The sequence below is a fragment of the Haliotis asinina genome, chromosome 12 (genome assembly GCF_037392515.1).
Source record: "Haliotis asinina isolate JCU_RB_2024 chromosome 12, JCU_Hal_asi_v2, whole genome shotgun sequence".
NCBI lineage: Eukaryota > Metazoa > Mollusca > Gastropoda > Lepetellida > Haliotidae > Haliotis > Haliotis asinina.
Window position 1 is genome coordinate 25,807,783 of NC_090291.1, and position 144,179 is coordinate 25,951,961.

General features: G+C 41.5%; 2 protein-coding genes, 1 long non-coding RNA gene and 1 pseudogene across 3 annotated transcripts; 1 reads left to right on the top strand and 3 right to left on the bottom strand.

The window, feature by feature from the left end:
- The first annotated feature begins 934 nt into the window (after window positions 1-934).
- Window positions 935-57,542, top strand: LOC137258221 (uncharacterized). Its single transcript, XR_010954618.1, has 3 exons — window positions 935-977; window positions 24,987-25,066; window positions 56,919-57,542. It is a non-coding gene; the product is annotated as an uncharacterized lncRNA (long non-coding RNA).
- Window positions 57,543-58,409: 867 nt separating this feature from the next.
- LOC137258867 (uncharacterized) lies at window positions 58,410-61,003 on the bottom strand. The gene is made up of 3 exons (XM_067796564.1): window positions 59,891-61,003; window positions 59,684-59,835; window positions 58,410-58,481 (listed from the first exon to the last, which is right to left on the bottom strand). Exons 1-3 carry the CDS (start codon window positions 60,980-60,982, stop codon window positions 58,460-58,462), a joined length of 1,266 nt encoding a protein of 421 aa, XP_067652665.1. The 5' UTR covers window positions 60,983-61,003; the 3' UTR covers window positions 58,410-58,459.
- Window positions 58,627-59,385, bottom strand: LOC137258610 (integrase/recombinase xerD homolog; annotated as a pseudogene).
- Window positions 61,004-78,975: 17,972 nt separating the features above from the next.
- Window positions 78,976-82,674, bottom strand: LOC137257439 (FMRFamide receptor-like). Its single transcript, XM_067794769.1, has 2 exons — window positions 82,583-82,674; window positions 78,976-80,269 (listed from the first exon to the last, which is right to left on the bottom strand). The coding sequence occupies exons 1-2, from the start codon at window positions 82,672-82,674 to the stop codon at window positions 78,976-78,978; spliced, it is 1,386 nt and encodes a 461-aa protein (XP_067650870.1).
- Window positions 82,675-144,179: the final 61,505 nt, after the last annotated feature.

Consider the following 144,179-nt stretch of genomic DNA (forward strand, 5'->3'; position numbering starts at 1 on the left):
ATAATCAGTGTCATAACTCTCCTAACCAAACCCTAATAATTTTGCAGAATCACGAACTGTTCTTATATAAGACACATGCATGGAAATCTCGTGCAGAAGTCCTTTCCGCGAAGCGTTGTGCGTTTGCGAGCACAACAATCTGTCCAAGAACAAAACACCCACTAACTGAACATATCCGAATACGCATTCCACGAACCGTTCTTCAGTCCAAAGGGTACCAACTGTGAGGTATGCGTTAATGGTGAGTGTGTGTGGTTGTATAAACCAGTGTTGAATGCAGGTCAGTGTAAGAAATTCAAACATTTTTGGGAAGACCCTTACCTTATAGTGAGATATGTGGGTGAGGTCAACTACAGAATGAGAAGAGATGAAAGAGACCTTTTGGTGTGTAGGAATCGCCTCAAGAAGTGTATTAGAAAAACTAGCTGAGAATTCACAAGGCCAATACAACAGAAAAACACTTTTGACTCTAGACAATGTCGGTCCTAAGGTTGTCCAGTTTGAGGACGTTACTACCAATGGTGATGATCCTCAATATACCAGCCATAAAGGACAGTCTGTATCCGGTGATGGTAAACGGGAAAGGCCAATCAGATCATCAGTGAGACCATCACGATTCACGAACTTTGTACTAAATACAGTGTTGTGCTAATGTATGAAGTCAAATTGAACTATGAATAATGTGGTACTATCAACTTGTATATAATTGTATAAAACTTCTACATATTGTTAAATACTTTTCATAATAAGGAAATGTGCTATAACATTTGTAAAAGGATTCATGTATATATTGAGTATAAAATATTAATAACTTGTGGACATGTGGACTTGTTTCATTGTTGGAGGGGGATAATGTTATGTGTGTCGTTTGTATGAGTGCTCGTGACAGTGTTGGTGTGTGAGTTGGTGCATGGAGTTGTGACAGGAAGAGGAAGTGAAATGGATCTTGGAGAGAATGATGGTGTTCTACAAAGAATGTAAGTAAGACTGTTATTGTGTTGTTATGGTGATGTGTGTGAGGTCATTTTGGAAGGAGTGTGGAACGGTTGTGACTTGAGGAATCACTTAGAGAAAATCAGTTGTATAATGGTGATTGACGGGTAAAGAGCGTTGAAGTTTTGAAGATCTCATTCACAGTCATTATTATTTAGAAGAGTGAGAATGACCGGGGGTAGAGATACAACAAGGACATGTGTCCTTCCACCTCAGTCCAGCATGGAACAATCGAAACATCCTGTGACTGGACTATTAACTGGGAATGAGATACATAGAATGTATCACAACCATATCGAAAACTGTTCTGTATTTATTATTTCAGTTGCTCTTATAAAGTGTGTGCCTTATCTGTTCAAATCCGTGAATGTGTCTACTTAACAGTAAGACATCGCTTTACAACAATAGTCAAAGCGATGTGGTCTGGTAATGCTGATAGTATTTTGTATTGTAACTTTTGGTTTGTAGTTACTACTTCCTCTTGCTGTTGTAGTTTTGTTTGAATGTTGGTCTTGCCTTATTTCCTTTTTCAGTGAGTAAGTTAGTTGGAAGGAACTGTCCAGCAGAACATTTTAAAATTAGCATTGCTTTACATGTACATTTTTCCCCCTGTATAAAAACTGCTTATTAAATGTTGCAATATTGCAACAAAAGTGGAATGTTTTGATGAGTTGGCTGATATCTGTTGACGAACACAGTTCTCCTTGAGTGCACAACTTTCTCATAATCAACAAAAACAAAATTATAACAAGTACAACTGTGTGAGGTTCACAGTTTTTTATTGTCACCATTCCAAACATGGTACAATGCCAAATTTTCGAACACACAGAAACAATACGCACAAACACGACCAACATTTGGTTCTTCTTTCATAATTATTAAAATCTAAATATTTTAGATATTTAAATACTTACCTTGCGTAGCTTGAGGTAATATGCATAAGACCTATGGTAAGGTAAGTTAAAAATTATATATGTATATCTTAGATGTACATTTGAAAACAGTCAAAGGTACTTGAAGCCCGACACGTAAAACCAGGTAAAAAACATTTTTGAAAACCACCCTAGGAACCGTGTTCCCTCGACGTATGCAACAAGACCTATTCTACTGGAGGGTTTACAGTAGTAGACCAGTAGTATAGGGAATGATAGTTCTGGACCACTTTCAAGAAATGTCTCTACAACGCCTTATTTACTAAATAAGACGTTGGTGGGCCCCTTAGCTCTTGCTATTATTACCCCTACTACAAAAAAGTTGGCGGTAATTACTGTGCCGTACGGTACGATCAATACACGTTTATATCGATGAAGCAGTTTAACGTGAACCGCCTACGATCTCTTTGGTGTTCATAATAAAGGCTTGCTGGGCTTTTTGTATTCCCTGTGCTATGTACTTTTTTTTCTCGTCCTCGCTGATAGCAGACTTACGAGACTTGGATCGAATATCTTGTTTCATTCCGTTATATTTTTTGAGTTCAGAGAGGATTGAACTAAACTCCTCTTCTGAGATCTTACTATCAGAGAGTGCTATGGAAATACGCTCACTCACTGTGTTCAGCTTTGCTTCGGCTAGAACCCTGATCTCGTCGTGTTTCAATGCCTTACGATGCAGTCTGCGTGATACCAACTTAAGCGCCAACCCTAACACCCCCGCTATCCCAGCTGTTATTTCAAAACCTAGCACTATAGGTGCAGCCACGATGGTGGTTAACAACCCAACACCTGCCGCCCCTAGTCCCATGCAGGTTGCCATAAGGGCAGTGTCAGCCCCGTCCACGATATTGAAAGCTCTATTGTACTTCTTACATAGTGCTTTCCGCGTGTCACGGTCTTGTTCTAGTTGACGTTTCACATCACATAACTGCCTCAAGCGGAACCCATCTACGGTTTCCAACGTCTTCGCTACTTCCTCTACGACTGGGTACAGACCCATCCTATAATATATATTTTGAAAGATATTTTAATTGGGTTTCAGTTAAAAATCTATCAATGAATTTAAAGTCTATAATTTCTAGATTATTAGTCAGGGTAATAGGTGAGAGGCTAATAGAATTGTCTGGTGCAATATAAACCCCAAGGAGGCTTATTAAGTGGTTTATAGGACCCGTGGTATCCTGTTGTATAACAATACGGCAATATTCGCCTTCGTGTCTGCTCAACCAGCGTATTAACACCCCGGGTAAAATTTGGTGTATTATTGGGGAGTCTCCATTGTATGAATACTCAAAGAAGACTTCTGTGATGAGTGTGAAGGGGGGTAATATTGTTTTAGGATTACTAAATGTTAATTTATTTTCTAAGAAAGACGTTAAACTATTTTTGTTATTTCTTCTTAATCCCCTCTCCGGAATGAAATCCCCGGGCCAGATGCCGTTGTTCCTAATCTTAGAGATACGCCCCGATTCATTTAATGTGATGTAAGGTGAGGCGAGTGTTATGTTGATCAGCCATTTGGGCTCTTTTAAATCTGGTAACGGCACCCGTCTGTACACGTTGTCTTTGAAGTGTAGGATGTATAATTCACCTTCCTCACCAGGCTGATCGAATCCCTCTGTATCTCCCAGGTCGTTAAGCGTAGTGTTGGGGCGATGACTGGTCATTATTATACTATTACGATATAATTTCCAACTGGTTTTTTGATAATAATTCAGGGGTGAACTTCATACCCATGAAGTGTATGTTGGCAGGTAGGAAGATATTGGTTAGTGATATCTTGTTTTCCACGATCACGTTGACCCCCTGCAGACTGGTGTTGGAGTCGGTACCCACCCGCACGTAAACGTTACAAACTTGATACTGGTGTCGTTTCACCCACCCGAGTTTGATCCCCTTCACGATCTCGATATTATTCCCCGATGGTTCCCCTAGGTAGACTTTGATGATCAGTGTTGAGTTTGCCGGTAGATCCTCTAGTATACTGACCACGCCTTCGAATTCAGACACCAACTGCAATTTCACGTTTTGTATGGTCGGTTTACTCGATAGCATATGAGCTGCCATAGTGTCGAGTGGGCTGATGACTATGCTACGTCTCTGAGTTGGGACGTAAGCCACGAGTATGGTTCCATTGTTCACGACTTTGTTTAGGTGGTTGTCTTTGTTATCCGTGAACACGTAGGAAGAGACGAGTCTAATATTGAGAAACCAGTCGTCGTTATCGGGTAACAACACCCACTTGTCATCTTCGGTGAAGACGAGCATATATGGCTTGTTTCGGGCGACGGTAGTGCTCTCAACATCGTCTAAGTCGAACAGTTTACCCCCGAACGATGGGTATATTATCCAGTTATTATCACCGGTGTTGACAAGGGAGTACTTAGTGTTTACTGTTGCTCTTGTGGTATCTATCATATCACTTAGGGCTCCACCGGAGGGGATTTCAACGCGTTTGTAAATGTTGTTTTTCAGTTGCAAGGCGTACGATGTACCATCTACTCCGGGAGCGTCGAAACCGCGCGTGTCTCCGAGGTCGGAGATCCCGATATTGACGCATTTTTTCACTCCGGGTCCTTGTGCGCTGGTCATTTTACATGAAGCGTTAAGCTGAGGTATCCTATATTTACAGGATTATGATTTATATCTAACACCGATATTGTCAGCTCAGGTATGTTGCCCTGGGTTAATTTTTTATACTGCCGTGGTGAAAACGACTCGGTTCTACCGTCGTTGTATTTCTCAGTTTTCACCGGCACTGCTCTCAGTATAGTGGAAGGGTGACCTCCTTGAATGTTGTACGTTGTGCTCACCTGACTGAGATGAATGTACAGCTCTCGGTACGGTACTAGATCGGGTAACTTCGTGCCTGTGACGGTTGTTGTTGGTTTTATCTCGTCAGGAGACATACCGAGTATCCTCGCTAATGGTCGGCCGAGCCTCAAGGGGTTTCTTCCATTGTTGATTACCACCACTGTACCGTTTGAGTCGTTCATCTTGAGTTCGGCTCCCAGGGGTTTGAAGACCTCGTCGTTTAGAGAGCACACGCTGTAGTAGCCGTCAGTTATCTGGCTGCGAGTTCCACTGACGAACAGCTTATTGTTGTTGATATTGATGTTAGTCCATTGCGGTAGGTAGGTGATATCGCAGAGTGCGACTTCGAGTTGACCTGACGTGTTATCGATCGCGTGCGTCAGCTGAACGGCCTCACCGCTCGTTATTCCTGGAAGTGTTATGTACATGTTAGAGTATATATACTCATTATATAAGAGTTTTAAAATGTTGTTTTACCCTAAACTGGACGTAGATTTCTCCCCGATGAAGATCGTGGTTGCTCCTGAGTTGTATTTCAATGCCCAGCTTTTAGATGTGTTCGATAAGTATAAGCTTTCGGTGACTAACATCAAGGCAGTCCACGCTTGGTTCAACAACCCTATGCAGTTCTGGCAGAATCAATTAAACTTTGCCGTGTGGTGCGCTACAACGGGGTGTGGTGTGACATTGACCGACACTCGACGTGGACCGCTGAGTCAGTCTGTGTTCAAGTTCCACGTGTACTACCAGGTCAGACGTATCCTTAAAGAGATCAGCGCCCCCCTCCCACAGGACAAAGCGTGGGACGCAACAAACAACCCGTATGATAGACGGGTCTACGAACGTATTTGCAATGAATTCGAAATAAACCCTAAGACGGATTGGCGTTTACCGGGGCTGAACCACGGGTTGGGTATTCCTTACAGCGATGGGCTCTCAGTAAAAGCATTTAAGAAAGATTTACTAACAAACTTTATGAAACGAAAAATGTTTAGTACTGAGAATTTTTTCCATGCATTAGATGATATTGTTCCTAAACCTACCAAATATGGACCGAAACCAGTGAAAGATGCAAGTGATGATTTAGTGAAACGAGGTATACTTAGGCAGGACTTTGCTTTATCGAGTAATGAATGGAGGGATGATCGTATGGATTTTGAAGGTGGTGTTGCTTTCAAAATCCAGAAAGTGGAGCAGTCAACCGCAGACGGGTGGAAAATGTTTATGTTGGACAAGTCGAAAGGATTCACTCGTGCCGGGGTAGTCAGGTTGAACGACTCGATTCGAACGTACGTGTGGGCGCTGTTGGGTGCGCAGTCTATGACGCGTTCCAACATCCTCGGTAAGGGAACTGCTTACGACGCTCAGAAACAGTTCGTTTCCAACGTTGAGGATGCTATCAATTCTCCAGTTGATCTCCCGCGGGCCATCGAACGCTACCAAAACGTGTTAGAATACGCCAGATCGAAAGTCAATTACGTGTTCGGCGTGGGGTTGTACATGGCTCCGAGTGATATGCAACTGAGAGTAAAAAAAGTGGTGGGTTATAACAACAAAATAGTCATAGCCACGAAGGATAAAAAATTGGGTATCAACCCCGATATTAACACCACCTATATCCCACACATCCCACCACGTGAAACGGGTATAGTGACGTCACCCCCGGAGTCTAAAGTTCATGTGGAGGTACCCCCCACACACTCTCATATTCAGGCTCAGCAGCATATTGATAGTAAAACGGCCCTGGTGGTTGGTGGGGTAGCTTTGGGACTTATTTGGTTAAAGATTTTTTAGCCGCTACGTACACCAGACCCGCCACGGCGACGATGGCTGCCCACAGGTTTTGACTGAGCCACATGGCAGTTTTAGACAGAGCGCTCAACAACCATGAGACGATGCTACCCAGGATGCCGGGAAGGGCTTCGGCGGCTTTACCAGCCAGTTTAGCTAGGCCTTCCCCGAGTTTTTTTATCCAGTCTTTAACACCACCACCGCCGGGGGGTGTGGGGGAACCCCCCACAGGGGTTCCCCCCGTCAGTGACACCACCAGGGTTGATATGATGAAACCAAATGCAGTCAGAATGCTGGCGATGGTGATCCCTTGCTCCCGGAACAATATCCGAATCCTGTTGGCTAAAGTTGTATCCTCGTTCAGTATTCTATCGATTGTTTCCCGAATGCGACTGATCTGTCATCGAAGCTGTTCACGATTCGAGGAAGCGGATTCCAATCGTGTACGTCTCTCGTCTTCTAAATCACGTAGTCGTTCATTGATACGACGCTTCATATCATCGTTTTCAGTTTCGTTGAGTTTGGTTTTTTCCCTAGCGATGTGCTCGTCGATTTCGTTCAGTTTCCCCATATTGTTCACGAGTTCTCCACGCACGCGTTTCACGGCTTCGTCTAAGCCGCGCAGTTCCCTTACCGGAAAGTCAAACCCCGGTAACGGTTTGTCCCAGTAGGTGCTCAAAAGTTTTTCTATGCTGTCCGAGGCTTCTGTAGCACGCTGTGGTGTCATTTCATCTCTAGTGGTGAGGTGGGATCTGGTAGCTTGCAGATCTTCAACAACGGCCTTAGGTATTGCACCACCGTAATTATGCATGTTTAGATTTTCACGGATAAATTTGACACCATAGCGTCTGGCTAGAGTTGACAAGGCCAGTGGTTCTTTAGTGCGCGTGTTAAAGATGTAAATCTTTTTGTTAGACTTAAGGCGTAGAACACCCTTTTTATCAATCAAAAAATTATTATAGTCTCGACCCTGTGGTTCAACGTAGTTTTTATCTCTTCTTAAACTTTCGTAATAATCATTTACCGTTGTTTCCAAAAGTTCTTGGCTCAATGGCGAACTAGTAAATGAGGTCTCCTGCACATCGGATGCCTGGGCACTATCGTCCCACATCTCATTCATAGGTATGTCTTCATCCATTATTTAGTATTAAAATATATTTTATTTATATATAACAATGTACGGCAGAAAATTAGATCCTTTCAGAAGATTGAGAGAACCATTAGGAGCCAGAGCCGTGCGTCAGTCGGTGACCATCACCAATAATCCCAGCAAGATAGACCAGAATCAAACTCTGCTGGTTAGATTTCCAAACCTTGGTGAGAATGACCTCATTGTACCAGGCACTGTTCGACTGGCGTTCAATATCACGTTGACCTCCGACAACGACAAACGTGAGCTAGTGCGGAACGTGGGGCGAGCTATCATCAAGAAAACGACCGTCAAGATCAGCGGTAACGAGGTGCTGAGCATCGACGACAGCGACGTGTTTCACTGCTACAAGGATCTCTGGAAAAGCGAGAGAGAACGAGTCAATGATGTGTACCAGGGCATCAGCAAATCAACCCGGGCGCGCATAGGGTACGTCTTCACGCAAGACCAGCAAGACAAGCTATCGGACGGTGAAAAGGCCATCGCTCTAGCATACGGGAATCGATTCTGCGTGCCGCTCGACTTCGAGTTGTTCACGGGACACGCGCCGTTTTACCAGGCCGCGCTGGATGATAGGCTCGAATACGAGCTCACGTTTAACGACTATAGCAAAGTAGTGCGTACGCCGAACGGTGATGAGGCCAGTTATGCCATAGACAACATCTCTCTGGAGTTCGACATGGTCACTAGCCCGGAGCTGGCAAGGCAGGTTCGAAGCCAGTACTCTGGGAAGATGGCTATACTGTACGATCGTGTACTGAGGCATAGATCAGTCATGCGAGATAAGAGCGACACTGTGTGGAATATCAACCTGAACGTGCCGGCGCGATCGATGAAAGGTATCCTGGTCGTCCCCGTGGAGGATTACGAGCCATTCCGGAGGGACAGCGAGAAGTTTTTTAACCCCGAGATTGAAAAGGTGGAAGTGACCATCGAGGGCGTGCCCAACCAGTTGTTCAGTCATGGTATGAGACCACACCAGCAGTGGGATGAGATAAAAAAGCTACCAGTGGGGGATTACATAACAAAGGACCTGGACCTCGGCTCCGTGCAGATCGGTGAATACCTGACCACCAAGTACGCCCTATGGTTGGACATGCGATCCACGGATGATGATAAACTGCACGGTAGCGGGCGTCGTATAGATAACGGCAGCGAAGGGATAACCATCCAGATTACTAAGAAGGCTCAAACCGCTGGTAAGTATATTATATCTGTACGTTATTATGGACGCGCAACTTAATATAGACAATGGGAGATTCGTGCAAGCCATCTACTAGTGGGGGAGACCCCCACACCCCCCTGGGGTTACCCACTGACCCACACTGCGCTATCATATGCGGGCAGACTGGCTGTGGGAAGACCGTTTTCGTGTTGGATATGTTGGAGGGTTACTACAAGGATGTGTTCGATAACATCGTTATCATGTGCCCTACTCTGAGCATGAATAAAACATACGCGCGACCTTGGGTGATGACGGACCCGGACGTACACAAAATCGACCCTGGAACACGTCTGCAGGACTGGTTGAAAGCTCTTCACGAGAAATTTAAAGGGGAACCGACGCTGTTCATACTGGACGACTGCAGCGCTAATCGCGAGATAACAAAAAAGAGAGACATGCTATCGTACCTGGCCTTCTCCGGCCGGCATGCAAATCACAGCGTCTGGGTGCTAACGCAGAAGTTCAACTCGGTGTTGAAAGACCTCAGGGAGCAGACGCGATGGGTGGCCTTATTTCACTGCAAGGACAGGGATTCGTTCGAGGAGTGTTTGAGAGAGAACGATGTGATGAGTAAATTAGAACGGGAACGGGTGAAGAAACAGCTCGCTGAAACTAAACACGCTAAGCTCGTACTAAACACCGACCAACCAGTAGCATATATAGTATGCTAAAGCTAAGCAAAGCTAAGCAAAGCTAAGCTAAAGCTAAGCAAAGCTAAGCATATAGCTATGATATTTGAAGTATTTGTCGTGTGCAACTTAACCTTCATTTCTCTGTGTTTTATCTGCATCGGGTATTATATAGTTAAAACTAAATCTTACTTGTTATATTATAAGATGGAGTGTCAGGAATTGCTCGAACAGTTGGTACCTGGGGGTACGGCAGGCCCCACTGGGGGTGTGGGGGATTCCCCCAAGCGAGAGAAACTGGTGGCGTTGGCTGTTGGTGGCAAAGCCAAACATTACTTTGGAGACTACACTCCAGATAAAATTCACAAAATGTCAGCCGAAGAAATCGATAAGCTGTACGCTAGATACGAGTCCCGGCTCGGAGCAGAAATGACAAAGACAATAGGATCGGCTATGACCCAGATATACACCGGTATTGTGTCATACTTCCTTCCCATTCCACCAGAGCGCCGACTTTACCTGTGGGAGGACCTAGATAAAGACCCTTTTATCGAACACGCCGTGAGCTCTATCAGCTGCGAGCTGTACCACAAATATGGCATGTTGTTGGCTCCAGTGACGGCGGCGATTATCACAGCAAAGCATTGTCAATTTGAGAGAAAGAATAATAATAATAGTATAGATGGATGCTGCACAGGAAACCCCAGTGGGGGTACCCCCCACACCCCCAACAGTGGAGGAGACCCCTTCACAGGAACCAGTGAGGGAAGTGACCCCAGTGGAGGTACCTCCAACAGTAACCAGACAGAAGAATCCTAAGAGAGTAGCTGCCGGTAAAAAACGGTGGTGTAACCAACATAAAGTAACCAACCCAACCCGACTGTTGTTGGCTGTAGGCGTAATTGCTGCCTTGGCTATCTCGTGGTTATACGTGGGGGTACCCTCCCATAGTGAGCCACCACCCAACAGTGAGCCCCCCACCCCCACGGTAGACCCGCATATCATGTTATAATTTAAATATTTTTATATCATATACATAATGTCTGAGGGGAAGACGTTCGTCAACGACGCATACCACGCCACAGTGGTCGCCAGTCTAGCCGTAGGGTACGCTCGGTTGACTAAAATGGTGCTTAAACAACCAACTATCAAGCTAGATTTCAACCTGCAGGATATGGGTATGCTCATAATGAACCTTGGTATGGCGATGGCTACAAAAGACATCCTAGTAAAACAAGGAATAATACCTGATAATATAATGAAATAAATATAGGGATGGCCACGATAGCTATGATGGCCGGTGGGGCGTTAGTGAATGCCCTGGCATTTTCCGGGAGTAATTTCCTCTTCTCGAAACTACGAGATGATCACGCAATACAGGAAGAAAGGAAGCGGCACGATCTCGCTATTGAGAACTTACAAAGGGCACAGGCTGAGTACGCAAAAAAACGCCTACAGAGGCTTGATTTTATTAACGAACAACTCACGCGTGAAAACCATGCCATTCAAACATTCAACGATGTCGATGAAGCAATGAAAGAATACTACATACTAACTGGTAAACAATTGGAACCGCTTAATAAACCCACACTCGCTCAGTACTACACACCATCCAAGGGGCAAATGAATCGTGAACTGGTCTTCATAGTGTTGGGTATAGCAGCTACTGCGTTGGTTGCGAAGCAATTAAACTAAAATACCTATATAAGTAAACATGAGACCCGCTCCATACCGATGCGAATACATACTTATGGGGAAGACTGAGGCCTGTGGTAGGAAATGCAGGAATCAGGGGTTCTGTTGTTTCCATATGGGAAGTCCTAACTACACGTGTTCTGTGTGTGGTATCGGGGTTAAAGGACACTACTGTCTATGTAAAGCTCACGGAGCGAACGTAGTCAGACATCAACTCATCTACGAGAATAAAAAAGGCTACATAAAAGAACGTAGGCGACTGCTCAAGATAGACTCCAATGCGTGAAAGGGTTACCTCCCCTTACTGTGAACCAATTAGACATTAGTTCTCTTAGGTGTAAACACAATGACTACTGTAAGCGAGCTGAAGAGGGTCGCAAAACAGAGAGGTGTCATCGGGTATTCTCGAATGCGGAAGTCAGCATTGTTGAGATTACTAGGTTTAGAAGCCCCTCCTACGGTAAAACAATTAAAAGCTCAAGCAAAACAGCTTGGATACACGGGTTATTCAAACCTGGGGAGAGCCGGGTTAACCGCATTGTTATCACATGCCCCCGTAGCAAAACCTCCCACTGTAAAACAACTGAAAGCCGAGGCACACGATTTGGGTTTAGGCGGGTATTCCCGTATGAGGAAACCACAGCTTTTAGAATTATTACGACAGAATAGAGCTATTGACCTACAGTTCGTGCGCACTGAGCACGCCGTAGGCAATTATTTGAGAGGTTGGTGCATGCGCGTTGATAGAAACATAGACATTACAGATATCAAGCCTCTGATAGCTGATAAGGTCAACCAGGAACTAAATAACCTAGGAAGTATCAAGTTTCAGATCACAGTGAAAATGTCGCTCGATAAGCAGGTTGGGAGTACCACTGAGTATGTTCAGCCTTACTTCCGAGGTAAACAAGAGGTCGTCACACATGCAGAGACCATTGACGCATCAATCGATACCAGTTTTCAGCAGATACGAGAATACCTAGAACGCTACACACACTTGGGGTCCGGGTGGGCTGTAGATAAAATCGATAATGTCTATCTAGACATAGCTAACTACGTGCCGTTCAGAGGCGGGTCATACCTAGCCTTGCCTCCCTACTTTAGGAACAAACATGCCATAGTAAACGTTAAGAATAGAGGAAACGATTGCCTGAGGTTAGCTATCAGGTCAGCCTTATTTCCAGCTGGCACTCATTCAGATAGGCTTTCTAGCTATCCCCAAGACGATGGGCTCAACTGGGATGGTATAGATGAACCCACCCCCATATCCCAGATCACTAAAGTAGAAAAACAGAATAATCTGGCTATAAATGTCTTTGGGCATGAAGGTAACACAACAATAGTACACAGGGTCAGCCTGGTGAAGGATTGCCAAGTTATCAATATATTCATGATCCAGCGAGGTGAAAAGTATCACTACACGTGGATAAAACATCTCAGCCGGTTGTTGCACGACCAGTCGAAACACGTTGGGGAAAAACACTTTTGTGTACGATGCCTACACGGTTTCAGTCGAGCTGATTTATTAGAATCCCACCGGGATGATTGTCAAGGTGTGGGGCAGACGGCCATACGAGTCGACATGCCTAAGGAAGGTGAAAATATCCTACAATTCAGTAACCACAAGAACCAAATGTCTGTACCTTATATCATATACGCCGACTTCGAAGCCTTAGTAGCTGCCGCCGGCGAGGCTCCCAGTTGTAGCTTCACCCACAAGACACAAGAGCATAAAGCCTGTTCGTTTGGATACATTGTCGTCCGTTGTGACGGGGAAACGAAAGCTCCGGTAGTGTATAGGGGCCCTGACGCGGCTGAAAGGTTTCTAAAGTGTTTACAGGAGGAAGAAAAAATTATTAGGAATGCATTGTATAGAATAGCTCCCATGCGTATGACCCGAGTCGACAGGCTAGCTCACGCTAGTAGCACTAACTGTCACGTGTGCGACTCACCACTTAACGGTGATTCGGTGAGAGATCACTGCCAAATAACTGGTAAGTATAGAGGCGCCGCTCACAGCGCGTGCAACCTCAAGCTTAAAATCAACCCTAAGACAATAAACATCCCCGTTGTCTTTCACAACTTGAGAGGGTACGACTCACACTTGATCATGCAGGCCATCGCGAAAATCGATGGTAATATAACGTGCATCCCCAACAACATGGAGAGATACATCTCCTTCAGTTTAAACGGACTTAGGTTCATTGACTCGTTTCAGTTCCTCCTGTCGTCACTCGACAGTCTGGTCAAGGCCAACAATACCTTCCCTATCACCGATCGATACACAGACGCCGAGACTAGACCCCTGCTTATGAGGAAGGGTGTGTACCCCTATGAGTACATTGATAGTTGGGCCAAGTTCACCGAGACCAGACTACCCCCTATTGACTGCTTTTATAGCAAGCTGAATGAGGCGTCCGTCTCACGAGATGATTACTCGCACGCGACTAACGTATGGAATAAACTGGGTTGTAAGAACCTGGGTGATTATCACGACCTGTACTTGAGGACAGATGTACTGCTGTTAGCCGACGTGTTTGAAACGTTCAGGCGGACGTGTTTAAAGCAGTATAAACTCGACCCCGCATGGTATTACACCAGCCCAGGTCTGTCGTGGGACGCCTTGCTTAAAAAGACCGGAGTTAATTTGGAATTGCTAACAGATTACGACATGCACCTATTCATTGAGAAAGGCTTGCGAGGTGGGATTTCCATGGCATCCAAACGATACGCGAAAGCAAATAATCAATACGTGAAAGGTTACGATCCTAACAAACCAACCAATCACATTCTCTACCTCGACGCAAATAACCTGTACGGCTGGGCCATGAGCCAGTATCTACCTACAGGGGGATTCGAATGGGTACCCCACGTTGATGTTATAGAGGTTGCACCAGATTCGAACAAAGGGTATATCCTCGAAGTTGACTTAGAGTATCCCAAGGAATTACACACATCGCACAACAGCTATCCCCTTGCACCCGAACGTATGAGGGTTAATACAGACTGGATGTCTGAGTACCAACATAACTTGTCAACTTGTGACAGACGTTGAAAAACTCGTGCCTAACTTAATGAATAAGACCAAGTACATCGTTCACTATCGCAACCTACAGCTGTACCTGTCGTTGGGTATGAGGCTGACCAAAATACACAGGGTGCTCATGTTCGACCAGAGCCCATGGATGGAGCCCTACATCAGAATGAACACAGACCTACGAAAAAAAGCCACCAGTGATTTTGAGAAAAATCTCTACAAGCTCATGAATAACTCGGTGTTTGGTAAGACTATGGAAAACCTGAGGAAACGCGTGACCGTGAAGCTGGTTCGGTCGAGTGAGGAAGACAAGCTCAGGAAATTGATAGCCAGTCCGGCATTCAACCGTAATAAAATATTTACAGACAACCTGGTTGCCATACACATGAAGAAAAGCCACATAAAATTCAACCGGCCTGTTTACGTGGGGATGAGCATCCTCGATTTATCCAAACACCTGATGTACGACTTTTACTACAATGAGCTCAAGAAACAGTACGGCGACAGGTGTGAAGTACTGTACACTGACACGGATTCCCTGCTGATGGAGATTCGAACCGAGGACGTGTACGAGGACATGAAAAAACACCTCGATTTATACGACACCAGCGACTACCCTAAGACCCATACCCTACACAGCACGGTAAATAAAAAGGTCCTAGGTAAGATGAAGGACGAGTGTGCTGGCACGCCCATAGCCGAGTACATAGGTTTGAGACCTAAGCTGTACTCCATACTGAAAGCCGACAATAGTGAGATCCGGAAGGCTAAGGGGGTTAAGAAGTATGTGGTGAAACAACACATCAAACACGCCAGATTCAAGGAAGCCCTGTTCAAGACCCGTACCTTTAGACATAAAATGAACACACTTAGAAGTGATGGACATAAGATATACGGACTGACTATAAACAAGACGTCCCTGTCGCCTATGGACACGAAACGTTGGATAGCTATTGATGGGATAAACACATACGCGTATGGACATGAAAAAATTTGAGGCTATTTACTACAGCCCGCGTGGGTACTGGAAAGGAGCTAACGCAGTAGATAAGCTAGCTAAACTAGCGCGAGTACCCCCGGAGGAAGCCAAAGCGTGGCTTGAAAAACAAGCCCTGTGGCAGATCTATTTACCGGCACCACGCTACGTGCCTAGAAGGAGGTTCGGTATTAACATACCTAATAGCATTCACCAGGCAGACCTACTGTTCCTACCCCACGATAAGAGGTACAAGTATGCCTTAACCGTAGTGGATGTAGCCAGTCGTTACAAGGAAGCCGAACCCTTGACCACGAAAGATTCGGCCCAGGTAGCCAGAGGATTTGAACGCATATACAAACGCAGCCCACTGACGTGGCCAACAGAGCTGCAAGTTGACCCCGGACGGGAGTTCATGGGTGCCGTGTCACAACTGCTAGCCAAACACGATACAAAGGTCAGGCGTGGTACGGCCGGAGCCCATCGCAGCCAAGCCATAGTTGAGAGATTTAATAGGACTTTGGCTGAGCGCTTGTTCGGTTATCAGTATGCTAGGGAGATGACCACCCCTGGAAAACGATCGACTGAATGGGTCACGAGGTTACCCAAGGTGGTGTCGGCAATCAACCATGAAGTCACCCGTCTCACCGGTAAGAAACCGGCAGACGCTATCAAACTAAAATCAATAGTTGCAGAGTCGGCCGCTCCATTGCGTGGGAAGGAGAAACAGATACCAGATAGGGCCCTAGTGAGGTATCTATACCAGCCGGGGGAACACGAGGGTGATAACCGTAAGCGGGCCACCGATCCTATATGGTCAGTCAAAACTTACAACATAGATAAAGTGGATATGAAAGCCGACGAACCTAACTTATACTACTTGAGGGATGGGCCGGGTAGGGGGTTTGTAAGAGAAGAATTATTGATCGTACCGTACGGCACAGTGTTACCTCCTACCAAGGCACAGTAATTACCGCCAACTTTTTTGTAGTAGGGGTAATAGTAGCAAGAGCTAAGGGGCCCACCAACGTCTTATTTAGTAAATAAGGCGTTGTAGAGACATTTCTTGAAAGTGGTCCAGAACTATCATTCCCTATACTACTAGACCCATAATATATTGTCACAAATGTACACAATCCTGACACCCTTTCCAGATATTCGTTCACCATGGCCACATGGAACGAACATAACAGAGCATATGCATATGTGTACATGTCTGGAGTGTTCGGTTAGATGGTCAAGGAGGAGGGAGGGGAGCAAGACGCACACATGGTGATGTTCATGTGTCTGAAAGGCCAAGGATAAGCATCATGAATTAAACTTCGCACTTATGTAAGGGTGGTACAAGAGAAGGTAAAGAATATTTCACATTGATTCTCACCACACTGATTATAATATGAAAACGTAGCTCATGAAGAACAATACTTTAATAGAAGGTGGTTGTTGTTGCCCAGTACACTCGTCAGCGTCGTGGCAGTCGTCCTGGCTCCACTTCTGTCTGTGGAATGTTTTCGTAACAGTCGTCCCTGCCTCAGGGGGACTTCAGGGTCCAATTCTGTCTTAGGACGATGGTGTCCACAGTCCTAAAAGTAAAGGTAAAGAATATTTGAATGTGTCACATCATTGATACTTACTGAGATAATGAATGACAAAAGTAAATGCACACCCTGAACTGTGAAAGAAATGCTGTAGCCTGAAACAGAAGCAGTCTCAGAAAATACATTACATCTGTGGTACTTACTATACAGTTTATGAGTGCAAAACATGCACACAGTTAAAGAAAAACTCAAACCTGAAAGTCTTTTTGGAGCTTTCCACTACAGGTCATCGTGAAAAAAGATTCATTTTATCAGTCCTACTAATAAAGGTAAAAACTAGTTTACATCATTCATACTTACCGACAGATTATGACTGCATGAGTGTAGTTTCACTCTGTTTTAAGCAATATTCAAGCACGGGAACAACAAATATAATCTCCACACATCGTACCCATATGGGAAATCGAATTAGGGTGGTTTCGGGAGATAGGCGCAAATGCTTTATCCACTAAGTTATCCCACAATCCCCACAGATGTTACACACAAATCAACTATGTCGGGTCGTGAAAAACAAGATTTAACCTGAATATCAAACTGAAATATACTACCGACAGAAAATAAGGGAACCAAGAAATTGAATGTAGATGACTTTGACTGTGACAGGGTCCGTTATTGTGGCGTATCTCCCAAACGCAACATCCAATGACAATGGAATTTCGCATAATGCATGCCCAGCATGTGCTACACGTGCATACAGAAGTTAACCCCTGTAAATGTACTGGAGAAGTCGCAATCACTAATGCAATAGAGATTGACACTTACTGACAGAAATGCCTCCGAGGCAGTATCTTGGTGAAGCAACAAAATGGAGAATTGTGGGGATGAAAGAGTGGGGGGGACATCATTATGTGAAGTTGCCCGGCAGATGGGTAAATCAAAAAGTGTAATTTCACGCCTTTGGGATAAGTACTGTCAAACGGGTGGGGTTGCAACAAGACCTGGGCGTGGTAGACCAAAATCAACGACACCACGACAGGATCGTCTCATTACGTTAATTGCTTTACGCGATAGGTTTAAATCGGCCCCTGCCATCAATAGAGAATTCCGCACACTCACTGGAAGACGCATTTCAACCTCAACCGTTAAAAACCGACTCTATCAAGCTCGTCTGAAAGCAAGACGTCCTTTTAAGGGTGTCACCCTTTCAGCTCACCATAAGCGCCAAAGATTGGCATGGGCTAGGCAGCATCAGGGAGAATGCTATGTGCTATGGCTATGCGCCACTGGCGTTACACCATGTTCTCTGATGAGTCAAGGTTTTGCTTACGATTCACAGATGGCAGAAAACGTTGTTGGCGTCGGAGCGGGGAGCGATATGCCAGAGCAGCAATTCTTGACCATGATCGATATGGAGGTATAGTGTCATGGTGTGGGGTGGGATTACACATGACAGACAATCAGATTCGGTCATCATTAATGGAGCCATGACTGGTCAGCGATATGTTGACCAAATATTGCGTCCTGTTGTGGCTCCATTGGCTAGAGTTACCGGCCGAAATTTTGTATTCCAAGATGATAATGCCAGACCACATCGGGCCCAAATTGTCTCCGCTTATCTCCGACAAGAAGGTATCCAGACATTGGACTGGCCCTCTAAGTCCCCAGACTTGTCCCCAATTAAACATCTCTGGGACGTTCTTGGTCGAAGGGTGTACACCAGGGACCCACGACCCGCCAACCTGGCCCAGCTTGGTGCAGCTCTCCAAGAGGAATGGCGGGCAATACCACGGGCAACCATCTGGAAATTGATTAACAGCATGCCATCAAGGTGCCGTGAATGTGTTGCCCAACATGGTGGACACACCAGATATTGAACTTGACGCCTAAAATTGATTTAGTGGATATTTAAAGCAGTTTCAAATTCGCTATTATTTCATTAGTGCCCTTATTTCTTGTCGGTAGTATATTACAATGCTTTACCAGATGGGACTTGCTCTGTCTGGGAACTACCTACTGAAGGAATTAATGGTGGGTAAGCAATAAGTTATGCATTCTCTATGACAGCATCATGCAGGGCATGCATGAGGGGGCCCTATTGACCAAACTGCCTAAACTACAAGTCAAGTGCAGTCAGCATTGGGCCTACTGGGGAATGCTGAGAAAGACTGAGGGCACAGAGTGTACCAACTCTAACTAGCCAGGTCTGTTGCTACAACAACCATCCTGACTGGACAATCAGGCCCTAGCACTGAACCTACTCCACAGTACCATCGGCGGGTAGCTACGCGAAAAGCGTAGCTGCTGTAGAGCCACCATTAGACATGAACTCATCCCATCTGTCTCTCGGAGAAGCAGTGTACTGAATTTGAGTAGAAGCGGGTGTGGAGGGACCAAAACCAAATCCAAAATGTGCCCGGGTTTCCGCGCCTGAAAGAAATGAGTCATGTATTAGCATCAGCAATCACACTTTTCACATATGGAGATTTGTTTAAAGACAGTGAGCAGGTGTGGTTTCTGTCGCTTTTAGAAAGATCCCAACGGGAGACATCAGAAGTGGACGTCACACATAGTTTCTAAGTAGCGAACTGACCCTTAACACTCACCTCTGTTGTCTTCGTGGCAGTGGACTTGCCTCCAGAAGGGTCCTTACTCAACATCTGTCCATGGAGTGTCTTCTTGGCAGTTGTTTCTAGTTCTGGGGGACTTCATGATCCAATTCTGCTCCACGGTCCATACTGTATGTATAAAGAATAATTTAATGTTTCAAATCATTGAAACACATACACATTAAATACACACGTCTGTTTATATGTGGAATTGTGGAAAAATTGGTGTGGCCCGAAACGGAAGCAGTAACGTGCACACAACATTGTCGTGAACAAGGATAATTTACGTGTTTTCTTAAAAAAAACTAAAACTCTTGTCTGCTTGCTCCTCTGTCGGCTTCATGGCACTCATTCTGCCTCCAGAAGGATTCTTTGTCTGTATCCTTGGATATTGTCCTTGGACTGTCTTCTTGGCAGTCGTCCTGCCTCTGAGGGATTTCACGGTCCATTTCTGCCCCCAGGATGATGATGTCCACGGTGCTGAAATTAAAGATAATGAGAAGTTTAATTTTGGAAATAATTGATGTTAATTTATTTACTTGCCTCCCTGGTCCACTGTCGGCTTCGTGGCACTTGTCTGCCCTCCCTCCCTCTTTGGTCCACGGCTGTCCATGGAGTTCCCTCTTAGAGGTCGTCACTGGCTCTGGGGGACTTCACAGTCCATTTTTGCCCCCAGGATGATGATGTCCACGGTCCCAATAGTATACGTAAAGAGAAGTTTAATGTTTGAAAGAACTGATGTTAATTGATATGTACTTGCCTCTATGGTCCTCTATAAGATTCGTGTCATTCATCCTTCGTCCCTCCATCCTTGGTCCACTTCTGTCCATGGAATGTCTTCTTGGCAGTCATCACTGCCTCTGGGGGACCTCACTCTCCATTTCTACCCCCCAGAATGATGATTTCCACGGTCCTCATAGTGAAGATAATGAGAAGTTTAATGTTTGAAATAATTCACGTTCATTGATTTACTTGCTTCCCTGGTCCTCTGTCGGCTTCGTAGCAGTGGTCTTTCGTCCCTCCCTAATTAGTCCACTTCTGTCCAAGGAGTGTCTTGGCAGGCGTCCCTGCCTCTGGGGGACTTCACGGTCCATTTCTGCCCCCAGGAGGATGATGTCCATGCTCCTGATAGTAAAGATAATGAGAAGTTTAATGTTTGAAATAATTGATGTTGATTGATATTTACTTGCCTCTATGGTCCTCTGTCGGCTTCATAGCAGTCATTCTTCCTCCCTCTCTGGCCCACTTCTGTCCATGGAATGTCTTCTTGGCTGTCATCGATGCCTCTGGGGGACTTCATACTTCATTTCTGCTCTCAGGATGATGATGTCCATGGTCCTGATAGTAAAGGTAATGAGAAGTTTAATGTTTGAAAGAATTGATGTTAATTGATATGTACTTGCCTTCATGGTCCTCTGTCGGCTTCGTGGCACTCGTCCTCCCTCCCTCCGTCCTTGGTCCACTTCTGTCCTTGAAAAGTCTTCTTGGCAGTCGTCACTGCCTCTGGGGGACTTCATGGTCTATTTCTGCCCTCAGGATGATGATGTCCACGGTTCTGTTTGTTTATATAAAGAATAAAGTAATGTTTCAAATGATTGATATTTACTACATAGGTAATGAAAGCCAAAAGTATGTATGTACATGTATGCTGAATTGTGGAAAAATCTGTGTTCTGAAATGCACGTTGTAAGGTGGGCATGACGCCATGGTGAACATAAAAAGATTGAAACACTTGCCTCCCTGGTCCTCTGTTGGCTTCGAGGCACTTGTCCTCCCTCTCTCCCTCCTTGGCCCACTTCTGTCCTTGAAATGTCTTCTTGGCAGTCGTCACTGCCTCTGGTGGACTTCATGGTCCATTTCTGCCCCCAGAATGATGATGTCCATGGTCCTGATAGTAAAGATAATGAGAAGTGTAATGTTTGAAAGTATTGATGTTAATTGATATGTACTTGCCTTTATGGTCCTCTATAAGATTCGTGTCAGTCATCCTTCGTCCCTCCGTCCTTGGTCCACTTCTGTACATGGAATGTCAACTTGGCAGTCGTCACTGCCTCTGGGGGACTTCATGTCCATTTCTGCCCCCAGGATGATGATGTCCATGCTCCTGATAGTAAAGATAATGAGAAGTTTAATGTTTGAAATAATTGATGTTGATTGATATTTACTTGCCTTTATGGTCCTCTGTCGGCTTCGTGGCAGTCGTTCTCCCTCCCTCCCTGGTGCACTTCTGTCCATGGAATGTCTTCTTGACAGTCATCAGTGCCTCTGGTGGACTTCATACTTCATTTCTGCCCACAGGATGATGATGTCCATGGTCCTGATAGTAAAGATAATGAGAAGTTTAATGTTTGAAAGAACTGATGTTAATTGATATGTACTTGCCTTTATGGTCCTCTGTCGGCTTCGTGGCAGTCGTTCTCCCTCCTTCCCTCCTTGGTCCACTTCTGTCCTTGGAATGTCTTCTTGACAGTCATCAGTTCCTCGGGGGGACTTCATACTTCATTTCTGCCCACAGGATGATGATGTCCATGTACTGATAGTAAAGATAATGAGAAGTTTAATGATTGAAAGAACTGATGTTAATTGATATGTACTTGCCTTTATGGTCCTCTGTCGGCTTCGTGGCACTCGTCCTCCCTCCCTCCTTGGTCCACTTCTGTCCTTGGAATGTCTTCTTGACAGTCATCAGTGCCTCGGGGGGACTTCATACTTCATTTCTGCCCACAGGATGATGATGCCCATGTACTGATAGTAAAGATAATGAGAAGTTTAATGTTTGAAAGAACTGATGTTAATTGATATGTACTTGCCTTTATGGTCCTCTGTCGGCTTCGTGGCACTTGTCCTCCCTCCCTCCTTGGTCCACTTCCGTCCATGGAATGTCTTCTTGACAGTCATCAGTGCCTCGGGGGGACTTCATACTTCATTTCTGCCCACAGGATGATGATGTCCATGTACTGATAGTAAAGATAATGAGAAGTTTAATGTTTGAAATAATTGATGTTGATTGATATTTACTTGCCTTTATGGTCCTCTGTCGGCTTCGTGGCAGTCGTTCTCCCTCCTTCCCTCCTTGGTCCACTTCTGTCCTTGAAATGTCTTCTTGGCAGTCATCAGTGCCTCTGGTGGACTTCATACTTCATTTCTGCCCTCAGGATGATGATGTCCATGGTCCTGATAGTAAAGATAATGAGAAGTTTAATGTTTGAAAGAATTGATGTTAATTGATATGTACTTGCCTTTATGGTCCTCTGTCGGCTTCTTGGCACTCGTCCTCCCTTCCTCCCTCCTTTGTCCACTTCTGTCCTTGAAATGTCTTCTTGGCAGTCGTCATTGCCTCTGGGGGACTTCATGGTCCATTTCTGCCCTCAGGATGATGATGTCTACAGTTCTGTTTGTTTGTATAAAGAATAAATTAATGTTTCAAATGAATGATATTTGCTACATAGGTAATGAATGCCAAAAGTATGTATGTACATGTATGCTGAATTGTGGAAAAATCTGTATTCTGAAAAGCACGTTGTAAGGTGGGCATGACGCCATGGTGAACATAAAGAGATTGAAACACTTGCTTCCCTGGTCCTCTGTTGGCTTCGAGGCACTTGTCCTCCCTCTCTCCCTCCTTGGCCCACTTCTGTCCTTGAAATGTCTTCTTGGTAGTCGTCACTGCCTCTTGTGGACTTCATGGTCCATTTCTGCCGCCAGGATGATGATGTCCATGCTCCTGATAGTAAAGATAATGAGAAGTTTAATGTTTGAAATAATTGATTTTGATTGATATTTAGTTGCCTTTATGGCCCTCTGTCGGCTTCGTGGCAGTCGTTCTCCCTCCCTCCCTGGTGCACTTCTGTCCATGGAATGTCAACTTGGCAGTCCATTTCATCATGGGACGCCACCACCATATCACCACCACATAAGACAAATCCATCACTATATGGGACACCACATCCAGAACCGCCTCTAAATAGGACACCGCCATCACCTTTACATGGCACACCATTATCACATCCACCAATACATGGGATAGCGCAGTCACTACATTGGATGCCACAACCACATCCACAATATGAGAGAACACCACCACTACACAGGGCACATCAACCACTACATGGTGGATGTGATGGTATCGCAAGTTGTGTTGGATGTGGTAGCGGTGGTGTGGAGTCCTATTTTGCTGTAGTGTTTGTGCCCAGTGTAATTGTGGTAATGGAAGTTGTGGTGGTGGTAGCTGTTTTAGAATCTGTCATGGTAGTACTCGGACCCCCATGGTGGTGGTTTTTGTAACTCACATTCTCTTTCATCCATCTGTCCTTCCATTCCACTTACTTACTTACTTACTTACTTACTTACTTACTTACTTACTTACTTACTTAGTACATATACTTGGCATTCATTATCGACGTAGTATATTTGATGCGAAACGTTAAATAATCCTGTACCTTTAATATGAGGACTGTGGACACAGTCATCCTCATGGTCACTTGGAGGGTCAGTGTACTGGCCGACTGCGCAACCACCTGCTGGTAAAGTATTTCAATATTTCAGTTTAATATTTAGATTAAATCTTGTTTTTCACGACCCACCATATTTGTTTTGCATTTACATCTATGGGTATCATCGAAAAACTGGATAGTTAAAGTGTTCGTTCATGACGCTTCTAACAAGCCTAATTCGATTTCTCATGTGGGTACGATGTGTGAAGCCTATGTTTGTTGTTTCTCACCATCATCACATCCACCAATACATGGGATAATGCAGTCACTACATTGGATGCCACAACCACATCCACAATATGGGAGAACACCACCACTACACAGGGCACATCAACCACTACATGGTCGAACACAAGTCCATCCACTACAAAACAGGACATCAAAACCACACACACTACTTCTGGTGTCCCCTGTAGTGGCTGCTGTGGTGATAGTGTTCCATGTAGTGGTTGATATGGTGGTGGTGTTCCATATAGTGTTCATTACTTGTGATGTCACCTGTAGTAGTTGATATGGTGGTGGTGTTCCATGTAGTGATGGTATTTGTGGTGTCTTCTGTATTGATTGATGTAGTGGTTGTGTTCCATATATTGTTGGTAGTCGTGGTGTTCCCTGTAGTGGTTGGTATGGCGGTTTCTCTTGTGGTGGGGGTGTTCCGTGTAGTGTAAATAAATATGGGGTGCCTCCTGGAGTTGTTGGTGTGGTGGTGTTGTTCCATGCAGTGTTGACTCTTATGGTGTCAGGTGTAGTGTGTGATGTGGTGATGGTGTTCCATGCAGTGTTGGTACGATGTGTGAAGCCTATGTTTGTTGTTTCTCGCCGTGATATAGCTGGAATATTGCTAAAAGCGGTGTAAAATCTACACCCACGCAGTCATTATGTCAAGTGTACTTTGCCTTTTTCAGTAGAGCCGTCGCTTATGCATGCAACTGTTTCTTTCAAGCAATTATTTGAAGAAAAGATAATGCATACTTGTTTAATATGAAGTCTACTGCAAAGCTACAACTTGACTTTCAGGTTTGAGCTTTCTTCACGAGTTGGCATATATCTTGCATTTACACACACAGTAAGTACAAATAATGTAAACTATATTCACTTTTCTATTAGGAGCGTGGATGCCATCGTCTTGGGGCGGAAATGGACCCTGAAGTCCCCAAGAGGCAGGAGGACTTCTGGAGGCAGAAGAGGTGTGTTGGTGTGTGTGTGTATTGGTGTGTGTGTGTTGATGTGTTGATGCGTGTGTGGGTGTGTTGGTGTGTGTGGGTGTGTATTTGTGTTGGTGTGTGTGTGTTGGTGTGTGTGTTGGTGTGTGTGTTGGTGTTTTGTTTGTGAGTTTGTGTGTCTGTTTGTGTTTTGATGTTTTCGTGTGTGTGTTTTGGTGTGTTGGTATGTGTGTTTTTGTATGTTAGTGTGTTCGTGTTAGTGTGTTCGTGTGTGTGTGTGTTCGTGTGTGTGTGTTCTGTATGTGTTTGTTTACTTTGGTGTGTGTGTTGGTGTGTTGGTGTTTGTGTTAGTATGTGTGTGTATGTGTTGGTGCTTGTGTATGTTGGTGTGTGTGCAAGATGTGTGTGTGTTAGTGTGTATTGGAGTGCGTGTGTGTTGGTGTGTGTGTGTTGATGTGTGTGTGTGTTGGTGTTTGAGTATGGGCGTTTGTGTCGGTGTCTGTGTCGATGTTTTGTTGTGGTGGTGTGTGTACTTGGGTGTGTTGGTGCGTGTTGATGTATGTGTGTGTGTTGGTGTGTGTGTTGGTGAGTAAATGTTGGTGTTGGTGTATGTGTTGGTGTGTGGTGTTGCGGTGTATGTGTTGGTGTGTTCGTTTGTTGGAGTGTGTGTTTGTTGTTGTGTGATGGTGTGTTGGTGTGAGTGTGTTTTGATGTGTGTTTGTTGGTGTGTTGGTGTATTTGTTTGTGTGTGGTTGTGCGTTGGTGTGCGTGTTAGTGGGTTGTTTGTGTCGGTGTGTGTATGTAAGAGTGTCTGTCTGTGTGCGTTGGTATGTTGTGTATGTGTTGGTGTGTGTGTGGTGGTGGGTGTGTTTGTGTGTGGATGTTGGTTTTGTGTGTTGGTGTGTGTGTTGCTGTGTTGGTGTTTGTGTTGGTGTTTATGTGCGTTAGTGTGTGGATGTGGTTGTTTGCGTGTTGTGGTGTGTGTGTGTTGGTTTGTGTTAGAGCGTGTGTGTTGGTGTAAGTGTGTTATTATAAGTGTGTTGGTGTGTGTTTGTGTGTGTTAGAATGTGTTGTGGTGTCTGTGCGTTGGTGTGTGTTAGAGTAATTGTGTGTTGGTGTGGACCTGTTCTATTTTTATTGGTGTGTGTTGGTGTGTCTGTAAGAGTATTGGTGTGTGTGTTAGTGTGTAGGGGTGTTGGTGTAAGTGTGTTGGTGTAAGTGTTTTGGTGTGTGTGTGTGTGTAGCAGTGTGTTGTAGTGTATTGCTGTGGCCGTGTTAGTGAGGGTTTTCGTCTGTGTGTTGGTGTGTTCTTTGAGTGCCTTTGTGTGTGTGTGGGTGAGTGTGTTGGTGTGTGTGTGTTGTGTGTGTTGTGTGTGTGTGTGTTTTGGTGTGTGTGTGTTGATGTGGGTGTTGGATTGTGTGTGTTGGTGTGTTGGCTTGGTTTTGGTGTATGGGTGTTGGTGTTAGTGTGTTGGTGTGTTGGAGTGTGTGTGCGAGTTTTTGTGTGTTTTAGTGTGTTTGTTGGAGTGTGTGTTTGTTGTTGTGTATTGGTGTGTTGATTGTGATTGTTAGTGTCTTGGTTTATGTCTTGGTGTGTTGGTGTGAGTTTGTTGGTGTGTGTGTTGGTGTATGTATGTGTTGCTGTGTGTTGATTGTGTCTGTTGGTGTGTGTTAGGTTGTCTGTAGGTGTTTTTGTGTGTGTGTTGGTGTGTTTTTTTGGTGTGTTTGTGTGTGGTTGTGTGTAGGTGTGTGCGTTGGTGGTTTGGTGTGTTATTGTGTGTATGTAAGTGTGTCTGTCTGTGTGTGTTGTGTGTGTGTTAGTGTGTGTGGGTGTTTGTGTGTTGTGGTGTGTGTCTGTTGCAGTGTGTTGTGGTTTCTTCGTGTTGGTGTGTGCTAGAGTGTTTGTGTGTTGGTGTGGGAGTGTTAGTGTGGGTGTTCGTGCGAGTGTGGTGGTGTGTTGGTGTGTTGGTGTGTTGGTGTGTTTGTGTTGGTGTATATATGTGTTGGTGTGTGTTGGTGTGTGTGTGTGTTGATGTGTTTTTGTTTGTGTGTTATTGTGTGTGTTGTTGTGTTGGTGTATCTCTGTGTGTGTGTTTTGTTGTGTTGTGTGTGCGTTTGTGTATGTTGTGGATGGTGTGCTTGTGTGAGGGTGTTAATGTTTTTGTTAATGGTGTTTCACAGTGTGCAGGTGCGTTGGTGTGTGTGTTGGTGTGTGTTGATGTGTCTGTAGGTGTGCTGGTGTGTGTGTTGGTGTGTGTGTTTTGGTGTGTTGGTGTATTTGTTTATGTAAGGGAATGTGTAGGTGTGTGCTTTGGTGGTTTGGTGTGTTATTGTGTGTATGTAAGTGTGTCTGTCTCTGTGTGTTGTGTGTGTGTTAGTGTGTGTGTTGGTGTTTGTGTGTTGGGATGTGTGTCTGTTGCAGTGTGTTGTGGTTTCTTCGTGTTTGTGTGTGCTTGAGTGTTTGTGTGTTGGTGTATATATGTGTTGGTGTGTGTTGGTGTGTGTGTGTTGATGTGTTTTTGTTTGTGTGTTACTGTGTGTGTTGTTGTGTTGGTGTATCTCTGTGTGTGTGTTTTGTTGTGTTGTGTGTGCGTTTGTGTGTGTTGTGGAGGGTGTGCTTGTGTGAGGGTGTTAATGTTTTTGTTAATGGTGTTTTACAGTGTGCAGGTGCGTTGGTGTGTGTGTTGGTGTGTGTTGATGTGTCTGTAGGTGTGCTGGTGTGTGGTTTGGTGTGTTGGTGTATTTGTTTATGTAAGGGAATGTGTAGCCGTGTGCTTTGGTGGTTTGGTGTGTTATTGTGTGTATGTAAGTGTCTGTGTGTGTTGGTGTGTTGTGTGTTTGCGTGTGTTGGTGGGTGTGTTTGTGTGAGGGTGTTTGCGTTTGTTGTGGTGTGCGTGGGTTTTGATGAATGGTAGAGTGTGTGTTGGTGTAAGTGTGTTGGTGTGTGTGTCTGTTGCAGTGTGTTGTGGTCTGTTCGTGTTGGTGCGTGTTAGAGTGTTTGTGTGTTGGTGTGTGCATATTAGTGTGGGTGTTCGTGTGTGTTGATGTGACACTCTGTGAGTGTTGGTGTGTTAGTGTGTGTTGGTTTGTGTGTTGGTGTGTGTTTGTTGTGTGTGTTGTGTGTATGTGTTGGATTGTTTGTGTTGGTGTGTTTTTTCCTGTTTTGGTGTATGGGTGTTGGTTGTTGTGTGTTGGTGTGTGTGTGAGTGTGTTGGTGTGTTTTGTGTGTGTGAGTTTGTGTTTTAGTGTGTTTCATTGAGTGTGTGTTTGTTGTGTCTTGGTGTGTTGTGATTGTTAGTGCTTTGTTGTATGTGTTGGTTTGTTAGTGTGAGTGTGTTGGTGTGTGTATGTGTTGGTGTTTATATGTGTTGGTGTGTGTTGGTGGGGATGTGTGTTGGTGTGTTTTTGTTGGTGTGTTGTTGTTTTGGTGTATGTGTGTGTGTGTGTTTTGTTGTGTTGTGTGTGCGTTTTTGTGTGTTGTGGAGGGTGTGCTTGTGTGAGGGTGTTTATTATGTTTTGTTGGTGTATTGCAGTGTGCAGGTGCGTTGGTGTGTGTTTTGGTGTGTTGGCGTATGGTTGTGTGTGTAGGTGTGTTGGTATGTGTGTTAGTGTGTGTTTTTTGGTGTGTTGGTGTATCTCTGTGTGTGTGGTTGTGTGTAGATCTGTATGTTGCTGTGTTGGTGTGTTATTGTGTGTATGTAAGTGTGTCTGTGTGTTGGTGTGTTGTGTTTGTGTTTGTTTGTGTAAGGGTGTTTGTGCTTGTGTCTGTGTTGGTGTGTTGGAGTGTGTAGGTACGTTAGTGTGTGTGTTGGTGTGTGGATGTGTGTTTGTGTTTCTGTAGGTGTGTTGGTGTTCTTGTTGGTGTCTTTGTATATTTGTGTGTGGTTGTGTGTAGGTGTGTGCGTTGGTGGTTTGGTGTGTTATTTTGTGTATGTAAGTGTGTCTGTCTGTGTGCGTTGTGTGTGTTTTAGTGTGTGTGGGTGTTTGTGTGTTGTGGTGTGTGTCTGTTGCAGTGTGTTGTGGTGTCTTCGTGTTGGTGTGTGCTAGAGTGTTTGTGTGTTGGTGTGGGAGTGTTAGTGTGGGTGTTCGTGTGTGTTGGTTTGTGTGTTGGTGTGTGTTTGTTGTGTGTGTGTGTGTTGGTGTTTTTTTGTGTTTTGGTGGATGGGTGTTGGTGTGTGTATGAATGTGTTTTTGTGTTTTAGTGTGTGTGACTTTTTGTGCATTTTAGTGTGTTTGTTGTGTCTTGGTGTGTTGTGATTTTTAGTGCTTTGTTATATGTGATGGTTTTTTAGTGTGAGTGTGTTGGTGTGTTTGTGTTGGTGTATACATGTGTTGGTGTGTGTTGGTGTGTGTGTTGGTGTGTGTGTTGATGTGTTTTTGTTTGTGTGTTATTGTGTGTGTTGTTGTGTTGGTGTGTGTGTGTGTGTTCTGTTGTGTTGTGTGTGCGTTTGTGTGTGTTGTGGAGGGTGTGCTTGTGTGAGGGTGTTAATGTTTTTGTTGGTGTGTTATTCTGTGTATGTAAGTGTGTCTCTGTGTGTTGGTGTGTTGTGTCTGTCTTTGTGTGTGTGTTTATGTAAGGGTGTTTGTGCTTGTGTTTGTGTTGGTGTGTTGGAGTGTGTAGGTACGTTAGTGTGTGTGTTGGTGTGTTGATGTGTTTGTGTGTTGGTGTGTGTGTGGTGGTGGGTCTGTTTGTGTTAGTGTGTAGGAGTTTGTGTGTAGAGGTGTATCTGTGTTGTTGTGTGGTAGAGTGTGTGTTGGTGTAAGTGTGCTGTTGTAAGTGTGTTGGAGTGTGTTGTGGTGTCTGCGTGTTGATGTGCGTGAGAGTGTTTGTGTGTTAGTGGGGGCGTGTTGTTGTGGGTATTGGTGTGTGTTGGGGTGTGTTGGGGTGTTCTGTGTGTTGGTGTGTGTATGTAATTGTGTTTATATGTGGGTGTTGGTGTGGGTATTTGTGTCTTGTGTGTGTGTGTTGGTGTGTGTTTTAGTGTTGGTGTAAGTGTATTGTGGTCTGCGTTTTGATGTGTGTTAGAGTGATTGTGTGTTGGTGTGGGAATGTTCTGTTGGATATTGGTGTGTGTGTGTTGGTGTGTTTGTAAGTGTGTTGGTGTTTGTACCTTTGTGTGTGTTGGTGTGTTCGTATGTGGGTACTGGTGTGGATGCTGGTATGGGTTGATGTCTCTCTGTGTGTGTTGGTGTGTGCTGATGTGTGTGTGTAATTGTGTTGGTGTGTTGTATGTGAGTTGGTGTGTGTATGTGTTTTTTTGTCTGTCTGTGTGTTGCCGTGTTGTGTTTTTTGTGTTGGTTTGTTTGGATGGGTTGATGTGTGTGTGTGTGTGTGTGTGTGTGTGTGTGTGTGTGTTGGTGTGTCGGTGTGGGTGTTTCTGTGTGTGATAATGTGTGTTGGTATGTTGGTATGTTGGTATGTCTGTCTCCGTTTGTGTTGGTTTGTTGTCTGTGTTGGTATGTGTGAGTATGTTGGTGTCTTGGTGTGTTTGCCTATGTGTGTTAGGGTGTGTTGGTTTCTGCACGTGTGTGTTTTGTGTGTGTGTATGTTGGTGTCTTAATGTGTTGTGTGTGAGTTGGTGTGTCTGTTTGTTTTGGTGTGTCTGTCTGTGTGTGTTGGTATGTTGGTGTGTGTGTGTTGCTGTGTTTTGGCATGAGAGGGTGTTTGTGTTTGTGTGAGTTTGTCAGTATTTCTGTCTGTGTGTGTGTTGGTTTGCAAGGGTGGGTGTTTTGGTGTTTGTGTTGGTGTTTCGGTGTGTGTGTTGGTATGTGTGTTGGTGTGTGTGTTGGTGTTTATGTGTCGGTGTGCTGGTGCGTGTGTGTTGGTTTGTTGGTGTGTGTGTTGGTGTATTGTGTGTATGTAAGTGTGTCTGTCTGTGGGTGTTGGTGTGTTGTGTATGTGTTGGTGTGGCTGTGGTTTGGGGTGTGTTTGAGTGATTGTATTGGTTTTGTGTGTTGGTGTGTGCGTGTTGTGTATGTGATGGTGTGTGTATATGCGTTGGTGTGTGTGTTGGTGTGTTGCGTGCGTGTGTGTTGGTGTGTTGATGTGTGTTAGAGTGTGTGTGTTAGAGCGTGTGTGTTGGTGTGTTGGTTTGGTTTTGGTGTGTGTGGGTGTTGGCTGTTGTGTGTTGGTGTCTTGGGGTGATTGTGTTGGTGTGTTAGAGTGTATGTTTGTCACTGTGTGTTTCAGTGTGTTTGTTGGAGTGTGTGGTTGGTGCCGTGTCTTGGTGTGTTGGTGTGTTTGCTCGTGTCTTGGTGTGTTTGTTAGTTTGAGTGTGTTGGTGTATGTGTGTTGGTGTATGAATGTGTTGGTGTGTCTCAGTGTGTGTTTGTTGGTTGTTATTGTGTGTGTTGATGCTTCCGTCTGTGTTTTGTTGTGTTGTGTGTGTGTTTGTGTTATTGTGTTTGTGTTTGTGTGTTCTGGTGTGTATGTGCGTTTGTGTGTCCTTGGTGTGTTGGTGTATTTGTTTGTGTGTGATTGTGTATTGGTATGTGTGTGTGAATGTATGTGTGATGTCTGTGTGTGTTGTGTGTGTGTGTGTGATGTGTGTGTTTGTCTGGGGGTGTTTCTTTTGTGTGTTTGTGTGTGTTCGTGTTGTGTATGTGATGGTGTGTGTGTACGTTGGTGTTTGTGTTGTGTGTTGTTGTTTGTGTTGTTGTTTGTGTGTGTTAGTGTGTGGGTGTGGGTGTTTGTGTGTTGGTGTAAGTGTGTTGTTGGTAACTGTGTTGAGGTGTGTTTGTGTGTGTTAGAGTGTGTTGTAGTTTCTGCGTGTTGGTGTGTGTTAAAGTGATTGTCTGTTGGTGTGGGTGCGTTCTTGTGGGTAATGGTGTGTGTTGTTGTGTCTGTAAGTGTCTTGGTTTCTGTGTTGTTGTGTGTGCCGGTGTGTGTTAGAGTGTGTGTGTATGTGTGTTGGTGTGTTGTTGTGCGTGTGGGTGTTGGTGTGTGTTAGAGAGTGCGTGTTGGTGTAGGTGTGTTGTTGTAAGTGTGTTGCAGTGTGTTGTGTCTACGTGTTGGTTTGTGTTGTAGTGCTTGTGTGTTGGTGTAGGCGTGTTAGTGTGGGTGTTGGTGTGTCTTTCTGTCTGTGTGTTGGTGTATGTTGGTGTGTGTTGGTTGTGTGTGTTGTGAGTGTGTGTTGGTGTGTGGGTGTTGATTTGGGTGTTGGATTGTGCGTGTTGGATTGTGTGTGTTCGTGTGTTTTTTTCTGTTTTAGTGTATTGGCTTTGACTGTTGTGTGTGTGTGAATGTGTTGGTGTGTTGGAGTGTGTGTGTGGTTTTTGTGTCTTACTGTGTTTGTTGGATTGTGTGTTTGTTGTTGTGGCTTGGTGTGTTGGTGTGATTGATGGTGTCTTGGTGTATGTGTTTGTGTGTTATTGTGTATGTTTGTTATGTTATTGTTTGTTTGTGTGAGGATGTTTGTGTTTGTTTTGGTTTGTTTGTGTGTCTGTAGGTGTGTCTGTATGTGTGTTCGTTTGTGTTTATTGGTGTTATGGTGTATTTGTTTGCGTGTGGGTTTGTGTCGGGGTGTGTGTTTCTTTGTTTTTGTGTGTATGTGTGTATGGAAGTGTGTCTGTCTGTGTGTGTTCGTGTGTTGTGTCTGTGTGTATTGCAGTGTGTTGTGGTGTCTGCGTGTTGGTGTGTTTTAGAGTGTTTGTGTGTTGGTGAGGGCGTGTTAGTGTGGGTGTTCGTGTGTCTTGGTGTGTCTCTGTGTTTGTGTTGGTTTATCTGCATGTTGATGTGTGTGTGTGCTGTGTGTCTGTTGGTGTGTCGGTGTTAATGTGGGTGTTGGATTGTTTGTGTTGGATTTTGTGTCTTTGTGTGTGATTGTGTGTTGGTGTGTGTGTTGGTGAGTTCTGTGTGTTGGTGTGTGTATGTAAGTGTGTCTGTCTGTGTGTGGTGGTGTGTTGTGTATGTGTTGGTATGTGTGTGAGGGTGTTTGTTTTGTGTGTTGGTGTGTGTGCGTTTTGTGCAGTTGATGGTGTGTGTGTGTGCGTTGGTGTGTGCGTTGGTGTGTTATAGCTTATGTTGGTCTTCGTGTGTGTTAGTGTGTGTGTGTAGGTGTTTGTGTCTTGTGGTGTGTGTGTGTGTTGGTGTGTGTTAGAGTGTTTGTGCTGTTTAAGTGTGTTGTACGTCTGCTGGTGTGTGTGTTACAGTGTGTTGTGGTGTGTGTGTGTGTTGCTGATGGCGTGTTAGTGTGTGTGTTGGTGTGTGTTGGTGTGTCTCTCTCTGTTTGTGTGTTTGTGTTGTGTGTGTTCGTGTGTGTTTGTAGGTGGGTGTGTTTTAGTGTTTGGTAGTGTGTTTTAGTGTGTTTGTTTTGGTGTGTGTGTGTCCTTTTCTGTGTGTGTGTTTTTGTGTTGGTGCTAGTGTTTGTGTGTGTTTGTGTTGGGGTGTGTTTATATGTCTTTTGGTGTGTGTTTGTTTTGGTGTGTGTGTGTGTGTTGGAGTGTTTTAGTGTCTTGGTGTGTGTGTTTGGGTGTGTTGTCTGTGTTTGTGTGCATGCCGGTGTGTGTGGGTGAGTGAGTTTGTTTTTTGGTTTGTTGGTTTGTGTGTATGTTGATGTGTGTGTGTGTTCCTGTGTGTGTATTGTGTCTGTTGGTGTGTTTTGGTGTGTTCGTATGTGGGTTTTGTTGGGGATGTCGGTGTGGGTTGATGTCTGTATATGTTGGTGTGTTATGTGTGCTTGTGTGTGTATCTGTGTGAATTGGTGTGACTGTTCTGTGCTGATGTCTCTGTGTTGTGTGTTGGTGTGTTGTATTAGAGTTGGTGTGTGTGTGTGTCTTGTGGCTGTCTATGTGTGTTTTTGTGTTGTGTTTGTGTGTGTGTTGGTTTGTGTGGGTGAGGTGAGGTGATGTGTTTATGTGTTGTTGTGTCGGTGTTTGTGTTTTTGTGTGTGTTGATGTGTATTGGTGTGTTGGTATGTCTGTCTGCCTTTGTATTGGTGTGTTGTCTGTGTTGGTGTGTGTTTGTAGGTATGTGTGTTGGTGTGTGTTTTTGTTGGTGTGTGTGTGTGGATGTGTGTCTTTGTGTGTTGTGGTGTGTGTGTGTGTGTGTGTCTGTTAGAGTGTGTGTGGTGGTGTAAGTGTGTTGCTGGAAGTTGGTTGGTGTGTGTGTTTGTTGGTGTGTTATTGTGTGCGTTGGTATGTTGGTGTGTGTGTGTGTGTGTGTGTGTGTGTGTGTCTGTTTTGTTGTGTTGTTTGTGTGGCTGTTTCAGTGTGTTGTGGTGTCTGCGTGTTGGTGTGTGTTACAGTCATTGTGTGTTCCTGTGGGTGTTGATGTGTGTGTTAGTGTGTTTGTAAGTGTGTTGGTGTGTGTACCTTTGTGTTTATTGGTGTGTGTGTGTGCGTCTTTGTTGTGGAGAGTATGTGTGTGTTGGTGTGTGTTAGAGTGTGTGTTTTGATGTAAGTGTGTTACTGGAAGTGGGTTGGTGTGTGTTTGTTTGTTGCAGTGTGTTGTGGTGTCTTCGTGTTGGTGTGTGTTAGAGTGTTTGTGTGTTGGTGAGAACGCGTTAGTATGGGCGTTCGTGTGAGTTAGTGTGTCTCACTCTGTGTTCGTGTGTGTATGTTGGTGGGTGTGTTGGTGTGTGTGTTAGTGTGTTTTAGTGTGTTTGTGTTTGCGTGGATGTGTCGGTGTGTTTGTATGTGTGTTGGTGTGTTATTGTGTGTGTTTGTATTGGTGGGTGTGCGTGCTGGTCTGTGTATTGTTGTGTTGGTGGTAGTGTTTGTGTGTGTTTTTTGTACTGGTGTGTGTTTACGTTTTTGGTGTGTGTTTGTTTTGGTGTGTGTGTGTTGGAGTGTGTTATTGTCTTGGTGTCTTGGTGAGTGTGTGTATGTGTGTCTTAGGGTTCGTTGGTGTGTCTCTCTCTGTGTGTGTTGATGTTTTGTGTGTGTGCTGGTGTGTGTGGGTGAGTGAGTGTGTTTGTGTGTGTGTTGGTGTGTTGGTTTATGTGTATGTTGATGTGTGTGTTTTTCTGTGTGTTGTGTGTCTGTTGGTGTGTGCTTGTTTGTTCGTATGTGGGTGCTGATGTGGGTTTTGGTGTGGGTTGATGTTAGTCGGTGTGTGTTGGTGTGTTGTGTGTATTGGTGTGTGTATCTGTGTGAATAAGTGTGACTGTTGGTGTGTGTTAATGTGTGTGTGGTATTGTGTTTGTGTGTTGTATGTGAGTTGGTGTGTGTGTGTGTTGAGGTGTCTGTCTCTGTGTGTTGTTGTGTTTGTGTGTGTATTTTGGTTTGTACGGTTGGGTTGATGTGTCAGTATGTATTTGTTTGTGTGTTTGTGTGTGTGTTGATGTGTGTTGGTGTGTTGGTATGTCTGTCTGCATTTGTGTTGGTGTGTTGTGTGTTGGTGTGTGTTTGTTGGTGTATTTGTTGCTGTGTGTGTTGGTGTTTTGAAGTGTGTGTTGGTGTGTGTTTGCATGAGTGTGTTTGTCTGTGTGTGTTGGTGTGATATTGTGTGTGTTTGTGTTGGTGTGTGTGTGTGCGGGTCTGTGTGTTGGTGTTTTTCTGTTAGTGTGTGTATGTGTTTTTGTGTTGGTGTGTGTTTAGATCTGTTGGTGTGTGTTTGTTTTGGTGTGTGTGTGCGTTGAAATGTGTGTTAGTGTCTTGGTGTGTGTGTGTATGTGTGTTAGGATGTGTTGGTGTGTACGTGTGTGTGTTGATGTGGGTTTTGTATGTGTTTTAGTGTCTTAATGTGTGAAGTGGTTTGTTTTTGTTTTGATGTGTCTGTGTGTGTTGGTGTGTCTGTCTGTCTGTGTTGGTATGTTGGTGTGTGTGTGCTGGTGTGTTTTGGTGTGTGAGTGTGTTTGTTTGTGTTTGTGTGAGTGTGTTGGTGTGTTAGTGTGTCTGTCTGTGTGTGTTGTGTCTGTCTGTGTGTGTTGTGTGTCTGTCTGTGTGTGTGTTTGTTTCCGAGGGTAGGTGGGTGTTTTGGTGTTTATGTTGGTGTTTTGGTGTTTGTGTTTATGTGTGTGTGTTGATGTATGTGTTTGATTTTGCGTTCGCGTATCTGTGCTAAATTGTTTTGGTATGTTTGTCTGTGTGTGTCTTGGTGTTTTCGTGTGTGCCTGTGTGTGTATGTTAGAGTGTATTAATGTGTGTGTTGGAGTACGTTGGTGTGTATGTTGGCTTGCTTCTGTGTGTGCGGGTGTATGTCAGTGTTGGTGTGTTTTTGTGTGCTGGTATGTGTGTTGGTGTTTATTTGTTTGTGTGCTAGTGCGTGTGTTTTGATTTGATGGTGTGTGTGTTGGTGTGTATGTGAAAGTGTATGTGTCTCTGTGTGTGTGTTGCTGTATGTTTGTGTCTGTGTGTTTCTATGAGTGTGTCGGTGTCTCTGTGTGTTTTGGTGTTTTTGTATGCGTGTTCGTGTGTGTTGTAGTGTGTTGGTGTGTTTGTTGGTTTGTGTTGTTTCCTTAGAGTGTGTGTTGGTGTGTGTGTTTGTGTGTCTCTGGATGTGTTGGTGTATTTGTGTGTGTGTTGGTTTGCTAATGTGTGTGTATTTTGGTGTGCTGGTGTGTGTGTGTGTGTGTGTTGGTGTGTTGGTGTTAATTGTTGTGTTGGTGTGTTGGTGTGTATTGGCGTGTTTGTGTGTGTTGGTGTGTGTCTGTGTTGGTGTGTTGAAATGTGTTTTTCTGTGCATGTTTGTCTTATGGTGTGTTTTTTGTGTGTTGTGTGTTTGTGTGTGTGTTGGTATGTGTGTGTGTGTTGGTATGTGTGTTGGTGTGTGTGTGTGTTGTGTTTGTCTTTAAGGTGTGTTTCATTTGATGTGTCTCTGTTGCAGTGAGTGTGTTGTGTTTTTGTTTGTTGGTGTGTCCATTTGTGTGTTTTGTTGTGTTGTGTGTGTGTTTGTGTGTGTGTCTGTTGCAGTGTGTTGTGGTGTCTGCGTGTTGGTGTGTGTTAGAGTGATTGTGTGTTGGTGTGGGCGTGTTCTTGTGGGTATTGTTGTGTGTTGGTGTGTCTGTAAGTGTTGGTGTGTGTATTGTTGTTTGTACCTTTGTGTGTGCTAGTGTGTGTGGGTGTGTGTCTTTGTGTGTTTTGGAGGGTGTTTGTGTGTCGGTGTGGGTTAGAGTGTGTGTGCTGGTGTAAGTGTCTTGCTGTAAGTGTGTTGGTGTGTGTGTGTTGCAGTGTGTTGTGGTGTCTGCGTGTTGGTGTGTTCGTGTTAGTGTGGGTGTTCGTGGCTGTTGGTGTGTCTGTGTGTGTGTGTGTTGTGTGTGTGTTGGTGTGTGTGTTGTGATCGTATGTGGGTTTTCGTGTGGGTGTTGGTGTGGGTTGATATGTGTCTCTATGCTTTCGTGTGTTGTGCGTGTTGATGTGGGTATCTGTGTGGATTGGTGTGATATTTGGTGTATGCTAATGTGTGTGTGTTTGGGTGTTTGTGTGTCTGTCTGTGTGTGTGTGTTTGATTTGGTGTGTGTTTGTTTGTTTTAGTGTATTAGTGTCTTGATGTCTTGGTGTGTGTGCGTATGTGTATTAGGGTGTGTTGGTGTGTCTCCTGGAGTGTGTGAGTTAGTGTGTGTGTGTGTGTGTTGGTGTGTGTGTTCTTTTGTGTGGGTGAATTGATGTGTGTGTGAGGGTTGGTGTGTTGGTGTTTTTGTGTGTGTGTTGATGTGTTTTTGTGTGTTGGTATCTGTTGTGTGCTTTGGTGTTTGCTTATAGGTGTGTGTGTTGATGTGTGTGTTAGTTTGTTGGAGTGTGTTTGTGTTGGTGTGTGTTTTGGTGTGTGTTTTGGTGTGTTTGTGTGTGTTGTTGTGTTATTGTGTGTGTTGGTGTTGTTTTGTGTGTGTGTGTGTGTCTGTTGGTGTGCTGATGTGTGTGTTGGTGTGTTTTATGTAAGTTTGTGTGTGTGTTTTTTGGTGTATTTGTCTGTGTGTGTTTTTTGTGTTGTGTTTGTTTGTGTGTTGGTTTGTGTGGGTGGGTAGATGTGCGTGTATGATGGTGTGTCTTTTTGTCAGTTTGTGTGTGTGTTTATGTGTGTTGGTGTGTGTTTGTGGTGGTGTATGTTTTCGTAGGTATGTCGTGTTTGTCTGTGTGTGTGTTGGTGTGTGTGTTGGTATGTTATTGTGTGTGTGGTTTTAGTGTTGGTGTGTGGTTTTGTGTAGGTGTATGTTTAGGTGTGTTGGTGTGTTTGTATTGGTGAGTGTGTGTGTTGGAGTGTGTTAGTGTCTGGGTGTGTGTGTATATCTGTGTTAGAGTGTGTTGGTGTGTGTGAGAGTGTGTGTTTTTTGTATGTTTTGTGTGTGTGATGATGTGTTAATGTGTTGTGTGCGAATTGGTGTGATTGTGTGCGAATCGGTCTGTCTGTCTTTGTATGTTGGTATGTTGGTGTGTGTGTGTTGGTGAGTTTTGGCGTGTGAGTGTGTTTGTGTTTGTGTGAGTTTGCCGGTGTGTCTGTCTGTGTGTGTGTTGGTGTGTGTGTTGGTGTGTGTGTTGGTTTGCGAGGGTGGGTGGCTGTTTTGGTGTGTGTGTTTTGTATGTGTCTGTTGTCTTGCTGTGTGTGTTTTATGTGTGTTGGAGTGTATAAGTGTGTGTGTTGGAGTGTATTTGTGTGTTTTATGTGTTTGTGTGTATTTGTTTTTTTGTGTCTTGGTGCTTGTGTATGTGTTGGAGTGGACTGGTATGTGTTTCTTGGTGTGTTGGTGTGTCTTGGTGTGTCTTGGTGTTGATTTGATGGTGTTGGTGTGTGTATTTGTGTGTGTTTCTGTGTTGGGGTATCGTGTGTGTTTTGTTGTGTTTGTATGGTTGTGTCAGTGTGTGTGTGTGTTGGTGTGTGTGTTGGTGTGTCTGCTGGTGTGAATGCTGGTGTGTCTGCTGGTGTGTGCTGGTGTCGGTGTTGTTCTGGGTTGGTGTCTCTCTCTGTTTGTGTTGGTGTGTTGTTTGTGTTGGTGTGTGTTTATATGTGGGTGTGTTGATGTGTGTGTTACTGTTTTCGAGTGTGTTTTTGTTGGTGTGTGTTTTCGTGAGTGTGTAGGTGTGTTTGTGTGTGTGTTTGTGTGTTATTGTGTGTGTTTGTGTTGGGGTGTGTGTGCGTGTCTGTGTGTTGGTGTGTGTTGGTGTTAATGTTTGTGTTTTTGGTGTTCGTGTGTGTTTATATGTGTTTTTGTTATTTTGTTTTGGTGTGTGTGTGTGTGTGTGTTGAACTGTGTTAGTGTCTTGGTGTGTGTGCTTTTGTGTGAGGATGTGTTGGTGTGTCTGTGTGTGTGTTGGAGTGTTGTGTGTTTGCTGGTGTGTGTGGATGAGTAAGTATGTCGGTGTGTTTGTTCTTGTGTACGTTTGTGTGCATGTTGCTGTGTGTGTTGCTGTGTGTCTGTTGGTGTGTTCCTATGTGGGTTTTGGTGTCTGTATGTGTTGGTGTGTGTGTGTATCTGTGTGAATTGATGTAACTGTTGTGTGGTGATGTCTGTGTGTTCTGTGTTGGTGTGTTGTATGTGAGTTGGCGTGTTGTATGTGAGTTGGCGTGTGTGTATGTTGGTGTATGTGTCTGTCTCTGTGTGTGTGTTGGTGTGTTTGTGTGTGTGTTGGTTTGTGTGGGTGGGTTGATGTGTGTGTTGGTGTTTCAGTAGGTTTGTTTGTGTGTGTGTTGATATGTGTCGGTGTGTTGGTATGTCTGTCTGCCTTTGTGTTGGTGTTTTTTCTGTGTGGGTGTGTGTCTGTAGGTAGGTGTGTTGGTGTGTGTATTAATGTGTTGGAGTGTGTTTGTGTTGGTGTGTGTTTGTGTAAGTGTGTCGGTGTGTTTGTCTGTGTCTGTGTCTGTGTGTTGGTGTGTTTGTTTGGTCTGCTATTGTGTGTTTGTGTTGGTTTTAGTGTTTGTGTGTGTTTTTGTGTTTGTGTGTGTTTAGGTGTGTTGGTTGGTGTGTGTTGGTGTGTTTTTGTGTCTTGGTGTCTGTGTTGATGTGTTGGTATATGTTGTGTATGTGATGGTGTGCATGTGCGTTGGTGTGCTGTTTTTTGTGTTCTTGTTCGTGTGTGTTAGTGTGTGTGTTTGTGTTCTCTGTGATGTGTGTGTGTTGGTGTGTGTTGGTGTAAGTGTGGTGTTGTATTAGTGTTGTGTGTTTGTATGTGTATGTGTATTTTGTGTGTGTGTGTGTGTGTGTTGCTGTGTGTTGGGTGGTGTGCTATTGTGTGTGTTGGTATGTTGGTGTTTCCGTGTGTGTGTGTGTTTGTTGTGTTCTTTGTGTGTCTGTTTCAGTGTGTTGTGGTGTGTGCGTGTTGGTGTGTGTTAGAGTGAGTGTGTGTTGGTGTGGGCGTGGTCTTGTGGGTATTGATGTGTGTGTTGGTGTGTGTACCTTTGTGTGTGTTGTGGTGGGTGTGTGTTAGAGTGTTTTTGTGTTGTGAGATCGTGTTAGTGTGGACGTTCGTGTGTGTTAGTGTGCCTCTCTCTGTTTGTGTTGGTGTGTTGTGTGTTTTGGTGTGTGTTTGTTGGTGTGTGTTGGTGTGTGTGTTGGGGCGTTGGAGTGTTCGTGGTAGTGTTTGTGTGTGTTTTTGTGTTGGTGTGTGTTTATTTGTGTTGGTGTGTGTTTGTTTTCGTGTTTTGCTGTGTGTTGGAGTGTGTTAGTGTCTTGGTGTCTTGATGTGTGTGCGTATGTGTTACTGTGTGTTGGTGTGTCTGTTTGTGTGTGTTGGTGTGTTGTGTGTGTGCTGGTGTGTGTGATTGAGTAAGTGTGTTGGTGTGTGTGTTTTCGTATTGGTTTGTGTGTATGTTGATGTGTGTGTTTGTTGCTGTATGTGTGTTGTGTTCGTGTTGGTGTGTGCCAGTGTGTTCGTATGTGGGTTCTGTTTTGGGTGTTGGTGTGGGTTGATGTCAGTACATGTGTGCGTTTGTGTTGGTGTGTTGTCCTTGTTGGTGTGTGTTTGTAGGTGTTTGTGTTGGTGTGTGTGTTGGAGTGTGTGTAGTTGTGTGTTTGCGTGAGTGTGTGGGTGTGTTTGTGTGTGTGTTGGTGTGTTATTGTCTGTCTTTGTGGTGGTGTGTGTTTGTGTGCGGGTCTGTGTGTCGGTGTGTTGGTGTTAGTGTTTGTGTGTGTTTTTGTGTTGATGTGTGTTTAGGTGTGTTGGCGTGTGTGTGTGTTGAAATGTGTGGTAGTGTCTTGGTGTGTGTGCGTATGTGTGTTAGGGTGTGTGAGTGTGTTTGTGTTTGTGTGAGTATGTAGGTGTGTCTGTCTCTGTATGTGTTGGTGTTGTCCTGTTGGTTTGTCTGTTGCTTTGCAAGGGTAGGTGGGTGTTTTGGTGTTTGTGTTTGCGTTTTGGTGTGTGTGTGTTTGTGTGTTTGTGTTGGTGTATGTGTTTGATTTCGTGTGTGCTAAATTGCTTTGGTATGTTTGTCTGTGTGTGTTGGTGTGTGCCTGTGTGTGTGTTTGTGTTGGTTAGTGTGTGTGTGTTGAAGTGCGTTGGTGTGTGTGTTTGCGTTGGTGTGTGTTTGAGTGTTTGTGTGTTGTTGTGGGCGTGTTAGTGTGGGTGTTCGTTTGTGTTGCTGTGTCTCTGTGTGTGTATGTGTTTTTGTGTTGTGTTGTGTGTGTGGGAGTGTGTTAGATTGTGTGTTTTTGTGTCGATGTGTGTTGGTGGGTGTGTTGGTTGTGTGTGTGTGTGTGTGTGTTGGTGTGTGTGTGGTGATGTCTGTGTTGGATTGTGTGTGTTGGTGTGTTGGTTTGGTTCTGGTGTATGGGTGTTGGTTGTTGTGAGTTGGTGTGTTTGTGTTTGTTGGAGTGTGTGTGAGTTGATGTGTTTCAGTGTGTTTGTTGAAGTGTGTGGTTGTTGTTGTGTCCGTGTGTTTGTGTGTTTGTTAATGTTTTAGTGTATGTGTTGGTGTGTTGGTGTAAGTGTGTTTGTGTATGTATGTGTTGGTGCGTGTGTGTTGGTGTGTATTTGGTGTGTTATTGTGTTGCTTGGTGTGTGGATGTGTCCATGTGTGTGTGTTTTGTTGTGTTGTGTGTGTGTCGGTTGCAGCGGCTTGTTGTGTGTGCCTTTTGGTGTGTGTTAGAGAGATTGTGTGTTAGTGTGGGCGTGTTAGTGCGGGTGTTCCTGTGTGTTGGTGTGTCCCTCTGAATGTGTGTTGGTGTGTTGTGTGTGTGCTGCTTCGTGTGTATGTTGATGTGTGTGTTACTGTGTGTGTGTTGCATATATGTTTGTGTGTGTCTTGGTGTGTGTCTTGGTGTGTTCATATGTTTGTTTCAGTGTGGGTGCTGTGTGGGTCGATGTGTGTCTGTGTTGTTGGTGTGTTGTGTGTATTGGTGTGTGTGTTTGTGTGGACTGGTGTCACAGTTGGTGTGTACTGATGTGTGTGTGTTGGTGTATGTTTAGGTGTGTTGGTATGTGTGTGTGTGTTGGAGTGTGTTAGTGTCTTGGTGTCTTGGTGTGTGTGCGTATCTTTGTTAGGGTGTGTTGGTGTGTGTTAGTTTGTGTGTTGGTGTGTGTTATCTGTGTGTGTTGGTGTGTTAGTGTGTTGTGTGCGAGTTGGTGCGTGTGTTTGTTTTGGTGTGTCTCTCTGTGTGTGTCGGTGTGTCTGTCTGTGTGTGTTGGCTTATGTCGGTGTGAGTGTTGCTGTGTTTTGGCGTGTGAGTGTGTTTGTTTGTGTTTGTGTGAGTGTGTCGGTGTGTCTGTCTCTGTGTGTGTTGCTGTTGTTCTATTGGCGTGTGTGTTGCTTTGCGAGTATAGGTGGGTGCTTCGGTGTTTTTGTTGGTGTTTTGATGTGTGTGTTTGTGTGTGTGTGTGTTGATGTATGTGGTTGATGGTGTGTGCACGTATCTGTGGTAAATTGTTTTGGTATGTTTTTCTGTGTGTCTGTGTGTGTGTTGGTGTGTGCCTGTGTGTGTATGTTGGTGTGTGTTAATGTGTGTGTTGGAGTATTTGAATGTTGGTGTGTTTTTTGTGTGTTGGTATTTGTGTTGGTGTGTGTGTTGGTGTGTATGTGTTGGTGTTCTGGTGCATGTGTGTTGGTTTCGTGGTGAGTGTGCTAGTGTGTATGTGTAAGTGTTTGTGTGCGTCTCTATGTGAGGTGGTGTCTGTGTGTGTGTTGCTATGTGTTGGTTTGTGTCTATGTGTTGGTGAGTGTATCGGTGCGTCAGTCTGCGTGTGTGTTGGTGTTTTGGTGTGTTTGTTGGTTTGTTGGTGTGTGTGTTCAGTGTGTTGGTGTGTTTGTTGGTTTATGTGTTGGTATGTTAAAGTGTGTGTTGGTGGTGTGTTTGTGAGTTTGTCTGTGTGTGTTTGTTTGTGTTGGTGTGTTTTTTTCACTTGCGTTGGTTTGTTAGTGTGTGTGTATCTCGGTGTGCAGGTGTGTGTTATTGAACTGATGTGTTTGTGCCTGTTGGTGTGTGTGTGTGTTTGTGTGTGTGTGTGTGTGCTGGAATGAGTTGGTGTGTTTTTTGTACTGGTATCTGTCTTTGTCAGCGTGTTTTGCCTGTGTTGGTGTTCGCGTGTGTTAGTGTGTGTGTAGGTGTTTGTGTTTGTATTTGTGTGGTGTTTCTGTGTTTGTGTGTGAGAGTGTGTGTGTGTTGTAAGTGTGCTGGTGTCTGTGTTTGTTGCTGTGTGTGTGTGTTGGAGTGTGTTGTGGTGTCTACGTGTTTGTCTTGCTTGTGTGTTTGTGTGTTGGTGTGGCGTGTTAATGTGGATGTTCGTGTGTGTTGGTGTGTCTCTCTCTGCGTGTGTTGTTTGTTGTGTGTGCTGGTGTGGGTGTGGGTGAGTGTGTCGGTGTTTGTGTTGGTGTGTGTGTGTGTTGGTGTGTATTTGTTGGTGTGTTTTTGTGTGTGTTTGTGTGTTGATGTGTCCGTGTATGTTTTGTTGTGTTGTGTGTATGTTGCAGTGTGATGTGGTGTGTGCGTGTTGGTGTGTGTTAGAGCGATTGTGTGTTGGTGTGGGTGTGTTAGTGCGGGTGTTTATGTGTGTTGGTGTGTGTCTCTGATTTTGTGTTATTATGTTGTATGTGTGCTGTTGTATGTGTGTGGGTGAGTGTGTGTGTGTGTTGGTGTGTCACTTTGGTTGTATGTTGTTATGTGTGTGTGTTGCTTTGTGAGTGTTGTGTGTCTGCTTGTGTGTGTCGTGGTGCCTGTGTTGGTGTGTTCGTATGTGGGTTTTAGTTTGGGTGCTGGTGTGGGTTGATGTGTGTCTGTGTGTGTAGGTGTCTTGTGTGTGTTGGTGTGTGTCTTTGTGAATTGGTGTGACTGTTGATGTGCTGATGGGTGTATGTTGGTGTGTTCTATGTAGGTTGGGGTGTGTGTGTGTGTTGGTGTGTCTGTCTCTGTGTGTATTGGTGTGCTGTTGTGCTTGTGTGTATGTTAGTTTGTGTGGGTGGTTTGATGGGCCTGTGTGTGTTGGTGTGTCGGTGTGGGTGTTTGTGTGTGTTGATGTGTGTTGGTGTGTTGGTATGTCTGTGTGCGTTTGTGGTGTGTTGTGTGTGTTGGTGTGTGTTTTTAGGTGGATGTGTTGGTGTGTGTGTGAGTGTGTGTGAGTGTGTTTGTGTTTGTGTGTGTTTGCGTAAGTATGTCGGTGTGGTTGTGTCTGTATGTGTTGGTGTGTTATTGTGTGTGTGGTGTTAGTGTTGGTGTGTGTTTTTGTGTTGATGTATGTTTGTTTGTGTTGGTGTGTCTTTGTGTTGGTGAGTGTGTATGTGTTGGAGTGTGTTATTGTGTTGTTGTCTTGGTGTTTGTTCGTATCTGTGTTAGGGTGTGTTGGTGTGTGTTAGTTTGTGTGTTGATGTGTGTTATGTATGTGTGTTTGTTTTAGCTTTGCTGTCTGTGTGTCATTTTGTCTGTCTTTGTGTGTTGGTATGTTGCTGTGTGTGCGTTGCTGTGTTTTGACGTGTGAGTGTGTTTGAGTTTGTGTCAGTGTGCCTATGTGTCTGTATGTATGTGTGTTGGTGCGTTGTTCTGTTGGTGTGTGTGTTGGTGTGAGAGGGTGGATGGGTGTTTTTAAATGTGTGTTGATGTTTTGGTGTGTGTGTTTGTATGTGTGTGTTGTCTTGCTGTGTGTGTTGTATGTTATGGAGTGTGTTGGAGTGTATTGGTGTGTGTTGGTGTCTTGTGTTGGTGCGTGTTGGTGTGTTGTGTGTTTATGCATGTGTCTTGGTGGGTTAGTGTATGGTGTTTTTGTGTTTGTGTTGGTGTGTTGATATGTGTGTGTGTGGTGTTGGTGTGTATTTTTCTTCTTGCGTGTGTCTTGGTGTGTTTGTGTGTCTTGGTGTGTGGGTGTTAGTGAATGTGTTGGTGTGCGTTAGTGCCTCTCTCTTTGTGAGTGTTGTGTGAATGCTGGTGTTTGTAAGTGGGTGTGTTAATGTGATTGTCTTTGTGTGTTGGTGTGCGTTGGGGTGTGTGTGTTGTGTGTTAGCGTGTTGGTGGCTCTGTCTGTGTGTTGGTTTGTTGATGTGTGTGATAGAGTTTATTGGTCTGTTTGTGTTATGTTAATGTGTGTGTGTTGATGTGTGTGTGCTGTGTGTTTTTTGTTTGTGTGTTTGTTGGTTTGCTCTTGTGTCTGTTTTTGTACCCATATGTGTGTTTTTTGTGAGTTGTTGTGTGTGCTGGTGTTTTTGTTGGTGTGTTTGTGTGTTGGTGTGTGTGTTGGTGTGTATGTGATGGTGTGTGTGTACGCGTTGGTGTATGTGTTGGTTTCTGTTGGTGTTTCGTGTTTGTTAGTGTGTGTGGGTGTGTGTGTTAGAGTGTGTGTGTTGGTGTAAGTGTGTTGGTGTGTGTGTGTTGACGTGTGTTGTGGGTTGGCGTGCGAGTATTCTTGTGGTTAATGGTGTGTGTTTGTATGTTTGTAAGTGTTTTCTTGCGTTTGTTGGTGTGTGCTGATGTTTCTTAGTGTGTGTGTGTGAGTGTGTGTGTTTGTGTGTTGTGGTTTGTGTGTTGGTATGTGTTAGAGTGTGTGTGTTGTGTAAGTGTGTATTGCAGTGTGTTCTAGTGTCTGCGTGTTTGTTTGTGTTAGAGTGTCTTGGTGAAGGGTTGTTTGTGTGTGTTTGTGTGTTGGTTTGTGTGTATGTTCATGTGTGTTTGTTACTGTGTGTATGTTGTGTGTCCGTTGGTGTGTGCGTTGTGTGTGTAGGTCTGTGTTGGTGTATGTTTGTTAGTGTGTTATTGTGTGTATTGGAGTGTTGGTGTGTCCGTGAGTGTGTGTTTTGTTGAGTTGTGTGTGTGTTTGTGTTTCTTTGAGGATGTTTATGTTTGTGTTGTTGTGTTGGAGCGTGTATTTGTGTAGGTGTGTGTTGGTGTGTCGATGTGTTGGTGTGTGTTGGTGTGTCTGTAGGTGTGTTGTTGTGTGTGTTGTATGTGTGTATGTATGTGTGTCTCTGTGTTTATTGGTGTGTTGTGTGTGTGTGGTGGTGGGTGTGTTTGTGTGAGGATGTTGGTTTTGTGTGTTGGTGTGTGTGCATGTTGTGTACATGATGGTATGTGTGTGTGCGTTGGTGTGTGTTTTGGTGTGTTTCTGTTTGTGTTGGTATTCGTCTGTGTTAGGGTGTGGGCGTTGCTGTTTGTGTGTTGTGCTATGTGTGTGTCCGTGTGTGTTAGTTTGTGTATGTTGTTGTAAGTGTGTTGTTGCAAATGTGGTGGTGGTGGTGTGTGTGTGTGTTGAAGTGTTTTTGGTGTCTGCGTGTTGGTGTGTGTTAGTATGACTGTGTGTTGATGTGGAGTGTTCTTGTAGTGAGTGAGTGAGTTAATATTTAACGTCACATCGGCAATATCTCAGCCATATCGTGACGAGAACGTTAAATACTGAAATGAAATATATGGATACTATAAAAACCTGTCAACGACGGACAGTAAAACAACTAGAATATCACAGCTGGGATTAAAACTAGTGTGGAATGTTAAAACTAATATCACTATTCGGACAATACAACATAAAATCAGGCTATAGATTGCCAACAACTGAAGGTAGATCACCATACTAGGGGCCATGGGGACTTACAGTACCTTTGCTGCCTGCATGGACCCTAGTTGGATTTACATCATCCCCTCAGCTGTCAGCAATTGAGTCACATCTAGCCAAAAATTAAAAATACACATATACTACGATTAAGAACAGTGGAAAGTTTAAATTTACTGTGAATGCTTTTGGACTTACGTACCCTCTCAGGAGGACAATAATTTTACAATACTTCAACCCCCTTCGAGGGTACAGCCACCAACAATTCAAGTTACTAATCCAAACTTCCAGTAATTAAAATACATCTATTTACACAACATAACATTCAAAATTCCACCAAAAAATCAATCTCTTTTAAAAAACCAATAATTAAATATGAATTAACGCTAGTAAAAAGATCCTACATTGTTTTAACTGTAAAATACTTATCCCTTGTGGTGGAGAATTCAACACAGTCAAGCAGGATATGCTTGACCGTGGTTCTCTCATCACAAGGGATGCAAAACGGAGGATCCTCACCTTTCAACAGGTATGAATGGGTATATCTAGTGTGGCCAATACGACATCGTCTTAAAATAACCTCTTCAAATCTGGACTGACAACCCAAGTGGGTATAACCAATGTAAGGTTTCATCTCATGTAATTTATTTATACCCAATTGGGTGTCCCACTTCTTCTGCATCAGATCAAGGATATAAGATCTAATGTTAGCTTTATAATCAGTGTATGGAATAAGAAGTGGCGTCACAGATTTGTTGAGTGCCGCCTTGGCAGCAAGATCGGCCATTGCGTTACCAGAAATGCCCACGTGGCTGGGTAACCAACAGAAGACGATGTCGTATTGGCCAGTAGCAAGAGTATTATACAGTTCAATAATTTCAATTAAAAGTGGATGTTTACAAGAATTATTTTTAATAGCCTGAAGGCAAGAAAGAGAATCGGAATAGATTATATATTGTTTACGTTTAGGGTGTCTTTGAATATATTTAAGAGCTGTTAATATGGCGTTAGCTTCTGCTGTAAAAATAGAACTATTCTCTGGTAATCTAGAAGATATTGTTCTGGATCCAATGACAGTGGCACAAGCCACTGCGCCACCGTCCTTGGATCCATCTGTAAATAAGGGTTTGTAATTGCTATATTTATGTTTTAATTGATGATATTCTTGTTTATATTGTAAGTCATTAGTTTCTGATTTTTTAAATGTCGTTAATGTTAGGTCAACTTGTGGCCTAACCAATTGCCAAGGAGGAGAAGAAAGAAGACGGGAAGGTGATATACCTTCCAGCTCAATACCGGCAGAAGAAATAAATGGTTTAATTCTGTGCCCAAGAGGTGGAACAAGAGAACATTTTTTGTTATACAAATCCTCATAAAGGGGATTGAAGACACAGTTAAAGGCAGGGTTAGATTCATTAGAATATAATTTAGTAATATATTGTAAAGTCAGTTTTATACGACGTTGAGTAAGAGATGGTTCATCGGCCTCAACGTAGAGACTATCAATAGGTGACGTTCTGAAAGACCCAAGACAAAGTCTTAAGCCTTGATGGTGGACGGAGTCAAGAAGTTTAAGATTGCTTTTGCAGGCTCCACCATATACGATGGAGCCATAATCAAGTTTCGAACGCACGAGTGATCGATATAGATGTAAGAGGGTTGCTTGATCCCCTCCCCACTTTGAGTTGGAAACAACTTTCAACAAGTCAAGACCCTTCAGGCATTTAGTTTTAAGGGACTTAATATGAGGCAGAAATGTTAAGTGGGAGTCAAAGATTAGGCCCAAGAACTTGGCCTCTTTTACAACTTTGATGGGAGTGCCATCTAGAGATAGTTCAGGGTCTTTATGTGGCTTATAGTTTCTGCAAAAATGTATACAATTAGTTTTGGATTTAGAAAATTTAAAGCCGTTTTCAAGACACCATTTATTTATTTTGTTTAAACACAACTGCAGTTGCCGTTCAATAGTATGCATGTTTTTCCCACGACAAGAAATATTGAAATCATCCACAAATAACGATCCATCTATTGAATCGTTTAAAACTTTTGATAAACTATTTATCTTTATGCTAAAAAGTGTGACAGACAGAATACTGCCTTGTGGAACACCCTGATCCTGATTGTAATGATCAGACAGGGTAGAACCCACTCGAACTTGAAACTGTCTATCATTTAAAAAGTTGGCTATAAATTGAGGTAAACGACCTCGCAAGCCAAAGTCATGTAAATCTCTTAAAATACCATATTTCCAGGTTGTGTCATATGCTTTTTCGAGATCAAAAAAGATAGACACAGCATGTTGTTTATTAATTAGTGCATTTTTAACAAATGATTCTAAACGCACTAAGTGATCAACAGTACTTCTGTTTTTCCGGAAACCACACTGTATATCAGTTATAAGGCTATTAGTTTCCAAGTACCAAACAAGTCGATTATTTATCAGGCGTTCCATGGTCTTGCAAACACAGCTTGTTAATGAAATCGGACGATAATTGGATGGATCGGTATGATCACGTCCAGGTTTAGGTATTGGTACTACTATGGCGTCACGCCATGAAGGAGGAAAGTTACCCGATGTCCAAATACCATCAAAAATATTTAGGAGAGTTTCCTGACAGGATTCTGGTAAATGTTTCAGGAGTTGATAATGTATGTTATCAGCTCCTGTAGCAGTATCATGAGCTTGATCAAGTGCAGTATGGAGTTCATGAATAGAAAACGTTTCATTATAATCTTCCCCATTATCGGAATTGAAATTAATAGTTTTCTTTTCTTCTTGTTTTTGATATTGCTGGAATTTTGGAACATAATTTGAAGAGGAAGAATGTTTAGCAAGGGTTTCACCCAGTTTATTAGCAATATCTGATTTATCAGTAAGCAATTGATCTCCATGTTTAAGATGATGGACTGTAGATTTAGTACCTTTACCTTTAATTTTCTGGACCATGTTCCACACCTTGGACATGGGTGTCCGAGAATTTATTTTAGATACATAATTTTGCCAAGATTGGCGTTTGTTCTGTTTAAAAGTACGCCGTGCTTTAGCATTTAAAATTTTAAATTTATTTAAATTATGCACCATAGGATGGCGACGGAAATAATGTTCTGCCTTTTTCCTTGCCTTCCTAGCTTGTTTGCACTCATCGTTGAACCATGGTTTTCGAATTTCGGGAACTGCAGAGGAATTTGGTATACACTCATCAGCTATGGAGTTCAATTCATCAGAAAAGCATTTAATAGCATCAGGAACGTCAATAAAACGTTCGGGTTTAAGTTTTTCAGCACACAGTGTTTCATATAAAGCCCAGTTAGCCTTTTTAAAATTTCGTCTTGATGATGGAGGAACATCGGATGGAGTTATAGCTTTTAATATAGTAGGAAAATGGTCACTTCCACAGAGGTCATCGTGGACTGACCATTCAAATTCATTTAGTAGTTCAGAATTTGTCAATGACAAGTCGAGAGCAGAATAAGTCCCTGTACCAGGATGGAAATATGTACTGGAACCATCATTATAAATACATAAATCATTGTCAGAACAAAAGTCCTCCAACAATTTCCCTTTAGTGTTTATATTTACACTACCCCAGAGTGGGTTGTGCCCATTTAAATCTCCCATTATAATACAGGGTTTTGGGAGTTGGTCATAGAGAGCTTGCAGATCAGTTTTGGCAAACGTCGAAGACGGCGAAATATAGAGCGAGCATAGTGTAAACGCTACATGTAAAGTAATTCTCACAGCAGCAGCCTGCATATTAGTATTTAGTGAAACAGGGCTTTGAATAACGTTTTGTCTGACTAGAACGGATGACCCACCAGTGGCTCTATCACCCGGAGGTGAAAAAGAATGATATGCATTAAAATGACGAAGGTCAAATGTATCTGTTTGTTTTAAATATGTCTCTTGGAGACATATGGCTGAAGGTGTGAAATCTTGGACTAATAGCTGTAATTCATGTAAATTAGTCCTCAGTCCTCTGCAGTTCCACTGTACAATATTATTAGAATAAACTATCTTTTGGGTGGATTTATTGGGGATCTACCCCGCACTCTTTTGGAGGGCGACAAGCTATGTGCCCTAGAATGGACGTTTTCAGAAACGTCCATGTCTTCAAGAGACCCATATTTGTTGAACAATTGAATTCTATTTTGTGACCCTTTAGGAGGTCTGCCACTTTGTTGTTTTGAGGCATCAGACTTAGGCTTAGATTTACTTTTAACAGTTTGCTGATTGTCAGCTGTCGATTTAGACTTCGAGAGTGACTGAGATGATGATGGTTTGTGATCAGAAGACGACTTTGAGGTACTAGGAAGTGAATCCTCAGTCTGAGATGATATAGCAGGGTACAAAAGTTGTGGAGAATCGCAATTCACCCATGTCAAGGTAGTTTGGCAGCCTGTGGATGATTTTGTTCTTTTTGAGCTTGACTCAGATGATGTTTTTGCTACTGTAGCATAACTTTCTGGAAGATCAGATCTCTTTACCAGTTTTTTTGCCTCGGAAAAGGAGATATTTTGAGTAAACTTTATTCTATTTATCTCCATTTGCTCTTTCCAAATTGGACACTGTTTAGAAAATGACGAATGATCGCCTGAGCAGTTGGTGCATTTTTTATAGTCACTGTCACAATCTTCTGTTGTGTGTGTTTTCTCACCACAGTGCGCACACACAACAGACAATGTGCAAGTATGTACACCGTGTCCATATTTCTGACACTTAAAACACCTAAGCGGGTTGGGGATGTAAGTGTCAACACTGATATTACAATATCCTGCTCTTACTGATTTTGGAATACTTGGAGAAGAGAAGTGGAAGAGATATGTGTTAGTAGGTTTTGTTTCTGAGTTTATCCGAGTTGTAAATCTTTTAACAAAAGTCACCCCTTGATCTTTCATTTCTGATACGATGTCAAACTCAGTCATATCTGCAAACAATTGATCTCGGTCTCTAACAATGCCTTTGCTCGTGTTCAGAGTCTTGTGTGGAGTAACTGAAACCGGGACTCCAACAAAGAGCTCAGTTGACAACAGGTTGGTTGATTGCTGTTTCCTGCTACATTCTACAAGTAGGGAACCTGAACGCAGTCGTCTGATATTTCGTACCTCACCTGCTATGCCATGTATACCTTTAGATACCGCAAATGGGTTTAATTTGAAAGGTGATTTGTCAAGAGTCTCGATCACTAGAAATCGTGGCCAGTATTCAATGGACGGAATAGACGGTCGTAGTTCATCATCATCATTGTCAAGTTGACGCTTGTTTCTTTTAATGGGGGTTGTGTAAGCCATAGTTACTTTAATATGGTTCATCATCTGAGCTCCCCACCCACCACGGAGTATCACAAGGACAATGCTAAAAACAAGTGGGCCTCCGACTTGCAGCACCAAGGATACTCAGATGATATACTCCAGCAGAAGAATTATAAATAATTGATCTACCAGATTGGCCCATGAGCCACCGCCTTCGGGCATAAGACTCTAGGCAAAATTCATATTATCATATTTCACAATCCAAAACGTTAGAGATCAATAGTAGTGCCAAGAAAATTCGAACAATTCAAAATAATATTTGTGCAATGACACATACACAGTCCATGCACAGGGCTTGGCATGACCAGCCGATTGGTCGAACCGGGCCCATTCGACCACCCGTCTAGGCGAAGTCAGGGCCAAAGTGGTATATTGAGCAAGAGGAACACGGTTACAGGTCCCTATTGCCCTCAACCACCAGGATCCCCTCCTCCGCCGACACAGGGCCGCAACCCACGGCAAACGGGTTGGTGGACCAAATATCCCCCCGGGTCCACAACGGGGGTGTCGGCGAGCTCTTGGCGTTACCCAGCACCCACCACGAGGAGGTGGCTCGCCACGGGTGCCAGTGTTCTTGTAGGTAATGGGGTGTGTTAATGTCTCTGTAAGTGTGTTGATGTGTGTGTTGGTGTGTGTGCCTTTGTGTGTGTTAGAGTGTGTGTGTGTTGTGGGGTGTGTGTGTTGGTGTCCGTGTTTTTTGTGTTAGTGTGTGTTTGTGTGTGTTGGTATGTGTTGTGTGTTGGTATGTTTGTTGGTGTGTGTGTGTGTGTGTGTGTGTTGTATGTGTGTATGTATGTGTGTCTCTGTGTTTATTGGTGTGTTGTTGTGTGTTGGTATGTTTGTTGGTGTGTGTGTGTGTGTGTGTGTTATGTTTGTTCTTAAGGTGTGTTTGATTTGAAGTGGCTCTGCTGGAGTGTGTGTGTTGTGTGTTGGTGTGTTGGTGTTTTTTGTGTGTCTTGGCGTGTGTTAGTGTGGGTATGTTGGTGTATGTGTTAGTGTGTGTCGGTGTGTGCGTGTTAGTGTGTGTTTGTGTTGGTTTGTGTGTCTTTCGAGTGTTGTGTGTGTTGGTGTGTCTGTAACTGCTTATGTGTTGATGTGTGCCTCTGTGTGTGTGTGTTGGAGTGTGTTAATGTGTTCCAATGCGTTGGTGTGTATGTTGGCTTGTTGGAATGTGTTGGTGTGCTTTTTGTGTTAGTATGTGTGTTGGTGTGTATGTGTGTTTGTGTGCTTGTCTGTGTGTTTTGGTGTCTCTGTGTTGGTGTGTGCATTTGTGGATTTGTGTGAATGTTTCGATGCGTCAGTCTGTGTGTGTTGGTGTGTGTGTTGGAGTGTGTTGATGTGTTTGTTGGTGTATTGGTTTATGTGTGTTAGAGTGTGTTTGTGTATGTGTGTGTTGGTGTGTTTGTGCTTGTATTTTTTTTGTTAATATGTGTGTGTCTTGCTGTGTTGGTGTGTGGGTGTGGGTGTTGGTGTGTGTTAGTGTTTTGGTGACTGCTGTTGTACCGTGTGTTTGCCTGTGTTGATTTGTTTGTTAGTGTCCTGGTGTATGTGTTCGTATGTTGGTTTGATAGTGTTCATGTGTTTGTGTTGGTGTATGTATGTGTTGATGTGTGTGCGTATGAGTGTGTTGGTGTGTGTTTGTTGGTGTGTTGGTGTATTTGTTTGTGTGTGGTTGTGGGTTGGTGTGTGTGTTTTGTGTGTTGTTGTGTGTATGTAAGTGTGTCTGTGTGTGTTGGTGTGTAGTGTGTGTGTTGGTGTTTTGGTGTGTGTCATGGATGCTTATGTGTGAGTTTCTTGCTTTTTGTGTGTTGGTGTGTGTGCGTGTTGTGTATGTGATGGTCTGTGTGTTTGTGCGTTGGTGTGTCTGTAAGTGTGTTTGTTTGTGTATTGTGGTTTGTGTGTGTGTGTGTTGGAGTGTGTGTTTGTTGCTGTGCCTTGGTGTGTTCCTGTGTTTGCTGGAGTGTGTTGGTGTGTCTATGTTGGTGGATGTATGTGTTGGTGTGTTTGTGTTGATGTGAGTGTTAGATGGTGTGTGTTGGTTTGTTTTTGGTGTGTGGGTGTTGGTTGTTGTGTGTTGGTGTGAGTGTGTTGATGTGTTTATATTTGTTGTTGTGTCTATTTGTGTTGGTTTGGTGTGTGTGGTTGTTTGTTGGTGTGTGTGTGTATGTAAGTGTGTGTGTGTTACTCTGTTGTGTGTGTGTTTGTTTGTGTGGTGTTGGATTTGTTTGTGGGAGGTTGTTGGTTTTGTGTGTTCTTGTATTTGTTTGTCCGTGGTTGTATGTAGGTGCGTGTTGGTGTGTTAGTGTGTTCGCGTTTTTGTTGGTGTTCTTGTGTGTTAGTGTGTGTTGTGTGGGAGGTTGTGTGCTGTGGTGTGTGTGTGTGTGTTGGTATGTGTTAGAGTGTGTGTGTTGGTGGAATTGTGCTGTTGTAAGTGTGTTTATGTGTGAGTGTTGCAGTTTGTTGTGGTGTTTGTGTATTGGTGTGGTCGTATTAGTGTGGGTGTTCGTGTGTGTTGGTGTGTCTCTCTCTCTCGGTGTTGGTGTGTTGGTGTGTGTGTATGCTGATGTGTCTATGTGTTGGTGTGTGGGTGTTGATTGTGTATGTTGGATTGTGTGTGTTGGTGTGTTGGTTTGTGTTTTGGTGTATGGGTGTTGGTTGTTGTGTGTTGGTATGAGTGTGTTGGAGTGTGTGTGAGTTGCTGTGTGTTTCAGTGTGTTTGTTGGAGTGTGTAGTTGTTGTGTCTTTGTGTGTTGGTGTGTTTGTTAGAGTCTTGGTGTATGTGTTGGCATAAGTGTTTTGATGTGTGTGTTGTTGTATGTAGTTGTTCGTGTGTGTTCTTGCGTGTGTGTTGGTGCGTGTGTGTTGCTGTGTGTTTGTTGGCGTGTTATTGTGTGTGTTGGTGTGTTTGTGTGTCCGCATGTGTGTGTTTTGTTGTGTTGTGTTGTGTGTCTGTTTGTGTGTGTGGTGGTGGGTGTGTTTGTATGAGGGTGTTTGTGTTGGTATGTTTGAGTGTGTAGGTGTGTTGGTGTGTCTGTAGGTGTGTTGGTCTGGGTGCTGGTGTGTGTTCGTGGGTGTGTTGGTGTATTAGTTTCTGTGTGGTTGTGTGTTGGAGTGTGTGTTGGTGTGCTGTGTGTGGGTGTGTGTATGTAGGTGTGTCTGTCTGTGTGTGTTGGTGGGTGAGTTTGTGTGAGTGTGTTGGTTTTGTGTGTTCTTGCGTGTGCCTGTTGTGTGTGTGATTGTTTGTGTGTGTACGTTGGATGTTTGTGTTGTGTGTGTTGGTGTGTGTGTGTGTTGGTGTGGGTATGTGTGTTTAGGTGTTGTTGTGTTGGTGTGTGAGTGTAGATTTGTTTGTGTGTGTGTTCTTGTGTGTTTGGGTGTGTTAGTGGGTGTGTTAGTGGGTGTGTTGGTGTGTGTTGTGTGTGTGCTGGGGTGTGTAATTCGGTGTGTGTTGATGTGTGTTTCTGGCTGTGTGTTTTATGTGTTGGTGTATTGGTGTGTGTTTGTGTGTTCCTGTGTTTATGTTAGCGGACGTGTGTGTGTTTGTGTGTGTTGGTGTGCCTGTTAGTGTTTGTGTTGATGTGTATGTGTGTACTGTGTGTGTTTTGTTTGTGTGCCTTAATGTGTCTGTTTTGGTATGTTTTGGTGTGTGTGTGTTGGTGTGTGTGTTGTGTGTGGTTGTGTGTTGGTGTGTGTTTTGGTGTGTTGGTGGGTGTTGTGAGGTGTTGGTGTGTGTTTTGGTGAGTGTCTTGGTGTGTCTGTTTGTGAGTATGTTGGTGTGTTCGTGTGTATCTCTGTTTTGTGTGTGTTAGGGTGTGTGTTGGGGTGTGTGTTGGTGTTCATATATGTGTTTGGTGTGTGGGTTTTGGATTGTGTCTAGATGTGTGTTGGTGTGTTGTGTGTGTTGATGTGGGTTGGTTGGTGTGTTAGTGTGACTGTGTTTGTGTGTTGGAGTGTGTGTTTGTGTGCTTTTTGTGTGTGTGTTGGGGTGTGTGTTGGTGTGTTCTTGTGTGTGTTGGTGTCCGTATATGTGTTTGGGTGTGTGCTGGTGTGTGTGTGCTTTTGTGTGTGTGTGTGCTTTTGTGTGTGTGTGTGTGTGTGTGCTGGTGTGTATGTGTGTTCGTGTGCTGGTGTGTATGTGTGTTCGTGTGTGTGTTCGTGTGTGTAGGTGTTGGTGTGTTTATTTGTGTGTGTGTTTGTCTGTGTGTGTTGGTGTGTGTGTTGGTGTGCACATGAGGGGTTTCATTTTGTTCATTGATTTTAGTGGCGGTGTCATTCACATTGTACATGTAACTCGATAAATATTACCATCACACACCCTTAATTAACAATTAATTTCCTGTAATAATGTGATGATCATGATAGTAACAGTAACTGAATTCCAACAATATTATAACATAGTATTAATAATAATATTTATGTTTCTGTGACACCAATTTTGTAGTCTAGGACCCCTGAAAATTATGAGTATATGTCCCAGGAAACCTCAAATACAGGACCAAGGTAAATCTCTGTGGATGTGGAATGATCATGCAGCTACAATTGATAACATGGTATATATTCTTGGCGATATATGGACAAAGCTGTGGCCAATAGTATTGAGGGGCAATTAAACTGATGATTCTGGATGTGTTTAAAATCATGCATAAAATAATTTCCAATAGTGGCATCACAACTTGCACAACATGCACAATTTAATTCACAATCCCGAGAATTAGAGCTTTCATACTGTTTTCAGTGGTTGTTGGGTCAACATGCTGTCACCAAAGCTGTAAGGAGACCTACAGTAAGTGAGTAGAGATTAAGGTGCTTTCAGAAATATTCCATGAATATCATGGCACAGGACACCAGAAATGGACTTCAAGTATTGTACACATGTGGGGAAGAGAAACCGGATCTTCAGTGTGATGAGTGAACCATAGCCATAACATTACCAGTAAGGTCACTCGTTGATAAGCAACAGTCCTTTGCACCACGCCTTCTCGTTTGAAGTGGTGCATCTAACTAATTTTGCAAAACAATATATGGGCTTGACCAACAGACTTGCAGTAGGCCCGTCCGTTCTTACTTCAACAAACAAAGAGACCTGATTGGTCAGATGAGGAGTCCTCACCTATGGTATGGTTACAGGAGCAGTGGCAAGTAAACTTTGGTGTATTGACTATTGCTGGCCAACAGTACTCTGAACAATTGAGGCATATGCACAGTAAACATCAATATTTTGTTACAGGCTTGGCAGCTAGCTAGCAGTTGGTGCTGGTGCAGTGTATGTGACCAAGCATGGCAGCCGATCTATTTCATTCAGGAAGAATCAAGAATATCCTCTGTTAAATTATTTTCTTCTTTCTCCAGCCCCCACATTCCACTCTAACAGACAACACAACACATTATATCAACACAGGGCTCGCTGTGCGCTACACGGCCAAGAGATTTATTACAATCATCATGATGATGATGATCATCATCATCGTCATCGTCATCGTCATCGTCGTCGCAATGCGCTACACGACCGAAATTATTACTACAATCATCGTCATCATCATCATCATCAACATCAACATCATCATCATCATCATCATCATCATCATCTCAGTTTACCCACAATAAACTTATACCCTGAATGTTAACAAGTCACAGTTACACAATGCTGAAGCCCGACACGTAAAACCAGAGATAAACTTTTTGAAGAAAAACTCAGCAGCAGCAGCATATGACTGGAGGGTTTACAGTAATTGAGTAGAATCAAACATATATACACATTTCATAACTAAATATAGAGATACACAAGATATATATGTGTTGAAACAACCCAACATTAATACAAGTTCAAACATGCCATATTGATAAACCCAACTTTAATACAATGTCAAAGATGCCACATCAGTATCAGAACAGTCTTATATCGGCTCTTCAGTCCTTGTTACACATGCCGTTCAATCACAACCTAGTATTATAACGGCTCTTCAGCCCGTGAATTGCATTCAATCAAAGCGAAGTATCACAGCACTCTTCAGCCCTAAAAACTCGTGATGTAACTGTTTTCTCCAACTAGCACGTGACACGGATTAATTATCAACTCAGTATTATAATGCCTCCACATCCTAAAGTAGGCAAAAATTTCATTCACTCTCAACATACTGCTCTCTAGCTTTTAACAGAGAAAAATACATAAATTGCATAGACGCAGTATTATAATGTCTCTTCAGCACCTGTCCAAATTCTTGTTGTCAGGAAACTAAATACACATGCATAACTGACGCCAAGTATTCTCATGGCTCTTCAGCCAACAGGAAACACATCCCTGCAACACAGGAAATTATGTTATTCACACAATTATGTAAATGTTACAAATTTATAAAATTTGTCAATTCGAAAAGCCAACTGACCGTAGCTGCACGTGAAGCCAGAATGACGTACTCGGCTTACACTACCTTTTTATACCCATATTGCAGCGCCATCTACCAATCAACACAACTACCCTGTCCAGAGTTACATGCCCTGGAGAAAGCAATTTCCTTCTCATTCATTCTTCAACCGAAGGAAATAACATTTCTCCAGCCCCCACATTCCACTCCAACAGACAACACAACACATTATATCAACACAGGGCTCGCTGTGCGCTACACGGCCAAGAGAATCAAAGAAAGTCAGAGCCCGAGAGAGAGGGAAACCTTTAGCCTGTTTTCTAAACTATCCTTGATGTATCCATCTTTAGCTTTGTCACTTCGCCAGCGTCCGTGTCTCTTGAACATCCTATCTGGAACTCCATTGTTAGCTGCTGCAGTAGCCCCACCACTACGCAAACTGTGTACTCCATATTTCTTAATGTTGTCAACAAAAGGACTGAAAGCTTCTAAAAATAATTCCCTCAACCTACTATATGACATAGGCGTATTATCTTTTCTTAGTCTATAACCACTGGCACATTTAGACACATTCCTGAATAGAAAGCAATCAGAATTAGGATCAATTTTGGCCTGAACCAAATACCTTTCCAAACAACTTACCGGACACAATTTTGTATTAGTCCGACCAATAACTAGCCAGGCACCATCTCTATAAATATCTGTTTTGGATTGCTCAATAAACAACATCATATGAGACTGATAAAGTAAAATATCAGCTCGAGTAATATTCAATAATTCAGCCGATCAAAGAAATCCTGCATAGCCAAGTAAACAAATTGCTAATATTCTCAAATCCATTAGAGAATCACTATGACCTCTTGCATCACAAAATTGTTCTAAAACAGCCGCTGTAACTGGTTCTTTCTTAACCACCTTTCGAGCAAGCTTTCTCTTTGCAGCTTCAACAACATTTTTAACTAAACCATTCTCTGTTGGACTGACCAAGCCAACACTGCAATGAGCATGTCTCAAGCCATAACAAGCATTCAAAGCAGGAGACACTGAATCACTTTCTTGCACAATGGACAACAAATATATTGCACAATGCAAATGAGAAATAGGCAGCGCATCAGACATATTGTTATTCCTTGGCCACCTTTTCCATGCAGCATAAGCCATACTATACTTCTTGGTTGTGGAATCAGTTCTTGCATGAGATATCAAATCAGGCAGTTCATATGCGAGATCCCGAACATGAGAAGGGAGACAATCAATCTCATCTTCATAAACGTCATGAAACACACCTGTAACAGAGACATCAACATTAACGAAAATCAAGCAACAGTGCTAACATGTTAAAATCTAAATCGTGTTCACCAAACAGACCTCCCCTTATCCTACTAGCAACATATGCTTCTCTTGACCTTGGCAGATATATACATTCTTTCACTAGTGGTATGTATTGAGATTGTGAACACAATATTGGCCAGAAATTAGACGACTTCCACTCTGGAACAACAAACGTGCCAACAGCCTTACATTCAGCCATATATCCAATAACCCTGGGTATCAAACACACAGGGGGGACAACCCAGTTCATGACTCCTCTCCAACTCACAGTGAAGCAATCTACAGCCGAACACCCTGGATTGCTATAACGGGAGTTAAAAGTAGTCAGCTTCGCATTGTAGTATGAAGCACATCGATCAACCTGGTGTGGTCCCCATTTCTTGTCAATACTCCGAAACATACTTTCGCTAATCCCCCAGTCGTCATGATTCTCCAGTCGAATGAGAAAATCAGCTTCTTCATTTTCATTGCGAGGGATCCACTGGATTTGCAAATCTATGTTGTTGTCAAAACAAATATTGAAAACTTGCAACGCAATAGATTGCAAATTTGATTTCATGCTACCTCTTTCAACTATGTTAACCACATTTTGATCATCAGTGAACCACTTGACCCTTTCATGTCTTAAGCCTGATGCTAAACTGTTCAAAACCATGTTCACTGCTTGAAGTTCACGCCATGTGGAACTATAACCACGCTCTTCTTCAGACCACTGGCCATGTGACACCACCTTGTTCACATCTACACAATAACCGCCATACCCCATATCACTAGCATCTGAATACACTAACTTCCTCATACCTGCTGATTGAATCGAACGTCTTGACACACAACGCCAAATGTTGTCCAGCCAAAACTGTAACTGATGCTTACTGCAGTCGGTGAGTCTTATTTTACTCCTCCAAGACCTAGCAGTAACAATATCCATACTCAAAGATCTAGTCATTAATTGAGCAAGGCCACCAAGCACTAATTTCATAGAAATGATCTGCCCTACAACAGAAGCTACATTCCTCACTGGTACCAGACTCGAACTAAGGCTCTGTACATGACGTATAGTAGAGACAAGCTTGTCAATTTTCCTGTTAAGCACACTCAATGACATTGTTGTAGTATCAATGCTAAAGCCTAACCACTCCAAAGATTGTGAGGGAGACCACAAGGACTTTTCTACCTTTGGTACAAAACCAGAGGCAATAATATCTTCTTTGACTGTAGAACCTATAGCAAGTGTATGCAAATTCGAATCTCCTGATAATATGTCATCATCCAAAAAAGTGATAATTCTGTAACCTTCTGCCCGTCATTTCTTCACAAGCTGTCTCGTAACCTTAGTAAATACGTATGGTGCCGAAGTCAAGCCAAATGGCAACACCAGAAATTTGTAGAAATGTATCCTACCAGTACTATCTGGCCAAGCAAAACCAAGAAACTCGGTATGAGACGAGAAAATGTCAAAGTGGTGATATGCCGAATGTATGTCAAATTTAACTAAATAGTCATTCTGACGTATATAGAATAAAGCCGTTTTCCAATCCTCATATTTCACACTAGACTTTAAAACATAATCATTCACTTTCGACAGATCCAAAATCAAACGTTTTTTGCCTGAGGACTGCATTGATACAGAAAGAGGGTTGACGACAACAGGGGGCGTGTCACATTCACAAATCAATTTTTTCTTCTTCAGTTCATCAATAGCTTTTGTAACAAAACGTGCGTACTGTATTGCCGACTGGTTGTTTCTGGAAAACATATTAGGAGGTCTGGTTAAAAAAGGAATTTTATAGCCATTTTCAATGGTATCTAGTACAAATTTTGAGGAACCAATAGATTTCCAAAATGCAAAACTTTTAAGCTTTTAAGCCGGCCCTTAACCAAATCTCCGACATTCCCTGTTCATATTCTGCATAGTTTTCAGTAAGACTTTCAGTATAAACATCACCGACAGCATTTGAACATTCGTGAAAAGTACACTTAACTGATAAGTCCTGTTTCTGCTCACTAGGCCCACTGACCTGCTGTAGTTCCGGTTTGTGTTCCTTGACTTCCGCCACAGGCAAAACCTGTTCCTGAACGCTGACCTCTGGTACGAAAGGGCTGGTTAACTGACTGGATATGCTGAGGACCGTTAGAAACACTAGCCAGTTGCTGCACGGGTCGAGTAACCGTTGAAGTCCTGCGAGGTGCACTACTTGCATACGGGGCGTATCTTCCACGCTTCTGTCGCAATTTCCTGACAGCTCTACTGTTTGCACGGAAAATTGCCCGATCATCGTCAGAATTGTCGGCAAATTCATTAGAAACATATTGCCTCACTGTCTCCCAGGAGCCTTCAGAAGAATCCTGAATCCTGATATGTTTGTTTGTTTCTCAGTTTTAAACGTTCAATTTCTGATGTGATCATGGCCTCAGCATCTTCCAGCATCTGGTTGTGAACAGATGCGATCGCATGTTGTAAGCTCTGAATAGTCTCTTCATTAAAATTGTACTGGATTTTGTTACCTTCCTTCGACCAAACATAGTCCTTGTCAGCTTTAAGTTTCTTGAGATCAGTTGTAGTTTGATTGAATTCCTCTCTAAGGGTCGATATCTTGATCTCCAGAGCATCATGAAGCTCTCGCTGATTTGTCTCCTTGTTTTTCAAAATGGCATCAATCTTCGCCAATCTGGTGAAAGAAAGGTGACTTTGTTGTCGGTAAACATTTGCAAAACCAGTTGTTTTTGTTTTGTTCTTCTTTATAGTGGTTACGTGTAAACCATCCATCTCAGTGGCAGTCGAAGTCTAGTTACCATTCTTGTAGAACCAGGTTGGAATATCATAGCTTGATTGTAGTATGTCAATATCTTTCATTCATTCGTTGAGAGCATACCTTTTTCAAATTCTGTGAACCATGTTGTTTGTTGATTCCTTTGGCTGGACAATATGTAGACCCTTTCGGCCAGACATTTTTTTTCAGACAGTCATTCCTTCTCCTACAAGGGTGGAAACTGTACATTAAAAATCAGCTAATTCCACCTGGGGCAGATGATCTTCGTCACTGTGATACAGTCACACTTAATACTATCTAAACAAACTTTTCATGTCATTACCATGACTTTTGCGTGTTCAGCTCACTATGACACTGTCTAATATCCATTTACAAACAACAGTCCTGTCCTACATGTCACTTGCTTCACAACAAAAGTGACCTGCTTCCTCAGCAATTCTGAAAAGTAGTTCACTGTGTCTTTGTTAAAAACACGCATTTGGGATGCGATGATATGTGGGAACCAAGTCAGAGAGTCTGACCACCCGACGCCATTAGTCACCTGTTGCAACAAGCATTAGTTGCTGAAGATCAATTCCAACCTGGATCTCCATGGGTTGGATGTACTAAACGTTCAAAGCATTCTGAGTGGCAGGTATGCTCATAATTGTAGTACCTGCCTGTACATGTTACACTTATGAAGGCAACTCAGCTCTTTAGGTTACTCTTGCAACAATACCTGCCTGCCTGAGTAACACCGATACATACTACAAGTCATGATGTTCAAATGAAGTATGTGCACAACAAGACAATATTTGAAACTGACATAAGTACATTAGAAGACTGGAGGACAGTATGCAATTGAATTCATGCTCCTCCACAATGACAGATTTCTTGGCAAATGTCATTCACCATACGACATTTGGGACATTACAACCACAGACACCACTACATGGGACATCACCACCCAAAGACACCACTACATGGGACACCAGAACCACATTAACCACTAAATGGAACATCACAACCACAGACACTACTATATAGGACATCACAACAACAACCACCAGTACATGAGACACCAGAAACACAGCCACCATTACATGTCACATCACAACCACAGCCTCATCTACATAGAACATCACAATCACAGCCACCTCTATATAGGATATTGGGACACCACAACTACACCCACCACTACATTAGACATCGCAACCACCGCTACATGTCACATCACAACCACAACCACCACTACATTTGACACCGGAAACACAGCCAGTACTACATAGTATATCACAGTTACAGAAACCTCTGCCTGGGACAACACAAACACAGCCACCACTACGTGGGACAGCACAACAACAGCCACCAATACACCGGACACCAGAAATACAGCCATCACTATGTGGGACATCACAAAATCACACCCACCACTATACGGAACATAACAGCCACAGGGACATAAGAAACACAGCCACCAGTACAAGGGATATCACAACAACAACCAAAACTATATGGCACATCACAACCACATTCACCACTCCATGGGACATCACCACCACATCCACAAGAGCCACAGCCACAACTACATGGGACATCACAACCACAGACAGCCTCTAGATGGGACATCACAACAATATATACCCCCCCATGGGACACCAAAATCACACAACCACATCCGTCACTACATCGGACACCAGAACCACAGACACAACTACATAGGAGATCACAATCACAGACAAAAACTACATGGGACATCAGAACCCCATATATCACTAAATAGCACATTACAACCACAACCACTACTACATAGAACACCACAATCACAGCCACCGATGTATGGGACTTTGCAACCACATCCACCACTACAATGGCAATCACTACCACAGCCATTACTACATGGGACAACACAATCACAGAAACCACTACATGGGACACCAGAAGTACACCCATCCCTACATGGTACATCACAACCACAGCCACCACTACATGGGACATCACAACCACATCCACCACTACATAGGACATTATAACAACAGCCACTACTACATGGGACACCAGAAGTACACCCACCACTACATGGAACATCACAACCACCTACACCACTATATGGGACACCACAATCACATCCACCACTACATGGGACATCACAACCACAGCTGCCACTACATGGGACACCAGAACTAAAACCAAAACTACATAAGACATTACAGCCACAGCCACAACTGCTTGCGACACAACAATCACAGCCACCTCTAGAGGGGACATCACAACGATATCCATCACTATCTCGGACACCACAACCACAGGAAAAACTCTATGGGACATTACAGCCATAGCCCCTATATGGGAAACTGCAACAACTACCACTGCATCGGATATTAGAAATACAGCCACCACTACATGGGACATCACAACCACAGATATCACTACAAGGGACATCAGAACAACGTCCACAACTACATGGGACACCAGAACCAAAGTCACCACTACATGGGACATCACAACCACGTCTAACACTACATCGGCATCACAACCACAGCCACCATTACATGGGACACTAGAATCACAGCCACCACTAAGTGGGATACCACAACTACCCCCAACCACTGCATGGGACATCACAAGAACAGCCACCACTACATGGGAGATCAATCACATCCACCACTATACATTACACCAGAAGTACAGCCACAAATAAAAAGGAACATTACAACCACAGCCACAAGTATATGGGACACCATCACTACTGACACCACTACATGGGACACCACAATCACATCCACAAGGACATAAGACACCAGAACCACTTTCACCACTACATAGGGCATTATAACCACAGCCACCTCTACAAGGGACACCACAGTCAAATTCACCACTACATTCGACACCACAACCACATCCTCAACTACATGGGATATCACAACCACAGGAACCACTGCATGAAACACCACAATGACATCCTTTGCTATATGGGACATTACAATCAAAGTCACCACTACATGGGCCATCACAACTACATCCAGCACTACATACGACAAAAGAATCACAGTCACCACCACATTTGATATAACAATCACAGTCACACCTACATGGGACATCACAACCACATTCACCACTATATGAGTCATCACAACCACATCCACTACTACATGGTACATCACAATCACATCCCTCACTACATGTGACACCACAACCACATTTACCACTATGTGGGACATTACAAGTACATCCACCACTGCATGGGCCACCACAATCAAAGCCAACACTACTTGGGACATCACGACCAAATCCACAATTACATTCGACATCACAACCACAACCACCTCCACATGTGACACCACAATTACAGAAAACACAACATGGGACATAACAACCACAGCCACCACAATATGGGACATCAAAACCACAGCCACCACTGCATGGGACACCACAACCGAAGCTACCACTACATGCAGCACCTCAAGCCCAACCACCACTACATGAGATATAACAACCACATTATCCACTATGTAGGACATTACAGCCACCACTACATGAGACACCACAATCACATCCACAACGACATGAGACACCAGAACCACTACATTGGAAATATCAACCACAGCCATAACTACATTGGACACCACAACCACGTCCACCACTATGTGAGATATTACAAGCACAGCCACCACGGATGTCATGGACACAAGAATCACATCCACCGCTGTGTGACATATCACAACGACTATATGGGACATTTGAATCATATCCATCGCTACATGTAGTCGTGGCTGTGGTTCTGGTGTCCCATGTAGTGGTGGTTGTCTTTGTCATGTCCCATGTAGTTGTGATGTGGTTCTGGTTTCTCATGTTGTTGTAGATATGACTGTGGTGTCACATGTGGTGGCGTCAGTGGCTGTGATGTCCCATGTAGTGGTTCCTGTGGTTGTAATGTCCCATGTAGCGGTGTCTGTGTTTCTAGTGTCCCATGTAGTGATGGTTGCCATGTCCCATGTAGTGGTAACTGTGATTGTGGTGTCCAAGATAGTGATGGATGTCGTTGCGATGTCAACTGTAGTAGTGGGTGTTGTTGTAATGTCCTTGGAGTAATGGCTTTTGTTCTGATGTCCCATGTAGTGGTGGTTGTTTGTTGTGTCCCAGTTGTAGCTGTGTTTGTAATGTCCTATGTATGTATGATGTCAGTTTATTTGGTGTCCCATGTAGTGGTGTCTGTGGTCGTGATAACCCATGTAGTGGTAAGTATAGTTGTGGTGTCCCATGTAGTAGTGGCTGTGGTTGTAAAATCTTATGTGGTGATGGATGTGGCTGTAATGCCCCTTACAGTGGTGGATATGATTATGGTGTCTCATGTAGTGGTAGATGTGGTTGTAATGTCCCATATAGTGGTGGATGTCGTTGTCATGTCCAATGTACTTTTGGCTGTGATTTTGGTATCCCATGTAGTTGTAACTCTGCTTGTAATGTCCCATGTAGTGGTGCCTTGTGTCCCATCTAATGGTTGACATGGTTGTGATGCCCTGTGTAGTGGTGGCTGTCGTCGTGATGTTCTATATAGTGGTGGCTGTGATTGTGATGTAAGATGTAGTGGTGGCTGTGTTTCTGATGTCCGATGTAGTGGTGGCTCTTGTTGTAAAGTGTGTCCTGTGATTGTGGTGTCCCATATAGTGGTTAATTTGGTTCTGGTGTCTTATGTCGTCGTGAATGTAAAGGTGGCTGTGGTTGTGATGTTCCATGCAGTGGTAGCTGTGGTTGTGATGTCGTATGTAGTGGTGGATAAGGTTTTGATGTCCTATGTAGTTTGGGATGTATTTGCGGTGTCCCATGTAGTGGTGGCTGTGTTTGTAATATAGCATATAGTGTTAGGTATGGTTGTGATGTCCCATGTAGTGTTGGATGTGGTTGTGGTGTCAAAGGTAGTGGCGGCTGTGGTTGTGATGTCCGATGTAGTGTTAGCTGTGATTCTGGTGTCACATGCAATGGCGGCTGTGATTGTGACGTTCCATGTAGTGGTGTCAGTGGTTGTGTGTTCCATGCACTTGTGTCTGTGGGTGCAATGTTCCTTTTTATTGTTGGCTGTAGTTCTGATGTAAAGTATAGTGGTGCCTGTGATTGTGATATCCCAGGTAGTGTTGGATGTGGTTGTGGTGTCCCACTTAGTGGTTGTTTCTGTGATTCTAGTGCCCCATGTAGTGGTGGCTGTGGTACTGATGTCCAAAGGTAGTGGTGGATGTAGTTGTGATGTCCTACTTAGATGTGGCTGTGTTTGTGATGTCCGCTGTAGTAGTGGTTGTTGTTGTAATTTCCTATATAGTGGCTGTGATTGTGGTGTCCCATATAGTGGTGTCTTTTGTTGTGGTGTCCCATATATTGGTGGATGTGATTGTGGTGGATGTCGTTGTAAGGTCTCATGCATTGGTGGTTGTGATTGTCGTGTCCCATGTAGTTGTTCCTCTGGTTGTAATGTCTCATGTAGTTGTGGATTTTGTTCTGGTGTCGTATGTTGTTGTGGATGTGATTGTGTTGTCCCATGTAGTGGTTACAGTGGTTGTGATGTCTCATGTAGCGGTGGCTGTGTTTCTTGTGTCCCATGTAGTGGTGTTTGTGGTTGTCATGTCCCATGTAGTGGTAACTGTGATTGTGGTGTCCCATATAGTGGTGGATGTCGTTGTCATGTCACATGTAGTGGTGGCTGTCGTTGTAATAAATCATATGGTGGTTCATTTGGTTCTGGTGTCTTATGTCGCTGTAGATGTGATTGTCCTATGTAGTGTTGTCAAGGGTTGTGATGTTCCATGTAGTGATGCCTGTGTTTCTGGTGTCCCGTGTAGATGTTTCTTTGGTTGTGATATACCATGAAGTGTTTGCTGTGGTTTTGATATCCTATGTGGTGGTGGATCTGGTTCTTATGTCCCGTGTAGTTGTACATATGGTTGTGATGTTCTATGTAGTGTTTAATGTATTTGCGGTGTCAAATGTAGTGGTAGCTGTGATTCTGGTGTCACACGCAGTGGCTGTGGTTGCAATGTTCCTTTTTATTGTTGGCTGTGGTTCTGATGTAAAGTATAGTGGTGTCTGTGATTGTCATATCCCATTTAGTGGTGGCTGTGATTCTGGTGTCCCATGTAGTGGTGGCTATGGTTCTGATCTACCATGTAGTGGGGATTGTGGTTGTGATGTCCCATGTAGTATTAGGTATAGTTGTGGTGTCCAATGTAGTGGTGGTTGTGATTGTTCTGTCCCATGCAGTGGTGGGTGTGGTTATATACCATGTTATGTTGAATGTGGTTGCCATGTCCCATGTAATGGTGGTTCTCATTGTAGTGTCTCATGTAGTGGTAGATGTGGTTCTGATGTCCCTTGTAGTTGTGTCTGTAGTTGTGATGTGCCATGTAGTAGTGGATGTGATTGTGGTGTTTCACGTAGTGGTGGCTGTCGTTGTAATGTCCTATGTAGTGGTTTCTTGTGTTCTAGTGTCCCATGTATGTGGTTGTGATTATGGTGTCAGATTTAATGGTGGCTGTGGTTGTGATGTCCCATGTAGTAGTGACTATGGTCGTAAAGTCCCATGTAGTGGTGTCTGTGGTTGTCATGTCCCATGCAGTGGTGGATGTGATTGTGGTGTCCCATACAGTTGTGGATGTCGTTGTCATGTCTAATATACTGGTGGCTGGGATTTTGGTGTCCCATGTAGTTGTAACTCTGCTTGTAATGTCCCATGTAGTGGTGGCTTGTTCTTGTGTCCCATCTAGTGGTTGACGTCGTTGTGATGTCCTATGTAGTGGTGACTGTATTTGTGATGTCCTATGTAGTTTTGGCTTGGATTCTGATGTCCTATGTAGTGTTCACTGTGTTTCTCATATCCGATGTAGTGGTGGCTGTTGTTGTAATTTCCCATATAGTGTCTGTGGTTGTGATGTCCCTTAAAGAGTGTGCTGTGATTGTGATTTCGCAGATAGTGGTGGATGTCGTTGCGATGTCCACTGTAGTTGTCGATCTGATTGTAATGTCCCACGTAGTGGTGGCATTTGTTTTGATATCCCATGTGGTGGTGGCTGTTTGTTGTGTAACAAGAAGTTGTGGCTGTGATTGTAATTTCCTATGTAGTGGTGGCTTTTGTTCAGGTGTCAAATGTAGTGGTGGTTGTAGTTGTGGTGTCCCATGTAGTGGCAGGTGTAGTTGTGGTGTCCCATGTAGTGGTCTCTGTGATTGTGATGTCCAATGTAGTAGTTGCTGTGGTTGTAATGTCCTATTTTGTGGTGGATGTTTTTGCCATCTCCCATGTAGTGTTGGCTCTGATTGGGGTGTCTCATGTCATAGATGTGGTTCTGATGTCCCATGTAGTGGTGGATGTGACTGTGGTGTCCCATATAGTGGTGGATGTCGTTGTAATGTCCTATGTACTGTGATTGTTGTGTCCCATGTAGTTGTTCCTGTGGTTGTAATGTCCAGTGTAGTTGTGGATTTGGTTCTGGTGTCTTATGTCGTTGTGGATGCGATTGTGTTGTCCCATGTAATGGTTTCAGTGGTAGTGATGTCCCATGTAGCGGTGGTTGTTTTCCTTGTGCCCCATGTAGTGGTGTGTGTGGTTGTCATGCCCCATGTAGTGGTAACTGTGATTTGGTGTCCCGTATAGTGGTGGATGTCGTTGTGATGTCACATGTAGTGGTGACTGTGATTGTGGAGTCCGGTGGTGGTGGTGGTGGTGGTGGTGGTGTGTGTGTGTTTGTGTGTGTCCATCATTCAGTAAGTAAATTCTGTACGATGATTAAATCAGAGGTTCACAACCTCCTGTGCTCTAACATATCAAAAGTGTTACTTAAAACCGATAAAAGTGTCAACTTGATATGTACGTACATACCACCAGCTGGCTCGCCATACTATAACCATGTGAGCTCAGACTGTAGTATTGCACAGATGGAAGGGTTTTTGTTAGATAATCAGTCGATTTTAGAGATTCTATGACTGTGATATGTGGAGATTTGAATGCTCGTACAGGGGAATTGAATAATCCTTTAGGCGATTTACAAAACGATGATACTCATAGTAGCTGTGTATTTCCTGATGATGAAAGCATATCAGTTGGAGATCGGAAATCATGATACCATTATTAACAAATTTGGCCAATTATTGTTAGATATGTTGTATACATTCCAATTGTTTATTGTCAACGTGAGAGTTTATGGAGATAAGCTGGGAGAATTTACCTATTGTGGTAATCAAGGAGCTAGCGTTAATGATTACTTCATATGTTCTCCTGACTTCTTCGACTATATTAACATGTTGAATATTGGCGATCGTCTGGAATCTGATCACTTACCTCTAGAATTGACTTGTAGATTCCCAATTATGTGTCGAAGAAACAGCAAGTTAACACCTAAGGGCGTCACTATACAGAAATTGATATGGAATGACAAATTATCTGACATTTATTTGAGTAAGCTGCAAGAAGGAATCACGTCTACTACACAACTATTCTTCTGTAAACTTGATAATAGCATTGAAGAGGCAATTGATGATTTTGTTCAATTAATGCTGGATTCATCATCTTGTATGAGAAAAGAACTAAAATGTAACATTGATAAAGTCTCCCCTCTTAATGCTGAATGCCGGACTGCAAGGCGAAACGCCCACAAGGCACTGCGAAGATATAGGCTAACCCGTACTAGTCTTGACCGGAAGACATTTTGTGGAAGTAGAAATAAATATAAGAATTCTTGTCGGAAATTCAAAGTCGACTTAAGTAGGCGTAAACAAGACAAACTAGTAAATTCTATGAGCAACGCGTCATCATTCTGGAAAGAAATACGATCCCTGAAATATGGAGCCCATGCTAAAGACAACATATCCAAAACACAGTGGCTTAGTCATTTTAAGAAGGTTTTCTTAAATGAAACAATATTAAACACAGAAATTGATGACATGCAAAATGATTCTACTGAACGCTACACTGATGTTGATGAACTTGTTCTAGATTCGCCTATTGCTGAAAGCGAAATATCTGATGCAATTGATCACCTAAAAAGGGGGAAAGCAGCAGGCCCAGATGATATAATTATTGAAATGTTAAAGTGTTCCAGATCATACATCGGATAATATATTTACTCTTTACGCACTTATCCAAAAGACGTTGTCACGTCGAAAACATAAATTGTTTGTAGCATTTGTAGATTTCAAAAAAGCTTTTGATTCAGTTGACCGCCCTAAGTTATGGAAATGTCTTCGGAAAGCTGGACTACAGGGGAAAATATTTGCTATCATAAAAGCAATATACTGTAATGTGAGATCATGTGTTCGTTGCAGAGTAGGTGTGACAGATCTCTTTGATTGCCCTTTGGGTTTAAGACAGGGTTGTATTCTGAGTCCAATCTTATTTTCGCTTTTTATTAATGAATTATATCTTGAAATAGCTTCAAATGGCATCCAAATGTTTCCAGATCTAAGTTTTGATATTACTGTTTGCAGACGATGTTATTTTAGTGTCAGATACTGTGGCTGGTCTCCAAAGGCAACTAGATATTCTAAATGCATACACAAATGAATGGAAATTATCTGTGAATCTAGATAAAACTAAAATTGTGATCTTTAGGAAAGGTGGTCCAATAGCGTTGAAAGAAAGATTGGTATTTGATGGTCAGCTGGTCAATGTAGTGGATCATTATTCATATTTAGGAATCTGGTTTTCACATACTATGAACTTGAACAAATGTACGAAGGATTTATCATTGCGTGCAAAGAAAGCTCTAATGAGTGTAATTTCAATTGTTCATAAAGTTGGACCCATGCCACCTAAAATATTCTTTAAACTCTTTGATAGCCAGATACAACTAATTTTATTATACGGCTCAGGGGTATGGGGATTCCAGCGGTATGAATGTTTGGAGAAGGTCAATTTATTAGCATGTAAAACATTTCTTAGTGTTGGGTCTTCTACACCGAATTGTATGGTATATGGTGAATGTGGTAGATACCCCATATATATCAATTCCCAAATTAGATGTTTAAAATACTGGTTCAAACTTCTTCATATGCACGAACAGCGTCTTCCTACAATAGCATATAATATGCTTTTACATTTAGATAACATGGGGAAAAATACATGGGTAACGCATATAAGGAATCTTCTATTTTCCCATGGTTATGATTTCATATGGTTATGTCAATCAGTTGGAAGTGTAGACATGTTTCTTAAGGAATTTAGAACGCGGTCTGCAAATATGTTTTACCAGGAAAGGCATTCAACTGTAGAAGATGGCTCACGTTACGCTAATTACAGAACTTTCAAGACTGTATTCCAACCAGAAATTTATTTATCAATACTCACGACGGAAACTTTAAGGAACCATTTTATTAAATATCGACTAGGTTTATTAGACCTTGTCGAAAATAAGGGACGAAAGGTGTCCATTGCAAAATCCCAACGAATTTGTCAGTTATGCAATATAGAAACAGAGAATGAAATTCACTTTGTGTTCGTCTGTCCATTTTATAGTGACCTTCGAAAGAAATATATTAAAGATCATTTGATAAAGATGAAACCATCGCAAGCTTTCGTATATGTTTTTACTGCTAAGAACGAATCTCAAATATTAAACCTTTCACTATATATTAAACATGCATTAGCTAAAAGAAAAGAATTGCTTAAAGAACGTGTTACTCCCTGTGTGTAACTTTTTGTTATATACATACTCTCTTGTATATGGGCCGGAGGCCTTTTGTACAATAAACCTTTTGACTTGACTTGACTTGAGTCCCATGTAGTTGTGCCTGTGGTTTTGATGTCCCATGTGGTGGTGCCTGTGTTTCTGGTGTCTCCTGTAGAGGTGACTGTGGTTGTGATGTCCGATGCAGTGGTTGCAGTGGTTGTGATGTCCCATGTAATGGTAGCAGTGATTCTGATGTCGTGTGTAGTGGTGGCTGTTCCATTGCACAGCTGAGCTTTGTGAGTTCATATCCTGTCGTTGCCTCAGTAGGATTCCCTGCACAATTTCATGAGGCTAGGGGCAAGCAGAAATTTCATGAGCAAGGGATCACGATCATATCAGTTAGGTCTCTGGAAAGGGCCTAGCTAGTTGGGGCACTCTCATAGTGATAGAAGGCACCGACACAGTTCTCCTTGGGAGACAAATGTTTGTAAGTCTTTTTTAAACTTTCTAGTCTTTACAGCTGAAGTTAATCAGTAGTAAAAACAATAAGTGTATGGGACCAGCTTATATAAGACATGAAAATTTAATCTTTATTTTACATTTAAACTTTTAGTTTTTAACTAGTATACCATGACAACTCGCATAGATGATTTTGTTATCGCTTGTTAAAAAGCAATCAAAAATAAACCTTTTCCTGATTTGATACGTTCATTTGGGATAAAGCAATAAGAAAACATGATACATGTGAGTGAGTGAGTTAATATTTATCACCACTTGTTAATTTTATTCAAACACAACTGCAGTTGTCTTTCAATAGTATTCACCTTTTTCTCAAGATCGAAAAAGATAGACACAGCATGTTGTTTATGATTTTTTTACAAATGATTCCAAACGCACGAGGTAATCGACAGTACTTCTGTTTTTACGCAAACCACATTGTATATTTGTTATAAGGTTATTTGTTCCAAGTACCAAACAAGTCTATTATGTATCATGTGTTCCATGGTTTTGCAAACACAGCTAGTTAGTGAAATGGGCCTATAATTGGATGGATCGGTATGATCACGTCCAGGTTTAGGAATTGGAACAATTATAGCATCACGGCATGAAGACGGAAATTTCCCGTAAGTCCAAATATTATCAAATATATTTAAAAGGGTCTCTAAACCGGATTCTGGTAAAGGCTTCAGAAGTTGATAATGTATGTTATCAGCTCCTGTAGCAGTATCATGAGCCTGGTCAAGTGCAGCATGAAGCTCATGTATCGAAAAAGTTTCATTGTAATCTTCCCCATTATCTGAGGAAAGATGAGGAAGAATGTTTGGCCAACGTCTCACCAAGTTTATTTGCAATATCACATTTATTAGTCAATAACTGGTTTCCGTCTTTAAGATGGTGGATGCTGCATTTGGATCCCTTACCCTTAATTTTCTGCATCATATTCCACACCTTTGATATCGGAGTACGCGAATTAAGTTTGGAGACATAATTTTGCCAAGATTGACGTTTGCTTTGCTTGAAAGTACGTCTTGCTTTAGCATTCAAAATTTTAAATTTGTCTAAATTGTGGACCATAGGATGGCGACGGAAATAATGTTCAGCTTTCTTCCGTGCCTTCCTAGCCTGTTTGCAATCATCGTTGAACCATGGTTTTCGGATGTGAGGAACTGCAGAGGACTTAGGAATACATTCGTCAGCTATGCTCTTTAGTTCATCTGAAAAGCATTTTATGGCATCAGGAATATCATGAAAACGTTCAGGCTTGAGTTTAGCAGTACAAATAGCTTCATATAAACACCAGTTAGCCTTTTTAAAATTCCATCTTGACGAAGGAGGAACATCAGATGGATTTACAGGATTTAAGATTGTTGGGAAGTGGTCGCTTCCACAGAGGTCGTCGAGGACAGACCATTCAAATTCATTCAGTAGGTCAGAGTCAGTAATAGACAAGTCAAGAGCTGAATATGTTCCTGTGCCAGGATGTAAATACGTACGTGAACCATCATTATAAATGCATAAATCGTTATTGGAGATGAAATCATCCAGCAATTTACCTTTGGTGTTAGTATCACCCCAGAATGGGTTGTGACCATTTAAATCCCCCATAATTAAACAAGGTTTAGGTAATTGGTCATAAAGAGCTTGAAGATCAGACAGTTGACAAGGTGATGTTGGCGGTATGTACAAAGGGCACAGCATAAAAGCAGCCTGTAATGTAAGTCGAACTGCAATGACTTGGAGATTTGTTTTAAGGGGTACTCTGCTATGAATAACATTGTTTCTCACCAGGATAGATGCTCCACCAGAATTCCTATCCCTTCGAGGAGAAAAACAGTGGTATGTATTAAATTGACAGAGATCAAAACTATCTGTCTGTTTCAGATGGGTTTCTTGTAAACACAACGCTGACGGTTTAAAATCTTGGACTAGTACTTGTAAATCCGTTTAATTCGTTTTAAGTCCTCTGGAGTTCCATTGTATGATAGGCGAAGATATCATTTCTTTGGAGGATGGACGGGTGATCTACCCCTCAACTTCCTTGAGGGAGACAAGCTATGTGTCCTACCATGGCTATGGTCCTCAAGGGATCCAAAATTGTTAAAACGTTTGACAGGATTATCCGCTCCCTCCGGAGCTCTGCCACTGTGACACTTTTTGATAGTTTCAGTGGACGGGTTGTGTTTGTTTTCTGCAGTTTGTTTGACATTTTGGTCTGATTTGGCTCGTTGATCTGACTTTGATGATTGTTTCTGTGATGTAGTTGGGTCCATATTACAAGATACACTGTCCGACATCGTTATTGAACTTGAATTCTGTTTTTGAGGCCTCACCTGGACTTCAGCTGGTAATAAAGTAGGTGCTGATGTCCCTGTCCAAGTGTAGTCAGTTTGACAACCGACAGAGTTACTTGAAAAATGTTTAGATTTGTATCCCTGAAGAGAAGCGGAAACTGTGGTGGAATATGTCTGACCAGACTGTTCTTGTGCAAGTAAAATCTTCTTTGCTTCAGAAAATGTAATCTTCTGTTCATGTTTTACACTGGAAATTTTAGACTGCAGCTTCCAAGTTGGACAGTCGCTGGTGGATTATGGCATGACTTTGAGCCGTGACCATACTTTTGGCATTTGTAACACCTCAAGGGGTTTGGAATGAACGTCTCAACCCTGAGGTGAAAGTAACCAGCCTTCAGTGATTTGGGATTGTTTGGAACGCAAAATGTCAACAGATAAGTGTTTGTTTTAATGATTTCATTATTCTTTCTGACAGTGAAACGTTTAACATCTGTCACCCCTTGGGCATGTACTTCTGTCACTATGTCAGTTTCTGTCATGTCCGAAAGGCAATGTCCAGTATCACGGACAATGCCTTTACTGGTGTTTAATGTCCTGTGTGGAGAGACCGTCACAGGGACATTTGCAAGTGACTTGGTCGAGAGCAGAATTTTGGATTGTATTTGCTTTTTGCATTCGATAAGTAAAGAACCGGAACGTAGTTTTGTAACTCCTTGTACTTCGACTGCTAAACCTCCAATGCCCTTTGTAATGGCAAAGGGATTAAGTTTCAGAGAGCCATTATCCACTGAAGACATGACAAGGAAACGAGACCAATTGTCAGGGTTGATTAAAACTGTTGGAGCCTCATCGTCCGAAGAGAGCGAATCGTCAGACTCATGCGATCGTTTTTAAGTGGGGGTGTCATGATCATAATGGATATAATTCACCCTCCTAGCTCCCCACCCACCACGGAGTGTCAACAAGGACGATGTCAAATGTCTGTGGATCTCCAACAGACGACACCAGGGATACCAGGAGGGTATACTCAAGTAGGAAAAATCTAGAAAAGATCAATCCTACCAGACTGGCCCATGAGCCATCGCCTTCTGGGCATTTAGACTCTAGGCAAATTAAACAAGATACATTTCAAATCGAGTGTGATGTTTGAGAAACCAAAAGAGCCAAGGCCTAAATTTAACAATACGTTTTAAAAATATAAGTTGTGCAAATACAGATAATGCACAGGGCTGGACATGACCAGCCGATTGGTTGAACCAGACCCATTCAACCACACGTCTAGGTGAAGTAAGGGTCAAAGGGGTGTGTTGAGCAAAGGGAACACGATAACAGGCTCCCAGTGCCCCCAACCCCTACAATCCCGTCCTCCACCGACACAGGGCCGCAACCCACGGCAAACGGGCTGGTGGACCAAATATGCCCCCAGGTCCACAACAGGGGTGTTGGCGAGCTCTTGGCGTTACCCAGCACCCACCACGAGGAGGTGGCTCGCCACGGGTGCCCATGATACAAGTTATGTAAAAGTTTATATTAAAAAGAAACTACTTAGACTTAAATTCAAAGATGAAATTCAAGCAAACAGAATTATGCCAAAAGAAGACAGACCTTATGGTTTAACTATTTCAATAACAAAGGCATGTACAATTACAGATTCAGATGAAAGTCCATGGGAGTCTTCATTATTTAAAGGCATTTCATATCTTTCTCTAGCAGTTAAAAAAGAAGTTGCAAATAAATTTGAAGATAAAACTTTATTGTGTCGAAAAGACACAATAAAAAAGATAAGGAAATACCACGGAATGGATCATCCTATTCTCCGAATTAAAATACATGAATTACTTCTTTCTTCTCAATTGGTTGATTGGGTGAAATTATATGATAAAAGTAAACCAATAATACTAGGTGGAAGAATATCTGGTTATCATCCATTAATGGAAAATAGGAAAGAACCTGATCAGAATAATATTCATAGACTTATTGTTAGAGTATCAAAATATTCAGAGGTTGTTGATGTTGGTTCTTTATATCTTGGTAGTATTGGTACTTCACTTGGTGTTAGATTATTAACTGTGATTGTAGAAAAGGATGAAGATAAATATAAAGATACTTTAGATGAATTAATAAATGATGAAAAAGAAGAGGACAAAGAACTGTTTCACTGGTGTCAATATTATAAATTGGTATGATTACAAATTGGTTACCTGTCTTACATAAACTATTCCTGTACCCAACAGTCTTCATCTGATTAGGAAGACTGTTGGGTACTTTTTACAGGGGAGATGAAAAGTAGTTGTGCTATGGATTTTATAAATTAAGGTGAATGAGGGAACATTTTTTTTTTTATTCCATGGCATATATGTGGACAAAAACACATGCAAACCCACATTGCCTGTTTAAAGCCTTTGTTAAACAGAAAGTCGTGTGTGTTGTATGAAAAACACATTAATGAGCCCATGGCAAAAATTATGTAAAACCCCTGTGCATTCCATGAAAACATGCAGTTTTTCTTTCCTATGTGTGAGAGATTAGAACAGGTTTACCGCCCACAATATTAAAGAATGGGAATCAATGTTCAGACCTCAACACAGACCTTTTGAGGACAGTAAATATCTTCGTAAACAACACACATTATGTATGTAGCTCACTAATGTTTCTAAAATAAAACGTCTACTCCATAGAATACTTACCATTCCAAAACACCTATGACATAACCTCTATTTGTCTGTTGGCTGATGAAAGACGCTGACAGCAACATACTTTCCTAAAATGCAGCATACCGAATCACAACATGCAACTTTAACATCTTTTAAACAAACGTTAAATCAAGCATTATTTACACTAAAGCCATTCGTTGTTCACTTAAAAGTAAGGTTCAGCCTTCGTTGCACATTTGCCAGACACAAAATGTATTTAGAGTCGAGTCTTCATGACTCTCCTACCACAGTTAAGGGGACTACATTCAACCTTGTGATTCAACAAAAGCTCCCGTGTATTTCTACCAAATGATGTTGTATTTGTGTCTTCTGTCACTGACGTCCATGACGGTGATGGGTCTTTATGACATATCAGCTGAAGTACTTGTTGTCGAAACTTTTGTCCTGTGGCACAATATAGAAAGAAGTTTATGGAATGGTTAACATACATTAACAATTCTGTAACTGTCTTTGCAAGATTGAATTGAACAGTCTCATGCATATCATTGTTATCTCCGCGGAATGCGAGAACAATCATTGAAACGTTCATGGGTAAGGTGGTGATGAGGAAGTTGAAGGAGACTGTAAGCAACATAACTGTCAGTTTGGTACTTCCCTCTCCTGGTTGTTTCTTCCCTCCTTCAAGCTTCCTTCTTTCCGTCATGCTCCTCATACGCTCTCGACTGCCTCTCGCATTAAGAACTTGTCGAATAATCAGAATATTTAGTATTAGGATGGTAACAAACGGTAGAAATGAGTAGATTATTCCATCCACCCATGGCCATACCTCATCCACCAACACAGTGTGGTTGTCTACTGCATCACAATTAGCAATATTTTTTCCATCCACTGGTGTCTCTATCAATTCAACTGTCCATAAAAAATGTAAATTTATGGCAAACATGAGGCATATAAGAACAAAAATAACCCATCGTGCGCGGGGAACGTTGCACATTTCAGTTGCCTTAAATGGATAGCACACAACAATAAAGCGCTCCACTGTTACTGCCATGATGAGCCATACTGAAGTGTCGCTGGACACGTATCCTAAAATAACCGTAAGTTTGCACAGCCAGTTTGCCTGTACCTGGATATCCACACCTGTCAGTTCCCCAATCCACAACCGCAACAACCCAATGTAGAGCACTAAAGAATCGGCTATGGCAAGGGAAGCAAGGTAAAAATATGTCGAAACTTTTAACATTGGTCGACGACGTAACACAACAAAAGAAAACAAGTTACCAAATGTTCCAATAATGATAAGAATGGGTGGCACATATAACAACAGCAACTTGTTTATTCTGTACTCCCGATACTGCATGACGGGCTCGTCGAAGCTCTTAACATACATGTTGTCACTGTTCAGAAGCCGTTCGAGCTCGTACTCTCCGTTGATACCTGCTTGTTCAAACAGCATCTGTCGATCTGTCGGAGAGAGCTGCTGTATTATGCTTAATACGGCAGTCAGGTTAAAGGCATCTGCGCCCGCACTGTTGTCGACTTGCATCATGCTGAAAAAATACAGAAAAAAGTTAATCGATTTGGAAGTTTGGATTGGTTTAACAGAATGTAGCTTCATCCTGTGTTACTTTGTGCCACAGTTAAATATCAACATTAAGAGTCATGCTGAAACTGATATTTGTGTGGTGTTTCCATTCACCATATTCTGAAACAAGGACATTTAGGTTCCACCTTGACAATTTTTTAGACAAAATACCTGTTTATTCATGTTGAATTGCTCATGATATTCAATATCCTGCCTTTATTGAAGTCATTCATGACACGCAGTACACATGGAGATTTTGATTTATGTATCTATGGATTAATTCCCTCTCGGGATATATTCCGAATATTCTATCACAGTGGGTTATTGGAACAACCAGGGCCCTATTTCACACAACATAGACTTACATAGAATATGTCAACATCTTTTGATTTGTTTCCCACATGAAATAGCTCGTTAATGAAAGTATAATGCACACCAGTTATATGAATCCTTCCCGGAGACTTAACCAATGTTTCAAAAAGTGCTGGACACACATACTAAAATGTCCTTGCTAGGCAGAGATATGAGGACATCCAATTAAAGTTAGTGTCTCTTACATTTCTGAAAAAGTGAATGTGTTTTCCATAAAGAACCTTCAAGGTGATCTCATAGTGCCTTTAAGAAAACCGGATACGAACTGCAGGAGTCGCACAAAATCATAGTGTGTATCTGCTTCTAAAGGGAGTAGTTCGGGGAAGGGATGTTCCTTCTCAAATATAATTTCCAAAAGAATCACCACCTTCGGGACAGTAAGCAATCCCGTAAGACATTGAGGACACACACACACACACACACACACACACACACACATAAATATATATATATACTCTCAAAAACAAACCCAACCAAACATACCCCCCCCCGCCCCCCCAAAAATATAGAACACAGAATCAATTTGAATATTAGGAAATCATTTGACACAAACCGATCCATACTGAATCCCAACATGTGGGGAATGGTTGCCGACGAGAAAAGATTTAAAAAAAGAAACGTTGAAAAAAAACATAATGTAACACTCACCTCTACAGTGAATCTCAAAAACGCACGCTTCATGAAATTGTGCATCATCCTGACTAGTTTAGGGAATAGGGGCATAGGGGCAGGCCCTATCCATGGCCCCAATTTAAAAATTTTCAGTACCCCCATGCCCTATACTACAACTGCGTTGCAAACAAAATTTTAAGAACATCTGACGAAAAGTTTAGGAAATAATGACTTTTCAGTGAGCATGGGGTCGGTCTGTGAAAGGGCAAAATATTCAACATTTGTCGTAATTCGGCCTTAATTAATCGAACGTCATCGAGACTGTTCCTAATGATGTTTTGCAATAGCGGAACCATCTGCCGAGATACATGCAAAATTTCATGAAAATCGGTCAAATAGTTTAGGAAATAATCACTTTTTAGTGAGCATGGGGTTGGTCTGGCCAAAGGCTAACAAGGTGTCGTTGTACTTGCTACATATATTAGCGAGGAGTATGTGTTTTAAGCCGAATGAAACGCAACTCTCCACAGTCTCCCTAGCTGTCTTGCTTGCATCGCGTCATGATGTGATTGTAGCGAGGTGGCATCTGTCTGACGGTGACTGAATCACAGGTATCGGTAGGCATTGCATGTGGGCTCGGTTGTAATGATGTACAGTTGGCGACAGCTGACGGAAGGTGAATGAAATGCTGATCTCAGCAGTGGTTGGCTCATTTCGAGGGTTGGTGTGAGCGTTGTGTGTGTTGCCTAGGCTATAATGATCTATGGCTTGCTGACAAGTGAGGTGGCAACTGTTGGACAACAGTCGCTACCGTCTCGAGCGTTGCTATGCGCTAACTCTCAGCTTATCAAGCACAGCTGGCTGACTGGCGAGGCGATAGCTGTCTGAAGGTGAATCAAACGCATCTCTCTACGGTCCACCTGGAGACTTGCCCGGCCAGTTGGCTCGCAAGTGGAGAGTTGTTTTCAGCTAAATGAAATGCAGCTGTCAGAAATCCTCCTTAACATGGTCCGACTACGCTGAAGCAGTTTATCTTCTGAACAATAACTTGCTTGGTTTTCATAAGGAATGCTTCTCGGGCCCATTGCCTCCCTTATTCTATTATATTTTTTCTCTCTTCTTTGCTGAAGACAGGGCATTTGCTAGTCTTGGTTCCAATGTCTTGCTTCATTTTGTGCTATTTGTCGAGTTCCGAGAGAACCAAACGAAACAACTGCTCTGAGAGTTTGCTGTCCATGAGTGCGGTGGAAATATGATCCTCCTTGCTTTGCGTTGCAGTCCAATAGACACGTACTTGAGCCACAATCCGATATTGCCCATTGCCCTGGTGCCGGGTGTGGCAATGAAGGTGGACAACAACCCAGCACCCAGTGTGCCTAATCCCATGCTGGTCGCAATCAGGGCAGTGTCGACGCCGTCAACTATGTGGACGGCTCTGTTATAATTATTATAAAATGTATGTGTGCGTCTTGAGTTCCTGCTCTATCTGTCGTTTGATTTGGCATAATATGAAAACCCGTTTACAGTCGTTTCCAGCATTTTCACCACATCGTCCACGACCGGATACAGTTCCATTTTTGTGGGCATGTATGTACACGCTTATGAAATAATAATCAGTTGGTCCTCCGTCAGTCGTCAGTGAATGTACTTCAATCCGACGAAGTGCACGTTTTTGTGTACGTAAATTCTGTTGAATCCTATGAAATGCTTTTGAAAAATCCTGACCCTGTAGAGGTTTGTTGTGAAGACTCGACAAAGTTTGTTTCAATGTCTTCCAGCATATTTTAAACCTTCTCAAGGGGATCTTTAAGAAAGGCTTTGATAACAAGTGTGGAACCGTGAATCACGCTGGTCCACGAGTCTGGGGGTGAGTGAGTGAGTTAATATTTAATATCATATCGGCAATATCTCAACCATGTCGTGACGAGAACATTTAATACTGAAATGAAAACCTGTTGACGAAGGACAGTAAAACAACTAAAATATCACAATTATCATTAAAACAAGCGAGGAAAGTTAAAACTAATATGACTAGGTGGACAATACAATATAAAACAGACTGTAGATCGCCAACAACCGAAGGTTGATCACCACACTAGGGTCCATGGGCACTTACAGTACCTTAGCTACCTGCATGGACCCTAGTTGGATTTACACCATCCCCTCAGCCACTGGCGAGTGTATGAAATGCTAGCCAAAATTAAAACTACAAGAATACTACAATTAAAACTCGATAGACTTGCATCTACATCGAATGTTTTGGGGCTTATGTACCATCTCAGGAGGACAATAATTTTACAATACTTCAACCCCCTTTGAGGGTACATCCACTAACAGTGGCTAATCTAGACTACCAATACTAAAAATACCTATTTACAATTCATTCAACAAATCCAATTCTTTTAACATGCAATAATAAAATGAGAACTGATATTAGTAAAAAAGGTCCTTCATACTACGTGATTTAAAACAGGTATCCCTTGTGATGGAATACTCAACAAAATCAAGCATGACATGCTTGACCGTGATTCTTCCATCACAAGGGATACAGAATGGGGGATCATCACCTTTCAATAGGTATTTATGTGTATATCTTGTGTGACCAATACGACATCGTCTCATAATGTCCTCTTCAAATCTAGACTGACAACCCAAGTAGATATAACCGATATAGGGTTTTATTTCATGTAATTTATTGATGCCTACTTGGGTGTCCCACCTCTTTTGCATCAGATCACGTAGATAGGATCTAATGGTAACTTTGTAATCAGTATATGGAATAAGAAGTGGTGTCACAGATTTGTTGAGTGCTACTTTGGCAGCAAGATCAGCCATTGCGTTACCAGAAATGCCTACTCCAGTAGCAAGATCATTATATAATTCAATAATTTCTATTAAAAGATGTTTGCAAGAAATATTTTAAAAGCCTGAAAGCAAGAAAGAGAATCTGAAAATATGATATACTGTTTATATTTAGGGTGTCTCTGAATATATTTGAGGGCTGTTAATATGGCATTTGCCTCTGCAGTAAATATAGAGCTATTATCCGGTAATCGAGAAGATATTCCTCTGGCACAAGCCACTGCACTACCGTCCTTGGACCCATCTGTGTATATGGATTTGTAGTTGCTATATTTATTTTTTAATTGCTGATATCCTTGTTTATATTGTAATTCATTAGATTCTGATTTTTTAAATGCAGTTGATAATATGTCAACTTGTGGCCTAACCAATTGCCAAGGAGGACAAGAAAGGAGACGAGTAGAAGCTATATTTCCCAGCTCAGTGACGGCCGAAGAAAGAAATGGTTTAATTATGTACCCTAAAGGAAGAACAAGAGAGGATTTCTTGTTGTATAAATCCTCGCAGAGAGGATTGAAAACACAATTATAGGCAGGGTTTGACTCATTGGAATGTAGTTTTGTTATATACCGTAAAGCTAATTTTATACGTCGCTGCTCAAGAGATGGTTCATCAGCCTCAACGTAGAGACTGTCAACAGGTGAAGTTCTAAAAGACCCAAGACAAAGTCTTAAACCTTGATGATGGACAGAATCAAGAAGTTTAAGGTTGCTTTTGCTGGCTCCACCATATACGATGGAGCCATATCGAGTTTTGAAAGGACCAGTGATCGATATAGGTGTAAGAGGGTTGCTTGATCCCCTCCCCACTTTGAGGTGGAAACAACTTTCAACAGATCTAGTGCCTTCAGGCATTTTGATTTAAGGTATTTAATGTGTGGTGAGAACGTTAAATGAGAATCGAAAATTAAACCCAAGAACTTGACCTCCTTTACAACTTTGATGGGAGTGCCATTTAAAGATAGTTCAGGGTCCTTATGCGGCTTATATTTTCTACAAAAGTGTATACAATTAGTTTTGGATTTAGAAAATTTAAAACCATTTTGAAGACACCATTTATTTATTTTGTTTAAACACAACTGCAATTGCCGTTCAACAGTATGCATATATTTACCACGACAGGAGATATTAAAACCATCCACAGAAAGTGATCCATCGATTGAATCATTTAAAATCTTGGATAAACTGTTGATTTTAATACTAAATAAAGTGACAGACAGAATGCTGCCTTGAGGGACAGCCTGATCCTGATTGTAATGATCAGACAGGGTTGAACCCACTCGGACTTGAAATTGCCTGTCTTTATTAAAAACGGCCTCTCAACCCAAAATCACGTAAATCCTTCAAAATGCCATGCTTCCAGGTCGTATCATAAGCTTTCTCGAAATCAAAGAAAATCGATACAGCATGCTGTTTATTGACTATAGCATTTTTAACGAAGTATTCCAAACATACCAAATGATCAACGGTACTACGATTTTTCCTGAAACCACACTGACTATTAGTGATCAGGTTATTGGTTTCAAGATACCAAGTTAATCGGTTGTTCACCATACGTTACATGGTTTTACAGACACAGCTTGTGAGAGATATCGGCCTGTAATTCGACGGATCTGTATGATCCCGGCCAGCTTTTGGTAATGGGACTGCAATGGCATTACGCCACGAAGGAGGAAATTCAAGAGCCTTCAGGCACTTAGTTTCAGGGATTTAATATGAGGCAGAAACGTTAAGAGTGAGTCAAAGATTAAGCCCAAGAATCAGGTCTCCTTTACAACTTTCAGTGCCATTTAGAGGTAGTTCTGGGTCCTTCTGTGGCTTATGTTGTCTGCAAACATGTATACTATTAGTTTTGGATTTAGAAAATTTGAAGCTGTTTTCAAGACACCATTTATTCATTTTGTTTAAGCACATCTGCAGTTGCCGCTCAATAGTACGCGTATTTTCATCACAACAAGAAACATTAAAATCATCCACAAACAACGATCCATCAACAGAATTGTTTAAAACTTTTGATAAACTATTTATCTTTATACTAAAACATGTGACAGAGAAAATACCGCCTTGTGGAACACCCTGATCCTGATTGTAATGATCAGACAGGGTAGAACCCAGGCGGACTTGAAATTGTCTGTCATTTCAAAAGTGTGAATTCTGTGAATTCAGGCAAACGACCTCGCAAGCCGAAGTGTAAATCTCTTAAAATGCCATATTTCCAGGTTGTGCCTTATGCTTTTACAAAGTCAAAAAAGATACACACAGCGTGTTATTTTTAAATCAGCGCGTTTTTCTACAAATGATTCCAAATGCACAAAGTGATCAACAGTACTTCTGTTTTACGGAAACCGCATTGGATGTCGATTATCTATGGTTCCATGGTCTTGCAAACACAGCTAGTTAATGATATTGGTCGATAACTGGACGGATCCGTATCATGACGTCCAGGTTTAGGTATTGGTACTACTATGGCGTGACGCCACGAAGAAGGAAAGTTACCCGATGTCCAAATATCATCAAAAATATTTAGAAGAGTTTCTAGGCAGGATTCTGGTAAAAGCTTCAGGAGCTGATGATGTATGTTATTGCCTGTTTCATCTGGTAATGGTGCAATGTACATCCACGCAGCAGGTTCTGCTTCCTTATGGGTCCCAATTAGCAGATAATTATTCACTAGTCCAGAAACCCTTAGATCCTCGTCCCGGACGATGTAGAGCTAGGTGAGTATGATATTGACGATCCACTTCAACTGAGTTTCGACGGCGACATCTCGTCATATGTACGCGCTGCAACAGCAACACATACAGGGCATTCTCCATACTGGGTCGGTTGAATCCCAGTGTGTCCCTGAGATTCGAGAACGTGATGGTGGTCTGTGGAGTTTGCGATGACACTGACGGTATGTACAGTCGAACCCCATTGTCTCGAACTCGGTTGAGACGAATTCTCGGATGTGTCGAACTGGCATCTCGGTCCCTGCCGATTTCCTTATATTTATCATTATTTTTACCCTGATGTGTCGAACTAGATGTGTCGAATTCCCGGTTGTGTCGAACTCATTTTAGGGTCCCCAAAGGCTCTAACATGTACAAATTTACCCCTTTGTCTCGAACTGTCAAAGCTGGTTGTTGCAACTGAAAACTTCAGTCGCGCAATCGGAAGTCATCCTCATAAATGTGCTACCTAAAGATCAAAAGTAACGATTAACGGACTCAGCAATCAAGTGACATGTTTAACTACGCATCTATACACACATTGTCAGCACACTTACCAACTGAACTTTACTCAGACAATTAACCATAATTAAGTTGTTACCAGTGACACGTTGATCACGGACCGATTCCGTTTGTATGAACTATACAACTTTTTATACTGACTGAAAATGAATTAGTGCTGTCAACTAAATGGGATCGCTTGTGAGTTTGTTAAATTATTCTTGTTCTTATCTTTTTGTATGCATATTTATTTGCCATGACGAATAAAGTGACTATATTGATTTATATTTGTATATGTTGTAATTTAAAGATCAATACTGCCCTAAACGTTTATTACAAAGATATATTGTTCGTATGTGTATCCTACTGCAAAATAACGATGTGTTAAGCACCGTGGTCGTGTTGGTTCTTGGTCTTTTCAATGCTGACGGATGTGTCGAACACTCGGATAAGTCGAACTTTCCCCTTGGACCCGACGAGTTCGACACAACGGGGTTGTAGTGAACGAAGACAAATGAATACGTTGATGAAGACGAAGGTATAGTTTAGTTGTTCAAACTTCTTTAGTTGGTTTCACAAGACATGATAAACAAGTATACATGAATGAGGTGAGCAGACTTCCAGCTCAACCGAAGGGCCTTTCCTGCGAGCGGCATAATCCTGCGAGCGGTCGTCCATACAACGACAGTCGGAAACCGGTCTCCACACTCACATCTCACATACGGCATAGATGTGAGCATACATATATATAGTTTTTAACAATAATAGATATCCAAGGATTCAACAATGGACAGATAGCGAAACTAATAGCACTTCCTTCTACAGTTGATGTGATGACAGACACAGCCAAGGGGGATGACCAATAAACTGATAAAGGCCGTAAATTTCATATACAGTAATTAATGGAAGTGACAAAGAGGAACAAGGTAGCTGACAAAACAATGTACTAGTGATAAAGATCAAGGTTGAATAATAATAACTAAATATCATATAGCCTGGCTACAAAGTGTTTGGTCTGTAGAAATATTTGGACACGGCTGTTCTGAAGTAAACACTATAATAGTATTATCCAAGGTAATACTGACATCTTTAAGACTCACAAAAGCGTTGATGTTTTTCTGTATGTAAATTGAGCACACATGATTTTGATGTGTTTGAGGCCAACGGAGGCGTACTCCCAATTCAATTTCAATATTTCGGTTGGGTGCCCAACTTCATAAATGTTTGGGAGGATTCAAACTACAAGTTTATACATCATTCAGTATCGTGTCACTTTTTGAATTCAATAATACATGTGGCATCCGTGGCGAGCCACTTCTTCGTGCTGGGTGCTGGGTAAAGCCAAGAGCTCGCCAACACCCCGTTGTGGCCCCGGGGCATATTTGGTCCACCAACCCGTTCGCCGTGGATTGCGGCCCTGTGTCGGTGGAGGACGGGAGTCTGGGGGTTGAGGGCACTGGGGTCTGTGACCACGTTCCCGTTGCTCAACACACCATTTCGACCCTTACTTCACCTAGACGGGTGGTTGAATGGGCCCGGTTCAACCAATCGGCTGGTCACGCCATGTCCTGTACGTAGAACTATTTTTGCACAGTTAATCAATTGGGTATTGGTGTCTTTGATATCTGTTGTACAAAATATTTTCAAATTATTCCTGATCTTATATTACCTAGAGTCCTATGCCTGAAGGTGGTGGCTCATGGGCCAATCTGGTAATGTCAACCTCTGAATTCCGTATGCCTCCAATTATCTGTTTAGGGCTGTACCAGCCAAACTGTGCTTTTTGGTAGGGCTGAACCAGCCTGACTGTGCTTTTTGGTAGGACAATATGGCTGTTCACGTTGTATTTGCTGGAGTAGACCATTCTTGTTGCCCTGGTGTTGTAGATAGTTGCCTCTGCAACATCGTCCTTGTTGACACTCGATGGCGGGTGGGGGGTCAAGGGTGCTGAATATTATTCACACGCCATGTCTTAAAACCCCAATCCTGGTTCATTGAAGGCAAATAAACGTCACCACGTAGAATCTTTATCCTCTGATGAAGAAGTTTCTTCAGATGTAGCTAATTTTTGGCCAAAGTTTATTGTTATCTCTTCTTTTGACGGAAACCCACTAAAACTTAATCCTTATGCTGTGTCCAAAGGCACTCAAAGTGTATGTGGAGAGGTGAAAAATGTCACTGTTCTCCGAAGTGGTTCACTGCTTGTTGAATGTGCATGGAGGCAACAATCTGTCAATTTGCTGAACATTCAGCAATTTATTAACACCAAGGTTGTGCACAAGTCACTCAATTCATGTAAAGGAATAGTGCGGGATTATGCAAAGTGTCTGTCTGATATGACAGAAGATGAAATATCAGCTGCTTTAAAAAGGCAAGGTGTAACATCTGTAAAACGGTTCACTAGGAAACAGGACGACACTATTGTCAAAACAAATACATACCTCCTTACATTTGCCTTGTCATCATTACCCAAATCTGTAAAGGCCGGGTATTATAACATTGCTGTGGAAGTTTATATACCAACACCACTGAGATGTTTTAAATGCCAAAGATTGGTCATGGTACCAAGACTGTTTATGTGTCCGTTGCAGCGGGGGCATGAGACCTCTGACTGCAATAATGAAATCAAGTGTGCAAACTGTCACGGACAGCACTTCGCATTATCCAATTCCTGTCCAAGTTTTGAAACCCAATCTAAAATACTCAAAATTAAGTACACAAACAATATGTTTTTCACTGACGCAAGAAAATTAGTTTCCACTGTAACTCAGTCTACTGCAGTTTCTTTAACTCAGCAAACTCAAGAAAGAAACATTCAAAGAAAAAGGGTAAAACGCTTATGCATTTGGAGGTGCCTTCCACTTTGGAAGCCCCTGTGACGGCTCATAATTCATTTGAACCGCTTGGGATGGATATCACTTCCTCACACTGCATCTTGCATGGGAGTGGTCCTTCTATATGTCCTAGATCCCCAATTCAGCCCCCATGAGTGGTTCAAATCTCATTCAGTGGAATTGCAGAGGACTCAGGAAAAATTTCAATGAGGTACAATTATTAGTCCAAGATTTTCAATCCATACAGTTTGTCTCCAAGAGACGTATCTTAAATCTACTGACGACTTTGCTTTAAGAAGATACAACTGTTACCATTCCTTCTCTCCACCAGGAGATAAGGCTTCAGGAGGATTTTCTATTTTGATCCGTCAGGATGCCATAAGCAGCTCCATTCCTCATAAGACATATCTCCAAGCTGTTGCTGTACGGTTGACTATGCTCATTGTATTTACTCTGTGTTCATTGTATATCCCTCCATCTACTACACTACAACAATCTGACCTTCAACAGCTATATGACCAGCTGCCTAGGCCCTGCATTATCATGGGGGACATGAATGGACACAACCCTCTTTGGGGAAGCATAAATACAAACACTAAAGGGAGAATACTCGAATTCATAAATGACAATAATCTATGCATATTTAATAACGATTCAAACGCGTACTTACATCCTGCCAGTGGAACGTATTCAGCACTGGACCTTTCTCTTACAGATGCGAACTTATTAAATGAATTTGAATGGTCAGTTCATGACGACCTTTGTGGCAGCGATCATTTCCCACTGTTCTGAAAGCGATCAGCCCACATGCTGATTCATCGTCATCTAGGTGGAATTTAAAAAAAAATGGCAACTGTATGAGGTATTGTGTTCTTCAATTCCAACTCCTGACCATTTTAAAAATACCGAAGATCCAATTCAGTTATTTTCAGATAAGCTCAATGCCATAGCTGATCACACAATACCTAAGTCCTCTACAAATCCTCACATTCGTAAACCATGGTTTACCAATGAATGTAAACAAGCCAGAAAGTGTAGGAAGAAAGCCGAAAAATACTTTCGTCAACATCCTACAGTTCATAATTTAGACAAAGTTAACTTTCAAAAACCAAGGCTCGACGTGCATTCAAACAAAATAAACGTCAGTCGTGGCGCATCTATGTTTCCAAAATCAGTTCCCGTACACCGATTTCAAAAGTGTGGAATATGATTCAACGTATCAAGGGTAAAGGTTCGAAACCTCGAAACACTCGCTAAGCATTCCTCTTCAACCAACCCGTGAAGGTCCCGGGGTAGAATAGGCCTTCAGCAACCCATGCTTGCCATAAAGGGCGACTCAGCTTGTCGTAAGAGGCCACTAAGGGGATCGGGTGGTTAGGCTCGCTGACTTGGTTGACACATGTCATCGGTTCCCAATTGCGCAGATCGATGCTCATGTTGCTGATTACTGGATTGTCTGGTCCAGACTCGATTATTTACAGACCACCGCCATATAGCTGTAATATTGCTGAGTGCAGCGTAAAACTAAATTCACTCACTCACTCACTCTTCAACCAACTATGTCCCTGAGTTTCAGAAATACCAGAAACAGCAAGAAAAGAAAAGAATTAATTTTAACTCAGACAATGGTGAGGATTACAACGAACTATTTTCACCACATGACCTACATACTGCCCTTGAGCAAGCTCATGATACAGCAACAGGAGATGATAACATTCACCGGAATCTTGTTTGGAAACACTTCTACACATTTTTGATACTATATGGTCTGTGGGGGATTTCCCGTCTTCATGGCGTAATGCCATTGTCATCCCTATACCAAAACTGGCCGGGATCACTTTAATCCCTCTAATTACGGATCAATTTCTTTAACGATCTGTGTCTGCAAAACCATGGAACGAGTGGTAAACAATCGTTTAATTTGGTATCTTGAAACCAACAACCTTATTACAAATATTGAATGTGGTTTCCAACAAACTCGAAGTACCACTGACCTTTTGGTACGTTTAGAATCCTTTGTTAAAAATGCTATAGTCAATAAACAACATGCTGTATCAATTTTCTTTGATCTCGAGAAAGCTTATGATACGACCTGGAAGCATGGCATTTTGAAGGATTTACAGGATTTGGGTTTGAGAGGCCGTTTGCCTCTTTTTATATCAGAGTTTTTAAACGACAGACAATTTCAAGTCCGAGTGGGTTCAACCCTGTCTGATCATTACAATCAGGATCAGGGTGTCCCTCAAGGTAGTATTTTGTCTGTCACTTTATTTAGTATTAAAATCAACAGTTTATCCAAGATTTTAAATGATTCAATCGATGGATCACTTTCTGTGGATGGTTTTAATATTATTGTCGTGGTAAAAATAAGCACACAATTGAACGATAACTGCAGTTGTGCCTAAACAAAATGAATAAATGGTGTCTTGAAAATGGTTTTAAATTTTCTAAATCCAAGACTAATTACATACACTTTTGTAGAAAATTTAAGCCGCATAAGGACCCTTAACTAACTGGCACTCCCATCAAAGTTGTAAAGGAGGTCAAGTTTTGGAGTTGAATTGTTTATTCTCATTTAACTTTCTTACCACACATTAAATCCCTTAAAGCCAAAAGCCTGAAGGCACTAGACTTGTTGGAGGTTGTTTCAAATTCAAAGTGGGGAGGGGATCAAGCTACCCTCCTTCAATTATACAGATCATTAGCACGATCTAAACTTGATTATGGTTCCATCGTATATGTTGGAGCCTGTAAAAGCAGGCACCCGTGGCGAGCCACCTCCTCGTGGTGGGTGCTGGGTAATGCTAAGAGCTCGCCGACACCCCCGTAGTGGACCCGGGGGGATATTTGGTCCACCAACCCGTTTGCCGTGGGTTGCGGCCCTGTGTCGGTGGAGGAAGGGATCCTGGTGGTTGAGGGCAATAGGAGCTTGCAACCCTGTTCCTGTTGCTCAATACACCACTTTGGCCCTGACTTCGCCTAGACGGGTGGTCGAATGGGCCCGGTTCGACCAATCGGCTGGTCATGCCAAGCCCTGTGCATGGATTATACTTGTATTTATCATTGCACAAATATCATTTGGAATTGGTGTACTTTGGTCTTGGCTTTATTGTGTAAAATATTTGTAATTTGAAATATGTTGTTCTGAACTTTGCCTAGAGTCCTATGCCAGAAGGCGGTGGCTCATGGGCCAATCTGGTGGAATTATTAATCTTTTGATTCTTCTGCTGGAGTATATCATTCGAGTATCCTTGGTGCTGCAAGCTGGAGGCCCGCTTGCTTTAGCATTGTCCTTGTGATACTCCGTGGTGGGTGGGGAGCTCGGATGACGAACCAATATACCAGTAATCATGGATTACCAAACCCCTAACAAAAAAACCAAACGTCAATTGGAAAATGACGATCAGCATCGACCCTCTGTACAAATTGATCACTGGCCGCGTTTTTTGATTATTGAAACACTTGACAAGACTCCTTTGAAATTAAATCCCTTTGCAATTTCAAAAGGCATCTCTGGCATTGCAGGTGAGGTGAAAGATATCAAACGTTTGCGATCAGGTTCACTGCTGATTGAATGTAGCAGAAAAGAGCAAGCTACCAACCTGTTATCAACTGATATGTTTGTCGGAGTCCCTGTATTAGTATCTGCCCACAGAACACTGAATACAAGCAAAGGCATAGTTCGAGACCGTGAGCGTCTTCTAGCAGACATGACTGAGCTCGATATAATGTCCGAGATGAAAGATCAAGGAGTATCTTTCGTCAAACGTTTCACAACACGGAGAAATAATGAGACTGTCCAAACCAATACATATTTGTTTTCATTTTCAGCTCCAACACCTCCAAAGTCAATCAAAGCAGGTTACTGCAATCTCAATGTTGACATATATATTCCAAATCCCCTGCGCTGCTTTAAGTGTCAAAAGTACGGACATGGTGTTAATACTTGCACATTGTCTGTTACATGTGCTCACTGTGCTGAGAATACACATGTAACCGAAGATTGTAACAGTATTCAGAAAAAATGTGCAAACTGTTCAGGAAATCATTCATCCTTTTCGAAAGAATGTCCCATCTGGAAAAAGCAAATGGAAATTAATAAAGTCAAATTCTCCAGGAACGTCAGTTTTGCTGAAGCAAGAAAGATTGTACAATCTACTGAGCACACTGAAACGTACGCCTCTATCACAAAAACATCTGAAACCTTATCAAAAGGAACAACTACGCCAGTACTAACTTCGTCAAGCTCATGTCAGACTGACCTCACATGGGTACATTCAGATATTCCTGAGTCTATCTCACCTGATCTTCCACAGTCTATCTCAGAACAGTCTACTCAGACAGATACAGCTCACTCTACGCAAAAGACTATCATTCCTTCGACTACAACTCCTTCACAGTCTGATAGACATGATAAACAAACTGTAAAATCGAAATTCAAGACAAGGCCAGAAACTTCGAAATCAAATCGAGCACCAAAGGGGTCAGATAATAAAATCAAATTGTTTAACAAGTTTGGATCACTTGAAGAAATGGATGTATCGGATCACATCCATCCCAGGGCACATAGCTTGTCGCCCTCCAAAAGAGTGCGGGGTAGATCCCCAATAAATCCCCCCAAAAGATAGTTTATTCCAATAATATTGTACAGTGGAACTGTAGAGGACTGAGGACTAATTTACATGAATTACAGCTATTAGTCCAGGATTTTACACCTTCAGCGATATGTCTCCAAGAGACATATTTAAAACAAACAGATACATTTGACCTTCGTCATTTTAATGCATATCATTGTTTTTCACCTCCGGGTGATAGAGCCACTGGTGGGTCATCCGTTCTAGTCAGACAAAACGTTATTCAAAGCCCTGTTTCACTAAATACTAATATGCAGGCTGTTGCAGTGAGAATTACTTTACATGTAGCGTTTACACTATGCTCGCTCTATATTTCGCCGTCTTCGACGTTTGCCAAAACTGATCTGCAAGCTCTCTATGACCAACTCCCAAAACCCTGTATTATAATGGGAGATTTAAATGGGCACAACCCACTCTGGGGTAGTGTAAATATAAACACTAAAGGGAAATTCTTGGAGGACTTTTGTTCTGACAATGATTTATGTATTTATAATGATGGTTCCAACACATATTTACACCCTGGTACAGGGACCTATTCTGCTCTTGACTTGTCATTGACAAATTCAGTACTACTTAATGAATTCGAATGGTCAGTCCACGATGACCTCTGTGGAAGTGACCATTTTCCTACTATATTAAAAGCTGTAACTCCATCCGATGTTCCTCCATCATCAAGGCGGAATTTTAAAAAGGCTAACTGGGCTTTATATGAAACACTGTGTGCTGAAAAACTTAAACCCGAACGTTTTATTGACGTTCCTGATGCTATCAAATCTTTTTCTGATGAACTGAATTTCATAGCTGATGAGTGTATACCAAAGTCCTCTACAGTTCCACACATAAGAAAACCATGGTTCAACGATGAGTGCAAACAAGCTAGGAAGGCAAGGAAAAAAGCTGAACATTATTTCCGTCGCCATCCTATGGTACATAATTTAAATAAATTTAAAATTTTAAATGCTAAAGCACGGCGTACTTTTAAACAGAACAAACGCCAAACTTGGCAAAATTATGTGTCCAAAATAAATTCTCGGACACCCATGTCCAAGGTATGGAACATGGTCCAGAAAATTAAAGGTAAAGGTACTAAATCTACTGTCCATCATCTTAAACATGGAGATCAATTGCTTACTGATAAATCAGATATTGCTAATAAACTGGGTGAAACCCTTGCTAAACACTCTTCCTCTTCTAATTATGTACCAAAATTCCAGCAATATCAAAAACAAGAAGAAAAGAAAACTATTAATTTTAATTCCGATAATGGGGAAGATTATAATGAAACGTTTTCTATTCATGAACTCCATACTGCTCTTGATCAGGCTCATGACACTGCTACTGGAGCTGATAACATACATTATCAACTCCTGAAGCACTTACCAGAATCCTGCCTAGAAACTCTCCTAAATATTTTTGATGATATTTGGACATCGGGTAACTTTCCTCCGTCATGGCGTGACGCCATAGTAGTACCAATACCTAAACCTGGACGTGATCATACGGATCCATCCAATTATCGTCCGATTTCATTAACAAGCTGTGTTTGCAAGACCATGGAACGCATGATAAATAATCGACTTGTTTGGTACTTGGAAACTAATAACCTTATCACAGATATACAATGTGGTTTCCGCAAAAACAGAAGTACTGTCGATCACTTAGTGCGTTTAGAATCATTTGTCAAAAACGCACTGATTAACAAACAACATGCTGTGTCTATCTTTTTTGATCTTGAAAAAGCATATGACACTACTTGGAAATATGGCATTTTACGAGATTTACATGACTTCGGGTTGCGAGGTCGTTTGCCTGAATTTATTGCCAAGTTTTTAAATAACAGACAATTCCAGGTCCGCGTGGGCTCTACCCTGTCTGATCATTACAATCAGGATCAGGGTGTTCCACAAGGCAGTATTTTGTCAGTCACTCTTTTTAGCATCAAGATCAACAGTTTATCAAAAGTTTTAAACGATTCAATTGATGGATCGTTATTTGTGGATGATTTTAATATTTCTTGTGGTAAAAATATGCATACCATTGAACGGCAATTGCAGTTGTGTTTAAACAGGATTAATAAATGGTGTCTTGAAAACGGCTTTAAATTTTCTAAATCGAAAACTAACTGCATACATTTTTGTCGAAAATACAAACCACATAAAGACCCTGAACTGTCTCTAGATGGGACGCCGATTAAAGTTGTGAAGGAAGCCAAATTCTTGGGCCTAATCTTTGATTCACATTTAACTTTTTTACCACATATTAAATCACTTAAAACTAAATGCCTGAAAGCTCTTGACTTGTTGAAAGTTGTTTCAAATTCAAAATGGGGAGGGGATCAAGCTACCCTTCTCCATCTCTATCGATCACTAGTTCGTTCTAAACTTGATTATGGCTCAATCGTTTACGGGGGAGCCTGCAAAAGCAATCTTAAACTTCTTGATCCTGTCCATCATCAAGGTCTGAGGCTTTGTCTTGGATCTTTTAGAACTTCACCTATTGACAGTCTCTATGTTGAGGCTGATGAACCTTCTCTTGAGCAGCGACGTATAAAGTTAGCTTTACAATACATTACTAAATTATACTCTAACCATTCTAACCCTGCATATAACTGTGTTTTCAATCCCCTTTATGAGGATTTATACAACAAAAAGTCTTCTCTTGTCCCGCCTCTGGGACATAGAATTAAACCCTTTCTTTCTGCTGCTGGGATTCAGCTGGAAAAGATAGCTCCCTCCCGTCTTCTTTCTTCTCCTCCCTGGCAGTTGGTCAGGCCTCAAGTAGACCTAACATTGACCACATTTAAAAAATCAGAGACTAATGAATTACAATATAAGCAAGAATATAATCAATTAAAACATAAATATAGCAATTATAAATCCTTATTTACAGATGGATCCAAGGATGGTGGCGCTGTGGCTTGTGCCACTGTCATTGGATCCAGAACAATATCTTCTAGATTACCAGATAGTAGTTCTATTTTTACAGCTGAAGCTAACGCCATATTAACAGCTCTTAAATATATTCAAAGACACCCTAAACGTAAACAATATATAATCTATTCAGACTCTCTTTCTTGTCTCCAGGCGATTAAAAATTTATCATGTAAACATCCACTTTTAATTGACATTATTGAATTGTATAATAATCTTGCTACTGGCCAATACGACATCGTCTTCTGTTGGTTACCCAGCCACGTGGGTATTTCCGGTAACGCAATGGCTGATCTTGCTGCCAAGGCAGCTCTCAACAAATCTGTGACACCACTTCTTATTCCTTACACTGATTACAAAGCTAGCATTAGAACTTACATCCGTGATCTGATGCAGAAGAAGTGGGACACCCAAGTAGGTATAAATAAATTACATGAAATAAAACCATATATTGGTTACACCTACTTGGGCTGTCAGTCCAGATTTGAAGAGGTTATTTTAAGACGATGTCGTATTGGCCACACACGATATACTCATGCATACCTATTGAAAGGTGAGGATCCTCCGTTTTGTATCCCTTGTGATGAGAGAGTCACAGTCGAGCATATCCTGCTTGACTGTGTTGAATTCTCCATCACAAGGGATAAGTATTATACAGTTAAAACAATGAAGGATCTTTTTACCAGTGTTGGGTCTCATTTAATTATTGGTTTTTTAAAAGAAATTGATTTTTTGGTTGAATTTTGAAAACCTTTCGTGTAAACAGATGTATTTTAATTATTGGAAGTTTGGATTAGTAACTTGAATTGTTGGTGGCTGTACCCTCAAAGGGGGTTGAAGTATTGTAAAATTATTGTCCTCCTGAGAGGGTACGTAAGTCCAAAAGCATTCACAGTCAATTTAAACGTTCCATTGTTCTTAATCGTAGTATTTGTGTATTTTTAACTTTTGGCTAGATTTGTCTAAATTGCTAACAGCTGAGGGGATGATGTAAATCCAACTAGGGTCCATGCAGGTAGCAAAGGCACTGTAAGTCCCCATGGTCCCTAGTATGGTGATCTACCTTCGGTTGTTGGCAATCTATAGCCTGATTTTATATTGTATTGTCCGAATAGTGATATTAGTTTTAACTTTCCACACTAGTTTTAATTCAAACTGTGATATTCTAGTTGTTTTACTGTCCTTCGTTGGCAGGGTCTTATACTATGCATATATTTCATTTCAGAATTAAATGTTCTCGTCACGATATGGCTGAGACATTGCCGATGTGACGTTAAATATTAACTCACTCACTCACTCACTGTAAAAGCAACCTTAAACTTCTTGATTCCGTCCACCACCAAGGTCTAAGACTTTGTCTTGGGTCTTTCAGAACTTCACCTGTTGACAACCTTTATGTCGAGGCTGATGAGCCATCTCTTGATCAACCCCGTATAAAATTATCTTTGCAGTATATCACAAAACTATGATCCAATGCGTCAAAACAAATGCGTCTTCAATCCTCTCTATAAGGATTTGTACAATAAGAAATCGTCTCTTGTTCCGGCTTCTGGGCTCAGGAATAAGCCATATTTATTATTGTTGCCGGCATTGATCTTGTAAATATATCTCCTTCCCGTCTTCTTTCTTCTCCCCCCTTGGCAGTTGGTTAGGGCACAAGTCGATTTAACTTTAACTATTTTTAAGAAATCAGAAACAAATGAACTACAATATAAAGAAGAATATAATCAATTAAAAATAATTCCTGTAATTACAAATCCTTATTTACATATGGGTCCAAGGACGGTGGCGCAGTTGCTTGTGCCACTGTCATTGGATCGAGAACAGTATCTTCTAGATTACCACAGAACAGTTCTATATTCACTGCAGAAGATAACGCCATATTGACGGCTCTTAAATATATTGAAAGACACCCTAAACAAATGCAATATATAATCTATTCAGACTCTCTTTTTGCCATCAGGCCATTACAAATAGTTCTTGTAAACATCCACTTTTAATAAAAATTATCGAATTGTATAATGATCTTGCTACTGGCCAATAGGACATCGTCTTTTTAGGTTACCCAGGAACGTAGGCATTTCTGGGAACACACTGGCTGACCTTGCTGCTAAGGCAGCACTCAGCAAATCTGTGACACCACTTCTTATTCCCTACTCTGATTATAAAGTTATCATTAGATCTTACATCCGTGATCTGATGCAGAAGAGGTGGGACACTCAAGTAGGTATCAACAAATTACATGAAATAAAACCCTATATCGGTTATACCCACTTGGGTTGTCAGTCCAGATTTGAAGAGGTCATCATGCGACGATGTCGTATTGGCCACACCAGATATACCCACAACTTCCTATTGAAAGGTGGGGATCCTCCGTTTTTCATTCCTTGTGCTGAGAGAACCACTGTCAAGCATATTCTGCTTGACTGTGTTGAATTCTCCATCATAAGGGATAAATATTTCAATGTAAAAACAATTAAGGACCTTTTTAACACAGTAAGTTCTCATTTAATTCTTGGATTTTTAAAGGAAATTGATTTCATCATTGAATTTTGATTATTATGCTCTGTAAGATAGCTGCACTTTAATTCATGTTAGTTTAGATTAGTAACTTGAATTGTTAGTGGCAGTACCCCCAAGGGAGGTTGAAGTATTGTAAAATTATTGTCCTCCTGAGAGTTAAGTCCCAACACATTTGAACTAAAATTTTATCTTCCACACTTTTAGATGTAACATTATTGTCATTTTAATTCGTGGCTAAACTTGCATGCAATCGCCAATAGCTGAAGGGATGGTGTAAATCCAGCTAGAGTGAGTGAGTGAGTGAGTTAATATTTACCGTCACATCGGCAATCTTGCAGCCATATCGTGACGAGAACAAGTAATACTGATATTGTAGAATGAATGAATATAAGAAAATAAAACCCTGTTGACAACGAACAGTAAACACGCTAGTAAATATCGCAGATATCCATTTAAGACTAGTAATTAAATCTAAAACAGTTTAACTATAGTGAACAATACACTATAAAAATGGGTTATGGATTGCCAACAACTGAAGGTAGATCACCATACTAGGGACCATAGGGACTTACATTACTTTTGCTACCTGCATGGACCCCGGCTGGATTTACACCATCCCCTCCGTCGTTAGCAATTTAGGCACATATAACCATACATTTAAAAGAACACATATACTACGATTAAAATAGCGGAGTGTTTGAACGTTTACTTTGAACGTTTGTGGACTTACGTACCCTCTCAGGAGGACAATAATTTTACAGCACTTTAACCCCCCTCGAGGATACGGCCACTAACAATCTTAGTTACTAATTCAAAATTCCAATCATAAAATATTTATCTATCTATAACTCATTTAACATATCTAGTTCTTTTTAAAATGCAATAATTAAATGACCACTGTTATTGTTAAAAAGATCCTTCATAGTTCTTGATTTAAAATAGTTATCCCTTGTGATGGAATATTCAACACAGTCAAGCAAAACATGCTTGACCGTGATTATTTCATCACAAGGGATGCAGAACGGAGGATCCTCACCTTTCAATATGTATTCATGAGTATATCTCGTACGGCCAATACGACATCGTCGCAAGATGACCTCTTCAAACCTGGACTGACAACCCAAGTAGGTATAACCAACATAAGGTTTTATTGCATGTAATTTATTAATGCCCACTTGGGTGTCCCACTTCGTCTGCATCAGGTAACGGATATAAGATCTAATGGTAGCTTTATAGTCAGTGTATGGAATAAGAAGTGGTGTCACAGATTTGTTGAGTGCTGCCTTGGCTACAAGATCGGCCAGAAATGCCTACGTGGCTGGGTAACCAATAAAAGACGATGTCGTATTGGCCAGTTGCAAGATCATTATACAATTCAATAATTTCAATTATTGAGAGAGTCGGAATAGATTACATACTGCTTATGTTTAGGGTGTCTTTGAATATATTTAAGAGCTGTTAATATGGCATTAGCTTCAGCGGTAAATATGGAACTGCTATTCGGTAACCTAGAAGATATTGTTCTGGATCCAATGACAGTGGCAAAAGCCACCTTGCCACCGTCCTTGGACCCATTTGTAAATAAGGATTTATACTTGCTATATTGAAGTTTTTATTGATTATATTCTTGTTTATATTGTAATTCATTAGTTTCTGATTTTTTAAATGTGGTTAATGTTAGGTCCACTTGAGGCCTAACCAATTGCCAAGGAGGAGAAGAAAGAAGACGGGAGGGAGCTATGTTTTCCAGCTCAATGCCGGCCGAAGAGAGAAATGGTTTAATTCTATGTCCTAGAGGCGAAACAAGAGAAGATTTCTTATTGTATAAAACCTCATACACAGGATTGAAAACACAGTTATATGCAGTGTTTGACTCGTTTGAATATAGTTTTGTTACATACTGTAAAGTTAATTTTATACGGCGCTGATCAAGAGATGGTTCATCAGCCTCGACGTAAAGACTGTCAACAGGTGAAGTTCTAAAGGAGCCAAGACAAAGTCTTAGACCTTGATGATGGACTGAATCTATTAGTTTTAAGTTGCTCTTGCAGGCTCCTCCATATATAATTGAGCCATAATCAAGTTTGGAACGAACAAGTGATCTATATAGGTGTAGGAGGGTAGCTTGATCACCTCCCCATTTTGTATTTGAAACGACTTTTAATAAATCGAGTGCCTTCAGGCATTTAGTCTTTAGGGATTTGATATGCGGAAGAAAGGTTAGATGAGAGTCGAAAATCAGACCTAAAAACTTGGCCTCCTTAACAACTTTGATAGGAGCGCCATTTAAAAACAGTTCTGGGTCCTTATGTGGTTTGTATTTCCTACAGAAATGGATACAATCAGTTTTCGACTTCGAAAATTTAAAGCCGTTTTCAAGACACCACTTATTTATTTTGTTTAAGCACAACTGCAGTTGCCGTTCAATGGTATGCATATTTCTACCGCGACAAGAAATGTTAAAATCATCCACGAAAAGTGATCCAGCAATTGAAGCATTTAAAACCTTTGCTAAACTATCTTGATGCTAAATAAAGTAACAGACAAAATGCTGCCTTGTGGCACACCCTGATCTTGAATGTAATAATCCGAAAAGGTAGAACCTACTCGGACTTGAAATTGCCTGTCGTTTAAAAATGCGGATAAAAATTGAGGCAAACAGCCTCGTAATCCAAAATCATGTAGATCTCTTGAGATACAGTGTTTCCATGTAGTGTCATATGCTTTTTCTAAATCGAAAAAGATTGACACTGCATGCTGTTTGTTTACTATGGCATTCTTCACGAATGACACCAGTCGCACTAAATGGTCAATGGTACTGCGATTTTTACGGAAACCACATTGAATATTGGTGAGTAAATTATTGGATTCCAGGTACCAAGTTAATCTATTATTGACCATCCGTTCCATGGTTTTGCAAACGCAGCTAGTCAGAGAAATAGGTCTATAATTTGAAGGATCAGTATGATGACGTCCCGGCTTTGGTATGGGTACAATTATCGCATCACGCCAGGATGCAGGGAAGTTACCAGAGGTCCAAATGTCATCAAAGATACTTAATAATGTTTCTAAACACGGTTCTGGTAAATGTTTCAGGAGTTGATAATGGATATTGTCACTTCCTGAAGCAGTATCATGAGCTTGTTCAAGTGCAGTGTGGAGCTAAGGAATAGAGAAGATTTCAATGTAATCTTCCCCGTTATCTGAATGAAAATTAATAGTTTTCTTTTCCTTCTGTTTTTGGTATTTTAGAAATTGGGGCGTATAGTTTGATGAGGAAGAATGCTTTGCAAGTGTTTCACCCAGTTTACTAGCAATATCCGATTGATCAGTTAACAACTGATCTCCATGTTTTAGATGGTGTATGCTTGATTTAGTACCCTTACCTTTAATTTTCTGTATCATGTTCCATACTTTAGACATTGGGGTTCGTGAATTTATCTTGGAGACATAATTGTGCCAAGACTGACGTTTATTTTGTTTAAATGTACGCCGTGCTTTAGCATTTAGAATTGTGAATTTATTCAAATTATGAACCATTGGATGGCGGTGAAAGTATTGTTCTGCCTTTTTACGCGCCTTCCTAGCTTGCTTGCAAGCACCGTTGAACCATGGCTTACGGATGTGAGGAAGTTTAGAGGACTTCGGGATACATTCATCTGCTATTTTGTGAAGTTCTTCTGAGAAAACATTTATGGCATCGGGAACATCTAAAAACTGAACAGGTTGCAGTTTGTTAAGGCAAAGAGTTTCAAACAACGCCCAGTTAGCTTTAGTAAAATTCCATCGTGACAACGGGGGAACGTCAGATGGTGTCACTGATTTTAGAATGGTAGGAAAATGATCACTTCCACAGAGGTCATGGTGGACTGACCATTCGAATTCTGTAAGCAAATTAGAATCAACTAGTGACAAATCAAGGCACGAATACGTGAAAGTGGCAGGATGTAAATACGTGTGAGAACCATCATTAACAATGCACAAATCATTATTCAAGAAAAACTCTTCAAGTACTTTGCCCTTGGTATTTGTATCATGAGAACCCCAAATTGGGTTATGACCATTTAAATCACCCATGGTAACACATGGCTTAGGGAGCTGGTCATATAGAGCCTGGAGTTCAGACTGATGAAGTGAATAGGACGGCTCTATATACAAAGAACAAAGAGTAAACACTATGTTTAATGTAACTCGGACTGTAACAGCTTGAAGGGGCATAGCTAGAGGAACAGGACTGTGAATCACACCCTGTCGCACTAGTACTGACGATCCACCAGTAGCTTTATCTCCTGCTGGAGAATAGTGATGATATGAATTGTAAAGTCGTAAATCAAATTTATCTGTTGTCTTAAGGAAAGTTTCTTGTAAACAAATTACCGATGGTTTGTAATCTTGAATTAATAACTGCAGGTCATTGAGATTATTCTGAAGTCACCTACAATTCCACTGTATAATGTGACTTACACTCATGGTGTGTTAATGGGTGAACGAGAACGTGAAGGAGGAACATTCCTTTGGGTTTGAAACGGAGTAGTAACCTCCATTTCCAGCAGTTCAAAAGAATTTTGAACCTCTACAGGTGGTTGCGAAGAAGGTGGCGCCTCCAAGTGTTGAAGCACCTTCGTCTTTTTTTCTTGTGCTTTTTTTCTTTCCTTGTTTGATGAAGAACATTGTTCTCAATGTCAGAAAGTTCTGGAGGTTCTGGCTCTGTGATCTTCAATGGTGGGCTTTCGGTTGAGAGGCCGAAGTATTTGTCTTTTGACTTGAGAGAATACTTTCACTTACAGATATTTGTTTATCACGAATCCATGAAATGTCAGTCTGGCACGACGTAGCCACTGTAGTAACATTTTTCATAGGGGCAGGAGAAGATGCTACAGCTGAAAAGGAAAATGTACTTGGAACTGAAAACGGATCTGGCACCAACTTTTTGGCTTCAGAATAAGAAAGATTATTTGTGCATTTCACTTTCATAATTTTTGAGTGATACACGAAGATGGGACTGGACCTGGGCGAGGCCAAATGCTCACCATCACAGTTTGCACACTTTATTGCATTGTTGCAATCAGAATTGGCATGAGTACCACCACAGCGAGAACATATCTGAGTGCGAGTACAAGTTCTGGCACCATGACCAAATTTTTGGCAATGGTAACACCGGAGAGGATTTGGAACATAAACATCAACTCCGATGTTGAAGTATCCGGCTTTTATTGATTTTGGGATATTTGGCAGGGCAAACGTGAAAAGATAAGTATTTATTTTTATCACAGTGTCATTTTGTTTCCTTGTAAATCGCTTAACAGCAATGACTCCTTGGTTTCTGAATTCGACCAGAAACTCCTCCTCGCTCATGTCAGAAAGACAACGAGCACGATCTCGAATTATTCCATGGCAGGAGTTAAGTGTATTGTGTACTGAGACAACAACCGGGACATTTACAAACTGCTTTAATCCAAGCAGATTGACGGACTGTTGTCTCCGTATACATTCCACAAGAAGTGAGCCAGAGCGAAGTCGAGTGACGTTTTTCACTTCTCCACAGGCACCTTTGATGCCCAAGGATATGGCAAACGGATTCAACTTGAGCGGATTACCATCGGCAGATGAAATGACAATAAATCTCGGCCAGTAATCATTAACTTCAGGTGTAAGTTCCTCATCAGATGACACAGAATCAACATGACGGCGTTTGTTCTTCGACGAACCAGAGTGTTGGCTGAGAGACATGGTGAGAGACCCGCCATCGAGTGTCAACAAAGGACGATGTTGCAGAGGAATCCAGTCTGCATCATCAGGGCTACAAGTCTGCTATACTCCAGCAAATGTAACACGAATAGCTATATTTGTCTACCAAAGTGACTGCCCAGCTGGTTCTGCACATGACAGAAATTTGGAGACCTACAGAATTCGGAGGTTGACATTAACCAGATTAGCCCATGAGCCACCGCCTTCTGACGTAGGACTCTAGGCAAAAACTGTTAATATTTTTAAGAAATGTGAATGTGAATAAAAGAATACGATATTAGACTCAAAACATGGTATGTCCAACACAGGGCTTGACATGAGCAGCCGATTGATAGAATCGGGCCCATTCTACCTGCCGTCTAGGTGAAGTCAGGGCCAAAGTGGTGTGTTGAGCAGTAGGAACACGGTTCCAAGAACCCACTGCCCTCAAACACCAGGAACCCCTCCTTCACCGACACAGGGCCGCAACCCACGGCAAACGGGTTGGTGAACCAAATATATCCCCGGGTCCACAACGGGGGTGTCGGCGAGCTCTTAGAGTTACCCAGCACCCACCACGAGGAGGTGGCTTGCCACGGGTGCCAAATCCGGCTAGAGATCATGCAGGTAGCTAAGGTACTGTAAGTCCCCATGGCCCCTAGTAAGGTGATCAATAGCCAAGTTTTACGTGGTATTGTCTAACATAGTTTTCTGGTTTTAAAAATACATTCTAGCTACTTAAGGCACCCGTGGCGAGCCACCTCCTCGTGGTGGGTGCTGGGTAACGCTAAGTGCTCGCCAACCCCCCGTTGTGGACCCGGGGGCATATTTGGTCCACCAACCTGTTGGCCGTGGGTTGCGGCCCTGTGTCGGTGGAGGACGGGAGTCTGGGGGTTGAGGGCACTGGGAGCCTGTAACCGCGTTCCCTTTGCTCAACACACCCCTTCGACCCTTACTTCACCTAGACGGGTGGTAGAACTGGCCCGGTTCTATCAATCGGCTGGTCACGCCAAGCACTGTGCATGGTAGATATATATTATTTGCACATGTCCTTATTTTTTGGGCCTTGGATATTTTGATCTTGTAAGATACATTTATTGATTACTATAAATTGCCTAGAGTCCTATGCCAGAAAGCGGTGGCTCATGGGCCAATCTGGCAATATTGACCTCCAAATTCAATAAGTGTCCAATTACGTGTCACGGGCAGAACCACCCCGGCATTTAATTTGGTATGCAAGTATTGCTATTTGCGTCATAATTGCTGGAGTATAACATCCCTGTATCCCTGGTGTTGGCATCTTGGAGATCCGGTGCTACTTGACACCGTCCTTGTTGACACTCCATGGTGGGTGGGGAGCAGGGGTGCTGAATACTCTTCCTTTCATGATGTCTTCCCAACAAGCTGGTTCATCTCGCTGTGAAAAAAAGAGGCGTCTGGTTGAAACAGATTGTACACCTGAAACCATGCCTGTAAATGTCGATTCTTGGGCTCGATTTTTAGTGATTGAGTCTAAGGACTTTCTACCGATCAAACTCAATCCCTTCGCAATTTCAAAAGCTATCTCTGGAATTTGTGGTGAAGTAAAGAACGTTACCCGTCTTCGTAGTGGCTCGATTTTGGTTGAGTGTGCACGGAGACAGCAATCTCTCAATCTGCTGTCTGTCAAGAACTTTGCCAATATCGAGGTTGCTGTGTCTATGCACAGGACATTGAATTCTTGCCGTGGCATCATACGGGACAAAGCTCGTTGTCTCTGTGATATGTCAGAGGAGGATATAGCTCTTGAACTTGAGGACCAAGGAGTTACAGCAGTGAAACGTTTCACTTTCAAGAAAGATGGTAATATTACTCCAACTAATACCTACCTCTTAACCTTTTCGCGATCTTCTCTTCCACAGTCAATAAAAGCAGGGTATGTTAACATCGGGGTGGATGTGTATGTCCCCAATCCACTACGGTGTTATAAGTGTCAGCATTTCGGTCATGGGTCTAACTCATGTCGAAACCCTGTGGTGTGTCATCGCTGTGGTGACCATCATGAGGGTGCAGACTGTGAGCATGACATAAAATGCGCAAACTGTGAAGGCCCACATGCAGCTTCATCCAGGTCCTGTCCTGTTTATATACGGGAATCTAAAATAATGAAAATCAAATGCGAAAAGAACATTTCATACCTTGATGCCAAGAAACTGTTTACAAGTCAAACTTCAACTGCGTTGAACATATCTTATTCTGCGGCAGTCACCCGCACTGTAGCTACATCCTCGACTGCTTGTCAGACTGACTTGACCTGGGTTCAGTCAGAAAGACCTGTTAATTCAGGAAAAACACTTACTTCAGCAGTCACTCAGTCTACTACCGGGTCTCAGACTGAAATTCAGCCTTCGACATCAAAGACGTCTGTTTCACAGACAGCTCATTCAAAAACAGGTACTGACCAAACAGGAAAGAAGAAAGGAAAACGGTTAAATAGAAACTATCCACCTATTGTCCCATCACCTCAAGAGGTCCCGCTACAAAACCCGTTTGAACCTCTGGATATGGAGGTTACTCCTTCCTCACAAGGCAGTCGGAGGAACAGCTCCTCCTCAAATACCCGTGAACGATCACCAATTGAGCCACCATGACTCAGTTGGATAATATAATTCAGTGGAATTGCAGAGGGCTTAAAAATAACTTCAGTGAAATACAATTACTCATTCAAGACCTTCAACCGTCAGCATTATGTCTTCAAGAAACTTATCTTAAAAATACTGATAATTTTAACTTAAGGCGATACACTGATTATCATTCTTTCTCTCCCCCAGGAGATAAGGCTACTGGAGGCTCTTCTATTTTAGTCCATCAGAGCGTCACTCATAGCCCTCTTACTCTAAAAACGGATCTTCAAGCTGTTGCTGTTCGTCTGACTCTGCACTTTGTGCTGACATTGTGCAGTTTGTATATACCTCCCTCTTCCAGTATTCAACAATCAGATCTTCAAAAACTCTTTGATCAACTTCCGAAGCCATGTCTTATCATGGGTGACCTTAACGGGCACAGCCCACTTTGGGGAGGTGCCCATACTAACACCAAAGGTAAACACCTGGAGGAATTCATTTCCAATAACAATTTATGTATTTTCAATGATGATTCAGCCACTTATTTACATCCAGCTACGGGAACATATTCTTCCCTGGATCTATCACTTGCTGACCCCATTTTATATAATGAATTTGAATGGACGGTCCATGATGACCTATGTGGGAGTGATCATTTCCCCACCATTCTGAAAACACTCAACCCTGGTGATGATCCACCGATATTTAGACGGAACTTTGCCAAAGCTGACTGGTCGTTATATGAAATATTGTGTAATGATAACTTAAAACCTGATGTTTTTGTGAACAGCGAAGATCCAATACAGTTGTTTTCCGATTTATTGAATGACATCGCTGATCAAACTATACCTAAGTCTTCTGCAGTTCCACATATCCGTAAGCCATGGTTCAACAATGAATGTAAACAGGCCAGGAAGTGTAGGAAGAAGGCTGAAAAGTATTTTCGCCGACACCCTACTGTACATAATCTTGACAAAGTTAAAATTTTAAATGCCAAGGCTAGACGTTCTTTTAAACAAAATAAGCGTCAGACTTGGCGAAATTATGTATCGAAAATCAATTCACGCACGCCTATGTCAAAAGTGTGGAACATGATTCAAAGAATAAAGGGCAAAGGTTCTAAATCTACTGTTCACCATCTGAAAGATGGTGATAATTTATTAACAAATAAATCTGACATTGCCAATAAACTTGGTGAAACTCTCGCCAAGCATTCATCTTCATCAAATTATGTCCCTCAGTTTCAAAAGTTTCAGAAACATCAGGAGAGGAAAAGATTAAATTTTACCTCAGAAAACGGTGAGGATTATAATGAATTATTTTCAATACATGAATTACATACCGCCCTTGAGCAAGCTCATGATACAGCAACAGGGGCTGACAATATCCACTATCAGCTCCTGAAGCGCTTGCCTGAATCGTGTCAGGAAACACTGCTAAATATTTTTGATTCAATATGGACTTCAGGGAAGTTCCCATCTTCCTGGCGTAATGCCATTGTAGTCCCCATTCCAAAACCTGGCCGGGATCATACTGATCCATCAAATTATAGACCAATCTCTTTAACGAGTTGTGTCTGTAAAACCATGGAACGAATGGTAAACAATAGATTAACCTGGTATCTGGAAACCAATAACCTTATAACAAATATTCAATGTGGTTTCAGGAAAAATCGTAGTACCATTGACCATTTGGTACGTCTAGAATCCTTTGTCAAAAATGCAATAGTAAATAAACAACATGCAGTATCGATATTCTTTGATTTGGAGAAAGCATACGATACCACTTGGAAGCATGGCATTTTAAAGGATTTACATGACTTCGGTTTAAGGGGTCGTTTGCCTCTTTTTATATCACAATTTTTAAAAGACAGGCAGTTTCAAGTCCGAGTAGGTTCTACCCTGTCTGATCATTACAATCAGGATCAGGGTGTTCCGCAAGGCAGCATTTTGTCTGTGACCTTATTTAGTATCAAGATCAACAGTTTATCCAAGGTTTTAAACGATTCAATAGATGGATCACTTTTCGTGGATGATTTTAATATTTCCTGTCGCGGTAAGAATATGCATACTATTGAACGGCAACTGCAATTATGTTTAAACAAAATAAATAAATGGTGTCTTGAGAATGGTTTTAAATTTTCTAAGACAAAAACTAATTGCATCCATTTCTGCCGTAAGTATAAACCACATAAGGACCCGGAATTATTTTTAAATGGCACTCCTATCAAAGTCGTTAAGGAGGCCAAGTTCTTAGGTTTGATTTTCGACTCTCATTTAACTTTTCTTCCGCATATCAAATCCCTAAAAACTAAATGTCTGAAGGCACTTGATCTATTGAAAGTTGTGTCAAACTCAAAATGGGGAGGGGATCAAGCTACTCTCCTGCACCTATACCGTTCACTTGTCCGTTCGAAGCTTGATTATGGCTCCATCATTTATGGTGGAGCCTGTAAAAGCAATCTACAACTCCTTGATTCTATCCACCACCAAGGTCTAAGACTTTGTCTTGGGTCGTTCCGAACTTCTCCTGTTGACAGTCTCTATGTCGAGGCCGATGAGCCATCTCTTACACAGCGCCGTATCAAATTAGCTTTACAATATATTACAAAACTATACTCTAACGAATCCAACCCTGCTTTTGGCTGTGTTTTCGATCCTCTATATGAGCATTTATACAATAAAAAGCCTTCTCTTGTTCCGCCTCTTGGGCACAGAATTAAACCATTCATTTCTGCTGCCGGCATTGAGCTGAAAAGTATAGCGCCTTCTCGTCTTCTTTCTTCTCCTCCTTGGCAATTAGTGAGGCCACAAGTTGACCTCACATTAACAAAGTTAAAAAAATCAGACACAAACGAATTACAATATAAACAAGAGTTTATGCAATTAAAAAATAATTATAGTACATACAAATCCTTATTTACAGATGGGTCCAAGGATGGTGGCACGGTTGCTTGTGCCACTGTCATTGGATCCAGAACAATATCTTCTCGATTACCTGATAACAGCTCCATTTTCACTGCAGAAGCAAACGCAATATTAACGGCTCTTCAATATATTCAAAGACATCTTAATCATGTACAGTATATAATTTTTTCTGACTCTCTTTCTTGCCTTCAGGCTATTAAAAATGTGTCTTGTAAACATCCACTTTTAATTGACATAATTGAATTGTATAATGATCTTGCAACTGGCCAGTGCGACATCGTCTTTTGTTGGTTACCCAGCCATGTAGGTATTTCTGGGAATGCAATGGCCGATCTTGCTGCTAAGGCTGCACTCACCAAATCTGTGACACCACTTCTTATTCCATACAGTGACTATAAAGCTAGCATTAGAACTTACATTCGTGATCTGATGCAAAAGAAGTGGGACACCCAAGTGGGAATAAATAAATTACATGCCATAAAACCTTATATTGGTTACTCTCACTTGGGCTGTCAGTCCAGATTTGAAGAGGTCATTATGCGACGATGTCGCATTGGCCATACGCGTTACACCCACAGTTATTTACTGAAAGGCGATGATCCTCCGTTTTGTATCCCTTGTGATGAGAGAACCACGGTCAAGCATATCCTGCTTGACTGTGTTGAATTCTCCATCATAAGGGATAACTATTTCAATGTCAAAACAATGAAGGATCTTTTAGCACAGTTAGTACTCATTTAGTTCTTGGATTTTTAAAAGAAATTGATTTTCTTAATGAATTGTAATTGATATGTTCTGTAGATAGTTGTATTTTAATGATTGGTAGTTTAAATTAGTAACTTAGATTGTTAGTGGCTGTACCCTCAAAGGGGGTTGAAGTATTGTAAAATTATTGTCCTCCTGAGAGGGTACGTAAGTCCAATACTGTCATAGTCAATTTAAATCTACTACTAGTTTTTAATCGTAGAATATTTGTTGTTTTAAGTAATGGCTAAATTTCAGGATAATCGCCAATAGCTGAGGGGATGGTGTAAATCCAGCTAGGGTTCATGCAGGTAGCAGAAGTAATGTAAGTCCCCATGGACCTTAGTATGGTGATCTACCTTCAGTTGTTGGCGATCTATAGCCCCGGTTTTATGTTGTATTGTCTTCTTTAATTCAAATGTTTTAACTTTCAATGCTAGTTTTATGTTCTGTGATACTCTAGTGTTTTTACTGTCCTTCGCTGACAGGTTTTACTTTTTTCTCTTTTCTCATCTTAACATTACTATAACTTATATTGTTCTCGTCACGATATGGCTGCAATATTGCCGATGTGACGTAAAATATTAACTCACTCACTCACTCACTCTAGCTACTTAACTCTTATTGTGATACACTATCTATTTTACCGTCCGTCGATGACTGGTTCTTCAATTACTTGTATTTTTTGTGTGCATCTACAACATTTCTCGTCACGTTATGGCTGCAATATTGCCGATGTGACGTTAAATTTTAACTCACTCACTCACTCGTCACTTTATGGCAGCAATATTGCCAATGTGACGTTACATTTCAACTCACTCACTCACCCAATAATACATGTACTTGAATTAGGATATTCATTCGTAACAATGTGCAGATTGTTATTACATGATCAGCAAACCATTACGTTTGATATACTACTAGTTTGCGCAAAATGTATATTAAAATAAATCTCCACTCAATGGTTGGATTGGGTTATCCATAGTATAATAATAGGATTGTAGTGCTTTGAGCATTCCCCTTCGGTGGTGTGGGATTCAGCGCATTACAGATGCCATTATTATTATGTTTCACAGATTAAAGGTAGCATGCACCAGAGAGGGTTTGGGTGATTCTGGCACAGCCAGTGTGTGAGTGATTTAATATTTAACATCACAAGACACAGTCAGACTGGCGCAGCTCATCATCAGCTCATGACCTTCGCCACCTCTACACGCAGCCCAGACAAGGAATGGGACTTTTCCCAGCAAATACTGCATAGTCGAACCCACCAAGAACTTTCCGGGGAATATGGTGGCTCCCCAACACTGCAGCCCTCTGCATTACCCAAATTATCAGAAGGGCTGTGCTTCCGGTGGAGAATCTGCGCCAGGAGGTCAGGAGGTACCAAAACTAGGGCACCGAGAACAATGGGGAGCCTGATGACAGTGTACTTGGGATACAAGCGAGACATTTTAAAGGCGAGGTCTGCATATTTACCATACTTTTCCTGAATCTTGCCAATCACATTGCTGTCAAGTGGGACATTTCATGTTCACATTTTCATTAAAAATCGCATACGGGCAATTGCAAGTGGGAAGTGACGGGTCCTGAGCAGGACAAATAAGCCCTCAGTTTCACATATGAGACCAGCTGACTTCATCCGGGTGAAGGAGTCGTTTCATTGGTGTTCTGTTCCACACACTGCAGGTACACACGATGCAATGGTTTCTTAAACAGCCTGTCCACAACGGACCGATTCTGAGCAGACTTGGTGAAGGACTTCACCTGGTTTACTTCCTTCGCTGTACCGTCCAACAGTGCATCACCATCAAGAAAATTAACCTCAAATTTCAGATAGTGTCCAACAACCTTGGCACGCTTAAAGTAGCTGTGGAATTCCTTGCTTTCGTCGTGAGTCGTCACATGCATAACCAGAGGATCATCTGATAAATATATATGTGCAAAAGAATTGCCACCTATACCCTGAAGCAAAACATCTGAGTTAGCTGAAGACTCATCAGGAAAAGGCAAGATATCCTTAAAATCAGAAACTGAAGAGCCCCAGTATTTCTCACGATAATAACGGGTCGTCGGGTAAAATAATCTCACATAAGCGACACAGAACCCTCTAGAAACAAAGGCAAAAACTCCTTCCGAAATACAGAATCTGGGGACATACTCTCACAAACAAAACTCTCCTCAGAAGTAACTGGATAGAAAGACTTCGGTGAGATGGACACATTTAGGGAACCTGCAGCCTGATTTCTAAACTGGAGTTTGTAACTAGCTTCTTATAATACACACAAGCAGGATCGGTACTACTGGTAGTCTTAGGCTTAGACTGAAAAGTATGTGACTGCTTGCCACTAGAATTTGAACCTGTTCCAACACCCCTGTAACCTGCGTGTCCTAACGTCTTACCTGGGGAAAAGCCCTTTTGGCCAGAACACATTGTATTATCTAGAGACCTAAAAGAACTCTTGTGAGTCTAACAATAATCATCGGCCAACATCTCTGCCTCATGTCATCAACTTTATGTTCATCCAAATAAGTCTTAAGAACAGAATGAATTTTCTGCTTGAAATCTTCCACAAAATCTAGCTGTCTCAAACTATGAAAATCTGCGTCTTCCTTAACTCTCATCACCTATCAAACAATGTTTCCTTTTCTCTTGCAAACTCTAAAAACATGCCTCATTGTCCGTTTTGTAAGCATTTCTGAACTTCTGACAACAAGCCTCAGCCACTAACTTTCTTGACAAGGTCACAGTCTGAGCTTTGCTGTGTCGAGAAGGCTGAATAAGCACCCTGAGCTTCACCCTTCAAAACAGTTTGCAATATTTGTCTACTTTTTCTTGTTAAAAGAGGGTACAAGTCTAGCATGCCTTGCAATATCAAAATAGGAAGAATCTGAGTCTGGAGAAGAGTTTTCAAGTTTTTGCAGTTCAATTTCTCTGTCAACATTCAGTTTTCTTAATTCTGTTTCCTTTCTTTCTCTTTCCATTTCTTTCTTCATCTCAAACTTTCTCATTTCCCATTTCCAAAAGTTCATGTCCAAAATCTCCCTCATCAATAAAGTCATTTGAAAACAATTTTCAAACTCTGAGATTTCCTCATAGCTGGTTTGGCGTCAAGTTTGAAATGTGAAGAAATTTGCAACAAATCTCATTCGCTCAATTCACTGACATTCTCAGGGTCAGGGGACTTAAGAATCTTCCCAAGTTTAAATACCATTTTGCTGGTTCCTGAATTAACTTGTTGCAAAAGTATAAAGAAAAAGTGAAATAAATTTCACAATAAATCTCAAATGAATGCTATCCCAAACAAGCCCCTACGGTGAGTGAATACTTTTGTTTGAGACAGAAGGTATAAGAAATCCCCTAGCAAAATATAACACTGACAAGTCCAAAATATTCATTAAATTGTATTTAATTGTATCAGAGCAAGATACAACGATTCACAAGACAGAGTTCTAGTACAATGTAACTGAGTCAGATCTAAAGTAATGGGTCACAAATATAATGTCAACTCATCAAAGTCTTGGCTTTCAATGAGAACCAGTTTTACTAACTCTTTCACGGCCAGCCGTCTTGGCTTGAGAAAGTGGCAAACAGATACGAATGATGACACAAGTTTAACTTCTTGTGTGGATAAATGCGTGTGTCGTCAACACAACAACCAGCCATATATATACACACGGTCACCGATTCTTGAGCATTCCAGTGAAGTATGTAAGCTTTGCGATTGGCAACAGTCAAAAGACACCAAAGGGCGGCAACTCTGAAGCACTACCTTAAATGCGAGCTGCTAAAAATATTGTGACCCAATAATAACTATCTCTTAGTCAATATTAATAACAATTACAGAAAATACACTCTGTGGAATATAGGTAAAGTGGTATGAGAAAAGTGGAAGTGTTTTTGATTTTATAATTGTTGCGATGTTATTCTTGTAGACCATGAAATTTAAAGTTTCTGGCTTTTTCAAACTACTTTTCGAGATTTGAATTTGTCATATATGCATTTTGAAGATATGCATTGATGAATGATATATAGAGTTCTTTTGACTAGCATAATGGAACACGTGGGCATATTTTTTAACCACTGGTCGTTTTACATTCGATCCATATTGACATACTTTTATGACAATTTATGTTTGAGGTTGAGCAAATTTCCTGAGAACGTCAATCAATTCTGATTCAAGTGTAAAAGTTGCATCATCTGCACATTGAAAGATGCAATATTCCACTCATTTTACATAAATAGATTTAATTCATCTATTTTTCTTGACACTAATGGAAAGTAATTCCGCTCACACAATAGAGAGACATATGGGGAAACCGGATCGCCCTACCTATAACCTCTTCCGAGAGTAAAATAGTCAGAAACATTACCAGCATTTATGGCTGCACTGACACTATTATGTTGAAAAGGTTCAATTTCTGAGTGAGTGAGTGAGTGAGTGAGTTAATATTTCACATCGGCAATATTTCAGCCATATCGTGACGAGAAAATTCAACAATGAAAACGATTATTGTGTACATTATAAAACCTGTCAACGAAGGACAGTAAAACAACTAAAATATCAAAATTAGCATTAAAACCAGTGTGGAAAGTTAAAACTGATATCCTTATATGGACAATACAGTATAAAAACAGGCTATAGATCGCCAACAACAGAAAGAAGATCACCACACTAGGGACCATGGGGACTTACAGTACCTTTGCTACCTGCATGGGCCCTAGTTGGATTTATACCATCCCCTCAGCCGCTGGCGCTTATAAGAAATTTTAGCCAAAATTAAAATAACACAAATACTACGTTTAAAAATCCTGGAAAGTAATTTACTTAGAATTTTTTTGGACTTACGTACCGCCTCAGGAGGACAATAATTTTACAATACTTCAACCCCCTTTGAGGGTACAGCCACTAATGATCAATGTTCCTAATCTATGCTACCAACCATTAAAATACAACTATCTACGGAACATATCAATTTCAATTCAACAAGGAAATCAATTTCTTTTAAAAATCCAAGAATTCAATCAGTATGGACTGAGTTAAAAAGATCCGAGAGTGTTTTACATTGAAATATTTGTCCCTTATGATGGAGAATTCAACACAGTCAAGCAGAATATGCTTGACCGTGGTTCTCTCATCACATGGGATGCAAAATGGAGGATCTTCACCTTTCAACAGGTATGCATGTGTAAACCTTGTATGACCAATACGACATCGTCGTAGTATGACCTCTTCATATCTGGACTAACAAACCAAGTGGGTATAACCAATGTAAGGTTATATTTCATGTAATTTATTGATACCCACTTGGTTGTCCCACTTCTTTTGTATCGGATCACGGATACAAGATCTAATAGCAGTTTTATAATCTGAGTATGGAATAAGAATTGGAGTCACAGATTTGTTGAGTGCTGCTTTAGCTTTCAGTATATTCCCTGAAATACCTAAGTGGCTGGGTATACAACAAAAGACGATGTCATGTTGGCCAGTTGCAAGATCATTATAAATTTCAATAATTTCTATTAAAAGTGGATGTTTACAAGAAATGTTTTAATAGCCCGAAGACAAGAAAGAGAGTCTGAATAGGTTATATACTGTTTATGTCTGTGGTGTCTTTGAATATATTTAAGATCTGTTAATATGGCGTTAGCTTCAGCTGTAAAAATAGAACTATTATCTGGTATTCTAGCAGATATTGTTCTGGATCCAATGACAGTGGCACAAGCCACTGCACCTGCACTCCGTCCTTGGACCCATCTGTAAAAACTAGATTTATAATTGTTAGATTCATTAGAGTATAATTTAGTAACGTACTGTAAGGATAGTTTTATACGACGTTGTGTACGAGATGGTTGATCGGCCTCAATGTAAATAGGTGAAGTTCTGAAAGACCCAAGACAAAGTCTTAAGCCCTGATGGTGGACAGAATCAAGAACGGACGAGTGATCGATATAGATGTAAGAGGGTAGTTTGTCCCCTCCCCACTTTGAGTTGGAAACAACTTTCAACAGATCTAGTGCCTTCAGGCATTTTGCTTTAAAGTATTTAATGTGCGGTAAGAACGTTAAATGAGAATCGAAAATTAAGCCCAAGAACTTGACCTCCTTGACAGCTTTGAAGGGAGTGCCATTTAAAGATAGTTCAGGGTCCTTATGCGGCTTATATTTTCTACAAACGTGTATACAATTAGTTTTGGATTTAGGAAATTAAAAACCGTTTTCAAGACACCATTTATTTATTTTGTTTAAACACAACTGCAATTGCCGTTCAACAGTATGCATATTTTTACCACGACAGGACATATATTAAAACCATCCACAGACAGTGATCCATCGATTGAATCATTTATAATCTTGGATAAACTGTTGATTTTAATACTAAATAAAGTGACAGACAAAATGCTGCCTTGGGGGACACCCTGATCCTGATTGTAATGATCAGACAGGGTTGAACCCACTCGGACTTGAAATTGCCTGTCTTTATTAAAAACGGCCTCTCAACCCAAAATTATGTAAATCCTTCAAAATGCCATGCTTCCAGGTCGTATCATAAGCTTTCTCGAAATCAAGAAAATCGATACAGCATGCTGTTTATTGACTATTGTATTTTTAACGAAGTATTCCAAACGCACCAAATGATCAACGGTACTACGATTTTTCCTGAAACCACACTGAATAATAGTGATCAGGTTATTGGTTTCAAGATAACAAGTTAATCAGTTGTTCACCATACGTTCCATGGTTTTACAGACACAGCTTGTGAGAGATATCGGCCTGTAATTCGACGGATCTGTATGATCCCGGCCAACTTTTGGTAATGGGACTACAATGGCATTACGCCACGAAGGAGGAAATTCCCCAGACGTCCGTATTTGGTCAAATATATCTAAAATTGCCACAAGACATGGTTCAGGCAAGGGTTTCAATAGCTGATAATGTATGTTGTCATCACCCGCTGCAGTGTCATGAGCTTGCTCAAGAGCTTTATATAACTCATGTAATGAAAACACTTCATTATAATCTTCACCGTTATTGGAATCAAAATTAAGTTTTGCTTTTTCCTGCTGTTTCTGATACCTCTGAAACTCAGGAACATTATTTGCTGCTGATGAGGTTTGGGCAAGAGTTTCGCCAGTTTTATTGGCAATTTTAGATGTGTTAGTTATTAAATTATCACCGTCTTTAAGATGGTGAAAAGCCGATTTTGAACCTTTGCCGTTCATTCTCTGAATCATGTTCAACACCTTAGACATAGGCGTGCGTGAATTTCTTTTGGAAATATAGTTTCTCCAAGATTGTCGTTTGTTTTGCTTGAAGGTTCGACGTGCCTTCGCATTTAATATTTTTAATTTATTTAATTGTGGACAGTTGGGTGATGACGGAAATATTTCTCTGCCTTTTTCCTCGCTTTTCTAGCATTTTTGCAGTCTGCATTAAACCATGGCTTCCGTACATGTGGAGCTGTAGAGGACCTTGGTATGCATCATCAGCAATTTCAGTCAAAACGTCGGAAAACGAGTGTAGGTATCAGCCAAATCCTAAAAACATTCGGGTCGTAGTTTAGATGTGCATAGAGTTTGAAATAAGGACCAATCTGCTTTGGAAAAATTCCAGCTTGTGTAAGGTTGCGAATCAGGTGGAAATATTTCTGATAGTATCGTTGGAAAGTGAGCACTTCCACAGAGGTCATTGTGGACTGGCCATTCAAACTCATTGAGTGCAGTAGAGTCTGCAAGAGATAAATCCAGAGAAGAGTTTACTGTAGGTACCGGTTGCAGGATGCAGATAAGTGCTCGAACCATCATTGTATATACACAAATCATTATTGGAAATAAAATCTTCCAGTGTTTTACCCTTAGTGTTAGTATTTGTTCCACCCCAGAGTGGATTATGGCCATTGAGATCACCCATTATAATGCAGGGTTTCGGAAGTTGATTATAGAGAGCTTGAAGATCAGACAGGTTGAGAGAATGAGAAGGCGGAATATACAGTGAACATGTTGTAAATGCAATATGAAGAGTGAGTCTCACTGCAACAGCTTGAAGATTAGTTTTAAGTGTTAGCGGGCTATGAATAACATTTTGCTTAACGAGGATTGAAGATCCTCCAGTGGCCCTGTCACCTGGAGGTGAGAAATAGTGATATGCATGGAACTGACGGAGATTAAAATTATCTGTCGGTTTCAAATGAGTTGCCAGTAGACAAAATACTGATGGTGCCAGGTCTTGAACTATTAGATGTAACTCATTAAAATTTGTCTTTAATCCTCTACAGTTCCACTGTACAATAGTTCTGGAAGACATTATCGTTTGGATGAGTTGATTGGGGATCTACCCCGCACTTTCTTTGAGGGCGACAAGCTATGTGCGATGGGATGGATGTGATCCGATACATCCATTTCCTCAAGTGATCCAAACTTGTTAAACAATTTGATTTAATTATCTGACCCCTTTGGTGCTCGATTTGATTTCGAAGTTTCTGGCCTTGTCTTGAATTTCGATTTTACAGTTTGTTTATCGTTTCTATCAGACTGTGAAGGAGCTGTAGTCGAAGGAGATACGGTCTTTTGCGTAGACTGAGCTGTATCTGTCTGAGTAGACTGTTCTGAGATAGACTGTGGAAGATCAGGAGAGATAGACTGGGGAATATCTGAATTTACTCATGTCAGGTCAGCTTGACGAAGTTAGTACTGGCGTAGCTGTTCCTTTTGATAAGATTTCAGATGTTTTTGTGACAGAGGCGTACATTTCAGTGTGCTCAGTAGATTGTACAATCTTTCTTGCTTCAGCGAAACTGACGTTCCTGGAAAAGTTGATTTTGTTTATTTCCATTTGCCTTTTTCCAAATGGGACATTCTTTCGAAAAGGATGAATGATGCCCTGAACAGTTTGCACATTTTTTGTGAATACTGTCACAATCATCGGTTACATGCATATTCTCAGGACAGTGATCACATGTAACAGACAATGTGCATGTATTAACACCATGTCCGTACTTCTGACAGTTAAAGCAGCACAGAGGATTTGGAATATATAAGGCAACATTCAGATTGCAGTAACTTCCTTTGATTGACTTTGGAGGTGTTGGAGCTGAAAATGAAAACAGATATGTGATGGGTTGGACACTCTCATTATTTTTCCGTGTTGTGAAACGTTTGACGAAAGATATTCCTTGATCTTTCATCTCGGACATTATATCAAGCTCAGTCATGTCTGCTAGAAGACGCTCACGGTCTCGAACTATACCTTTGTTTGTATTCAGTGTTCTGTGGGCAGAAACTAATACCGGGACTCCGACAAACATATCAGTTGATAACAGGTTGGTAGCTTGCTCTTTTCTGCTATATTCAATCAGCAGTGAACCTGATCGCAAGCATTTGATATCTTTCACCTCACATGCAATGCCAGAGATACCTTTTGAAATTGCTAAGGGATTTAATTTCAAAGGAGTCTTGTCAAGAGTCTCAATAATCAAAAAACGTGGCCAGTGATCAATTTGTATAGAGGGTCGTTGCTGATCATCATTTTCCAGTTGACGTTTGTTCTTTTTGTTATGGGTTTGGTAATCCATGATTATTGGTATATTGGTTCGTCATCCGAGCTCCCCACCCACCACGGAGTATCACAAGGACAATGCTAAAGCAAGCGGGGCTCCAGCTTGCAGCACCAAGGATACTCGGATGATATACTCCAGCAGAAGAATCAAAAGATTAATAATTCCACCAGATTGGCCCATGAGCCACCGCCTTCTGGGCATAAGACTCTAGGCAAAGTTCATGTAATCAAAATTCAAGTCAAATAATATTCTATGAACAAAGGGAGTCAAGACTAAAATGTAAACAATTCCAAATCAAATTTTGTGCAATGACATAACATCCATGCACAGGACATGGCGTGACCAGCCGATTGGTTGAACCGGGCCCATTCAACCACCCGTCTAGGTGAAGTCAGGGCCAAAGTGGTGTATTGAGCAATAGGAAAACTGGTCCTGCTCCCATGCCCTCAACCACAAGGATCTCTTCCTTCACCGACACAGGGCCGCAACCCACGGGTTGGTGGACCAAATATGCCCTATATCATGAAAATAATAATCAATTTGTCATTTCGGGACGAGCCGATTGATGGAAACGGGCCCATTTTACCACCTATCTTGGTCAAGTCAGGGTCAAGTAGTGTGTTAAGCTAAGCAAATAAGCAAAACCAAGTGGAGCGCATACGAAGATCAAATAACGTTCATTCAAAACTATGATGTTTGGTCAAGTGGAAATCTATTCAGACGTGAACTGATCTGATTCACAGCGAATTAAAAAGCTTCAAACGGAAGGCTTCTCGGTGTGATGAATCGCACTCTTCCACTTTGGTATTGATTTTGCCTTTACATAAGGCGTGTTTCTAGACTTGCAGCACGTGATAAGCCCTTACTCAGCGACCATCCAAGTGATATGTCATACTTGCATATTCGAGTTCCTGTAAGTGACCGACGGCTAGTGGAAGTGGTTCAACACTCAAAGAATGTCACAAATTAGAAACCGGCCTCTCTGCATGATACATGAAATGCTGTATCACATCTTATCCAATGTAATCATTTAAGTGTGGGCATGAAGCTTAATACGTGTCACTCTTTTCCGTTGAGTGTTGTGAAATGATACTGATGACACCAAGTGTATGTTTTCACAGGGATCTTAATGGACGTTTCTTCGTTGGCACAGTGTCAATAATATTGCTTGAAATTCAGGCTTCCCATTTTTTCGTGTTAGAATGTCTTCTAGAAATATATATACCTTCTGGGCGATGTAATCGATGTGTTGATTATGTGATTCTTTAATAGATAATCTTACGTTACAGTTCAATGGCAATTCTTTTAAAAGCAGCGTACCCCACTGTTCATGGATATGGATCGTTTGGGGATCACCCTGAAATAAATAAAGGCATTTGTTTACCGTCGATTTCTTCTACGATGTTTAAAGAAATTCATATTCGCCACATCAATAACTCCCTCCAAATAAATTCGTACTTTACAAAGTCAGGGCGTATAGAGGTATAAACCGAATGGACGACGGGTCTCAGTGTCACTTTGCAGTAGCTGCATCCAAGTGCACCTGGTCAGTTGTTAGGCTGCTACACCATTTTACTGAGGTGTTTTGTAATTGGTTTGGTAATCAGTCTAAGTAAACTTAGTCTCAGTTTTAGTCTCAGTACTTTTCGTTACACTCCACTACTCAGTCTAACAAAACCTTGTAGGAGGTCGCGTCAGGTAACCTTTTACTTAGACTGTTCGGTAATGACGATGGAGCTTTAACAATCAGAGGCATGAAGAAGTTAAGGAGCCTGTGAGCGCCACTTTAAGTTGATCATTGCTGAAAAATGAAGGCAAGGGCTTTGCATATTAAAGCACTGTCGGAAACGGTTGCTGCTACTCTGTATCTCTAACATTTACACGGTTGCAAATAGGATATGTTGAAATAACCCACATCGGCCTTACTTAGAAAAGCAAGTTTACTCGTAAAATCCCGCAAAACGTAGAAAAAATACGAACAGTTGCTGAAACCAATAGATCAGACTGTTATGCCAAATACAAGTTATTTTATATGCAGTAATGTTCAGAATGTTAACTCTTTCAACAGACCAATCAGAGGCATATATTGCCATGACAGCGAATTCTCAGAGACTCCGAGGTCAAAGATGAACCCTATATTTATCAAGGAAAATATCAGCTCATAAATCGTTATTACAACTACATACACCATTTATGTCGAATCCTACTGCTTATAAATATGAAAGTTATTATTTATCATAATATTCACGTAATACGACTACAACGTAAATAAGTTTATTTTTAATGAAAACGCAGGTTTAGAAATTTATATGTCCAGATAAACCACGAAGGAAGCAAAAACCGGGGGGATTTTCTTTCCATTTGTGATATGTTATGATATCCCCCTCCCTTTTTCTTTCATATTTTCATTTTTTCATGAGAAAATTATGATAAAAAGATTTCCGAAATAAGTTACATGGTCGTAGCATTCCGGTTGGTAACGTGATACAACAGTGTGAAATACCTCCGTTTTCGAAGCTTCGTATGAATAACGTGAAGCGATTCGTTTGATGGAGGGTATCGTTCGAAAGCTCTGAAAAAAAACCATCAATATAACTGTACCCTTACCAAGAGTATTGTAATAGTTGTAAGAAGGGACTTTATTGGATAAAGACTTTCTAATGACGATATTTCGCCCCAGTCTGCAATATGGGCCGTGATTGGTCAAAATGTGACCATGTGACCTACGTCAGACAATCGGATTACAGCAATGGATACTGTCCTCGCAAACGAAAACCTGTAGATTCAGACGAACGTTTTTGGTAAAATCATGCTTTTCTGAACGTGTTACTCAAAATAAGTCACCACATGTACGTATATTATGGAATTTAGAGAACGTATCGTGACTCGTGACAGGAAGGTTTTATGCACATATTTTAGCATTAAACATCGAGTCGGAGGGTGAAGTGCGAAGCGACGAAAGTCGAGATGTCACTTGAATTACATTACACGATCGCACAATGAAGATGGTAATAGTAAGTTATAATGTTCGTGTGACAACTTTTATGAGCACTGTTGTTGATTTTATTATTCAGTTTACTTGATTTGTTTAATGACAGCCTCCAAACAATGCTAATTGTCTCACTGTGAACTCTGACGTGGACCCGTTGCCGAGGCATGTGTGCGAGAATAGTATTTTATTTTAGTTTCATTGTGAAAAATAGTGTATAATTCTAATCCCAAGTTCTAATCTGTATAATATATGGCCATTTGAAATGTAATAAGTGTTGACAGGCATTAGGAAGAGTCATAGATTTGACAAATGAATCATATGTTAGATAGGTTCCTAAAACTATGTATTATTTTAATGCAACTACTCCTGGACGATTTTTCGGCCTACTGCGTCTGGGGACTTGTGACGTCTTGGTCGATTTTTCGGCCTACGGTGTTGAATGGGTAAAATCAGGTTTGTATGTACGGTGGACTAGTGGTTAACACCCTGACCTAACCCATACACAAAAGCGTCTTGCAAAGGTTGATTCACTGTGTTACCCACATGGTCACTTGGCTGTCTGCAAACCTATCTCTATGGTAACACAAATGTGTATACTTTTCGTCACATATTGTATATTTTATATGACGCTTGAATAGCATAGGCACCCGTGGCGAGCCACCTCCTCGTGGCGGGTGCTGGGTAATGCCAAGAGCTCGCCAACACCCCCGTTGTGGACCCGGGGATATATTTGGTCCACCAACCTGTCAGCCGTGGGTTGCGGCCCTGTGTAGGTGGAGGAAGGGATCCTGGTGGTTGAGGGCAATAGGTGCCTGGAACCGTGTTCCTATTGCCAAACACACCACTTTGGCCCTGACTTCACCCAGACGGGTGGTTGAATGGGCCCGGTTCTACCAATTGGCTGGTCACGCCAAGCCCTGTGCACGGTGACCATTTTTGCACACTGTATTTGTTTTGGGGTATTGGCACTTTTGATTATCTATTGCATAAATTATAGTTTATATTATACTGCCTAGAGTCTTATGCCAGAAGGCGGTGGCCCATGGGCCAACCTGGTGATGTTGACCTCTGATTAATGTATGTCTTCATTTTCTTGTCAAGGTCCGGACCAGTCTGGCATCAAATTGGTTGACAAAACACAGCTATTCAAGTCATATTCTCCGGAGTAAAACACCCCTGTATCCCTGGTGTCAGCATCTTGGATACCAGGTGCTTACTGACACCGTCCTTGTTGACGCTCCATGGCGGGTGGGGAGCAGGGGTGCCGAACCAATCCTTTTCACTATGTCTCAAAAACTCACTGGTTCCAAGATACGTCACTCAGATGCAAGTTCCTCAGATGATGATCATGGCTCTACTGTAGATTCATGGGCTCGATTCATTGTAAATGAAGCTGCGGACCATACTCTAATAAAACTGAACCCATTCGCCATATCTAAGGCTATTAATGGATGTTGTGGTGAGGTTAACAATGTTACTTGCCTCCTTTCCGGATCTCTATTTGCTGAATGTTCTAGAAAGCAGCAATCTGTGAACCTTTTATCCATCAAACAATTTGCCAACCTTCCAGTGGTGGTTATTGCACAAAAAAAAACCGAGTTCCTGTCGTGGAATCGTCCGTGATCGCGCTCGTTGTCTCTCCGACATGAGTGAAGACGAGATTGTCACTGAAATGAAACATCAAGGTGCCACGACTGTGAAACGTTTCACTAGAAAACAAAATGATTCTATCATTAAGACCCACACTTATCTTTTTACGTTTTCTCTTTCTAAACTCCCTACATGTGTTAAAGCTGGATACTTCAATATCGGAGTGGACGTATATGTCCCACATCCACTCCGATGTTATAACTGCCAAAAGTTCGGCCACGGAGCCAAGAACTGTCATCTAAATGTTGCATGTTCTCGATATAGTGGAGCTCATGAGAGTACAGTGTGCACGAATGAGTCTCTGAAGTGTGCTAACTGTAGTGGTGACCATCTTGCTTCCTCAAAATCCTGTCCCTATTTCGTACATGAAGCCCAAATTCTTACATACAAGTGCACTAACAATGTGTCCTATAATGAAGCCAAAAAAATAGTGTCATCACAGTCTCCCTTTTCAACCAGAACATATTCAGCCGCAGTCTCGACCTCAACTTCAACTAAAGTTTCTGTATCATGTCAAACCGACATTTCATTGGTTAAAGGACATCTTACCCTTGAGGACTCTGATCTTCTTAATCACAGTGACTCACAAACATCAACATCAGCCTCTCAGACAGAAGTCCATCAGTCACAAGCTTCGTCATCCAATTTTCAAAAGGACAATGATACAGTTCTGTGCACTGTGCAGGAAAAAAATTTAAAAAAACAATCAAAGAAGAAACACAGGTCCCTCCAACACTTGGAGGTTCCACCGTCCATCAAACCTACTGAGGTTCATAACACCTTTGGACTTCTCCAGATGGAAACCACTCCTACATTGCCTAACTTGGCGAGTGGACCTCCATCTCGATCTCGATCTCCAATTGAACCGCCATGAGTAGCTCAAATCATATCATTCAGTGGAACTGCAGAGGACTTCGGCATAATTTCCATGAACTCCAGTTATTAGCACAAGATCTACATCCATCAGCAGTTTGTTTACAAGAGACATACCTTAAACATACAGATAAGTGTGATATAAGACGCTATAGTCCTTTTCATTCTTTTTCACCACCGGGCGATAAAGCTACCGGTGGCGCTTCTGTTCTTGTGCGACAGGACGTCATTTACAGTCCTGTTCCTCTTAACACTAACCTGCAAGCTGTAGCAGTCCGTCTCACACTGCACATTACCTTCACACTCTGTTCCTTGTACCTTCCTTCGTCTTCCAATATTCAGAAGTCTGACCTTCAAAACTTGTGTGACCAGCTTCCAAAGCCCTTTATCATCATGGGCGATCTCAATGGACATAATCCTTTATGGTTAATTTCAAATATATATCAGAAAGGCAGAAATATTGAGGATTTCATAGCTGACAATGACCTGTGCATCTTTAATGATGATTCAGGAACATACTTGCATCCTGGTACAGGTACATATTCATCCCTAGATCTGTCTCTTGCAGATTCAACTTTGTTGAGTGAATTCACATGGTCAGTTTACGATGACCTCTGTGGAAGTGACCACTTTCCTACAATTCTGAAACCTGTTTCACCGTCTGATGTTCCCCCGTCATAACGATTTTTAAAAAGCTGACTGGCTTTTATATGCAAATCTGTGTCTTACCAAATTAAAACCTGCAATTTTCATGGACAGTCCTGATCCCATAAAATGTTTCTCTGAAGAATTAAATATAATAGTTGATGAATTTATCCCTAAGTCCTCAGCTGTTCCTCATATATGAAAACCATGGTTCAATGACAACTGCAAGCAAGCCAGGAAGGCACGGGAAAAGGCTGAACGATATTTCCGTCGCCATCCCATGGTGCATAATTTAAATAAATTTAAAATTTTAAATGCTAAAGCACGGCGTACTTTTAATAATACAGAATAAACGCCAATCTTGGCAAAGTTATGTGTCCAAGATAGATTCTCGGACACCTATGTCCAAGGTATGGAACATGGTCCAGAAAATTAAAGGTAAAGGTACTACATCTACTGTCCATCATCTCAAATATGGAGATCAAAGACTTACCAATAAATCAGATATTGCGAATAAACTGGGTGAAACTCTCACTAAACACAAGTTTCAACAATATCAAAAACAACAAGAAAAGAAAACTATCAATTTTAATTCAGATAATGGGGAAGATTACAATGAAACCTTTTCTATTCATGAACTCCATACTGCTCTTGATCAAGCTCACGATACTGCTACAGGAGCTGATAACATACATTATCAGCTTCTAAAGCACTTGCCGCACTCCTGTCTAGAAAATCTTCTAAATATTTTTGATGATATTTGGACATCGTGTAACTTTCCTTCTTCATGGCGTGACGCTATAGTTGTACCCATACCTAAACCTGGACGTGATCATTCGGATCCGTCCAATTATAGACCAATTTCATTAACAAGCTGTGTTTCCAAGACCATGGAACGCATGATAAATTCTCGACTTGTTTGATATACGTGAGTGAGTGAGTTAATATTTAACGTCACATCGGCAATATCTCAGCCATATCGTGACGAGAACATTCAATACTAAAATGAAATATATGTCTATTATAAAATCTGTCAGCGAAGGACAGTAAAACAACTAGGATATCACAGATTATAATATAAAACTAGTAACTATGCCTAAAACAATTTATCTATACAGGACAATACAATGTAGAAATGGGCTATAGATTGCTAACAACTGAAGGTAGATCACCATACTAGGGACCATGGGGACTTACAGTACCTTTGCTACCTGCATGGACCCTAGCTGGATTTACATCATTCCCTCAGCCGTCAGCAATTTGTGAAATCTAGCCATACAATAAAAAGACATTTATTCTACAATTAAAAACCTGGAAATTTAGAATTTACTTTCACTGTTTGTGGACTTACGTACCCTCTCAGGAGGACAATAATTTTACAATACTTCAACCCCCTTTGAGGGTACAGCCACTAACAATTCTAGTTACAAGTCCAAACAACCAAGAATTAAAATACATCTATTTACAGAACATGTTGTTCAAAATTCAATCAAAAAATCAATTTCTTTTAAAAAACCTATAATTAAATGAGAATTAATGTTTGTAAAAAGATCCTTTACAGTTTTGACATTGAAATAGTTATCCCTTGTGATGGAGAATTCAACACAGTCAAGCAGAATATGCTTGACCGTGACTCTCTCATCACAAGGGATACAAAAAGGAGGATCCTCACCTTTTAAAAGATATGACTGAGTATATCTAGTATGGCCAATACGACATCGTCGTAAAATAACCTCTTCAAATCTGGACTGACAGCCCAAGTGGGTATAACCAATGTAAGGTTTTATCTCATGTAATTTATTTATACCCACTTGGGTGTCCCACTTCTTCTGCATCAGATCACGGATATAAGATCTAATGCTCGCTTTGTAATCACTGTAAGGAATAAGCAATGCTGTCACAGATTTGTTGAGTGCTGCCTTAGCAGCAAGGTCAGCCAATGTGTTACCAGAGATCCCTACATGGCTGGGTAACCAACAGAAGACGATGTCGTATTGGCCAGTAGCAAGATCATTATGCAATTCAATAATTTCTATTAAAAGTGGATGTTTGCAAGAAATATTTTTAATAGCCTGAAGGCAAGAAAGAGAGTCTGAATAGATTATATATTGTTTACGTTTAGGGTGTCTTTGAATATATTTAAGAGCCGTTAGTATGGCGTTTGCTTCAGCTGTGAAAATAGAACTGTTGTCTGGCAATCTAGAAGATATTGTTCGGGATCCAATGACAGTGGCACAAGCTACTGCGCCACCATGCTTGGACCCATTTGTAAATAAGGGTTTGTAATTGCTATATTTAGTTTTTAATTGGTTATATTCTTGTTTATACTGCAGCTCATTAGTTTCTGATTTTTTAAATGTAGTTAATGTTAGGTCGACTTGAGGCCTAACCAACTGCCAGGGAGGAGAAGAAAGAAGACGAGAGGGAGCTATGTTTTTCAGCTCAATGCCGGCCGAAGAAAGAAACGGTTTAATTCTGTGCCCTAGAGGTGGAACCAGAGAAGACTTCTTGTCATACAAATCCCCATAAAGTGGATTGAACACACAGTTATATGCAGGGTTAGATTCATTAGAGTATAATTTAGTAATGTATTGTAAGGATAATTTTATACGACGTTGTGTAAGAGATGGTTCATCAGCCTCAACGTAGAGACTGTCAATAGGTGAAGTGTTGAAGGACCCAAGACAAAGTCTTAGACCTAGGTGATGAACAGAATCTAATAGTTTCAGGTTGCTTTTGCAGGCTCCACCATATACAATGGAACCATAATCAAGTTTGGATCGCACCAATGATCTGTATAAATGAAGGAGGGTAGTTTGATCCCCTCCCCACTTAGAATTGGAAACAACCTTCAGCAAATCTAGTGCCTTCAGGCATTTAACTTTAAGAGATTTAATGTGTGGTAAGAAGGTTAAATGAGAATCGAAAATTACACCCAAGAATTTAGCCTCCTTTACAACTTTGATTGGAGTGCCATTTAAAGATAGTTCTGGGTCTTTATGCGGTTTATATTTTCTACAAAAGTGTATACAATTAGTTTTTGTTTGAGAAAATTTAAAGCCGTTTTCAAGGCACCATTTATTTATTTTATTTAAACAAAACTGTAATTGCCGTTCAATGGTGCGCATATTTTTACCACGACAAGAAATATTAAAATCATCCACAAAAAGTGATCCATCGATTGAATCAGTTAAAACCTTTGAGAGACTGTTGATCTTAACACTAAACAGAGTGACAGACAAAATACTGCCTTGCGGGACACCCTGATCCTGAGTATAATGGTCAGACAGGGTTGAACCCACTCTGACTTGAAATTGCCTGTCATTTAAAAAGTTGGATATAAATTGAGGGAGGCGGCCTCGTAATCCAAACTCATGTAAATCTTTTAAAATCCCATGTTTCCATGTCGTGTCGTATGCTTTTTCTAGATCGAAAAAGATTGACACAGCGTGTTGTTTATTAATTATGGCATTCTTAACAAAAGATTCTAAACGCACTAAATGATCGATGGTACTTCTATTTTTACGGAAACCACATTGTATATCTGTTATAAGGTTATTAGTCTCCAAGTACCAAACAAGTCGATTATTTATCATGCGTTCCATGGTTTTGCAAACGCAGCTCGTTAGTGAAATTGGTCTATAATTCGATGGATCAGTATGATCACGTCCAGGTTTAGGGATGGGCACAATTATGGCATCTCGCCACGAGGGAGGAAATTTTGCGGTTGTCCAAATGTCATCAAATATATGTAAAAGTGTCTCTAAACAGGATTCTGGCAAGTGCTTCAGAAGTTGATAATGAATACCATCAGCTCCGGAAGCAGTATCGTGAGCTTGGTCAAGGGCATTATGAAGTTCATGTATTGAAAAGGTTTCATTGTAGTCTTCCCCATTCTCTGAAGTAAAATTAATATATTGCTTTTCCTGCTGTTTTTGATATTTTTGGAATTCAGGTACATAATTTGATGAGGAAGAATGTTTCGCCAAAGTCTCACCAAGTTTATTCGCAATATCTGATTTATTAGTCAATAACTGATTCCCATCTTTAAGATGGTGAATACTAGGTTTAGAGCCCTTACCTTTTATTTTCTGGACCATGTTCCATACCTTTGAAATTGGCGTACGTGAATTTATTTTTGAAACGTAATTTTGCCATGACTGGCGTTTATTTTGTTTAAAAGTACGCCTTGCTTTAGCATTTAAAATTTTAAATTTGTTTAAATTATGGACCATAGGATGGCGACGGAAATACTGTTCAGCTTTCTTCCGGGCCTTCCTAGCTTGTTTGCAGTCAGCAGTAAACCATGGTTTACGTATGTGTGGATTTGAAGAGGACTTCGGGATACATTCATCAGCTATTTGAAGAAGTTCTTTAGAGAAGATTTTTATCGGATCAGAAACATCAACAAAAGCATCAGGCGTTAGTTTTGCAGAGCAGCGAATTTCATACAAATCCCAGTCAGCTTTAGCAAAATTCCATCGTGATAATGGAGGGACATCAGAAGGTGTCACAGATTTTAGAATGGTAGGAAAATGATCACTTCCACAGAGGTCATCGTGGACTGACCATTCGAATTCTGTAAGCAAATTAGAATCAACTAGTGATAAGTCAAGGCACGAATACGTGCCAGTGGCAGGATGTAAATACGTGTGAGAACCATCATTAAAAATGCACAAATCATTATTCAAGGAAAACTCTTCAAGTACTTTGCCCTTGGTATTTGTATCATGAGAACCCCAAATTGGGTTATGACCATTTAAATCACCCATGATAACACATGGCTTAGGGAGCTGGTCATATAGAGCCTGGAGATCAGACTGTTGAAGTGAATAGGAGGGTGGTACATACAAAGAACAAAGAGTAAACACTATGTTTAATGTAACTCGGACTGCAACAGCTTGAAGGGGCGTAGCTAGAGGAACAGGACTGTGAATCACACCCTGTCGCACTAGTACTGATGATCCACCAGTAGCTTTAACTCCCGCGGGAGAATAGTGATGATATGAATTGTAAAGCCGTAAATCAAATTTATCTGTTGTCTTAAGGAAAGTTTCTTGTAAACAAATTACCGATGGTTTGTAATCTTGAATTAATAACTGCAGATCATTGAAATTATTCTGAAGTCCCCTACAATTCCACTGTATAATGTGACTTACACTCATGGTGGGTTAATGGGTGAACGAGAACGTGAAGGAAGAACATTCCTTTTGGTTTGAAACGGAGTAGTAACCTCCATTTCCAGCGGTTCAAAAGAATTTTGAACCTCTACAGGTGGTTGCGAAGAAGGTGGCGCCTCCATTGATATACGTACTTGGAAACCAATAACCTAATAACAGATATACAGAGTGGTTTCCGTAAAAACAGAAGTACTGTCGATCACTTAGTACATTTACAATCATTTGTCAAAAACGCGCTAATTAATAAACAACACGCTGTGTCTATCTGTTTTGATCTTGAAAAAGCATATGACACAACCTTGAAATATGGTATTTTAAGAGACTTACATGACTTCGGTTTGCGAGGTCGTTTGCCGCAATTCATAGCCAAGTTTTTAAATGATAGACAATTTCAGGTCCGAGTGGGTTCTACCCTGTCTGATCATTACAATCGGGATTAGGGTTTCCCACAAGGCAGTATTTTGTCTGTCACACTCTTTAATACAAAGATAAATAGTTTATCAAAAGTTTTTAAATGATTCAATTGATGGTTCGTTATTTGTGGACGATTTTAATATTTCTTGTCGTGGTGAAAATATGAATACCATAGAGCGGCAATTGCAGTTGTGTTTAAACAAAATAAATGAATGGTGTCTTGAAAACGGCTTTAAATTCTGTAAATCAAAACTAATTGCATACATTTTTGTCGTCAATACAAACCACATAAAGACCCTGACCTATCTCTAGATGGCACTCCCATTAAAGTTGTCAAGGAGGCCAAGTTCTTGGGATTACTTTTTGACTCACACCTAACGTTTCTGCCTCATATTAAATCTCTGAAAACTAAATGCCTGAAAGCACTTGGTTTGTTGAAAGTGGTATCATATTCTAAATGGGGAGGTGATCAAGCTACCATCCTCCATTTATACCGATCACTTGTCCGTTCTAAACTTGATTATGGCTCCATCGTCTATGGTGGAGCCTGCAAAAAGCAATTTAGAATTATTAGATTCTGTTCATCATCAAGGTCTAAGACTTTGTCTTGGGTCCTTTAGAACCTCTCATGTTGACAGTCTATATGTTGAAGCCGATGAAACATCTCGTACACAACGCCGTATAAAATTATCTTTACAATATGTAACAAAGCTATACTCTAAGGAATCTAACCCTGCATATAACTGTGTTTTCAATCCTCTCTACGAGGACTTGTACAAAAAAAAGTCTTCTCTTGTTCCACCTCTCGGGCACAGAATTAAACCATTTCTTTCTTCGGCCGGCATTGACCTGGAAAACATAGCTCCTTCTCGTCTTCTTTCTTCTCCTCCTTGGCAGTTGGTCAGGCTACAAGTCGACCTAACATTAACTACATTTAAAAAATCAGAAACGAATGAATTACAGTATAAACAAGAATATAATCAATTGAAACATAAATATAGCAATTACAAATCTTTATTTACAGATGGGTCCAAGGACGTTGGCGCGGTGGCTTGTGCCACTGTCATTGGTTCCAGAAGAATTTTTTTATTATCTTCTAGATTACCAGACAATAGTTCTATTTTACAGCAGAAGCTAACGCCATATTAACAGCTCTTAAATATATTTAAAGACACCCTAAACATAAACAGTATATTATCTATTCCGATTCTCTTTCTTGCCTCCAGGCAAATAAAAACATGTCATGTAAACATCCACTTTTAATTGACATAATTGAATTGTATAATGATCTTGCAACTGGCCAGTGCGACATCGTCTTTTGTTGGTTACCCAGCCATGTAGGTATTTCTGGGAATGCAATGGCCGATCTTGCTGATAAGGCTGCACTCACCAAATCTGTGACACCACTTCTTATTCCATACAGTGACTATAAAGCTAGCATAAGAACTTACATTCGTGATCTGATGCAAAAGAAGTGGGACACCCAAGTGGGTGTAAATAAATTACATGCAATAAAACCTTATATTGGTTATACCCATTTGGGTTGTCAGTCCAGATTTGAGGAGGTCATTTTGCGGCGATGTCGTATTGGCCATACGAGATGTACTCATGAATACCTTTTGAAAGGTGAGGATCCTCCGTTCTGAATCTCTTGTGATGAATGGACCACAGTCAAGCATATCTTGCTTGACTGTGTTGAGTATTCCATCACAAGGGATCAGTATTTTAATTCACAAACTATGAAGGACCTTTTAAGCAATATTAGCCCTCATATTTAATTATTGCATTTTTAAAGGAATTAGATTTGTTAATGAACTGTAAATAGATAAATATTTCAATATTGGAAGATTAAATTAGTAACTCAAATCGTTAGTGGCTGTACCCTGAAAGGGGGTTGAAGTATCGTAAAATAATTGTCCTCCTGAGAGGGTACTTAAGTCCATAAACTTTTGAAGTAAATTTCAGTTTTCCAGCTTTTTAATCGTAGAATACGTATGTTTTTACTTTTTGGCTAGATTTGTCTAAATTGCTAACACCTGAAGGGATGATGTAAATCCAGCTGGGGTCCATGTAGGTAGCAAAAGTAGTGTAAGTCCCCATGGTCCCTAGTATGGTGATCTACCTTCAGTTGTTGGCAACCTCTAGCTCATTTTTATATGGTACTGTCCTCTATAGATACATTGTTTTAGGTCTATTCACTAGTTTTAAATTCTACTCTGTGATATTCTAATTAGTTTTATTCGTCAAGATATGGCTGCAATACTGCCGATGTGACGTTAAATTTTAAGTCGCTCATTCACTCACTCACTCACTCACTCACTCACATGAATAGCATATGTTGTAGGAATTATCTATGACCATTATTATTGTGTGATTTGATTGAAATCTGTTATTGAAATACGTTACTCAAATGCATTATCTGTCAATCCTCCAGCGTTGTATCTAACAACTCTGAAGTGTTTTATCTGATAGAATTGAAATCTTATAGTTGACCTTTCAGGAAATGCTATTCTTAAATGCTGAAATTATTGTACTAGCTAAAAGAATCATTTTGTTTCTTTTAGTTTCTTAAACCTCGTCGATAGATTGGTCATGTCAACGTTAATTGTCAACGGCTACTGAAAATCATTATTTCAATAAATCCCTGTTGATGCGAGGTTTGGACTTGTGATCTTCCAACTAGATAGTTAGCAACAAGGTCGCTCGGTCGGATGTGACTATGGACCATCGCCTCATCTGGCATGACATGCACTTGCTGCCAACAGGCACAAGGTGCCATCTGAAAGATATTTTATGCCTTTCCGTGTGAGTTGAGTATGTGTCATCGTTTGATAAGCATCTTACGTGTCTTTTTCCATAAAGTTTATGATGAGATGCAGAAACATGAACGATACCCACAGAAAAGCTGAATTCAGTCTTCTTGTTAATACTCAAAATATATATGTGTAATTTGTAAATTGTTATGTGACACGTCCAGCTTAATTCCCTAAGGGATTATCTTATCTCAGCTGATATCTCTATTCCCCAGGCGGACCCCAGCCACCATCTGTGACTCCCTGACACATCGTTTCAGAGGACAGCACCTACCTGTTTCCTTGTATAGTGATAGGGAGAGTTCTTGGTGGCTACATTCAGTTTCAGTATTAAAGTTATATAACTTTTTCCGTCAGCCTTGGATTATAATTGAAGCTAAGTGTAATTTTAGAATGTACATTTAGAAGTGTCCTTTGTAATACAATACCATCGCACTTTACTTTGCATAAAATCATGGTCTGTTCCCAAAAAAATCGCTTTGGACTTTTCTGCACTAATCTGTTCTCAGTACAGTTCTTTTCCTACGTTCCATATCTCCCTACCATAGTGTTGATTATTTGTTAGTGTCACGGGATATACTTCATATTGAGGTCAGTATCCAAATAAAGTGAAGAATCCATTGTCTGGATTCTGTGAAATGACTCTAGCAGGTGTATTAGTAGTTGACATCGAAGACGTCACAACACCCGGTCCATCAAATGAAGAATACACAAATAACGGTCGTACGCGTTACTTACCAATGGCCCTTTGCCTCTGATCTGCGAAAATGTTTCTGTTGATTTATGCACTCTTTTGTATCAACAAATATCGTGAGCTAAATATGCCAGAGGCGCAATTCGACTTTTAGTGACTAAACTCATACAACTGTGTTTACATCATTTTGGAACAATATTTCATATTCGAATAATGATTCTAGTAATGGTCGTTTTGCTCTTGTCTATTCTACAGTATATTGTAAGTATGTAGATGAGACACACTTTCAGTGATACAAATAAATGAATATTTGTCTATGTAGGTCGTGGTTTGTGTGTACGTGCGTGCGTATGTGTGTGTTTGTGCGCGTGCGTGCGTATGTGTGTGTTTGTGCGCGTGCGTGTGTGTGCGTGCGTATGTGTGTGTTTGTGCGCGTGTGTGCGTGCGTGAGTGTCTACATAGTCATTTCCAAGAAGTAAATGTGTTGTGTACTCACTTGGCCACGCATTAACGCCGGTTTACTTAGTTATATAATCAGATCAGTATGTATATCAAGGTTCACACCTCAGTAGATGGGGGTGTATATAGTTTGAGGATCTAGCATTTTGAAGCTGGCATTTTGACATAACGTACCTGTGCAGGAGTCTCTCAAGGGCAGATGGTGTATAGCGCTCATTTTCCTCCATTGTTATTCAGCTTCGTAGAGACTATCCTGAAAGAGGAAAGCTGCTAATAATTATGGTTGAAGAAGAAACGGGCAGATCCGTGTTCAGAAATTCGGAATGCAATGACCAAGCCGATTAATATGCGGTTTTCTTCATTGGTATGTTGGAATCTCTTGTCGCCAAATACAGGCAACATCGCCGTAGTGCCAAACAGTGAATGAGTGGGTTAATATTCAACATCACATCGGCAATACTGCAGCCGTATCGTGACCCGAACAATTTAAAATTACATTGCATACCAAGCAGACTAAACCCCTGTTGTCGAAGAAAACTAGTAATTACATCTATAACAGCTTAACTATAGGTGACAATACAATATAAAAACGGGCCACAGACTGCCAACAATTGAAGATAGATGGTGGGGACTTACAATACAATTCCTTTCTGCATGGGCCCTAGCTGGATTTATACCATCCCTTCAAATGTTAGCAGTTCAGACAAATCTAGTCATACATTAAAATACACATATGCTGCGATTAAGACAGGGAAAAGTTTCAATTTCCTTCAAATATTTTGGGACTTAAGTACCCTCTCAGGAGGACTATAATTTTACTAATTCAAACTTCCCATAATAAGATATTTATCTATTTACAAATCGGTTAGCAAGTCTAATTCTTTTAAAAATGCAATAATTAAATGAGGACTAGTATTGTTAGATCCTTCAAATTTCTTGATTTAAAATACTTATCCCTTGTGACCGAATATTCCGCACAGTCAAGCAAGACATGCTTAACTGTAATTCTTTCATTACAAGGAATACAAAACGGAAGATCTTCACCTTTAATAAATATTCATGAGTATATCTAGTGTGGTCAATGCGACACCGTCGCATAATGACCTCTTCAAATCTGGACTGACAACCCAAGTAGGTGTAACCAATATAGGGTTTTATTGCATGTGATTTATTGATGCCTACATGGGTGTCCCACTTCTATTGCATCAGATCACGGATGTAAGTTCTACTGCTTGCTTTGTAATCAGTGTATGGAATAAGAAGTGGTGTCACAGATTTGCTAAGTACTGCCTTAGCAGCAAAATAAGCCAGTGTTACCCGAGATTCCTAGATGGGTAACCAAGAAAAGGCGATGTTGCATTGGCCAGTACCTAGATCATTATACAATTCAATAATCTTTATTAAAAGTTGATATTTACAAAATATGTTTTTAATCGCCTGAAGGCACGACAAAGAGTCCGAATAGAGTATATATTGTTTATGTTTAGGATGTCTTTGAATACATTTAAGAGCCGTTAATATAGCGTTTGCTTCAGCTGTGAAAATAGAGGTGCTATCCGGTAATCATGAAGATATTGTTCTGGATCCAGTGACAGTGGCATCACCCACAGCGCCACCTTCCTTGGACCTATCTGTAAATAAGGATTTATATGTGATATATTTACTTTTCATTTCATTAAATTCTTGTTTATATTGTAATTAATTAATTCCTGATTTTTAAATGCTGTGAGTGTTAGGTCAACTTGTGGCCTAACCAATTGCCAAGGGAGAGAAGAAGGAAGACGGAAAGGTGATATATTTTCCAGCTCAATGCCGGCAACAGTTATGAGTGGCCTAAAGATCTGAGCCCAAGAGGCGGAACAAGAGAAGACTGCTTGGCGTACAAATCTTCATTAAGAGGATTAAAGCCTCAGTGGAATGCAGGATTAGATTTGTTAGAATATAACTTTGTAATATATTGTAAGGATAATTTTGCACGGATTTGGGTAAGAGACAGCTTATCTGCCTCGACTGTCAACAGGTGAAGTTATAAAGGACCCAAGACAAAGTCTTAGGCCTTGGCCCTGGACAGAATCTATAAGTTTCAAGCTGCTTTTACAGGCTCCACCATATACGATGAAGCCATAATGACGTTTTGACAGGGCCACTGATCTGTGTAGGTGGAGGAGCTCAGCTTGATCACCTCCCCACTTTGAATTAGAAACAAGTTTTAATGAATTTGGCACCTTCAGGCATTTAGTTTTTTGGGATTTGAGATGGGGGAGAAAAGTTAAATGCGAGTCGAAAATCAGACCCAAGAACTTTGCCTCCTTAACAACTTTGATGGGAGTGCCATTAGAAACAATTCTGGGTCTTTATGCGGTTGGTATTTTCTACAGAAATGTATACAACTGGTTTTCGACTTAGAACATTTAAAGTCGTTTTCGAGACATCGTTTATTTAATTTTGTTTAAGCACAATTGCAGTTGCCGTTCAGTATGCATATTTTTACCTCGACAAGAAACATATAATCATCCACAAAAAGTGATCCATCGATTGATCAGTGTTACAGACAAATCACTGCCTTATGGGTCTCCCTGATCCTGATTATAATTATAATGGTCAGACAGGGTTGAACCCACTCGGACTTGAAATTGCTTGTTCCTTAAAATCTGTGATGTAAGAGGTAAACAACCCCATAAACCGAAGTCATGTAAATCCTTTGAGATGCCATACTTCCAGGTTGTATCGTATGCTTTCTCGAGATCAAAGAAAATCGATACTGCATGTTGTTTATTTACTACATCATTTCTAACAAAGGATTCTAATCATACCACATGATCAGTCGTACTACGATGTTTCTTGAAACCACGTTGAATAATTGTTACAAGAATATCAGTTTCAAGATACCATGTTAATCTATTGTTTGTCATTCGCGCCATGGTTTTACAGACACTACTCGATGAAAAGAGACTGGGCTGTAGTTAGACAGTTCAGTATAATCTCGGCCTGGCTTTGATATTGGGACTGACTGAGAAACTCCCGGGAGTCCATATCATATCAAATATATTTAGCAGCGTTTCCAAACATGATGAAGGTAAATACTTCAGGAGCTGATAGTGGATATCATCAGCTCCTGCTGCTGTATCATGAGCTTGCTCAAGGGCAGTATGGAGCTCATGTAACGAAAATAATTCGTTATATTTACCACTGTCCAAGGTAAAATTTAATCTTTTCTTCTGTTGTTTCCGGTATTTTGGAAACTCAGGGAAGTAATTGGTTGAGCATGCATATTTTGCGAGAATTTCACCAAGTATATTGGCAATGTCAGTTTTATTAGCTAAGACAATTTCACCATCAAAGGATGGTGAACAGTTGATTAAAACGCTTTTTCCTTTATTCTTTGAATGTTCCATACCTGTGACATGGGCGTGCGTGAACTGATTATGGAAAGATAATTTCGCCAAGACTAACACTTATTTTGTTTAATAGCACGTCTAGCTTTGACATTAAACTTTTTTTAACTGTCTAAATTTTGTACGGTATGGTGTCGGCGAAAATACTTTTCTGCTTTTTCCTGCACATCCTGGCCTGCTTACATTCATAATTGAACCGGCACCCGTGGCGAGCCACCTCCTCGTGGTGGGTGCTGGGTAACGCCAAGAGCTCGCCAACACCCCCGTAGTGGACCCGGGGGGATATTTGGTCCACCAACCCGTTTGCCGTGGGTTGCGGCCCTGTGTCGGTGGAGGAAGGGATCCTGGTGGTTGAGAGCATGGGAGCAGGACTATTGCTCCTATTGCTCAACACACCACTTTGGCCCTGACTTCACCTAGACGGGTGGTTGAATGGGCCCGGTTCAACCAATCGGCTGGTCATGCTAAGCCCTGTACATGTAAATGTTGTTCACAAATTTGAGAAAATATGTAATTTTTTGTCTTGGCTTCATGATGATTCATTTGTATTTCGATTGTACAATTCAAATTTCGTAACTTGCCTAGAGTCCTATGTCCAGAAGGCAGTGGCTCATGGGCCAATCAAGTGGAATAAATACTTTTGTGTTATTCTGCTTGAGTATACCATCCGGGTATCCTTGGTGCTGCAGGCAGGAAACCCGCCTGCTTTTAGCATTGTCCTTGTGATACTCCGTGGCGGGTGGGGAGCTCGGATGATGAAACAATATAAACTTACCATGGCTTACGAAACTCCCCTCAAAAAAACAAAACGTCCTCTTGATACTACTGATCCTGATGTTGAAGACCAAGGACTGTCCACATCCATTGACTACTGGCCACGGTTTATTGTAATTGAGACCACTGACAACACTCCGTTAAAGCTGAACCCTTTTGCGGTATCAAAAGGCATACAGGGCATTGCAGGTGATGTTAGAAACGTTAGACGTTTACGAACAGGTTCTTTGCTTGTTGAGTGTAATAGGAGGCAACAGGCAACCAATCTCCTTTCAACAAAATCATTTGTAGGCATTCCAGTGTCAGTCTCTCCTCACCGTACTCTTAACACTAGTAAGGGTATTGTGAGAGACCGTGATAGACTATTTGCGGATATGCTGGAAATTGACATTGCTGCAGAGATGAAGGACCAAGGTGTGTTATTTGTGAAACGTTTCACAACCCGAAGAAACAACCAGATCCAACAAACCAACACCTATTTATTTTCATTTTCCACTCCAACGGCTCCAAAATCAATAAAGGCCGGCTACTGTCACATCAAAGTGGAAACGTTTATTCCTAATCCACTCAGATGTTTCAAGTGTCAAAAGTATGGTCACGGTGTAAATTCCTGCACATTGTCTGTTGTGTGTGCTCACTGCGGTGAGAAGACCCACACAACAGAAGATTGTGACAGTAATTACAAGAAATGCACCAATTGTTCAGGAGACCATTCGTCTTTCTCAAAAGAGTGTCCGATTTGGAAGTACCAGATGGAAATAAACAAACTAAAATTTACTCAAAATATCAGCTTTGCCGAAGCGAAACAACTTGTTCAAAGATGCGATCCACAAGAAACATATGCTTCTAAAACAAAACCATCATCTGAACCATCCTCTAAGGCTTCTACGTCTTCTTCAGCTGCTCAAACAAACTTGACTTGGGTGCACACTGATTCCCCAGAGGTTTTTTCACCCGCTATTTCTACTCAGACCGCTGAGCTACTTCCTCGCATGTCGCAAAGTCAATCAGGGCCAGCTTCGGATTCATCATCACAGCCACCTGCAAGGTCTCAATCTTTGTCAAATGTCCAACAAATTCCTAAAGGAAAAACTAAACCTATGCCTGATTCTTCAAAAAAGCAAAGTGGCAGAGCCCCAAAAGGGTCTGAAAACAGAATTAAGCTTTATAATAAATACGGATCACTTGAGGACATGGACGTGTCCGAAAACGTCCAATCAAGGGCACACAGCTTGTCGCCCTCAAAAAAAGTACGGGGTAGATCCCCAATCAACCCGCCCAAACGATAATCCATTGCAAAAATATTGTACAGTGGAACTGTAGAGGCCTAAGGACCAATTTCAACGAGTTACAGCTACTTGTCCAGGATCTTGCACCATCCGCTTTCTGTCTCCAGGAAACCTATCTGAAGGTGACAGACGCTTTTGATCTACGTCAGTTCACTTCATATAATTGTTTTTCACCTCCAGGTGATAGGGCCACTGGAGGGTCTTCAATTCTTGTAAAACAGGATGTTATCCATAGTCCTGTAACACTCACAACTAGTCTCCAAGCTGTTGCAGTGAGACTAACTCTTCACGTTACCTTTACACTATGCTCTTTATATATTTCACCTTCTTCAGCACTCCAGCAGTCTGATCTTCAAGCTCTCTATGACCAACTTCCTAAACCTTGTATTTAATGGGTGATCTCAATGGACATAACCCGATTTGGGGTGGTACAAACACAAACTCTAAAGGTAAAATACTGGAAGATTTTATAGCCAATAATGACTTGTGTATATACAATGATGATTCAAGCACTTATCTGCACCCTGCAACTGGCGCCTACTCTTCTCTGGATCTGTCTCTTGCAGACCCTTCTCTACTAAATGAATTTGAGTGGTCAGTCCACAATGACCTCTGTGGAAGTGACCACTTTCCAACTATCTTAACAGCAACTAATCCATCTGATTCTCCATCTTATACAAGATGGAATTTTTCCAAGGCAGACTGGTCGTTATTTGAAATGTTATGCACATCTAAACTACGGCCGCAGTGTTTCAGTGAAGTAACTGATCCTATTCGGCTTTTTTCTGACACTTTAAATGAAATAGCTGATGAGTGTATACCTAGGTCTTCTACTGCTCCACATGTACGGAAACCATGGTTCAATTCCGATTGTAGGCAAGCCAGAAAAGCGAGGAAAAAGGCGGAAAATTATTTCCGCTATCATCCAACTGTCCACAACTTGAATAAGTTTAAAATCCTCAATGCGAAAGCCCGTCGTACCTTCAAACACAACAAACGGCAATCTTGGAGGAACTACGTTTCCAGGATTAATTCGCGCACGCCAATGTCCAAGGTATGGAACATGGTTCAAAGAATTAAAGGTAAAGGTTCTAAATCTTCAGTTCACCATCTCAAAGATGGTGATAATTTAATTACTGACAAGTCTCATATTGCAAATAA

Excerpts from the sequence above, each read along its gene's own strand:
- LOC137258867 (XM_067796564.1), bottom strand. The coding sequence starts at position 60,982 with ATGTCATTGAGTGTGCTTAACAGGAAAATTGACAAGCTTGTCTCTACT. Across the intron at positions 59,836-59,890 it reads TGTTTGGTGAACACGATTTA|ACAGGTGTGTTTCATGACGT; the intron begins GATTTTAACATG and ends GATGTCTCTGTT. Across the intron at positions 58,482-59,683 it reads GCTTATGCTGCATGGAAAAG|GGATGTGTTTCCTGTTGGCT; the intron begins GTGGCCAAGGAA and ends CCTGTGTTGCAG.
- LOC137257439 (XM_067794769.1), bottom strand. The coding sequence starts at position 82,674 with ATGGGATTAGGCACACTGGGTGCTGGGTTGTTGTCCACCTTCATTGCC. Across the intron at positions 80,270-82,582 it reads AATATCGGATTGTGGCTCAA|CATGATGCAAGTCGACAACA; the intron begins GTACGTGTCTAT and ends GTATTTTTTCAG.